General features: G+C 43.1%; 3 protein-coding genes across 3 annotated transcripts; 1 reads left to right on the plus strand and 2 right to left on the minus strand.

Annotated features, from left to right (window-relative positions):
- The first annotated feature begins 15,583 nt into the window (after nt 1-15,583).
- On the plus strand, nt 15,584-48,364 carry cluap1 (clusterin associated protein 1). The gene is made up of 13 exons (XM_084168959.1): nt 15,584-15,674; nt 15,938-16,008; nt 25,912-26,023; nt 26,140-26,224; nt 26,692-26,871; nt 37,513-37,608; nt 37,958-38,041; nt 38,158-38,291; nt 45,067-45,208; nt 46,033-46,105; nt 46,419-46,529; nt 46,782-46,834; nt 47,700-48,364. Exons 2-13 carry the CDS (start codon nt 15,987-15,989, stop codon nt 47,865-47,867), a joined length of 1,260 nt encoding a protein of 419 aa, XP_084025085.1. The 5' UTR covers nt 15,584-15,674; nt 15,938-15,986; the 3' UTR covers nt 47,868-48,364.
- A 1,812-nt stretch (nt 48,365-50,176) lies between these two features.
- Nucleotides 50,177-76,855, minus strand: nlrc3 (NLR family, CARD domain containing 3). Its single transcript, XM_084158067.1, has 19 exons — nt 76,762-76,855; nt 66,932-67,117; nt 66,183-66,446; nt 64,226-65,975; nt 63,746-63,832; nt 63,007-63,090; nt 62,705-62,788; nt 61,059-61,142; nt 60,810-60,893; nt 60,142-60,225; nt 59,436-59,519; nt 58,610-58,693; nt 58,264-58,347; nt 57,986-58,069; nt 56,486-56,569; nt 56,274-56,357; nt 55,732-55,815; nt 50,838-50,921; nt 50,177-50,700 (listed from the first exon to the last, which is right to left on the minus strand). The coding sequence occupies exons 2-19, from the start codon at nt 67,053-67,055 to the stop codon at nt 50,610-50,612; spliced, it is 3,408 nt and encodes a 1,135-aa protein (XP_084014193.1). The 5' UTR covers nt 67,056-67,117; nt 76,762-76,855; the 3' UTR covers nt 50,177-50,609.
- Nucleotides 76,856-90,149: 13,294 nt separating this feature from the next.
- LOC311145845 (uncharacterized protein) lies at nt 90,150-104,787 on the minus strand. The gene is made up of 7 exons (XM_084182178.1): nt 104,658-104,787; nt 104,248-104,443; nt 103,212-103,396; nt 102,775-102,870; nt 100,654-100,803; nt 91,880-91,973; nt 90,150-91,578 (listed from the first exon to the last, which is right to left on the minus strand). Exons 1-7 carry the CDS (start codon nt 104,725-104,727, stop codon nt 91,515-91,517), a joined length of 855 nt encoding a protein of 284 aa, XP_084038304.1. The 5' UTR covers nt 104,728-104,787; the 3' UTR covers nt 90,150-91,514.
- Between the last annotated feature and the right edge of the window lie 39,392 nt (nt 104,788-144,179).

Genomic DNA, 144,179 nt, shown 5'->3' on the forward strand with positions numbered 1-144,179 from the left:
CAATCTATGTGTCACATGATCTGTCACATGATCTCAGTATATATACACCTGTTCTGAAAGGCCCCAGAGTCTGCAACACCACTAAGCAAGGGGCACCACCAAGCAAGCGGCACTATGAAGACCAAGGAGCTCTCCAAACAGGTGAGGGACAAAGTTGTGGAGAAGTACAGAACAGGGTTGGGTTATAAGAAAATATCTGAAACTTTGAACAACCCACGGAGCACCATTAAATCCATTATTAAAAAATGGAAAGAATATGGCACCACAACAAACCTGCCAAGAGAGGGCCGCCCTCCAAAACTCACGGACCAGGCAAGGAGGGCATTAATCAGAGAGGCAACAAAGAGACCAAAGATAACCCTGAAGGAGCTGCAAAGCTCCACAGCGGAGTTTGGAGTATCTGTCCATAGGACCACTTTAAGCCATACACTCCACAGAGCTGGGCTTTACGGAAGAGTGGCCAGAAAAAAGCCAAACACGTTTGGTGTTCGCCAAAAGGCATGTGGGAGACTCCCCAAACATATGAAAGAAGGTACTCTGGTCAGATGAGACTAAAATTGAGCTTTTTGGCTATCAAGGAAAACGCTATGTCTGGCGCAAACCCAACACCTCTCATCACCCCGAGAACACCATCCCCACAGTGAAGCATGGTGGTGGCAGCATCATGCTATGGGGATGTTTTTCATCGGCAGGGACTGGGAAACTGGTCAGAATTGAAGGAATGATGGATGACGCTAAATACAGGGAAATTCTTGAGGAAAACCTGTTTCAGTCTTCCAGAGATTTGAGACTGGGACGGAGGATCACCTTCCAGCTGGACAATGACCCTAAGCATACTGCTAAAGCAACACTTGAGTGGTTTAAGGTTAAACATTTAAATGTCTTGGAATGGCCTAGTCAAAGCCCAGACCTCAATCCAATTGAGAATCTGTGGCATGACTTAAAAATTGCTGTACGCCAGCGGAACCCATCCAACTTGAAGGAGCTGGAGCAGTTTTGCCTTGAAGAATGGGCAAAGATCCCAGTGGCTAGATGTGCCAAGCTTACAGAGACATACACCAAGAGACTTAAAGCTGTAATTGCTGCAAAAGGTGGCTCTACAAAGTCATGACTTTGGGGGGGTGAATAGTTATGCACGCTCAAGTTTTCAGTTTTCTTGGTCTTATTTCTTGTTCGTTTCACCCCAAAAAATATTTTGCATCTTCAAAGTGGTAGGCATGTTGTGTAAATGAAATGATACAAACCCCCCAAAAATAGCAACAAAATAGGAAAAATGCAAAGGGGGGTGAATACTTTCGCAAGCCACTGGGGGTATGTCTCTATGAGCTTGGCACATCTAGCCACTGGGATTTTAGCCCATTCTTCAAGGCAAAACTGCTCCAGCTCCTTCAAGTTGGATGGGTTCCGCTGGTGTACAGCAATCTTTAAGTCATACCACAGATTCTCAATTGGATTGAGGTCTGGGCTTTGACTAGGCCATTCCAAGACATTTAAATGTTTACCCTTAAACCACTCAAGTGTTGCTTTAGCAGTATGCTTAGGGTCATTGTCCTGCTGGAAGGTGAACCTCCGTCCCAGTCTCAAATCTCTAAAAGACTGAAACAAGTTTCCCTCAAGGATTTCCCTGTATTTAGCGCCATCCATCATCCCTTCAATTCTGACCAGTTTCCCAGTCCCTGCCGATGAAAAACATCCCCACAGCATGATGCTGCCACCACCATGCTTCACTGTGGGGATGGTGTTCTTGGGGTGATGAGAGGTGTTGGGTTTGCGCCAGACATAGCGTTTTCCTTGATAGCCAAAAAGCTCAATTTTAGTCTCATCTGACCAGAGTACCTTCTTCCATATGTTTGGGGAGTCTCCCACATGCTTATTTCTTTCTTTAAACAATGGCTTTTTTCTGGCCACTCTTCCGTAAAGCCCAGCTCTGTGGAGTGTACGGCTTAAAGTGGTCCTATGGACAGATACTCCAATCTCTGCTGTGGAGCTTTGCAGCTCCTTCAGGGTTATCTTTGGTCTCTTTGTTGCCTCTCTGATTAATGTCATCCTTGCCTGGTCCGTGAGTTTTGGTGGGCGGCCCTCTCATGGCAGGTTTGTTGTGGTGCCATATTCTTTCCATTTTTTAATAATGGATTTAATGGTGCTCCGTGGGATGTTCAACGTTTCTGATATTCTTTTATAACCCAACCCTGATCTGTACTTCTCCACAACTTTGTCCCTGACCTGTTTGGAGAGCTTCTTGGTATTCATGGTGCCGCTTGCTTGGTGGTGCCCCTTGTTTAGTGGTGTTGCAGACTCTGGGGCCTTTCAGAACAGGTGTATCTTTACTGAGATCATGTGACACTTAGATTGCGCACAGGTGGACTTTATTTAACTAATTATGTGACTTCTGAAGGTAATTGGTTGCACCAGATCTTATTTAGGGGCTTCATAGCAAAGGGGGTGAATACATATGCACGCACCACTTTTCTGTTATTTATTTTTTTGAATTTAACTTCACCAATTTTGACTATTTTGTGTGTGTCCATTACATGGAATCCAAATAAAAATCAATTTAAATTACAGGTTGTAATGCAACAAAATAGGAAAAACACCAAGGGGGATGAATACTTTTGCAAGGCACTGTAACAGATACAGTCTCAATACAGTCTTTTGCTCATATCTCACCTTCTGCATCTTCAGCAGCAGTAGGCACATTAGGGCCATGCTTCCCCTGTTCCATGTCATCTCTGTTCGGGGGATGAGCTATATATGTGAGGTCAAGAACAGGGACAATCATCTCTTTATAACCACTCTGGACAAGCAGTGCACGATGCACATTCTGTATAAAACCTTGAATCTTTTTTTTTCTTCGTACGACCTTATGGTAGACTGCACAAATAACAGAAGGAATCATTCACTCTGCCCTGTAATTTCTTGATATTTCTCTGTACATTACCTGGTCTCTGACCTCTCTTCACTCAGGTATTTTATATTAATTCATTTCCCTCAGAGATTAAAGGCAAGCCATGGCAATATTTTCTAATGAGATACATATCTTCCAATTATTCTGTTATTAAATTCTGTGTTTGTTTAGTTTTTTTTTATTGAGATGCCGGTCAATGGGTAAGTCCTACAGATGTTGGATCTTAATTTGATCTCTCTTTTGTTCCTGCATAGCAGGAAATGCAAACGTGTAGTGTATTAAAAGTTTTAAAAGGCTTCTAAAGTTTGTAATTTCAACTTTAAAATGGCAGACGTGATTTGCCCTAACAAAAAATGTATCAACCCCTATAGAAAATGTCCAAGAATTATAATCCACATAATAATTCACATTTCCTGTTGCTGCAGGATTATTTTCCTGCTGTGGCAAACTGGCTCAAATTAAGATCCTACATCTGTTGAGGAGACCTACCAGAGTTTGATCATATTTTTAAACAAGAGGTGCGTTTTCCAGTTATTATATTATTTATTTTTGTTTTTCACAGAATTGAGATGGTCAGTTGGTAGCTAAGTCCAGGAGGATACCTGCTTGAGGTGGAGCAATTATTCTCTAGAAACATGTTCTCCCAAGGCTATAATTGCACAATAAATGTATATTTAATGTGGTGTTGCTCTGCCACATACTTAAACATGCAGTCCATAATTCAAGTTATATTCAAGAATCAATGGCTAAATAAAAGTCAAAAAATGTATGTACCAATCCTGAATTTCCCTTTTAAACTACCTATAGATTCTACCTATAGCAGGGCTGCCCCTGGGCATAGGGCCCCGGCCGCTTGGGGGCCCCCAACTTTTTTAGGAACTCAGTCGGGGTCTCAACTTACTGTTGTGCGTTACAATTGTAGAATACAGCAGGTGCAATTTCGAAATGTAGTTGTGCGTCAGCAGTTCTTGTTATGTCAGTCACTGACAGTCACTCAATTAGCCCTTCAGTAAAACATTTTCGATTGGTAAGTTAGTCTACCCAGGTATCAAAAGTTGTAGTAATCATGGCCGAATTACCGACCAGGCACGAAGGGCACGTGCCCAGGGGCCCTGACCTCCATGGGGTCTCCATTGATTTTGTTAGTCACTCTCACTCAGATATCATATTAACATGGCATAAGTCATGGCAAAATGTGTATAATTTCAGAAAACGTGCTTTAAAACTGCCAAAATGTCTCTTCACCCCATGGCAAAATGTGTAGAATTGCAGCAAATTAGCTGTAAGAAAGCACCAAAAAATCCACCCCGTGGCAAAACAAGTAGCATTGCAAGAAATGAGTTATACAGTTGCTAAATGCTTTCTCCGGCCCATAGCAGAATGTGTAGAATTGCAGCAAATTAGTTGTAAAACTGCAAAAAAAAGCTATACGCCCCATGGGACAATGACCCAAAACACCTCCAGGCTGTGTAAGGGCTATTTGACCAAGAAGGAGAGTGACGGAGTGCTGCATCAGATGACCTGGCCTCCACAATCCCCTGACCTCATCCCAATTGAGATGGTTTGGGATGAGTTGGACCACAGAGTGGAAAAGCAGCCAACAAGTGCTCAGCATATGTGGGAACTCCTTCAATATTGTTGGAAAAGCATTCCAGGTGAAGCTGGTTGAGAGAATGATAAGAGTGTGCAAAGCTGTTATCAAGGCAAAGGGTGGCTACTTTGAAGAATCTCAAATATAAAATATATTTTGATTTGTTTAACACTTATTTGGTTACTACATGATTCCATATGTGTTATTGGACACTTTTTGGCAGGGGGACATTATTTGGCATGATTGGCCGCCCAACCAAATGTTGCCTAAGGGCCCCAAAAGGATATAGCATATATTCTGACACATAAACTGGTCAGTGCCTGCCTTCAATCATCACAGATGGTTCTTAGAACACTTTGAGAAACCTTATTATACTTTATTATAAATAGGAATGAGTCATCCTCCATCATATGCTCTGCAAACATGGCCATTCATCAATCTATCATTCATGGAGTGAAATCTCTAAACAAGATATTAGCTTACCCCACTTAGCTAGGAGAACATTACATCCTAGAGCAAAGAGATTAATTACCCCTGCACGCCTTTGAAACACGCTTTTTGAATCCCCAACTAATGTACTATTGATTAGGCTGTTTTTCACGCTAAAGAGCATCATTCTGGGAGGGGTAAGAGGTGAAGAAACAGAGAGAACAGAAGCAGTGAGCATTGTTAGAGGCCATCTCATTAAGCTGGTTGGCTGCACTAGGTATTCCATTCGTGAAGATCCCACAAGAGTGCCATCACAAGTTTTTGTCCCTACCCTCAAATCTTCAATGCACAATTGGAAAAGCCAGATGAAAGGAGGACGACAATTGAGAGTGAACCCAGCAAACCAAAATTGGTTCTGTGAAATCTGTTCTTTAAAGGAATAGCTAAATACAATTTTATTCGGCACATGCTTCGTAAGCAACAGGTGTAGACTAACAGTGAAATGCTTACTCACAGGCCCTTTCCAACAATGCAGAGTGAAAGAAAATAGAGAAATAATAGAAAAGTAATAATAAATACACAATCGGTAATGATAACTTGGCTATATACACGGGTTACCAGTACCGAGTCGATGTGCAGGGTTACGAGGTAATAACTAGGCAACAACATAGATAATAAACAGTAGCAGCAGCATGATGAGTTTAAAAAATAAGTTGTTGCAAAAAGGATCAATGCAGATAGTTAAATAAACCAAATAGCTACCCAGACTAACTATTTAGCAGTCTTAAGGCTTGGGGTAGAAGCTGTTCAGGTTCCTGTTCGTTCCAGACTTGGTGCGTCGGTACCGCTTTCCGTGCGGTAGCAGAGAGAACAGTCTATGACTTGGGTGGCTGGAGTCTTTGACAATTTTTAGGACCTTCCTCTGACACCGCCTGGTATAGAGGTCCTGGATGGCTGGGAGCTCGGCCCCAGTGATGTACTGGGCCATATGCACTACCCTCTGTAGCGCCTTGCGGTCGGATGCCAAGCAGTTGCCATACCAATCAGCGATGCAGCCAGTCAATATGCTCTCAGTGGGGCAGCTATATAACATGCCAAATCTTTTCAACCTCCTGAGGGGGAAGAGGTGTTGTCGTACCCTCTTCACGACTGTGTTGGTGTCTGTGGACCATGGTAGATCCTTAGTGATGTGGACACTGAGGAATTTGAAGCTCTCGACCCGCTCCTCTACAGCCCCGTCAATATGAATGGGGTCGTGTTCGGCCCTCCGTTTCCTGTAGTCAACGATCAGCTCCTTTGTCTTGCTGACGTTGCGGGAGAGGTTGTTGTCCTGGCACCACACTGCCAGGTCTCTGACCTCCTCTATATAGACTGTCTCATCGTCGTCTGTGATCAGGCCTACCACTGTCGTGTCGTCAGCAAACGTAATGATGGTGTTGGAGTCGTGCGCAGCCACGCAGTCGTGGGTGAACAGGGAGTACAGGAGGGGATTTAGCATGCACCCCTGAGGGTCCCCCATGTTGAGGGTCAGCATGGCAGATGTATTGTTGCCTATCCTCACCACCTGGGGGCGGCCTGTCAGGAAGTCCAGGACACAGTTGCAGAGGGAGGTGTTCAGTCCCAGACTCCTTAGCTTAGTGATGAGCTTGGAGGGCACTATGGTGCTGAACGATGAGCTGTAGTCAATGAACAGCATTCTCACATAGGTGTTCCTCTTATCCAGGTGGGAGATTGCAGTGTGGAGTGCAATAGAGATTGCGTTATCTGTGGATCTGTTGGAGCGGTATGCGAGTGGGTCCAGGGTGTCTGGGATGATGGTGTTGATGTGAGCCATGACCAGCATTTCAAAGCATTTCATGGCTACAGATGTGAGTGCTATGGGGCATTAGTCATTTAGACAGGTTACCTTAGCATTCTTGGGCACAGTGACTATTGTGTTCTGCTTGAAACATGTAGGTATTACAGACTCGGTCAGGAAGAGGTTGAAAATGTCAGTGAAGACACTTGCCAGCTGGTCAGCGCAGGCTCTGAGTATGTGTCCTGGTAATCCGTCTGGCCCTGCGGTCTTGTGAATGTTAACCTGTTTAAAGGTCTTACTCACATCGGCTACAGAGAGTCATCCGGAACAGCTGGTGCTCTCATGCATGGTTCAGTGTTGCTATGCCAGCATAGAAGGCATTTAGCTCATTTAGTAGGCTCGCGTCACTGGGCAGCACGCGGCTGGGTTTCCCTTTGTAATCTGTGATAGTTTGCAAGCCCTGCTACATCCGACGAGTGTCAGAGCCGGCATAGTAGGATTCAATCTTAGTCCTGTATTGACGCTTTGCCTGTTTGATGGCTCGTCGGAGGGCGTAGCGGGATTTCTTATAAGAGTCCGGATTATTGTCCTGCTCCTTGAAAGAGGCAGCTCTACCCTTTAGCTCAGTGCGGATGTTGCCTGTAATCCATGGCTTCTGGTTGGGATATGTACGTACGGTCACTGTGGGCACAACGTCTTCGATGCACTTATTAATGAAGCCGGTGACTGATGTGGTAAACTCCTCAACGTCATCAGACAAATCCCGGAACATATTCCAGTCTGTGCTAGCGAAACAGTCCTGTAGCTTAGCATCCGCTTCATCGGACCACTTCCGTATTGGGCGCGTCACTGGTACTTCCTATTTGAATTTTTGCTTGCAAGCAGGAATAAGGAGGCTAGTGTTATGGTCAGATTTGCTAAATGGAGGGTGAGGGAGAGCTTTGTATGCATTTTTATGTGTGGAGTAAAGGGGATATAGAATTTTTTTGCAGTTCTACTACCATACCCCGTTCAAAGGCACTTAAATATTTTGTCTTGCCCATTCACCCCCTGAATGGAACTCATGCACAATCCATGTCTCAGTTGTCTCAAGGCTTAAAAATGCTTATTTAACCTGTCTCCTCCCCTTCATCTACACTGATTGAAGTGACATCAATAAGGGATCGTTGCTTTCACCTGGATTCTCCTGGTCAGTCTATTTCATGGAAAGAGCAGGTGCTCCTAATGTTTTGTACACTCAGTATATATTATCCATGTCCAGCAACGACTCCGAGAAACATAGGCTATTACAGTTCTTCAGGTCCCGTTGATAGGATAGTCTCGAACGGAGCTCGTCCAGTTTGTTCTCCGGTGATTGTATGTTAGCCAATAGAGCGGAGGGTAAAGGCGGTTTATTTACTCGTCAACGTTGTTTCGTCAGGGTGCCCGCACGTCGGCCTCTCTTGCGCCGTCTCTTTATCTGTATTGCACTGATTGCTTTGTATACCTCTATACTGTTCAATTGCCACCATAACAACTCAATCCCTGCAATGGCAGCTGCCTGGATAGGCTAGATAAGGATGGCACACTTGTGAAGACAACAACATGAAAGAAAAACAAATAAAACACTTTTAAAAGACCAACTCCAAGACCAGCTCCAGTTGAGCCTTTTGGTAAATCTGAATCCTAATAAGAGTCTGTCTGAGAAAACCCAGGGTTTTAACCATTCCAGATAATCCTCAAGAGGTCTAAAAGCTAATGTACATATATTTCTTAGTCAATCAAAACACAAGAGTGTGCATCACCACAGTGGCGATGTGATTTCGGGGAGAATGTACTGTTTTGCTTGGCTATTTGTTTGCTAGTTTGTTGCTCAATTTAATGTGGCAGTAAAAGCAGTGAGGGTTGGCAACATAACATCTGTGGGTGGTGACACAATATCCACTCCTGCTGTTAAGGGTCTCCTCAGTGGACCTCCCCTGCAGTCAGTCAGTCAGTGTGGAACAATGCTAATCACTGTGCCAGACAGACACCTGCAGACCCCGGAACCTACCCTCACCAGTAACCCCCTCGGGCTCCAGACTAACACACACTGGTGGGCTGAGATTGGCAGATCACATTTAGTCATTTTACTCTCTTGGCAGGACCAATTTCACAGTCATTGCCAGTGGCAGCTAAAGCAATGGTTCCCTATGGAGAGAAATACTCTTGGGTCTGTTGAGTGACACAATAGACTGTGAATGTCTGTGTGCTCCCTGAGCAGTATGAGTTAGAGCAGAGGTCCCCAATTACATTCAGCCATCAGCCAATTTTTCCTTGAGCGGATGTTCCAGGGGCCGGAACATAGTTATAAATAATTGACAACAAGAATCCCAAACAGATATAGTATGTGACAAAAACAGAATCATTTCAAACCTGGATTACATTGGGATACAATCACATATGTCTCTATATTTATGAATGGGAATAATTGGTTACAGATTTCCTAAATTAAAAACACTGATCTCATTTCCTGGTGATGTTACAGCAGTGGAGGCTGCTGAGGGGAGGACGGCTCATAATAATGGCTGGAATGGAGTCAATGGAATGGTATCAACCACATGGAAACCACGTGTTTGATGTTTTTGATACCATTCCATTGACTCCATTCCAGCCATTTTTATGAGCTGTCCTCCCCTCAGCAGCCTCCACTGTGTTACAGTCTTTTATGTCCAAGAAAAAAATATATGTTTTTGTTTTCTCAGAAAACTTGGGGGTATATGAAATCACTTGCAGGCTGAATTTTGTCAGTATCTGGTATGGCCACCATTTGCCTCATGCAGCGCGACACATCTCCTTCGCATAGAGTTGATCAGGCTGTTGATTGTGGCCTGTGGAATGTTGTCCCACTCCTCTTAAATGGCTGTGCAAAGTAGCTGGATATTGGCGGGAACTGGAACACGCTGTCATACACTTTGATCCAGAGCATCCCAAACATGCTCAATGTGTGACATGTCTGGTGAGTATGCAGGCTAAGGAAGAACAGGGAAATGTTCAGCTTCCAGGAATTGTGTACAGATCCTTGCGACATGGGGCCGTACATTATCATGCTGAAACATGAGGTGATGGTGGCGGATGAATGGCACAACAATGGGCCTCAAGATCCCAGCCGGCCAAACCCTCCCCTAACCCGGACGACGCTGGGCCAATTGTGCGTCGCCTCATGGGTCTCCCGGTCGCGGACAGTTGCGACACAGCCTGGGATCGAACCTGGATCTGTATTGACGCCTCAAGCACTGCAGTGCCTTAGACCACTGCACCACTCGGGAGGCCCTGGTCTTCTTTCTTTTTAAACAATCTTTATTAAGAGCTGTCATTTTATTGAGAGGAACTGAAGTTTTATCAGAAATGTTTTCTGTTTTGTCCTCTGTTATTTGAGTATACCTTTGACGCGGAAATGCCCTATTCACTTCAATAAATGTTTTGTCCCGATACCGGGTTACCCTCAGATGGGTTCCGTGACACTTGTGGGGGTCATAGAGCAAAACAGAGAACACCATTGTGTTCGTGAGAGTCTCATCTTTCCACAGAGGGGTGAAATCATCAGTATGTAGCCAAGTATGTAACTGTTCGGAAGCTACAGTCAGAAGTTGGCACATCGGCTGTACTGACATCAGACGAGTCCGGTAACGCTTATTCTCAAATTGAAGAACATTATATGAGACAGCTATTGGAAATATGCTGCAAATGAGAAGAGATTGCAGACTGAAACAGAGATTATTGCAGCCCTTTACGAATGTGGTAATGACTTCCGCCCTCCACCACCACTTGGCACTGACAGGAGCCTCGTGTCAGAACAGCATAAATGGAATTAGAATATCTGAACAGTTCGTCCTCAGAGCGGAGCAGTCAAGTGCAAACGTACATAATTACTGACATTACAGTTGAATTGTGTGCACTGTGCACGCTCATCATTCATACAGTAATCTCTCTTTTTTTTCGCAGAGCCTGCACTTCACTTGGGAGATTTAACAGAGGAATCATGAGACCGTAAGAGTAGGAAGGAAGGGAAGGATAGGAGAAATCAATAAATAATATATGCCATTTAGAACGAAAGAGAAAGGAAGGATAGAAGGATGGAAGGAGAGGGTGAACGGAGGTGATTAAAAGGGGATGAGATAGGAAGTGCTCCTCAGGTACTTGTCCCTGTAGTTAGTGAATATATAAGACATGAGACCAAAGAGGTACACACCGCCTACTCATGTTGTCAAACTCAAAATCAAATTCAAAAGTAATAGAAGTCGAGGAGCCAGAGAGAAAGAGCGTGAGAGAGGAGAGAGTGAATGGAGCATTCACACAAGAGCATTGTCACGCCCTGGCTCTGGGGACACTGTTATGTTGAGCCAGGGTGTGTAATTCTATGTTTGTATTTCTATGTTGGCCTGAGTGACTCCCAATCAGAGGCAACGAGTGTCAGCTGGTTGTCTCTGATTGGGAGCCATATTTAACTGTCTGTCTTTCACTTTGTGTTTGTGGTTTCTTGTTCTTATTTGGTTTGTGTTCAACCATAGACATCACGTTTTCGTCTGTTGTTTTGATCGTGTGATCATTCTAATAAATATAGATATGTCCACCTTCAATGCTGCGCATTGGTCCTCCTCCTTAGACGAGCGTGACAGAAGAAACCACCAAAACCGGACCAAGCAGCGTGTCCAGGAGCCATCGCTAGCAGATCTCCGTGGCAACCTCGACTGGGTCAAGCCTAGTGAGGAGCAGAGAGGGTGGACTTGGGAACAGTTGAGGAAGAGCTTCGACTGGGTCAAGCCCATTGAGGAGCTGAATAGCGGGAGTTGGAGACAGACGAGCGAGAGTTGGGCGAGAACGATAGAGGCCTGGCCCACGGGGAGGAGAGACCCCCAGAAAATTTTTAGGGGGGGGGGCTCACGACGTCGGGGCAGCAGGAGGCCGCGATAGAGCGGTCCAGCGGGTTGGCAGAGGAGGCCGCCAGGTTACGGGGGCCACTGGTCGAAGAGGGGATGGAAGGTGGAGAGGCACGGCGAGAGGTACTGGGGTGTGTTACCAGTCCGGTCCGGCCCGTTCCAGATCCCGGTGTAGGGCCAGTGGTGTGTGTATTCCTGCTCCCCGCACCAAGTCTGTGGTGCGTTTCGTCAGACCTGTCCGGCCCGTTCCTGCTCTCCGCACCAAGTCTGTGGTGCGCGTCGCCAGCCCAGTCCGGCCCATTCCTGCTCCCCGCACCAAGTCTGTGGTGCGTTTCGTCAGCCCGGCTCGGCCCGTTCGTGCTCCCCGCACCAAGTCTACGGTGCGTGTCGCCAGCTCGGCCCGGCCTGCTCCCCGCACCAAGTCAGTGGTGCGTTTCCTCAGCCCTGTCCGCCCCGCTCCTGCTCCCCACACCAAGCCAGTGGTGTGCGTCGTCAGTCCAGCACGGCCCGTGCCTGTTCCCCACACCAAGCCAGTGGTGTGCGTGACAAGCATTCAACGTCAGTTGTTAATAGGGTCATTCTTGAATTGCGGTGGCATTTGCGTCCCTCGCCTTTGCAACCATGAAAAACACTTACAAATTATAAACAGTTACACATCATACATATTTTTGTTTATATTGAACTGTTTCTCAATTATAAAACATAATGCAAGTCCTTTATAATGCAAAACTTTGTTTATGCATTTTTTCAAGTACTTTCGGAAAGCAAAATGGCTTGTCTCAGTAGTGATGAGTAGAGTTGTAGTGACATATTTTGGGGATTTAGAGATATCTATCTATCATTTTGAATACCAGAAAGTAAACAAAAGTATTGAATATATTATATAGATCAATACAAATATAACGTGTTGCTATGTTTTATGTCATTGGTGTTACCACCTTGAAAATCACTCATTACAAAGATCTACAAAAAAATTAGAAAATATTTGTATTATTTTTGTATTATTGTGACCTTGAGCATTCCCTCCAGTGGAATCTGTTATTGGGGAAGGGATCTGTATTAAACACAATTATTAGCTAATCATACCCTTTTAGTATATCATACATTTGAGGATTCCATTGATCATTTGGTGTCTAAATACAAAGTGTAAATGAAGGGAAATTACATTGTGAGCAAAATGATTAATCATATCACTTTAGTAAATTATTAAATAAAAATAATAAAAATGAGTAATTGGTGTTAGGACCCCTACTGGTGGCACAACGTATCATAATGGTACAACATATTTAAAGTCACTAAGCTGCCATATTAGTCCATTTATAATAAGAGGATGTACCCAAATACATTTGAAAAAATCTAGAAAAATTAAGATAGTTTTTTCCAAATGCCATGTCCAAATGCCACCGCAATTCAAGAATGACCAAATACATCCATAAATGCTCATTTGAATCCCTTCAGATTAGCATGGTGTTGCTGTTTCATCACGAAGGTGATCTTATCAAATGAATTTGAATAATATCAACATATAACCATTAATTAATCATAGCACCATGTACTGTAGTTACTGTATATGGTTTAATAACTACCCAACAGCAGGAGCCTCAAGACTACTTACCTGTCACTCCTTTTGCTCTATACTTGCTGATGCCCAACAATGATTGACCATTTAAGAATGGTAATAGTCATATATGCGTAATGGTACATTACAGTATGTAATGGGTTAGCTTATGTCTATTCCACATCAACATAACCTTTGAAAACCATGGTACATCATAATCATTGATTGGTGTACGATGGTTGTCAGCACTCAAGTCATTCCATTTCCTCACAGCTCAGTTGATAGAGCATGGCGCTTGCAACGCCAGGGTTGTGGGTTTGTTTCCCACGGGGGGCCAGTATGAAAATGTATGCACTCACTAACTGTAAGTCGCTCTGGATAAGAGCGTCTGCTAAATGACTAAAAATGTAAAAATGTAAAAAAAATGTACGTGTATATTGTTGTTCAGTATAATATAGCAGGCATAAAATAAACACCTGAGCGGGGCCGGTATAAACTGGCAGAATCTGGTTTTCAAGCTTCGCCTCTTCTCTTTTTTGCCCCTGAAAACCGGATGCTTCCGGTTTACATTGACCCCGCTGAGGGTGGTGAAAATAGAGCTCTTTGGCCATGCACACCAGTGGTGGGTTTGGCGTCGAAATGAGAATGCAGAAGCAGAAAAGATGTGATGATGCTATTTTGCTTCCACTGGTCCTAGGGCCCTTGTTAAGGTCAACGACATCATGAAATTGACCCAGTACCAGGATTTTTTGGCCCAGAAACGTGGATATTCTAGCAAGACAATAACCCCAAGCACATATCAAAATCCACAAAGTAATGATTAATTGTCCACAAAATCAACATTTCAGTCTCCGGACTTGAAATCCATCGAAAACCTGTGGTTTGAGTTGAAGAGGGCAGTCCATAAGCGCAGACAAAGGATATCAAGGATCTGGAAGGATTCTGTATGGAGGAATGGTACCCAACTCATAAAACATTTTAGAAAAAGGCTCAGTGCCGTTATCCTCGCAAGGTGAGGTATGGAAAGCTATTGACAACAGGGGTGTCAATAATTTTTACCCCTACCTTCAGAAAAAAAGTATTACTTGTTCAACAAAATCAATGAACAATAAAGTTGCATTCTATTCTATTCTACTGTATGTCACATTGACTGTAACTTCTTTAAGATATTTCGTTTTAGATTTTTTTTTTACTCAAAGGTTATAATAAGAGGTCCACATCTAGGCTATATCATTTGACAATCACAACTTCAAACCCTTAATAATGGCATAACATTTACATTTTAGTCTAACAGGTAAAGAAAAAATAACACCTCTGGAGTCCCTACAGGCTGACATTTACAATTAGATAATTTGTGGATAAAAGGCAGGTGCTACTGAAGGCCAATAATCTTACATTTCAGCAGGCATCAGTAAATCAAACAAAATGCGATTATTATTTTTTATTTTATTTATTATTTTACAACTATACCATAACTATACCAACTATACCATAAACTTTGTGAAATTGTACCCTCAAGCCACACTGTAAGATGTACACACCATCAAGTGGGCTACCAACTAAAAGGTAAACAGAATAGAGTAAATGGACAGAAATTGAATTCATTCTATAACAGTAGAATGTATTATAGTTCTATGAGTAAATGCATTCCATTCCGTTTTCACATGCAAATAGGTATATTTCTGCCCTTGCAAATAATACAGGAATTCTCATATTTTCATTGCAATGAAGTCCATTTATGCCAGTATATAATTCAATCAACAATAGATCCATTCTTAATGGCTGGAGTCCACCATCCATTATTAAAAATGTTTTACCAGTGCCCACAATGTTCTTATTGAATAACATTGATTATATGCAGGTCACATTAAAGTTAGTCTACAGTAACCTACCTTGACAACATCAACTATAAACTAAGAACAGTTTAATACATGGCTAAAGAAATAGGGTACATAAAATAGAGTACAATATTTAGAGTACATAAAGATACTGTACCTTCAAGTAGAGATGTTGCCTCTTGTCGAAAGACTGGCACTGAGATGCAGTGCACCTGTAGCAGTCAAGTGGCATCATTATACATACATAACACTACGTACGTACCATGCATGCACCAATACTGACAGTTGATACCCGGTTGAAATATCATATTCTAGGGATTTAGACCAATTATTTTAATGCATGCAATGTACATTCATAGCCCCTATAATCTACGCATAGAATGGACTTTATCTCAACCAATAATATAATTAACCTATATAGGCTATTTGGCTATACAAAGCTGACGTGATGACAATGAAACTATATTGAACTATATGCTTATTATAATAATGAAGAAATTATAATTTTTTACTTAGATTATGAGAATGCGTTCCATTAAAACCGTTAGCTTTGTCTCCTCTACGATTCCGTAGTATTGGATCCATAGAGACGGGCAAGGATATTATTATTTTTTGCCAGATAGCTAACAAGTTAGCAAATCTAACACCCAAGATAAGGTAAATCGTGTTTAAACTTTATTACTGAGGCATTTTGTTATCGTGTGCAACTTTTAAGAGCATTTTGCAGCTAGTAAGATATCAACTAGGTGTTTTGCTCGAAGTTTATAGTTAATGTAGCTACATTCCGGGCTGTCATGTTTCTCATTTAGCTAATGTTAGCTAGCTAGCTAACGTCTTTAGTGATGATGGCACCACATATTAATGTTTGACTTTGGTAGCATAAGGCAATATCTGATTTTTTTCAATCTCAAATCTCTCAGGATCCAGAATACTTCATTGGGTGATTGAGTGCCTCAACACGAACAAACTATGTCCTTTAGAGACTTACGAAGTAAGTAACGAACGTTAGCTATTACCACAGACAGAAGGGGTAGTTATAAATATCGTTGCTATTACTATCTGTAATAGAGAGCAATAGTAATGGCGTATTTTTGTAGCCACTATTAAGGGAGGCCCGCCGTGGCTCGTTGATTAAAGCCTACAAGGAAACGAATGTGGGTTTGCGATAAAAGCCGAAAATAAGGTCTGGTAAACAAAGGCTTAGTAGATCTTATAAGTTTAGTCCTATGAGATAATCTTAATTAGGTAACGTCACTTTATTGTGATTTTGAAGCATTTATGTAGTTACGTTAATCAAACAAACACAAAAGCACAACATCTTTTCTCGAACCATGTCGAAGTCTACGCCCCTTCGGCGGTCATTGGTCAACAGAAGGGCTTCTTCAATGGAATGTTAGTCATTCAATGACGACAACTTCGACTTGTTTTCATGCACATTTTTTCACTTGAGAAATACTGCATCAAACATTTAAAAAATAGTAAAAATAAAGAAAAACCCTTGAATGAGTAAGTGTGTCCAAACTTTTGACTGGTAGTGTATATACATACAGTACCAGTCAAAAGTTTGGACACACATACTCATTCAATGGTTTTTCTTTATTTTTTACAATTTAGGACATTGTAGAATAATAGTGAAGACATCAAAACTATGAAATAACACATATGGAATCATGTAGTAACCAAGAAAGTGTTAAACGAATCAAAATATATTTTAGATTCTTCAAAGTATCCACCCTTTGCCTTGATGACAGCATTGCACACTCTTGGCATTCTCGCAAGCAGCTTCATGAGGAATGCTTTTCCAACAGTCTTGAAGGAGTTCCCACATATGCTTAGCACTTGTTGGCTGCTTTTTCTTCACTCATCCCAAACCATCTCAATTGGGTTGAGGTCGGGTGATTGTGGAGGCCAGGTCATATGATGCAGCACTCCATTACTCTCCTTGGTCAAATAGCCCTTACACAGCCTGGAGGTGTGTTTTGGGTCATTGTCCTGTTGAAAAACAAATGATAGTCCCACTAAGCCCAAACCAGATGGGATGGCGTATCGTTGCAGAATACTGTGGAAGCCATGCTGGTTAAGTGTGCCTTGAATTCTAAATACAGTGGGGGAAAAAAGTATTTAGTCAGCCACCAATTGTGCAAGTTCTCCCACTTAAAAAGATGAGAGAGGCCTGTAATTTTCATCATAGGTACACGTCAACTATGACAGACAAATTGAGGAAAATAAACCCAGAAAATCACATTGTAGGATTTTTTATGAATTTATTTGCAAATTATGGTGGAAAATAAGTATTTGGTCAATACAAACGTTTCTCAAATAACACATGTAAAAAGCAAATTGTGATTTTGGTTGGTGAGTTGCAACTGGATGTGTAAGGTAGGTTTAATATATAATACTAGGTAAACTCCAGCAGAATGCGAAACAGTAATGCACACAACAGATTTAAAACAAGGAAGCCATGCCTAAAACAAGGAAGCCATGCCTATATGCAGCTATATCAACACCCTTCAGGTACATGTTGCTTCTGTCAATTGTGAGCACGGACTGGGAGACTAGTCAGGATCAAGGGAAAGATGAACGGAGCAAAGTACAGAGATCCTTGATGAAAACCTGCTCAGGACCTCAGACTGGGGCGAAGGTTCACCTTCCAACAGGACAATGACCCTAAGCACACAGCCAAGACAACGCAAGAGTGGCTTCGGGACAAGTCTCTAAATGTCCTTGAGTGGCCCAGCCAGAGCCCGGACTTGAACCCGATCTAACATCTCTGGAGAGACCTGAAAATAGCTGTGCAGCCACGCTCCCCATCCAACCTGACAGAGCTTGAGAGGATCTCAAATCAAATTAAATCAAATTTTATTGGCCACATGCGCCGAATACAACAGGTGCAAACATTACAGTGAAATGCTTACTTACAGCCATTAACCAACAGTGCATTTATTTTTAATAAAAAAAAAAGTAAAATAAAACAACAAAAAAGTGTTGAGGAAAAAAAGAGCAGAAGTAAAATAAAATAACAGTAGGGAGGCTATATATACAGGGGGTACCGGTGCAGAGTCAATGTGCGGGGGCACCGGCTAATTGAGGTAGTTTAAGTAATATGTACAGTGAGGGAAAAAAGTATTTGATCCCCTGCTGATTTTGTACGTTTGCCCACTGACAAAGAAATGATCAGTCTATAATTTTAATAGCAGGTATATTTGAACAGTGAGAAAAAAACATCCAGAAAAACGCATGTCAAAAATGTTATGAATTTATTTGCATTTTAATGAGGGAAATAAGTATTTGACCCCCTCTCAATCAGAAAGATTTCTGGCTCCCAGGTGTCTTTTATACAGGTAACGAGCTGAGATTAGGAGCACACTCTTAAAGGGAGTGCTCCTAATCTCAGCTTGTTACCTGTATAAAAGATACCTGTCCACAGAAGCAATCAATCAGATTCCAAACTCTCCACCATGGCCAAGACCAAAGAGCTCCCCAAGGATGTCAGGGACAACATTGTAGACCTACAAAAGGCTGGAATGGGCTACAAGACCATCGCCAAGCAGCTTGGTGAGAAGGTGACAACAGTTGGTGCGATTATTCGCAAATGGAAGAAACACAAAATAACTATCAATCTCCCTCGGCCTGGGGCTCCATGCAAGATCTCACCTCGTGAGTTGCAATGATCATGAGAACGGTGAGGAATCAGCACAGAACTACACAGGAGGATCTTGTCACTGATCTCAAGGCAGCTGGGACCATAGTCACCAAGAAAACAATTGGTAACACACTACGTCATGAAGGACTGAAATCCTTCAGCGCCCGCTAGGTCCCCCTGCTCAAGAAAGCACATATACATGCCCGTCTGAAGTTTGCCAATGAACATCTGAATGATTCAGAGGAGAACTGGGTGAAAGTGTTGTGGTCAGATGAGACCAAAATGGAGCTCTTTGGCATCAACTCAACTCGCCGTGTTTGGAGGAGGAGGAATGCTGCCTATGACCCCAAGAACACCATCCCCACCGTCAAACATGGAGGTGGAAATATTATGCTTTGGGGGTGTTTTTCTGCTAAGGGGACAGGACAACTTCACCGCATCAAAGGGATGATTGTGGGAGCCATATACCGTCAAATCTGTACCCTTCCCTCAGTCAGGGCATTGAAAATGGGTCGTGGATGGGTATTCCAGCATGACAATGACCCAAAACACACGGCCAAGGCAACAAAGGAGTGGCTCAAGAAGAGGCACATTAAGGTCCTGGAGTGGCCTAGCCAGTCTCCAGACCTTAATCCCATAGAAAATCTGTGGAGGGAGCTGAAGGTTCGAGTTGCCAAACGTCAGCCTCGAAACCTTAATGACTTGGAGAAGAGTGGGACAAAATTCCTCCTGAGATGTGTGCAAACCTGGTGGCCAACAACAAGAAACGTCTGACCTCTGTGATTGCCAACAAGGGTTTTGCCACCAAGTACTAAGTCATGTTTTGCAGAGGGGTCAAATACAGTGGGGAAAAAAAGTATTTAGTCAGCCACCAATTGTGCAAGTTCTCCCACTTAAAAAGATGAGAGGCCTGTAATTTTCATCATAGGTACACGTCAACTATGACAGACAAAATGAGAAAGACATTTCCAGAAAATCACATTGTAGGATTTTTAATGAATTTATTTGCAAATTATGGTGGAAAATAAGTATTTGGTCAATACAAAAGTTACTCAATACTTTGTTATATACACTTTGTTGGCAATGACACAGGTCAAAGGTTTTCTGTAAGTCTTCACAAGGTTTTCACACACTGTTGCTGGTATTTTGGCACGTTCCTCCATGCAGATCTCCTCTAGAGCAGTGATGTTTTGGGGCTGTCGCTGGGCAACACGGACTTTCAACTCCCTCCAAAGATTTTCTATGGGGTTGAGATCTGGAGACTGGCTAGGCCACTCCAGGACCTTGAAATGCTTCTTACGAAGCCACTCCTTCCTTCGGTGTGTTTGGGATCATTGTCATGCTGAAAGACCCAGCCACGTTTCATCTTCAATGCCCTTGCTGATGGAAGGAGGTTTTCACTCAAAATCTCACAATACATGGCCCCATTCATTCTTTCCTTTACACGGATCAGTCGTCCTCGTCCCTTTGCAGAAAAACAGCCCCAAAGCATGATGTTTCCACCCCCATGCTTCACAGTAGGTATGGTGTTCTTTGGATGCAACTCAGCATTCTTTGTCCTCCAAACACGACGAGTCATCTGACCCTATGACATTCTCCCAATCCTCTTCTGGATCATCCAAATGCACTCTAGGAAACTTCAGACGGGCCTGGACATGTACTGGCTTAAGCAGGGGGACACGTCTGGCACTGCAGGATTTGAGTCCCTGGCGGCGTAGTGTGTTACTGATGGTAGGCTTTGTTACTTTGGTCCCAGCTCTCTGCAGGTCATTCACTAGGTCCCCCCGTGTGGTTCTGGGATTTTTGCTCACCGTTCTTGTGATCATTTTGACCCCACGGGGTGAGATCTTGCATGGAGCCCCAGATCGAGGAAGATTATCAGTGGTCTTGTATGTCTTCCATTTCCTAATAATTGCTCCCACAGTTGATTTCTTCAAACCAAGCTGCTTACCTATTGCAGATTCAGTCTTCCCAGCCTGGTGCAGGTCTACAATTTTGTTTCTGGTGTCCTTTGACAGCTCTTTGGTCTTGGCCATAGTGGAGTTTGGAGTGTGACTGTTTGAGGTTGTGGACAGGTGTCTTTTATACTGATAACAAGTTCAAACAGGTGCCATTAATACAGGTAACGAGTGGAGGACAGAGGAGCCTCTTAAAGAAGAAGTTACATGTCTGTGAGAGCCAGAAATCGTGCTTGTTTGTAGGTGACCAAATACTTATTTTCCACCATAATTTGCAAATAAATTCATAAAAAATCCCACAATGTGATTTTCTGGAGAAAAAAAATCTCAATTTGTCTGTCATAGTTGACGTGTACCTATGATGAAAATTACAGGCCTCTCTCATCTTTTTAAGTGGGAGAACTTGCACAATTGGTGGCTGACTAAATACTTTTTTCCCCCACTGTACTTATTTCCATCATTAAAATGCAAATCAATTCATAACATTTTTGACATGCGTTTTTCTGGATTATTTTGTTGTTATTCTGTCTCTCACTGTTCAAATAAACCTACCATTAAAATTATAGACTGATCATTTCTTTGTCAGTGGGCAAACTTACAAAATCAGCAGGGGATCAAATCCTTTTTTCCCTCACTGTACATGTGGGTAGAGTTAAAGTGACTATGCATAGATAATTAACAGAGTAGCAGCAGTGTAAAAAGATGGGGTGGGGGGCAGTGCAAATAGTCTGAGTAGCCATGATTAGCTGTTCAGGAGTCTTTTGGCTTGGGGGTAGAAGCTGTTGAGAAGTCTTTTGGACCTAGACTTGGCACTCAGGTACCGCTTACCGTGCGGTAGCAGAGAGAACAGTCTATGACCAGGGTGGCTGGAGTCTTTGACAATTTTGAGGGCCTTCCTCTGACACCGGCTGGTATAGAGGTCCTGGATGGCAGGAAGCTTGGCCCCAGTGATGTACTGGGCCGTACGCACTACCCTCTGTAGTGCCTTGCGGTCGGAGGCCAAGCAGTTGCCATACCAGGCGGTGATGCAACCAGTCAGGATGCTCTCGGTGGTGCAGCTGTATAATTTTTTGAGGATCTGAGGACCCATGCCAAATCTTTTCAGTCTCCTGAGGGGGAATAGGCTTTGTCGTGCCCTCTTCATGACTGTCTTGGTGTGTTTGGACCATGATAGTTCGTTGGTGATGTGGACACCAAGGAACCTGAAGCTCTCAACCTGTTCCACTACAGCCCTGTCGATGAGAATGGGGGCGTGCTCAGTGCTCTTTTTTTTCCTGTAGTCCACAATCATCTCCTTTGTCTTGGTCACGTTGAGGGAGAGGTTGTTATCCTGGCACCACACGGCCAGGTCTCTGACCTCCTCCCTATAGGCTGTCTCATCGTTGTCGGTGATCAGGCCTACCACTGTTGTGTCGTCGGCAAACTTAATGATGGTGTTGGAGTCGTGCCTGGCCATGCAGTCATGGGTGAACAGGGAGTACAGGAGGTGGCTGAGCACGCACCCCTGAGGGGCCCCTGTGTTGAGGATCAGTGTGGCAGATGTGTTGTTACCTACCCTTACCACCTGGGGGCGGCCCGTCAGGAAGTCCAGGATCCAGTTGCAGAGGGAGGTGTTGAGCTTTGAGTGTACTATGGTGTTGAATGCTGAGCTGTAGTCAATGAATAGCATTCTCATGTAGGTGTTCCTCTTGTCCAGGTGGGAAAGGGCAGTGTGGAGTGCAATAGAGATTGCATCATCTGTGGATCTGTTGGGGCGGTATGCAAATTGGAGTGGTTCTAGGGTTTCTGGGATAATGGTGTTGATGTGAGCCATGACCAGCCTTTCAAAGCACTTCATGGCTACAGACGTCAGTGCTACGGGTCGGTAGTCATTTAGGCAGGTTATCTTAGTGTCCTTGGGCACGGGGACTATGGTGGTCTGCTTGAAACATGTTGGTATTACAGACTCAGTCAGGGACATGTTGAAAATGTCAGTGAAGACACTTGCCAGTTGGTCAGCACATGCTTGGAGTACACGTCCTGGTAATCCGTCTGGCCCTGCGGCCTTGTGAATGTTGACCTGCTTAAAAGTCTTACTCACATCGGCTACGGAGAGCGTGATCACATAGTCATCCGGAACAGCTGGTGCTCTCATGCATGCTTCAGTGTTGCTTGCCTCGAAGCGAGCATAGAAGTGGTTTAGCTCGTCTGGAAGTCTTGTGTCACTGGGCAGCTCGCGGCTGCAGAGAAGAATGGGAGAAACTCCCCAAATACAGGTGTGCCAAGCTTGTAGCGTCATACCCAAGAAGACTTGAGCCTGTAACTGCTGCCGAAGGTGCTTCAACAAAGTACTGAGTAAAGGGTCTGAATACTTATGTAAATGTGATATTTAAGTTTTTTATTTTTTGGCCGGGCGGCCAGCTCTAGGAAGAGTCTTGGTGGTTCCAAACTTCTTCCATTTAAGAATGATGGAGGCCACTGTGTTCTTGGGGTCCTTCAATGCTGCAGAAATGTTTTGGTACCCTTTCTCAGATCTGTGCCTCGACACAATCCTGTCTCGGAGCTCTACGGACAATTCCTTCGACCTCATGGATTGGTTTTTTCTCTGACATGCACTGTCAACTGTGGGACCTTTTATATAGACCGGTGTGTGCCTTTCCAAATCATGTTCAATCAATTGAATTTACCACAGGTGGATCCAATCAAGTTGTAGAAACATTTCAAGGATGATCAATGGAAACAGGATGCACCTGAGCTCAATTTCAAGTCTCATAGCACAGGGTAGGAAGGTATTTCTGTTTTTTATTTGTAAGACATTTACAAAAAAGTATGAAAACTTGTTTTCGCTTTGTCATTATGGGGTAATGTGTGTAGATTAATGAGGAAAACATTTAATTTAATACATTTTAAAATAAGGCTGTAACGTAACAAAATGTGGAAAAAGTCAAGGGCTCTGAATACTTTCCGAATGCACTGTATATGTATCTTTGAGGTTTGTCTTTTAGAAGAGCGCAAATGGCACGTAGCGAATTGTCCCAGTTCCATTGATTTCCATACAATATCGAAGTGAGTGATTCATTTGCGTGGACTATTGATTACGGTAGAACAAGCTTCGAGTGGGCGCTTGGCAAATGTTGGTGTGTGTACAGTTTGTAAGGTACTAATTTAGCAAAATACAAGTAATCTGAACACAAGTGTGCCTATAGAAAGTCTACACATTTACATTACATTTACATCATTTAGCAGATGCTCTTATCCAGAGCAACTTACAAATTGGTGTATTCAACTTATGATAGCCAGTGGGACAACCACCTTTATTTTTTTTTATGGGGTGTGGGGGAAGAAGGATTACTTTATACTATTCCAGGTATTCCTTAAAGAGGTAGGGTTTCAAGTGTTTCCGGAAGGTGGTCAGTGACTCCGCTGTCCTGGCATCGTGGGGGAGCTTTTTCCACCATCGGGGTGCCAGAGCAGCAAATAGCTTTGACTGGGCTGAGTGGGAACTGTGCTTCCGTAGAGGTAGGGGGAGCTAGCAGGCCAGAGGTGGATGAACATAGTGCCCTCGTTTGGGTGTAGGGTCTGATCAGAGCCTGAAGGTAAGGAGGTGCCATTCCCCTCACAGCTCCGTAGGCAAGCACCATGGTCTTGTAGTAGATGCGAGCCTCAACTGGAAGCCAGTGGAGTGTGCGGAGGACCGGGGTGACATGAGAGAACTTGGGAAGGTTGAACACCAGACGGGCTGCAGCGTTCTGGATAAGTTGAAGGGGTTTAATGGCACAGGCAGGGAGCCCAGCCAACAGCGAGTTGCAGTAATCCAGACGGGAGGTGACAAGTGCCTGGATCAGGACCTGTGCCGCTTTCTGTGTAAGGTAGGTTCGTACTCTGCGAATGTTGTAGAGCATGAACCTGCAGGATCGGGTCACCGCTTTGATGTTAGCGAAGAACGACAGGGTATTGTCCAGGGTCACGCCAAGGTTCTTCACACTCTGGGAGGAGGACACAATGGAGTTGTCAACCGTGATGGCGAGATCATGGAGCGGGCAGTCCTTCCCCGTGAGGAAGAGCAGCTCCGTCTTGCGGAGGTTCAGCTTGAGGTGGTGATCCGACATCCACACTCCTTAACACCCCTTTAACTTTTTTTTCACCAAGTGGAAAGAAAGCCTGTGTTAGAAAATCCACTCCAAATCATCCATTCTGTTTGCAACAAGGCTGTTAAGTAATACTGCAAGACAACACGGCAAATAAATGTACTTTCTGGCCTAAATTAAAAACTACAGGGTTGAGTCAAATCAAATACAACACAACACATAGTGAAACCCTCTCTATTTTCAAGTATTGTGTTGGTGGAATCATGTTATGGGTATGCTTGTCATCGGTAGGGACTGGGGAGTTTTTCAAGTTCAAAATAAATATGAAAGGAGCCAAGCCCAGGTAAAAAGTTAGAGGAAAACCTTCCTCAGTCTTCTGAAAAACTATCCCAGGGTTAGGTTATTTTTCAGCGAGACAATTTACACAAATGTTAATGCCAAAGACACACCAGAATGGCTTTCCAATAAGTGTTGAGTGTTCCTGAGTGGTCTAGTCTCAGTCCTGACTTACATTTGCTTGAAAATCAGAAATAAAGTTTGAATATTGTTGTCCATCAATGATTCCCAACCAAATGTAGTGAGCTTGAGCAATGTTGCCCTAAGAGTTGTGCAAAGTCTTGTCTTGCCTACTACAAGTCAAGGATTACCTGAAGTACCCACCCATCAGACACAAACAAACATTATTAAGAACGCCTCTTTACCATCTAAGTTAGTTAACTAGCAATTAGCATTTCATTTTTATAGGGTAAATGGAGGCGAATGTATTGATAAAAGTCACCTTGTCCGAGAGAATTACACCCATTATCAAAATGTCACGTCTGGGTAAGCCTACACGAAACACATACCTTATTTGAAGTGGTTGTGAAATCCCCTATGGGAGAAATTGATGGTGAAAAAAACGATTGGAACCATTTCCGTGTTTGACCACTAGGTTTTTTTTATGGGTATCATGACTGAAACTGTGATATTCTATAACATTAGATAACGTTAGCTAGGTGATGAAAACAAGCTGTTTATCCTAAGGTTTACAATACAGGGTAGCTATCTGCCAAAGTAATCTAGCTTCTTTGCTATTTATGGTAGCAGATAGTTAATATTGAACCTATTGGTCCAGGCATCATGACACTAGTTACCTTTTTTCTACTGGTTTCCAACTTATTGTGTATCAGCCAGCAGAAAGTAGTTAGTTAATCTAAGTTAATATGCAAATTACCATCTCTTAACAGATTTCACAGAAATGATGCGGGCTCTGGGCTATCCTCGCTTGATATCAATGGAGAACTTCAGGACCCCCAACTTTACCCTGGTGGCAGAAATTCTCATTTGGCTTGTGAAAAGGTGAGAAATAGGCGAAGTCTGACAAATGCAGTAGCTAGTCATCTGACAAATGCATACGATACAGCACACTACTGCAATGATTTTTCTTTTATCCTACGTTTCTGTTGTTCCAACAGATATGAACCGCAAATGGACATACCGAGTGACGTGGACACGGAGACAGACAGGATTTTCTTCATAAAGGCAGTGGCCCAATTTATGGTAAAGATGCACTGTCATTTGTTTAAGGCTGCGCCGCATCTCACCCCCCTGGATCCGTTTTCCCCAGAGCTAAAGTCCCATCAGCCTTGGTCTTACTTTGTTAAATGGGCACCATTCACCAGAGTAGCCTGTTCTCTGAGCAGCCGAACGAGTCGAGCAGAGACAGTGCGTCAAGTACATGAGCGGAAGCTTCGGTACCTTTAGCTATCGGGAAGAGGGGTCCAGAGAAGTCGGATTCACAGCCACGCCATTTGTTTAATTTATTTGACTGTTTATCAATATTTTGTTTATTTTGAGACCTCCCATATTTGTCTATTATTGCATATCGTATTATTTTGTAGTAACTGTTCTACAAGGCCACTTTAATTTGAAGTGCTAATGTCTTCATAGAATAAGGGAATGTGTAGTTTACGAGGCTAACAGGTTTTGGAGGGGGAACTCAAAATGTGTTTTTCACCTGATTCCAGGCAACAAAGGCTCACATCAAGGTGAACACAAAGCGTCTGTACCAGGCTGATGGCTACGCTGTGAAAGAGATGTTGAAGATCACCTCAGTGCTGTACAGTGCCATGAAGACCAAAGAGATGGCCTCAGGGGACAAAGTGGAGGAGGACAATAGCAAATTCAAGTTTGACTTGGGTTCCAAGGTGAGAATGACGCTGTCGGTAACATGTACCTCCATGTTGTCAACTCCATGTAGGCCTACCTTCAGATATGCTAACTCCATGTACCTCCATATATGCTAGCTCCATGTGCCTTCTATGTAACAAAATACATCTACCAAATGAGAAAAGATCTGCAAGAAATTGTCATTTTTAGGAAGAAATGGAGTGGAGGTCCAAAATGGTTTCTAAGGTTCTGCTGAAAGGTTATGTTTAGCCCATAGATATGACTACGTTAATATAAGCAGGGGACCCCTGACAGAGAAAAGGCTGTGTGGGGTTTCCCTGTTGGTGTTACAGGGTTATTGGTATTGTAATATATTCAGCCCGACAGACAAGGAGATACTCCCAGCCCTGTCTGTGCATACAGTTCAGACCTGTTGGGGGTTCGACCACGAATGTGACATATTGACAATTTTGCTTAACGTTTAAACATATACACTACCGTTCAAAAGTTTGGGGTCACTTAGAAATGTACTTGTTTTCGAAAGAAAAGCAAAAAATGTTGTCCATTAAAATAACATCAAATTGATGTTGTAAATGGCTATTGTAGCTGGAAACGGCTGATTTTTAATGGAATATCTACATGGGCGTACAGAGGCCCATTATCAGCAACCATCAGTCCTGTGTTCCAATGGCACGTTGTGTTTGCTAATCCAAGTTTATCATTTTAAAAGGCTAATTGATCACTGTGCCCTTGGCAGATAACAAAAGAACAGGATGTACCACTTACTGTGGTCACCCCCAAACGGCCCTTGACCGCATGACTAAGTTACACAAAGACAGTTTGTATCAGTAGAAAAAACACTAGCATATAACAATAGACAATTCTCTAAGTAACAAACAGCATAGTATGTCTAATTTGTAATTTTCCACCACAGTACCAGTACCGATTCAATGTGCGGGGGACAGGTTAGTCGAGGTAATTTGTACATGTAGGTAGGGGTAAAGTGACTATGCATAGATACTAAACAGCGAGTAGTAGCAGTGTAAAAACAAAGGGGGAGGGGGTCAATGTAAATAGTCTGGGTGGCCATTTGATTAATTGTTCAGTAGTCTTATGGCTTGGGGGTAGAAGCTGTTAAGGAGCCTTTTGGACCTAGACTTGGCACTCCGGTACCGCTTGCCATGCGGTAGCAGAGAGAACAGTCTATGACTTGAGTGACTGGAGTGACAATTTTTTGGGCCTTCCTCTGACACCGCCTAATATATAGGTCCTGGATGGCGGGAATCTTGGCCCCAGTGATGTACTGGACTGTACTCACTACACTCTGTAGCGCCTTATGGTCTGATGCCGAGCAGTTGCCATACCAGGCGGTGATGCAGCCAGTCAAGATGCTCTCAATGGTGCAGCTGTAGAACCTTTTGAGGATCTGGGGACCCATGACAAATCTTTTCAGTCTACTGAGGGGGAAAAGGGATTATCGTGCCGGGAGAGGTTGTTGTCCTGGCACCACACTGCCAGGTCTCTGACCTCCTCCCTATAGGCTGTCTCATCGTTGTTGATGATCAGGCCTACCACCCTTGTGTCGTCAGCAAACTTAATGATGGTGTTGGAGTCGTGTTTGGCCATGCAGTTGTGGCAGATGTGTTATTGCCTACCCTTACCACCTGGGGACGGCCCGTCAGGAAGTCCAGGATGCAATTGCAGAGGGAGGTGTTTAGTCCCAGGGTCCTTAGCTTAGTGATGAGCTTTGTGGGCACTATAGTGTTGAACGCTGAGCTGTAGTCCAGGAACAGCATTCTCACATAGGTGTTCCTTTTTTCCAGATGGGAAAGGGCAGTGTGGAGTGCGATTGAGATTGCATGATCTGTTGGGGCGGTATGCGAATTGGAGTGGGTCTAGGGCAGTGGTTCTCATCTGGTTTTGCTAATGACAATTGAGTCGTGACCCAATATTATGGACTGTTGATGATTACATTTTGTAATGTTGTATTGCAGCTGCCTTCCTGGGCAGGCTTTACTTGCAAAATAGACTGTTTCAATGGGCTACTATTATGTTATTAAAGAAAGTCATTACACAGCCATTTATCAATTCAAGAGAATAAGCCATTTAATTAGGCGACCAGTTCAGGAGTGGCGTGTAATAAATGATCAGACTCAGAACATGACATCAAAACCAGTCCAATAATGTTAATGAACAGTAACACATACCAGTGTTTTAAAATAGAAAAAACAACAATCATTAGGAATTCTTGATAATTAATTACCGTGTGAATAGTTTCACAACCTTGAAAATATTTTTTAAAGGTGTAATCTTTTATTCAGTTCAATAAAATGTATGAATGTCAGAATTAATTAACAATAATAATTAACATAGTGAACAATAATTCATTAACCTGTTTATTTATTGTGTGTGTGTGGCCTATCAGTGGGAAAGCTGGGGGTGTTACTTCAGTTTGATACGTTTATTGAAGTCTGGGGGGATGGTTGACATGGCAACTTGGAGGTCATGCTGGCTGTCCAGTTTGTTTCTGCTTTTAGTTTTCAGCACGGCCATAGCAGAGAAGCCACTTTCACACAGATAGGTAGTGCTGAACAGTAGCATGATTCCGATTGCATGACAGGTGAGAGCAGGATACTCTCCCTCTACGCTTCACCAGTACTGAGGCAGTGTCATTTCCGGGAAGCGCATGTTCAGTCCGGTATCAAACGACGGCTCCACCAGCTCCACAGCTCTTCTTCGTTGCTTGGCAACGTGACGCTTCCCATCTCCACTCGAAAGGGGTCTTTTCCCTGCAGCTTGACAATATGCTGTTTAATGTTTTTTTTATTTTTTTTTATGTGTCGCCGTGCGCTTTGTTGATCAGATTCTGAATCTCAAAATCAGCATTGGGAAACCTGTCAATCCTCCTGTTAGAAACATGATTTGCCCAAACGGTAAGCGTCATCTTGAAGGCATCCTCTTTGTCCCTCTGTTCAAATTGATTGTGCCCCCTCCCTTGCAATGACACATTGAGCGAATTCAGATGATCAAAAATATCCAACCTGCGCAATCCATTCCTCACAATCGAAATGTTCGGCCAGAGGTGACTTGTTTTCTGAACGAAACACCGCAATCTCCGCTTGAAGCGCATAAAAGCAACCCAACACTTTACCCCTGGAAAGCCAGCGGACCTCTGCATGATAAAGCACCTGCTGGTGCTCGCTCCCCATATCCCTGCAGAAGGCCTGGAAACACCTGCTTTTCGTGGAACTCTTTTTGATATAGTTGACACACTTGATCACATCCTGTAGAGTGGCGTGGAACTCAGGCACCATGTCCTTCGTTGCCAATTCCTCCCTGTGTAGGAAGCAGTGGTTCCACCTCGCACTCTGTGCTCTCTCCAGGATCCACTTTACTACCCCGGAGTGCTTTCCCGTCATGGCAGCTGCCCCATCAGTGGTCACACCGACGCACCCATCCCAGTCCAGTCCCACGGAGCTAGGTACATATTCATTGTGTTAAAGACAGCCTCTGCAGTGGTGGTGGTGGTGGGCAAATCAGCACTAAAAAGGAACTGCTCCTCGAAGTTATTATCCCAGACGTGTCTGACATAGACCATTAGAATTGCATGGTTAGCCACATCTGTGGATTCATCAAGCTGCAGTGCGAAATGTCCATTTGCACTGATGTGCTCTGATGTCTGCCGCGTTATGACCTCATATGTCCTGTATTCTCCTCCTCATGGTGTCATTGGATAGGGGTATGGTTTTAAGTTTGTTGGCGGCTCACTCTCCCAAGATTTCACTGCACATATCAATCGCAGCAAGGAGAATGAGATCCTCTGCACTGGTGTGGGCTTTTTTGCACTTGATTCTGATTGCAAGACAGGTGAGAGCAGGATACTCTCCCTCTGCGCTTCACCAGAACTGAGGCAGTGTCATTTCCGGGAAGCGCATGTTCAGTCCGGTATCAAATGACGGCTCCACCAGCTCCACAGCTCCTCTTCGTTGCTTGGCAACGTGACGCTTCCCATCTCCACTCGAAAGGGGTCCTTTCCCTGCAGCTTGACAAGATGCTGTTGGGCCACAAGGTTTGGCAATGCGCTGGGCCACAAGGTTTGGCTTTTCTTCTACTGTCAATACGTTCTTCAATCAATCTTGTAAGGCGCTGGGCCACAAGGTTTGGCTTTTCTTCTACTGTCAATACGTTCTTCAATCAATCTTGTAAGGCCTCCAGATATTTACATTTTCTTTTTTTTAAAGTCAGCTGTCTTATTTTTGTGGCTTGGATGCTTGGTGTCCAGATGCCTTTTCATTTTGGAGGGTTTCATGCTCTCATTAGCTAACAGCTCATTGCATAGGACGCACTGCAGTCTACACTCATCCTTCCTGTATTCTGTATATGTAAAACCATATTTGATGAAGTCGGGGTGGTATTTTCTCTTCTTGACAGGGACCGGGTTGTCTGCCTTGTTGTTGACATTGGAAGCAGCAGTAGATTAAAAGGGAGCTGCCCGTTTTAAAAACGTGTCCATTAGTTTACTATGACAGCTAGCCTACATGAGTTAAATGACAGCTAACTATCCACATGTGCAATGCCTGCAGAACACATCTGCATAGTTAGCTGTCAACCAAGCTAGCTGTCAGAAGATCTGTATTATCTGATTGGATGTGTCACATTTAAAACAAAACAATGTTGCAGAATGACATTTTTATTGGATCAGTGTGTGTGTGTGTGTGTGTGTGTCGAGAATGTCATTTTCATTGGATCAGAGAACGTTATTGTATTGGTCAGTGAGTGTGTGCAGCGCGAAAACCCTCCGAGACCGAACGTAGCTAGCCATTTCACCATTGCGGACGCGATGCACGTGTAAAGTCAGCAACAATAAGCGGTGCAGCCTGTGTGTAGCGGTAACGTTGTGTAAAGTCAGCAACAATAAGCAGTGCGGCAGTATCCTTTCAAAATAAAGGTTTTGGTGCGAAGGTTACTTTTCAAAATAATGTTGTTTAAATAAAAAATAATGTATTCTTGCACAAGTTCCGCGACCCTTTAAAATCCTCCCGTGACCCCCAGGTCTAGGGTTTCTGGGATAATGGTGTTGATGTGAGCTATGACCAGCCTTTCAAAGCTCTTCATTGCTACCGACGTGAGTGCTACAGGGCGGTAGTCATTTATGAGGGTTACCTTCGCTTTCTTGGGCACAGGGACTATGGTGGTCTGCTTGAAACATGTAGGTATTACAGACTCGGTCAGGGAGAGGTTGAAAATGTCAGTGAAGACACTTGTCAGTTGGTTAGCGCATGCTCTGAGTACACGTCCTGGTAATCCGTCTGGATTATGTGATCACACAGTCATCCGGAACAGCTGGTGCTCTCATGCATGCTTCAGTGTTGCTTGCCTCGAAGCGAGCATAAAAGGCATTTAGTCCATCTGGTAGGTGTAGTTTCGATGCGCAGGCTGACTGGCATCATTTGCTTCCCCTCGCTCATCAACCCAGAGTCAAGGATATGTTTTGCATTATTCTAAAAGCCTACAGCTACACGTAGCATGTTTTCGTTTCCGTTACAATACATTCAGTAATAAAGTTATAGTAAATAAAACAGTCATGTAACAGCTTATTTGTACAAAGTAAAACGTAAAAGAGAATGATACAGTGTCAACCCGCAAGCCGTGCGGTCAAATTATTTGCTAAAAACATGAGCGCCAATGCTGATAAATAGGCATAACACACACTCGTCATTACACTTTTGTTGTTATAAATTAAATCAACCTCCTTATCATTCAGTTAAGCCTAATTTAAATTCAGTTGTGAAGTGACGTGCACAATTATCGCCCATTCATTATTTTAATATATATAGAACCTTATTTTACCAGGTAAGTTGACTGAGAACACATTCTCATTCACAGCAACAACCTGGGGAATAGTTAAAGGGGAGAGGAGGGGGGATGAATGAGCCAATTGGAAGCTGGGGATGATTAGGTGGCCATGATGGCCAATTTAGCCAGGACACCGGGGTTAACACCCCTACTCTTACCATAATGCCATGGGATCTTTAGTGACCACAGAGAGTCAGGACACCCGTTTAACGTCCCATCTGAAAGACAGCATCCTACACACAGTAATGTCCCCAATCACTGCACTGTGGCATTGGGCTAATATTTTTTTCGACCAGAGGAGAGTGCTTCCTACTGGCCCTCCAACACCACTTCCAGCAGCATCTAGTCTCCCATCCAGGGACCGACCAGGACCAACCCTGCTTAGCTTCAGAGGCAAGCCAGCAGTGGGATGCAGTGTGGTATGCTTCAGTGAGGAGGGAGACACATTAGCGCCTGGCTGGGTACCAACATCCTACAGCGCATTGTCTTGCGGGTTAAGTTGTGAATAGGTATGGGGGGAATCGACTCCTAAGATTCAGTATTTTTGGAATGGAGGAGACTGATTAGTTGCCGTACTTCCGAGAACACAAACACTTTCATAGCGAGCTAGCAAGGGACGGAGAGAGAGAGAGGAGGGGCATGCTGGAATGCTGTATTTGGCAATTTCTTGTCTCGCAACTTCAGTAAAGCAGGGACTATCATCAATAAATAGGCTAGGATATTCTACACGCAACAGACTGAAGACTGAAGACACACTCGCATCATTAGCGAAGAGAAAGAGCAGGCGAGCCAGCTGCACTGTGATTTTAGTTTTGTGAAGGGGGGTAAACATTGTTTTTCCGTTAGGAATCCCAATTTCGTTTAAACGTTCACACCCCTAGGTTCGACCCTCCAAATTATGTTGGGATTTGCATTTTGACCACTTTGGGCATCTCTGTACTCACTGTTGTGGATCAGAATCTTAGAAGGAATGACTCAATGATATATTTTACTAGACAATTATCACAGTTGATTATGACAAATTATGCCATTACAGTTTGAGAAAATTGTGTTTATTATTGAATTGAATTTATTTTGGGTAACAGACATATACAACAAAATGTACAATGTGGACCCAGAGGATATCACTTAAAAGTATTAATTAAAATGCTTGTTTCCAAAGTGGTCCTCGATGGTAAAAACAATAACACATATAATGATTAAAAGGCAAGATAAAATTACAAATAACCATAAAAATGTATATTGACATCCTAAAAAGTGGCACTATTCACTACACTTTTCCCTAACCTTAAAAATCAACCAGATTCATTGCACATCATACCTATCATTCAAATCAATACACCTGACCAGCAGTAGGGGGCACAAGGGGCAGTGGAGTGGTTTGTTTTCTTAGACAACCTTGTCCAAATGAAAACCTTTGCCTACTTTTTAAAGCTATTTCTACTTTTTCTTTGCTTGATCTCCAAGGGGAGGCTATTCCATAGACAAATGCCTGTATAGAAAAACGTGCTTCTCGCAGTACTGTTTGCTCTAGGGATTTTACAAGAAGTAACACTAGCTCTGGTAACTGTGTTGGTTATAGACCATATCAATGTGGTTTTTCATATAACCTGGGACACAGTCATTTAAGATGTCAAACATATGATTAAGTTTAAGTTGGTCCATTCTGGACTCCAAAGGCAACAAGCCCACCTCCCAGAACTCCTGTACCCCTATATGGGTCCTAGGGGCGACATTCAGCATATACCTGATAACATTATTTAGCATGACCTGCATTCTATTTTTCAGCTTTTTTGATAGCCCACTATACCAAGCAGAGCATGCATAATCAAAATGACACTGAATCAAGGTTGAGACCAGCAGTTTCTTAACTTTGATGTTGAAATATCTAGTGTTACGATATACAAAGAATCAATTTGTTCGCCATTTTAGAAAGAATTTTAGCAGCAATCAGGTCTCCAGAAAGGGATTGATCTAGGGACACACCAAGATAAGTTACACTTGTTTTAGATTCAATCTCCTTGCCTGCACAGTTTACCTTTATCTTATCAGCCCTAAGCAATCTACGTTTTGTTCCAAACGAAACCGATTCAGTTTTTCCCAAATGTAGCGACAATTTGTTGTCAGTCAACCAATCTCTAACAAAATGCAATTCCTTACTCAGGGTCTCCTCTATGTAAACTGTATCCTTCCCTGATACCAGTATGGCTGAGTCATCAGCATGAAGCAGGAGTTTGCACTTTACTGGATCTGGCATATCAAAAACATATATAAGAAATAAGAGAGGCCCTAAAATTGCTCCCTGCGGTACTCCACAGGATATTTATTTGGCCTCTGACAGAACATCACCAACATTACATACTTGTGTTCTGCTGGTCAGATAAGACCTAAACCAATTCACTGCTACATCATTTAGACCCATGCATTTCAGTTTCATCAGGAGAATATCATGGTCCACAGTGTCAAGTGTATAGTAGTAGAAAGTGTACAGTGACCATACCTGTATAGTTCCCTTTCTCACTTTCCTGCTTGAGGTGGTCAAAAAGGTGGATAAGGCAAGTATCAGTGGAATGAGCTGTTCTAAAGCCAGATTGGGAGTTCATAAAGAAGTTTGTGCTCGAGAAGGTATCCCTCAAGTTGATTCAAAACGAATCTCTCAACAACTTTGGATAAGGTGCTGAGGATCGACACAGGCCTGTAGTTTCCTACATTTGTTTTACTGCTCTTCTTGTGGAACGGAACCACCCTGGCTGTTTTGAGATCATTGGGAAATGTACCACTACTAATAGAAAGGTTTACAATATGCGTTATCATTTTAGCAGTGACACAAGCACTATCCTTTATGAATCTTGCAGGAAGGTTATCCAGCCCAGTTGCTTTGTTTGTGCTCATTAAGCACAGTAGATTGGAAACGTTGTCCTCTGTTACCATGCACAGCTCAAACAAATCATTTGTGATATCTTTGCTATGGTAAAAGTTGTTAATGAAAGACTGGCCGTAGTGTCCAGAGCAGGTCGGTAACTTCTTTACCAGAGAAGAGGCTATAGTGGGAAAAAAATGTGTTAAAATAATTTGCAGCCTTTGCTTGGTCATAACATAAAACATCATCAATATTCAGGCCAATACTACAGGATTTTACCTTATGGGAGGTTTTTGAGCCAATTTCCTTTTAACATTTTCCACAGTTTACGAGGCTGATATAAGTTGACATTAACATCGTCTATGTAATGTTGGGATTTGGCCTTATCCATTTTGTATCTTGCCTGGTTTCTCCAGTTAATATAACCATCATGATCTTGTTGTAGATTTGTCCTTTGAATTTGGCCAGGTAGCGATCCCTTTTCCTTATGAGGTCTAAGATCTCGGAAGTGATCCATTTCCCTGACCGCTGTTTGATTTGAATTTGTTTCATCGGAGCCAGAGTCGAGTGCAGACAAACATATCTTTAAAAAGATACCAAGCTTGATCAACATCATCACAGTTTAGTACATGAGACCAATCCAAATTTCCAAGTACTTCTACAAAACATTCCTTTGAGTATTGTTTCATAAACTGTACCTTCATGTAGTTATTACCTGGCTCAAGTAGCATTTTGGATTTCTTACGGGTACAGTAGGTTCCCATATGATTACTAAAACCAATATTTAAGACTCCTGACTGACAGACGTTCTCTTGGTCTGATACAATAATCAAATCCAAAGTTGATTTACTGTCAATACACACCCGGGTTGGCTCAACAATCAGTTGTTTCAGTCAAAATAAACTGATTAAAGTTATACAGGGCATTTACTAGTGTACATTTCTTGGGTGATAACTGCACATTTGTATTAAAATTGCCAAGCAGAATACATTCCCTATCAGCAAATACATTGTGATCACAGCAATTCGATTCAAGTAAATCATTTAAATTATTCTGCTTAGGAGGCCGATAGCACACACCAACAAGTATAGGACGACATTTAGGAAGAAGTATATCTACCCACGCAACCTCAAGTCCATCCATTTTCAGATCTGAACGAGGGTTAAAATGCACATAATTCCTAGTAAAAACACACACCCCGCCACCGTTTCAGTTTTGGTCAATTCTATGAATGCTATAACCAGCTAGCTCAACATCATTGTCCTCAATTGACCCATCGAGCCATGTCTCAGTCACAGCAACTACTGCAGCCTGGGTGTTAGAAGCGAGGAGTTTTAATTCCTCTAATTTCGGCAGCAGGCTCTGTGCGTTCACATGGTGAAGTCCTCTCCGATTGAAACAGTCAAACATGTCATTTTCTGTGCCCACTGCTGACACATCTTCTGTCTCATCTAGATTGCACTCATCATCCCTGCTTGTGTCCAGCATCCCAATGTTTGGCACTGCGTTTAAACAGCATACATTGCAAACAAGTGAAATGTTACTTTGAGACTTTACAGCTTAATCATATGGGTTGGATATCTCCACACTTTGTGTACTTAGCACTTTATGCTTATGTTGCAGAACAATACATTGCATGGGGCACAAAGATGCAGTCCTCCATAACCACAGGCCAGGCATTCAGGCTGTAATCAATACTTGAACGGATAAATAACTACTGGTGACAACCCAAAACTAGCAGTCACAGTCAACAGCCCTTAAGAACTGGTGTTTTGCCACATTCTTACAATATATTTAGTTATTGATGTTGTGGCTGGGGAATACCATCATGAAAATTGCACACACAAAAAGAAGAAAGAAAAACAACTCAATATCGTCATGAAAGATTGTTATTTTGTGTATCACGTGGTAGTGTTTTCAAATGTGCTTTCTCCGAATTCTCCTTCTCTTGTCTGTGATCCAGATTGCAGACCTGAAGGCAGCGAGGCAGCTGGCCTCAGAGATCACGTCTAAAGGAGCGTCGCTCTATGACCTGCTGGGAAAGGAGGTGGACCTGAGGGTGAAGGAAACACACACAGGCTCAGAAACACACCGCAGCTGGGGAAAGCAATCAGACGTTTTGACTGTATCTCTGGGACTGCGGGTGACAGTTTGACAGCCCCCCAATATGTGGAGATGTTACCAAAGACGTCTGTATCATTTAAAATATTTGACACGGCACTTCATTTGAGAAGACATTGGAACACTGCAGATAGGCACACACTGGTTACTTAAACGTTTTAAACCCACAAACTTTGGAGAAGAATGTCTATGTAATTATTCACCAGAATATCTTTGACAGATTATAATGACATGTTGTCTTTGAGAGTTGAACCTTATCATGTTGATCCTGTCTCTTTTCATTATAGGAGATGAGAACTGCTGCCATCTCCAGACCCTTGGAGATCAACGAGACAGAGAAGGCCCTCAGAGCAGCCATCAAGGAAGTTTTGGTGTGTATTGTCTTGAGAGACACATCACACACACACGGCTCATATCTGTCTTTTCCACCACCATTCACTCTCTAGCTACTCTAGCTAATGTATATGTGTCTTGCTCTGTGGTCCAGGAAAGCGTGGATAAAACCAAAGACATGCTGAACAACGTGTCCTCCGATGAGACCAGCCTGGAGTCCAAAATGGAGAAGAAGAAACAGGAGCTGGAGAGGAATCACAAGAGACTCCAGACTCTACAGAGTGTACGGTGAGTTAAGAGAAACTTCTGTGGCAATTAAGTTAACTCAACCATATTCAGAGCAGATCGCTTTTTGTTATCTCATAGAATATTACTCACATCACATACACTGAGTGTACCAAACATTAAGAACACCTTCCTAATATTGATTTGCACCCCCCCTTTTGCCCTCAGAACAGCCTTAATTCGTTGAAGGGTGGGTCTCCTTGTTTTGTTTAGAGGGTCCGGGGTCCCACCCGGAGATTTTAGATGTAGGACTGAGATGCTCAGTTCTGGTGAATTTTTAAAAGGACATTGTACTCCAAAATGAATGAAAATACAATTATGCTGACACCATCTAAGATTTAATTTCCACCTCGAGAAGTTCATGGCCCAATAATATATTGGTAAAATTATTTGTACAAATTATTTTAACATATTGGACCATGAAATTAATTTTACATATTGGACCATGCATGGTCCATATTTTCAGGTATAATAACAATAAGCATTATCACCTTGCAGCCCAACTGATGCAGCATATTGGCTCTAAATAAATAGGCTGAAGCATGGGGTTGCCTATCTACATTTACTAGGGATGTGCATCTTTCCCGTTCAAGACGATTTGATAGGTATCTAGATACATGGGTTCCGATACGTTTTAGTTTGAAATGATTCGGTATGAGTCGGTTTGATTAGAGAACGAATCAATGCGATTCAGTTCGATGCGAAACGATTTGATGCAGTAACATTTGTTGCATAAACATTCCTTTTCCATTCTAAATTAAAATCTGATGATGATGGAGTTCAAGTGTGTCTATGGTGTATGTGCTATGTAGGCACATGAGCTGAGCCATAAGGGCGACTAGGCATCTACCACCCCACTACCACCTTTTTTTGTCCCCCCATTTGGTTCTGAAATCCCCATCACCCACTAATTACATTTTACATTTTAGTCATTTAACAGACGCTCTTATCCAGAGCGACTTAGTGAGTGCATACATTTTCATACTGGCCCCCGTGGGAATCGAACCCACAACCCATGCTCTATCAACTGGGCTACACGGGACTAATTAACTTGTCATTTTTGCAGATTAAGTGTTTGAGCTAGTAAAGTATTAATATTTATATATAATTTGAAAATTAGCTATGACATAGGCAATGAATATACAGTGGGGGAAAAAAGTATTTAGTCAGCCACCAATTGTGCAAGTTCTCCCACTTAAAAAGATGAGAGGCCTGTAATTTTCATCATAGGTACACGTCAACTATGACAGACAAAATGAGAATTTTTTTTTTTAGGTTTTTTAATGAATTTATTTGCAAATTATGGTGGAAAATAAGTATTTGGTCAATAACAATAGTTTCTCAATACTTTGTTATATACCCTTTGTTGGCAATGACACAGGTCAAACGTTTTCTGTAAGTCTTCACAAGGTTTTCACACACTGTTGCTGGTATTTTGGCCCATTCCTCCATGCAGATCTCCTCTAGAGCAGTGATGTTTTGGGGCTGTCGCTGGGCAACACAGACTTTCAACTCCCTCCAAAGATTTTCTATGGGGTTGAGATCTGGAGACTGGCTAGGCCACTCCAGGACCTTGAAATGCTTCTTACGAAGCCACTCCTTCGTTGCCCGGGCGGTGTGTTTGGGATCATTGTCATGCTGAAAGACCCAGCCACGTTTCATCTTCAATGCCCTTGCTGATGGAAGGAGGTTTTCACTCAAAATCTCACGATACATGGCCCCATTCATTCTTTCCTTTACACGGATCAGTCGTCCTGGTCCCTTTGCAGAAAAACAGCCCCAAAGCATGATGTTTCCACCCCCATGCTTCCAATCCTCTTCTGGATCATCCAAATGCACTCTAGCAAACTTCAGACGGGCCTGGACATGTACTGGCTTAAGCAGGGGGACACGTCTGGCACTGCAGGATTTGAGTCCCTGGCGGCGTAGTGTGTTACTGATGGTAGGCTTTGTTACTTTGGTCCCAGCTCTCTGCAGGTCATTCACTAGGTCCCCCCGTGTGGTTCTGGGATTTTTGCTCACCGTTCTTGTGATCATTTTGACCCCACGGGGTGAGATCTTGCGTGGAGCCCCAGATCGAGGGAGATTATCAGTGGTCTTGTATGTCTTCCATTTCCTAATAATTGCTCCCACAGTTGATTTCTTCAAACCAAGCTGCTTACCTATTGCAGATTCAGTCTTCCCAGCCTGGTGCAGGTCTACAATTTTGTTTCTGGTGTCCTTTGACAGCTCTTTGGTCTTGGCCATAGTGGAGTTTGGAGTGTGACTGTTTGAGGTTGTGGACAGGTCTCTTTTATACTGATAACAAGTTCAAACAGGTGCCATTAATACAGGTAACGAGTGGAGGACAGAGGAGCCTCTTAAAGAAGAAGTTACAGGTCTGTGAGAGCCATAAATCTTGCTTGTTTGTAGGTGACCAAATACTTATTTTCCACCATAATTTGCAAATAAATTCATTAAAAATCCTACAATGTGATTTTTTGGAGAAAAAAAATCTCTATTTGTTTGTCATAGTTGACGTGTACCTATGATGAAAATTACAGGCCTCTCTCATCTTTTTAAGTGGGAGAACTTGCACAATTGGTGGCTGACTAAATACTTTTTTCCCCACTGTATAGCACAACTTTGGATTTCACCCCCATCTCAAAATCGAATGGTTTCGACAGTTTGGACGTTTTTACGGAGTGATCTTCTTTCTTCGGCCATGCAATAATGACAATATACAGTACACTGATTATTTAAAGCAAAACTACTGGTGAGGGTGAACTTGAACAGTCAAAATAGAATCTATTGTAAACCCTGATCAGCATGTATAGCCAGATGTCTCCGGTAGTTTACTTTCGTTCTTGTAAAACACAAATTTCAACTGCGCATAGATAACAATAACCTAGCAAATTACACAGGTTGTCACTCAACTAATAAAGCCTAATATCATGCAAGCCATTTTAGCATTTGAATGCTGAAGGTGCCGCCCAGATGTGCAAGATCAGGAACAGGCTGCCTACCTCGTGAAGCTGGGCACAGTGTGCCGTTTGACGAGGCTAAGGTTACTGCCTGGGGTGGTTAGGTATGCAAAATGACTTGTAGATCAATGGATCATCACCGTTGTATGCAGTTCGACACTAAAGGAGAAGGCGCATCAGTTGTCACTGTAATGTTTGAATACATTTTCTGACCGATGCATGCTACATTTGGATCAGTTTGGGTCCGCGGACTGATACACTTGTATCTTAAACTTTTGAATCAGGGACCGATGGGTATCGGTGAATCGTTACATCCATAGCATTTACCCTATTGGGCTAATCATTAGCTAGATCCCAAATATGATCTTTTAACTAGTTAGTATTTATTTGATTAATTTTAATGTCCCCAAAAATGTAATCCATTAGCCTCACTCTTCCCAATGCACTCACAAAGAATTGCAGCTAAGGCAATAAGCTTAACCATGCTGCTGCTAAAAACTCTGTGTTTAAAATGGTGCAGTTTGCGCATATTTAGGAGTTGGGATCCCCCCGTTTTTAACAAAGGCTATTAAAACTGCTGTTTTCACGATTGCAAGAATTGTGCATTGACTGCTTATCAGAATGCATGTTTCCCTCCCTATGGCACTCGTAACTTGAATGCGCATCGAGAGGAATATTTATCTCGCATAGAACACACAACAACAAGTCGAAGAGGTAAATAGATAAACTATTCTACAATGGTGTTGTCAGATTTTCTATTCATTACTTGTTTTGTTTGCAGAGGGAAAGTAAATGTGGACTGTTGTAGCATCTTCAAAGTGAATTTTTGAGCCACAGATAAATGACTGCAGCGGAAACACTGCTCATATAGCATAAGCCATGGCAAATGTGTAGAATTGCAGCAACATTTTGTCACTGCGGACAACAGGAAGGCCTCTAAAATTTCAGTCTGCGACCACACCATTCATTTGCCACGACCACCACCTACGGCCCATTAGAAAGAATAAGATGAAGCTCCGGTAATATGGAGAACTATTGAAAGATAGCTAATATGCGTTTTTCTACATTATAATGGACACGATGCAACCTTTGGTAGGTAGGCAGCTGGCAGGCTATGGTACAGCAAAGCCAAGTCAGCCCGTGCTCATGGTTCTCACAGGGGAAGTGAAATGATAGGCTACAATGACTTTGCTCATGATCATGCACACCGCAAATGACATGTAACTATAAGTTCCTTACATTTTATTTCACGGGTGCCTTTTCATTATCTTGATAGACACTTGTGGAGGTGCAAAACAATATTATTTAAATTTTCTCAGGCGGCCAAGTGTACACAAGGGTATTTGTCTCATCTCAGTCGCGAATAGGACTCGTTTTGCAGCAGTTTCTGATTAATAAACAATTCCATGCTGGTAGGTGGTAATGTTCAAATAAAACCCAGCCCTTAAACAACACATAGGCTGAAAATTATGTGTATGTCATATCATAGGAAAAGACACCACATTCACACGGATTTGCATGAAGTGGGCAGTTCAGATTTGTCACTTCAAGGCCAAATATATCATACTTGGGCTAAAACGATTACTTTATTGACTTAAATCGTTGGGTAAGCTCTGCCCATCATATTTCAGCTCAATAAATGTGATTTCTACTGGTGTGGGTGTTTTAAAGACATTGTAGGTGGCAAATCCAGACAGAAAGGTGTACGGTAGCACATTGATTAAGGTGGATTTACATTTACATTTTAGTCATTTAGCAGACGCTCTTATCCAGAGCGACTTACATGAGCAATTAGGGTTAAGTGCCTTGCTCAAGGGCACATCGACAGATTTTTCACCTAGTCGGCTCGGGGATTAGAACCAGCGACCTTTCGGTTACTGGCACAACGCTCTTAACCACTAAGCTACCTGCCGCCGATTTGTGACCCAACTCTATACATCTTTGTTTTTCTATGCTCTGATTGACATTTGATGTGACCAAAACATCATAGATATAGATGGAATGTGCTCAACTCTGTTCTCACAAGCAAAAACAAAACAATTATAGCAGGGTTGTAAAACCCAAGAAACAATCCCAATAACTGAGTAAAAAAGGACAGCACACACTTGGTAAAGTTGCAACAAATTAATTTAATTTGATTATGTAAGGTAATATACATGAGAGGAGTGGTTTAGAGAATCCTTGGATGCTGTTGTAGTGCATCTTAAAGACATGCTCCGGTACTTTGGCGACTAGTAAGTCTTTTTTAAACCTCCCCGTTTGGTTTGGATGTGCCAATGTGTAGTTCATGCATGCATAATCTATGAGCAGAATTACTGTCTTACCTCAGTTAGCCACGAAATCCCTAGTTTGAAAGTAACTGTTTTCTGGAAGCTGTGCGGCGCCATTTTCCCTACATTTACCCCCATGTGGGCCAGCCACCTAGCAATTTAAATGTCAGCCAATGAGCTTCAGCCCCTCACCATTTGAGTGACAGCTAGCAAGACACACACAGTAGAGCCCGAGCAATGACGTGGTGCACATATCTGCACATTTGTGATGCACTTTTTGGGGACCACTTTTGGCTCGTGGATGCTAATTTCAGAACTACTGGCTAAAAAGTATACAAAAGTACCGGAGAATATATTTAAACAGGTAGGCCAAGCGCTTGCTTGCCCACCTGAACACACCCACTTTGCACTTTACAACTGCGTTGGGTGCTTCCTGGAGGGGCGGAGTCCTCAGAGCTGCCCTTGGAAGTTTCTACCTTCCTCTTCCTCTGCTGGGGCCTCTCTGCCCCCTCCTTGTCCTCCCTGCTATCCGGAGCCTTTTTCTAGACTTGGACTGTGCACAGGACCAACAGCCAGAGGTCGTCTTCGTAGTCATAGTCCGAGATCCTCCATTGGCCTTTCACCCTCTCCCCTTCTTGGTTGAAAACCTGAGAAGCAACCCGCCGGCCTCCACACCGGCCCTCCACACCGGCCCTCCACACCGGCCCTCCACAGCAATCCAGTTCCACTCAGACCCAGCTTTGTTTCGAGACTACCCAGGATTTGAATGTCTCAGGGTAGTGGGGAAGTGCCATCGAGATGCCTCGGGTACTAGTATCCCTCCTTGCCTCTATTGTAGTGGTGTTTCTCAGAAGCCCTGTTAGTGAGGCACCTGGAACAGTGGTGCGCTGGGTGTTCGGGTTGGCCACCTGCATTTCCAGGATAACGAACTTTCCATCTATATCCATACCACCTGGAAAGAGATGTCAGACAAAATGGTCAGACCTGACCACAAATTGAAGACTCATGATTTCCCATAGAGTTCAGGGCTAAAATTATAATATAATCTATAGGCTAACTTTTGTCCCGAAGACTGTCCTGACTGCACCTATAAAATAGCTAATTTGCAGTGCACTATGCTATATCTCAATATTTGTTCATAAATAACTGGGAAGCGTTAGAGAAAAATATATCATTTAATTTTTATTAGAAATGAATATCGTGTACAATGCTTTCAAAGTTAATTCCACAACTTTGCCCATGAGTTACGCATGACGATAAAACGTGCTTACTGCTTAACTATTTTCTCTTGCACAACAATACATTTGAGCAGGGTGCTAGTCTAGAAGCCAAGAAACAACAATCCCATAATATAGAAGTGAAAGAGTCCAACACTCTTGAAATAGTTGCAGATAAAAAAAAAAAATTACATTAATTTTTCAAAGACTGTCTCAATAGCGCACATTCCTCAGTGTGTGTTTGTGCATACTAGTTCTCTCTCTCTCTCTTTCTCGCTTTCGCTCTCTCTCTCTCTCACACACACTCACACACCTGTTCCTCTCCCAGGCCAGCATTCATGGATGAGTATGAAAAGATTGAGGAGGACCTGCAGAAGCAGTACGAGACCTACGTGGAGAAGTTCCGTAACCTGAGCTTCCTGGAGCAGCAGCTGGAGGACTACCATAGACTGGAGCAGGAGAGGTTTGAGGTGAGCGAGCGTCCTCATCAGTCATAGGGTTGTATTGGGTTGGTACCATAGACGTCAGGGGCCTGTTCAAGAGGGTGCAATGTTATGGAATGTTCACAAATATACCGGTAACTGCCAAAATAAAGGGAACACCAACATAAAGTGTCGTAATAGGGCGTTGGGCCACCACGAGCCAGAACAGCTTCAATGCACCTTGACATAGATTCTACAAGTGTCTGGAACTCTATTGGAGGGATGCGACACCATTCTTCCACAAGAAATTACATCATTTGGTTTTTGTTGATGGTGGTGGAAAACGCAGTCTCAGGCGCTGCTCCAGAATCTCCCAAAAGTGTTCAATTGAGTTGAGATCTGGTGACTGAGACTGACATGGCATATGGTTTACATAATTTTCATGCTCATCAAACCATTGAGTGACCACTCGTGCCCTGTGGATGGGGCCATGGTAGCCAAAATAATGGCCTACCCAGCATTTTTATACATGACCCTAAGTATGATGGGATGTTAATTGCTTAATTAACTCAGGAACCACACGTGTGGAAGCACCTGCTTTTAATATACTTTGTATTTTTCATTTACCCAAGTGTTTCCATTATTTTGGCTGTTAACTGTATTATGTAGAACAGATGTGAATGTCTGTCATGCAGAATAGGGAATCTCGTCTTTTCTATATGCAACATTGTGAACATTTCACCTCACTGAATACACCCCTGGTATGAATTCTACTGGCTGTTACCTAGAAACATGGTCTTAGCTGATATATTGTGATTGACAGATGTACCAAAGGCAATATCTACTTCTTTATTTTGCTCTATCTATCTCAGGAGACTGAGAACACCCTTAGGATGATGCAGCACAAACTGCGGGAGGAGGAGAGGAGGCTGATGAGGAGTGGAGGTGACACAAACACTCAGTAACATATACCTGTCTGACACAAACACTCAGTAACATATACCTGTCTGACACACACACTCAGTAACATATACCTGTATGACACACACACAATAAACCACAATCAAGAGCACACACTTGATGAAACACACTCAAATCGATGCTCAAACACACTCACACATAATTAGAAAAGTAATAATTCCTATTCAGAGGTCAAATGAATGATGCTTGCAATGCTCATGTAATATTCTTTGAATGCCATGCTTTAATAGATACATACTGCCCTTAGCCGCAATGCTCTAGTTCTATGCCTCCATAGCCAAAGACGAGGACTCCGATATGGACATCCCTGAGGACGAGGGTTCAGACAGTGATATGGAGGATCGTAGACCCTCTAAACCCCGTCCCACCAGAAACGCCCCCATGACAGGTACTAACTCTCTACTCTAACGTTACCCCTTTTCCTAAGGCAGAGGGGCAAATTCTAGCCAGGCGATTTCCAGCCCAGCTCCAACACACCTGATTTAAACTACAGTAAACGGTTGTGTATTTTAATCAGGTGTGTTAGACTGCAGAACGGCTGGAGCAAAAAAAAACTCCAGGTCCAGAGTCGCCCACCCCTGTCCCACGGGGACCCAGCTACCTCATATCACACTTGACCCTTAAACCTCTATCCTAACAGGGAGAGGTGGAGCGCGGCTCGTCGGCAACATGCAGGGTGGAGACAGCGAGGAGGTCAGTAAAGGGGTAACCATAACGATGGCGAGCGCTGAACATTTCTTATTCACTCCTTTTTATAAACTCAACTCATTCACTCCATATTAAGTGATACCTACCGGTGAGGTATGATTACAGTCGATAGAGGAACATGTCAGTCTGAGACTGAGGACAAAAGGACAGTACATCCAATAGAAATGAGACTGGGAGGCAAAGGTGCTTGGTAATCCGTGTAATTTATTCCTGAGAGAGTGTTGTAAGTGTTGCTATAGTCTCCAGTGTCTAGAGATGGGTTTGTCTCCCATGACTTTGTGTATGGAGACTTCTCTGGCTAGATAAACAGAGCCTTCCAGAATCTTTTATTTCCCTTCCTCATTTCTCTCCCATCTGTTCTTTCTACCTATCCTGTTCCTCATCATCTCATATTTCTCAATGTTATCCCCTTTTCACTTAATTTCTCTCCTTTTCTCTCCACCATTCGTATTTTAAAAGCTCAAAGCGGTTGCGTCCAACTCACTTCCTCACGCCCCCACACAGAGGAAAGGAAAGGTTGGTGTGGGACCATGGGATCTAGTCTGTGGCATCTAATTGCCCCTAGCCATGATGGATGTGAACTGAGCAGGTCACATAAGTGGATCCGATTGGCTAGCTCATTAGATGGCAACATATAATTGGTAGTAGCTTAGAGTTTGGTTGCACTGCACAGTGAAATGTTTCCCTAGATGGTCGAATTAGCACTAGCTGAGCATTACTCCACGTACCCTGTATGTGTGTAGAATTTCCTGAACCTCCTAGAACCCATCAGACTTTAGCTTGTGGTTGTGTTAAGGCATTATCATGCTAAGGTACGAACCTTGTTAGCTAACTCTGTCTGCTCTTTCAGACAGAGGACAGTGAGATAGACGTGGACGAGGATGAGGAAGGTGAGGAGGAGAACGAGGACCTGGAGGACGACAACGACAGTCTAGAAGTCCCGGCGCCCAAGCCATCCCGGCCCTCCAGGGGGCCCTTGAGGCCCCAGCTATTAGAGGAGAGCGATAACGACTTTTAAGCTGACACACACATCAACCAACACTGTATCACAGCTTGTGAGCACTGAGGACAAACAACATACTTTATTATAACCTAATAATTTAATAAACAATATATAATTTGTATTATATAATAAACTGTCTGTCCAATCTGAGCTTCCTGTTCGTGAGTGTCATCTAGCTCCGCAGTCCACCACTCAGTAGTAAATAACTGAATCATCTTAATGGAACGAGTGGCACGAGAGCTAGCACTCCTCAGTTCTCACACAGGCACGTAACCTTGGAGACTTCCTGCTGAGCGGTGATTGGACAGACCAGCAGCCGGAGCCACATCCACTCATTTTGACAAATCACCTTCACTCTGCTGATCCGGCCCTCTTCTCTCTGGTTCCCCCGTTTATCATCACAATACAAACCCGGCATCATACTGCAACGATAAATTCATTATCATTCCAGTTTTTACATATTTATAAAATATGACATTTTGACTCAATAAAAAAGTATTTCATTCATTTAACCCTGGTTGAGTGTGTGTGTGTTGCTTGTGGTAAGACATAATGCATGGGAATGTGTCCTGGAAGGCACTGCTGCCTGTTTTTATACATACTGCTCTTACAGTCGTCAAGAGACAGTTATCCGCTGAGCCAACAACAGTCTGTAGGCTGGGGAAAAAGTGAAGTACGTGGCATGTCAATATTGCTAACAAATCCAATAAAATATGCATAACCTAGAGAGCTACCACCCTGTAGGTTTAAACTCGAACCCTAATATAGCACACCTGATTCTAATAATTAGCCCGTTGATGGGCTGAATCAGGTTGTCGCCACAGAGAGGAAGAGCTGAAGCGAGAGGATTTACTCTGCCCAAAATCTGTCCACGAAAATAAGACCAGGAAGTTAGGAATTTTTGTATGGCAATCAATTTGGTCAACAAAAATGTTTATTGTTCATTTTGATACGTGAGGCTTATTTGATTGAATTGAAGTTTCGTGATGGTTAGGTTATTACGAATGCACTGACATAAGTGGATGCATGTGGCATTTCTGCAAAAAAAGTAATACTTTATATCGGAGTTGTGCCCTGTGGTCACACGCGTATCTGCACTCTCACTGGCTAGAATGGTCCCACCTGATCAAAGCCTCCTCCCGCTTGCTTCCATCTTTGAGGACATGTATTTCCATTGTTAGAGGAGTCACTACTATCTTTTCAATATAATAGATCATCTTTGGTCTCTGCGAACGCGGAAACATGCCTTTAAAAGGTTCATAGCTGACAAAGCAAGAGCGGATTGAATTCCGGTTTATGATACAGATTGACATCTGCATAGCGTTGTTTTGGCAGTGTCGGAACTGCGAGCTGTCAAATCCACAAGAGGCTCATTACGTGACCTTATCGCAGACACTGCCATTGGATGCAACGAAACGACACTTGCCTATACATCCCATGCAGTCACGTTACAAGTTCAAACATTCGAATTTGACTGATCGGCGTAAATCCCCCCCATCCAAATTAACATGAAAACGTATATTAGCCCAACATAAATGGTTTGACATTTGAGTCATTATTTCTAACATCAACAGAGCATACTTGAACTTCTAACGTAAAGGGATAATAAGGAAGGGAGTAGTTTGACACGTGCGCAACCGCTTACTGATGTCAGCTCATACCGCAGTTACACCTCCAACATCATCAAAACATCTGCTATTCCGTTTAACTGTCGATCTAATTGAATCCTTCATCTTTTAATGAAATACTAAAGCTTGCTATAGTATAAAATACATTTTATATATGTCATTGCTTTGTTTTAGTAATACAACCTTTCTTTTTGGGGGTGTGATTAGCACTATGAGCTTTATCTCAATATCAATTCAAGCACTTCTTTAATTACTAGTTAGTCAAGTGAAGGAACATTAGAGTAAACTATAGAGTATCAAGAAAAGGCGTCCTGATGGGATGAAAGTTTCATGCACGATCAACACTGCTGCCCTGTATAGTACTGTAGCTAGTAATCATTACTGTATACAGTACTATATACAGTAGGCTAAATATATGTGACTTACTGTAGCTAGTGAGATCTTTGCCATCTGAGCGTGAAGGTCACTGCACAGTACAGTATCTTCACAGTAGGGTACTGTATCTTCCAGTATGTATGGTGCACACATCATACATCCTGCATGAACTGTATATGTCACGTCACACACATTTTCAATTCATATAAAGGCATTGTATATGTAGGTGCTTTAAGATGTGTTTATTAGGAAAATAAATGTACATAAATAATATTTTAATGTAATTAGCTGTAAATCAATGTCAGTCGGTATCACTATCAATGTACACAATTCCCCCCCGACAGTACCAATGTAATAGATCTTAAATGAAGACCCACAACAAATATCCCTGCGGTTTGTCTTTGTGGCTGTCCGTCAGAAGCTAGGTCCAATGAGCCAGGCTGATGGGTAGCCTCTGAAATTCTTACTCTACATGTCCATTGCAAAGACAAAGATTTCTCCATGGGCAATGGATGTGTTCAGAAGGGTGAAACGTGTTCAGAACATTGCAAAGTATTGACCTGGCACGAGAATGATGGTTCTATATAATACATGTTATATATCAATGTATAAGTATGAAAATGTATGCACTCACTAACTGTAAGTCGCTCTGGATAAGAGCGTCTGCTAAATGACTAAAATGTACTGTAATGTTTAACCCTCCTGAATAAGCCCCTGGTGACCCATGGCCTTTGACCTCTGGTGTCCCTCCTGGTCAGATCTCCACCACACAGTCTGGAGAGTTGGTTCTGATGGCATCAGAGATGACCTTTGCTCCTGACTCTCCGATGCCGTTCCCCTGCAAGCTGGAGGAGTGGAGGAGCATCCATTAATGCCTGAGTGAGTACACACTCACGCATGGACAAACCCTTTTACATACCTTTTATATACAATATACAGTCCACACCAAACCATGTATGAAAAGTCATCAGGATACACTCACTTTATATAAGTTAGCTGGTGGTTTCCTTTCAGGGCTGTGGCGATGAATATGGCTCCATCCATTCCCAGAGAGTTCTCCTGCAGACTGCAAATACATTACATGCATCAAAGGCTCATGTAGAATCCAACATGAGGTCTAAGGCACAACCAGACAAAAAACACTCAAAAACAAGACAGCAAGTCCATTTGAAAGTAATGTATTGTGGCAGCACTCTGAAATTGCTATCAATAAGGGAACTGTATGAACCTGTGAATACATGTGCGTGGTTGTGTCTGTATCAAATGCTTTCTACTCAAGCCTTTCATGTGCTCTCGCTCTCCCTCTGACTCAGTACTTAGATGAACTAAGCACAACAAATGAAATGTACCCACTCACAATTACTATTTACATTCCTCTACGTATTTATTTGGACAGTGAAGCTAAAAGTTTTAATTTGGCTCTATCCTCCAGCAATTTGGATTTGAGCTAAATGGCGTATTATTATTATATTATTAGATCAAATGTTTTATATGAGGCGACAGTACAGAATGTCACCTTTTATTTGAGGGTAATTTCATACCTGTTTTACCATTTACAAATGAAAGCACTTTATGTACGTAGTCCCCCCATTTGACGGTATCATAAGTATTTGGACCAATTCACTTATAGTGTATTACATTTAGAAGTTGGTCCGATATTCTTAGCATGCAATGACTACATCAAGCTTGTGACTCGACAAACTTGAATAGAATATGTTCAGAAACATATTATATTCTTATTTACAATAAAATAATACAAATGTACCATTCATTTCTATTGGGCACAACATCATCTGAAACACAAACAAAACAAACTGCAAATGCATCCAACAAGTTTGTAGAGTCACAAGCTTGATGTAGTCACTGCATGCTAGGATTATGGGACCAAATATAAAACTTTTGACTGAATTGAATACACTATAAGTACATTTTTCCAAATACTTATGCTACCTTCAAATGGGAGGACTAGATATATAAAGTGCATTCATTTCTAAACAGTAAAACATACACTACCGGTTAAAGGTTTAAGAACTCCTACTCATTCAAGGGTTTTTGTTTATTTTTTACTATTTTCTACATTGTAGAATAATAGTGAAGACATCAAAACTATGAAATAACACATATGGAATCATGTAGTAACCAAAAAAGTGTTAAACAAAACAAAATATATTTGATATTCTTCAAATAGCTTTTGCCTTGATGACAGTGTTGCACACTCTTGGCATTCTCTCAACCAGCTTCATGAGGTAGTCACCTGGAATGCATTTCAATTAACAGGTGTTCCTTCTTAAAAGTTAATTTGTGGAATTTCTTTCCTTCTTAATGCGTTTGAGCCAATCAGTTGTGTTGTGACAAGGTATACAGAAGATAGCCCTATTTGGTAAAAGACCAAGTCCATATTATTGCAAAAGACCAAGTCCATATTAAGGCAAGAACAGCTCAAATAAGCAAAGAGAAACGACAGTCCATCATTACTTTAAGACATGAAGGTCAGTCAATACAGAACATTTCAAGAACTGAACGTTTCTTCAAGTACAGTCGCAAAAACCATCAAGCACTATGATGAAACTGGCTCTCATGAGCACCGCCACAGGAAAGGAAGACCCAGAGTTACCTCTGCTGCAGAGGATAAGTTCATTAGAGTTACCAGCCTCAGAAATTGCAGCCCAAATAAATGCTTCACAGAGTTCAGGTAACAGACACCTCTCAACATCAACTGTTCAGAGAAGACCGTGTGAATCAGGCCTTAATGGTCAAATTCCTGCAAAGAAACCACTACTAAAGGACACCAATAAGAAGAAGAGACATGCTTAGGCCAAGAAACACGAGCAATGGACATTAGACCGGTGGAAATGTGTCCTTTGGTCTGGAGTCCAAATTGGAGATTTTTGGTTCCAACCGCCTTGTCTTTGTGAGATGCGGTGTGGGTGAACGGATGATCTCTGCATGTGTATTTCCCACCGTAAAGCATGGAGGAGGAGGTGTTATGGTATGGGGGTGCTTTGCTGGTGACACTGTCTGTGATTTATTTAGAATTCAAGGCACACTTAACCAGCATGACTACCACAGCATTCTGCAGCGATACGCCATCCCATCTGGTTTAGGCTTAGTGGGAGCATCATTTGTTTTTCAACAGGACAATGACCCAACACACCTCCAGGCTGTGTAAGGGCTATTTTACCAAGAAAGAGAGTGATGGAGTGCTGCATCAGATGACCTGTCCTCCACAATCCCCCGACCTCAACCAAATTGAGATGGTTTGGGATGAGTCGGACTGCAGAGTGAAGGAAAAGCAGCCAACAAGTGCTCAGCATATGTGGGAACTCCTTCAAGACTGTTGTAAAAGCATTCCAGGTGAAGCTGGTTGAGAGAATGCCAAGAGTGTGCAAAGCTGTCATCAAGGCAAAGGGTGGCTATTTGAAGAATCTCAAATATAAAATATATTTTGATTTGTTTAACACTTTTTTGGTCACTACATGATTCCATATGTGTTATTTCATAGTTCTGATTTCTTGAATGAGTAGGTGTTCTAAAACGTTTGACCGGTAGTGTATGTATGAATATACCCTCAAATAAAAGGTGGCTTTCTGTACTGTCGCCTCCATAATTTTTTAAAATCTCAAATCCAAAATGCTGGAGTATAGAGCCAAATGAAAAGTTTTAGCTTCACTGTCCAAATAAATACATAGGGGAGTGCATATCAGTGTGAAATATGTTCTTAGTATAGAGTCCACTGGAAGCCAGAGAGATGAAGTATGACTAATATCACTTACTGAAACATTTCAGGCTACTAGAGCTTGATAAATGGGTAGAATTACAACCAGCACAATCAAAGACAGGTACATAAATACAGTGCCTTCAGACAGTTTTCACACCCCTTGACGTTTTTCACATTTTGTTGTGTTACAGCCTGAATTTAAAATTGATTACATTAAAATATTTTGTGTCACTGGCCTACACACAATACCCCATAATGTCAAAGTGGAATTATGTTTTTCATTTTTTTTTAGAAATTAATTAAAAATGAAAAGCTGAAATGTCTTGAGTCAGTAAGTATTTAACCATTTTGTTAAGGCAAGATTAAATAAGTTCAGGAGTAAAAATGTGCTTAACAAGTCACATAATAAGTTGCAATAATAGGGTTTAACATTATTTTTTAATGACTACCTCATCTCTGTACCCCACACATACAATTATCTGTAAGGTCCCTCAGTCGAGCAGTGAATTTCAAACACAGATTCAACCACAAAGACCAGGGAGGTTTTCCAATGCCTCGCAAAGAAGGGCACCTATTGGTAGATGGGTAAAAAAAAAAAGCAGACATTGAATAGCCTTTGAATAGCCTTTGAGCATGGTGAAGTTATTAATTACCACACTTTGGATGGTGTATCAATACATCCAGCCACTACAAAGATACAGGTGTCCTTCCTAACTCAGTTGCCGGAGAGGAAGGAAACCACTCAGGGATTTCACCATGAGGCCAATGGTGACTTTAAAACAGTTACAGTTTAATGGCTGTGATAGGAGAAAACTGAGGCTGGATCAACAACATTGTAGTTACTCCACAATACTAACCTAAATGACATAGTGAAAAGAAGGAAGCCTGTACAGAATAAAAAATATTCCAAAACATGCATCCTGTTTGCAATAAAGTACTAAAGTAAAACTGACAAAGAAATGAACTTTGTGTCCTGAATACAAAGTGTTATGTTTGGGGAAAATCCAACACATTACTGAGTACCACTCTTCATATTTTCAAGCATGGTGGCTTCATCATGTTATTGGTATATTTGTAATCGGCAAGGACTAAGGAGTTTAAATAGTAAAAATAAATAAACGGAATAGAGCTAAGCACAGGCAAAATCCTAGAGGAAAACCTGGTTCAGTCTGCTTTCCAACAGACACTGGGAGACACATTCACCTTTCAGCAGGACAATAACCTAAAACACAAGGCCAAATATACACTGGAGTTGTTTACCAAGACGTCATTAAATGTTCCTGAGTGGCCTAGTTACAGTTTTGACTTAAATCTGCTTGAAAATCTATGGCAATACTTCAAAATGGTTGTCTAGCAATGATCAACAACCAACTTGACAGAGCTTGACACATTTAAAAAAGAGTCATTTGCAAATATTGTACAATCCAGGTGTGCAAAGCTCTTAGAGACGTACCCAGAAAGACTCACAGCTGTAATCGCTGCCAAAGGTGATTCTAACAGGGGTGTTAATACTCATGTAAATGAGATATTTCTGTATTTCATTTTCAATAAATTAGCAAATATTAATAAAAGCAAGTTTTCACTTTCTCTTTATGGGGTATTGTGTGTCGATGGGTGAGAGAAAAATAAATTTGAATCCATTTGAATTCAGGCTGTAACACAACAAAATGTGGAACATGTCAAGGGGTATGAATACTTTCTGAAGGCACTGTAGTAGGAAATTGCTGTTATATCCATTGTGAAATGTATTACTTTGTAAAACAGATTGCCATGGTAACACTAGCCCACTATAGTTAATATGTTTAAAACCACTAATGTTTTGTTCCAGATCTATGGTTGCTAATGACAATACAGCCCCTGGGGAGTGGAGTTGTTAATCCCTGTGGTTTCCTCTGTGCTTGTGGCCAAACATGTTTGATGTTAAAATGATGCAAAACAGAAATGCCTTGGTTACAGTCCTAAAGAAAATAATTTGACTTGTCACGTAGTTAATAATCTTAAAAAGATAAATGCTATTGTAGAAATGTGTAAGTGGGAATACAATTGCTAGTGTGCTATTGGTATTGTTGTCAATTGGTATTCTTGCTAATGTTCATACATGCTTCTTTATGATGTCCTCTGTGAAATGACAAGGACACACTGGACCAAGAGGACTCACTTTAATGATTTGAGTGTTCTGTTTGTCTTCAGTGCATTAGCCAAAGCCTTGGCTCCCTCCATCCCTATGGAGTTCCCTCGTAGGCTGGAACACAAAAGAGAACATGACAGAAAGGATACAAATAACACAAAGTCTCTATATGGACCATTGGAGGCTGGTGAAGTCAGAGGGCAGGCTCATAGTAATGGCTGGAATGGAATACATGGAACAGTAAATGTAGGATTTCCATGTGTTTAATACCATTTAATTTGTTCCATTTCATTCATTACTATGAGCCTATATTGGACTGTGTGGGGACAAAAAGCTGGGAAGAAGAGATTGAAAATGTCAGGAACAAAGCGGTCACGAGAATGTGCCATCAGTGGCTGTCAAGAACAAACAACAAAGAGTGAGAAATTGGGAGGGAAAGTGTGACAGAGTGAACAATTTCTAGCAAATGCAGCGGGTCAAGAGAATGAGAGAGTCAATTTGTTGGTATTATGCCACAAGGACACATTACAAATAAAGAGAGAGCGAGAGGTTAAATCAAATAGAAAACTCACTCCAGAGTGTGCAGGGTTTTGTTGACCATTAGAGCCTCGGCCATTGAGATGGCACCACTCCTGCCTGCTGATACACCCTGGAGACTGTAGAGAGAACACACGTGACCATACACACACACTCATTCTCCTCCATCAGTAGCATTTACAATCTGGCAGAAATAAAGGCAACAAAGCTATTAGATCAGTATTGAATAGAGCTATGGGGCACTAACCACAAAGTACAGAGAGATGCATTGGTCTTCAGGGCTCCTGCCAGAGCTACAACTCCTTCATCCCCAATGGCATTCTCCTGTAGACTATATATATATATATATATATATATATATATATATATACACACACACACACACACACACACACACACACACACACACACACACACACACACACACACACACACACACACACACACACACACACACACACACACACACACACACACACACACACACACACACACACACACACACACACACACACACACACACACACACACACACACACACACACACACACACACACACACACACACACACACACACACACACACACACACACACACACACACACACACACACACACACACACACACACACACACACACACACACACACACACACACACACACACACACACACACACACACACACACACACACACACACACACACACACACACACACACACACACACACACACACACACACACACACACACACACACACACACACACACACACACACACACACACACACACACACACACACACACACACACACACACACACACACACACACACACACACACACACACACACACACACACACACACACACACACACACACACACACACACACACACACACACACACACACACACACACACACACACACACACACACACACACACACACACACACACACACACACACACACACACACACACACACACACACACACACACACACACACACACACACACACACACACACACACACACACACACACACACACACACACACACACACACACACACACACACACACACACACACACACACACACACACACACACACACACACACACACACACACACACACACACACACACACACACACACACACACACACACACACACACACACACACACACACACACACACACACACACACACACACACACACACACACACACACACACACACACACACACACACACACACACACACACACACACACACACACACACACACACACACACACACACACACACACACACACACACACACACACACACACACACACACACACACACACACACACACACACACACACACACACACACACACACACACACACACACACACACACACACACACACACACACACACACACACACACACACACACACACACACACACACACACACACACACACACACACACACACACACACACACACACACACACACACACACACACACACACACACACACACACACACACACACACACACACACACACACACACACACACACACACACACACACACACACACACACACACACACACACACACACACACAGAGCAAAATCAGTCTCCAAAGTCAATCAATGACATTTAACTGTTCTTTGATTTCCAGACTTGGGAATGGTACTGTTTAGTCTAAATAAAGTGCCATAGGTAGAATGAATTGTAGTTCAGTGCTTAGCTTACTCTAGTAGCTGCATGGTGGAGTTGGTGAGTAGAGCATGGGCCAAGGATTTAGTGGCTGTGCACTTGATGAAATTCCACTGGAGACTGGTAGACAGAGAGGGATATTTAGGTGAATTTAAATGTGCGTGTGTTGCCCGCATTCTCCACCAAATGTGGCAAGGTGTGGGTTGCTGCTGCAGCCAGCAATTAGGGTGGTTCAATCTCAGCAGGCATTCCCCTCACTTTGCCACAGTGTGTGTGTGTATGTATGTGTGTGTGCACAGATCTGACTGACTTACTGTAAAGAAGTAAGCGCTCGGTTGACCTTCACAGCTCCAGCTATGGCTTTCACCCCCTCGTCGTGCAGCAAGTTGGCTGTAAGACTAAGACACACACAGAGATAATGAATGCAAGAGCATCGGTGAGAATCAAATAAAAACAGAGAAAGAAAGCGAGAGAAACCTTCATAAATTCTGAATGACCCCAGCTCAAAATAGCCAACTTCTCAGTGCTCCTACTGTTAATACAGACCCCAGACGCCTCACTATAGCACACCCTGGGGTAAAGACATTTCCTGACAGCTAGGCATTTCTGTGCCACCGAATGGCAGAGGAGACTTTACTGACAGGTGGTGTTGTGACTCACTCCAGGTGCCGGAGAGAGCTGTTCTCCTGCAGTGCCCTGGCCATGTCCTTCGCCCCCTCCACCCCGATTGAGTTCTCACGCAGACTAGCAGGGAGAGGGGAATGAAACAGAGTTATGACAAAGGCAGAGCCCTGAAACAGCTAGTGTCCTTCTGAAGATGATATGACAGGCTCTGCATAGGTATAAAATGGTATAAAACGTTGAACACTGAGGAAAACAAGGAGGTTTCTTCTTACAACACTCAGACTGAGATTATGACAGGTTTAGACAGGTTTAAAGCTGAAATCCATAGTTCATGAAACTGCCACGTCCGTTTGCGATATTACAACAACAACAAAAAGTTACTTCAAACAACGAACACTGTTTTTTTCCCCCTCTGACATCATTGCACGTGCAATAGAACAGCAGAATGTAGTGCAACTTGTTTTTTTACAACGATGCTGGATGCTCCTCTCCCCTGTTTAATCAACAAAACAAAAACAATAAAGGTGCTGGGGGGGCGAACAGTGTTGATGTTTCCCCCTTTACGGATTTCAGAACATTTCCATTCTAATCAGCGACTGATTCAGATTTGGCTGAATGTGTGCAGTGCATCCTCTGGGCAATCAGTGATGAAAATTGACCCATTTAAAGTGCCTGGGAGACAGATGTGCAGATGACATGTGCAGCAGCAGCACTGGTGTTTAGGGAGAGACATGCTAAGCTGAGCAATCATAGTTGAAGGAAGTCATTATGACATACATTAATCACTTAATGTTTCCTCAGTCATTATACTCATTATGACTTCATTGAAGTGAACAGCATTTGCATTAGCTCCAGTACTCACTTCAGAGAGATGAGTCCACGGTTCAACCGCAGAGCCTTGGTTAACGCAGTCATCCCTTTGTTACTGATGGAGTTACTCTGCAGGCTGAAAATGGACATAGAAGGATTAATTTACCCTTAGAACCTACCGATCGGTTCTTCTATTTCATTCTATTTCTATGGAGTTCTTGGTAGCCTATTGCTTTTTGTGGTTGTAAATGGAACTGTACGTATTGGAAACGTGTTTGTGGCAGGCTGGCATTGCTTAACTTATTACATGGGTCGAATTTGATTCACAGAAGTGTATTGTGCCATATCACAGTGTGTTGCATGCTTTTCCATGTTTGAAGCAGGCCTATAGGCCAATCTATTTGGCATGACAGCTGTGCATGGCCCTATCTTGTTGCCTATATCATCATAATAAAAATAAAAATGCCCCCTTAGTCACTTTAACCTGACGCCAGGCCTGCAGTAAGCTAATCATGATTGAACCAGCATGAGGAAAATGTGCCAGAAAACAATGTCGCTATGACAACTGCCGCTGCTTCAAACCATGTTAGATAACAAACAGATGGTTTATGTCATCTAGGTCAAATGTGTGTTTGTGAATGTATTTGTGCTTGAGTGTAAGGGGAATATGAAACATTTAAAGTTTATGTCAAGTGGAGGAGCTGCATTGTGGTCATGTCAGGTAATGTCATGTCATGTAGTGAGGGCAGGACACTGACTGCAGCGAGAGGAGGCTGTGGTTGACTGTCAGGGCCTGGGCCAGGGCTGCAGTGCCTTTATCCCCAAGCTGGTTACTGCTCAGACTGCAGACACACAGAGAAACAGAAAACACATTTCAGAAAGCAGCAATTGTGCATTATTCTGGGCCCTATTCTGTCAATACTGGTAGTCAGTGGTAACCAGGTTTCCAGGGTACCCTAAGCTAAAAAACTAAAATTCGTATTCTTGCACCATGGAGAGCACGTAGAAAATTGATATGAAAATCGACTTTCTGTTTTCTTTCAAATCCAACATTGTTTTGTTGAATAAATGAAGGATAAAGACAGGATATTGATAGAAGTTGTACTACATGTCAGGCCTTCTCCATTCATATTCATATTAATCCTGCACACCTGTTTGAGAGTCCCAGCTTTAATTTCACAATTTACATTGTGACCATTGCTTTCCCGCTCTGAGAATATAGGTCACTCGATTCTGACATATTGAACAGTTCTATAGCAGTCAATAGTCTACTATGTGATGGAACATGACATTGATTGTCTTATGCTCCTAGACGGCCAGACAATCAATCTGTTTCAAGACGTTTCGGTGACATATATTTCATAGAATGTTTAGATAGACATCTTGTAATATGAACCACCGATAATGATGACCCAAACGTCCTTACATCAGTTCTGTAAGTGTCCGGTTTGTCTTTAGCGCTTCTGCAATCCTCTTGGCTCCATCTGCTCCAATACAATTCTTCTGTACACTGGGAACACAATGTTGACATGTTTCAGCGTGCGCGCACACACACACACACACACACACACACAGCCACAAGACCCATGCTCACTTGCTGACCTCAATAAGTTGACCGTTCACTTATAAACACACACACACACACACACACACACGGATGGTCGGTAGGACTCACTTCAGCGAGACAAGCTTGCGGTTGGACAGCAGCACCTCAGCCAGGGCATGAGCACCCTCCTCCTCAATGCGATTATTTTGGAAACTGCAGAGCCGGGAGAAAATGAAAACAAAAACCAAAATTATATTTCATATTTCACAGGCATTGGTAAAAATAATAAATGGCAGTAATTGTTGAGAGTAAATGTCAGAGTCGAAAATCATATACAGTGCCTAATGAAAGTCTTCACACCCTTTGCACATTTTGCTGCCTTATTTTTAAATCTGAAAAGGGATTACATTTGATTTAGTTTCTACTGATCTACACAACCTACTACACATTTTCAAAGTGAGAGAAAAAATATAGAAATGTTCTAAAATTAATAAAAAACAAAGATGTCTTACTTGCATATGTCTTAAATCCCAGAGTTAATACTTGTTTGAAGCACCTTTTTGGCAGCAATTACAGCTGTGAATCATGTTGAATAAGAACATAAATCCATTGTTTTGGCAAAACTGCTCAAGCTCCGTCAATTTGGTTGGGGATCATTGATGGACAGCAATATTCAAGTCTTAATGATCTCAGATTTTTTTTAAACAGATTTATGTCAGCACCAAGACTGGACCACTCAACACCTCTTGGAAACCCATTCTGGTGTGTCTTTAGTCTTAAAATGTGTTTAATTTTCCCACTGTAAAATTTTACTATCCCAGTGTTAGGTCTTCAAAAGACTGAGGCAGGTTTTCCTCCACATTTTTCCCTGGGCTTTGCCAGTTTTATATTTATTTTGGTCCTGACCAAACTCTGCAGTCCCTGCCAGGACAAGCATACCTATACCATGACACTGACACAACAATTCTTAAAAATGTAGAGGGTTTACTCTGTGATGTGTTGGATTTGCCCCAAACCTTACATCCAATTATTTGCCATGTTGTCTTGAAGTATTACTTAAGGGCCTTGTTGCAAACAAGAGGGATGACTTGGAATGGATTTTTTAGCATAGGTTTCCTTCTTTTCACTCTGTCATATAGGCCAGTAATGTGGAGTGAATTCAGTGTTGTTGATCTATGCACAGTTTTTTTTATCAGCTTAGCCAATTAACTTTGTGGCTGTTTTAAAATAATATTTGGCCTTATAGTGATATCCATGAGCAGTTTCCATTCTCTTAGGAAGGACAGCCATATTCTCACAGTACCAGGGTGATATGATACACCATCCACAATTTATACCGTACTTGACCATACTCAAAAGGATATTCAGTGTCTTGTAATTATTTCGTAACCTCCCCTGATATGTGCCTGTCTAAAAATGTATCACTAAGCTCATTTTCAGCTCTGAGGTTGAATCATTGTTTGAAATTCACTATCCAACTGAGGGACCTTACAGAGACAGGAGAAGTTGTTCTTAAATCATGAACTTGTTAAGATGTGCCACAGCAAGGGGTGTGAAGAATTACGCAATCAAATTCGCATATAATTTATATATGTTTTATTAATTCCTGCAAATGTCTATAATTTTTCATACATTTTGAAAACTCTTAAGTAGTTTATGTAGATCTGTAGGAAGAAAAATGGAATGTAATCCTTTTTAGATTTAAATTTAAGACACCAAATGTGACAACTGTGCAAGGGGTGTAAAGACTTTCACTAGCCATTGTAGTTACTCACTTGATGGACACCAGGACCTGATTCATTTTGAGGGCTTCTGCTAGAAACTTGGCGCCTTTAGATCCAATGTTGTTGCTACGGAGACTAAGCCACAAACAACTTATGCTTAACCAAAGGAGAACTTTGTGAAATTAAACTTTCGGTACCACTTTCACACTTATTATATAACCAACAGGTGGGGGGGGGTTTCTTGCTCAGAAGATGTTCTCAGATTACTGTTAAAGTGACTGGAACATTGTCATGAACAAACAAACATATGCCATTAATTTGGATGTAATCAGACACAAATTGATCTCACTCACTCAAGCGTAATCAGTGTCCGGTTAACCAGCAGTGCTCGACTCAGGGCCTTGGCCCCTTTGTTGCTGATAGCATTCTCTGCCAGACTGAATATAAGAGAAGTTACATAAGAAAGACCATCATACTACATTTACATTTACTACATCATTATGCAATACTGGGCATACCAATTTGCATGTATGACCTCAGTGAATATCATGAACAGTATTATCTCACTGTAAAGAACATTTTCAATCGTAATAAAAGCATAGCAATGAACCTGAATGAGAGCTGAAATGTCCCCAATGCTAAATGTCTGACGACATTATTTAATGGTTGTGTAAACATTATGTAATCTCCTTGAAATTAAGCATTACCAGAATAGATGTGAAGGACCTGAGGTCCCAGGGGTCTAAACTGGTTAATGAAAGAAGTAGCAATGTAATTTGTTTAACCCTGATAACAGATCACACAATTGGGTGGCAGTCGGGTGACAACAATCAATTTGAGTCCAATCACAAGTACTTGAGGAGACTCATTGACAGTCCTCTGCACCTGATTGGACCATGGACGAGTTCCCCGTACACTAAAGTACAGAAACAAGGCAAGACAATGACTGAAAATTGAACACCTGCATGTCCTTAAGAGAGGCTACTTATAGGATGTAGGCTGCTTAGTTTCGGCTATTTTTTCCCCACACATAGTGAGGGGTTCTAGTCATTTTATAGAATCCCTGTCGCAAAGAAATTAATGGCTCCTGACCTTATCTTCTGAAGGTGGCAGTCCTTCGCACTCAGTAAGCTTCCCAGCAGTTCCATGACATCATCTTTAAAATGGTTATTTTCCAATCTGCAAAATGTTAAGATATAGCATCCTTAGTATTATAAACGTCTATACTCTGTCATAGGGATTTGGAAATTATATTTCAAGTTTAGCCATAAATGTCCCAACATATGGCAGGTTCTGCCTCTGACCTTAACTCTTTTACTATGTCCCCACATTCCCCCCCTTTTAATTCCCCTTATCTGAAATGGTTGCACTTTGGAGTGAAGGAGGGTCTTTTCTGGGATGGGGAGGGGCTTTGTTGAGATGAGGAGGGGGTTATCTGAGATGGGGAGGAGCTTATATGAGATGTGGAGGATCTTAGCTAAAATGTGGAAGGGTTTTTATTAGATGGGGAGGAGACACCATTAGACAGGGAGGGTATGACAGTGACCTGAGATAGGGTCTGCTCTAACTAACCTGAGATGGCTGCAGTAGAGCAGCTGAGGCAGCAGGCTTTTGACAGTGGAGTAGTCCAGACATGCCGACAGGTTGGTCTCCTCACTGCACTCTGGAGACACCTGTAGCAGGTAGGCCAGCGCTGTGCGGTGTGTTCGTGTTAGCTTCCCTCCCAGGCCGCCACAGCGCAGGTCCTCCTCCACGCTGCGTAGCACCTCTGTGTGCTGCAGCTCCTGCAGGCAGTAGGCCACGTTCACTGAGCGCAGTGACACCACAGCACCCCCGCTGCCCAGGAGGTCCTGCAGCAGCCCCGCCGCCCAAACCCTTTGGCCCCCATCGTCCTTCCCCTGGGCCAGCAGGCCTGCCAGCGGCCGCACTGCCGCTGGACACAGCAACCCTGCCAGGAACCGCACAAACACGTCCAGGTGACCATCCTCCGCCTGCTGGGACCGCTGCAGGGCACTCCTGAAGTGGTTCTGGAAGCCGATCTTGGGCCAGGACATGGCGCTCTCGGTGAACAGGTCAAAGATAGCACGTTTGGAGCAGATGTGGTAGTATGTGGCTGCTAAGAACTCTTGCACAGTCAGGTGGGTGAAGCGGTAGGCCACACAATTCGGGGAATCCTCGCGGATCAGTACTCCAGTTCCGAGGCCACCCTGGGTGGATGGAAGGTCTACTCCATAGGCCCTCATGTCCTGCTCACTGAAGGTGTATTTGTGCTTCAGAAGTCCGTAGAAGGCCAGTCGGCCCAGACTTCCCAGCAGCTTGCGGTTGTTCCCGTTAAGCTGGTCCATCTTGATAGGCTCTCTGCCTCTGGGCTCGCCTGCTTCGGCTCTCATAGCGCAGAAGTGGGAATAGAGCTCAGTGCAGGTCCTGGGAAGGCCCTCCTGCCAGCCACTCTCCAATAGGTACCCAAAGGTAACCGCCACTATCCAGCAAATGCAAGGCATGTAAGACATCACCATTAAGATCTTGTTGGACTCCAAGTGAGTCCATATCTGACTGGCAGTATCTCCCTTAGGGAAGTTGTGGCTCAGGAACAGCCGGATTTCCTTCGGGCTGAATCCGGGGATCTCGGTCACCCTGTCCACTAGTCCCCCAGGAATCAACGAGGCCACCGCCGGCCTGGAGGTCACCCACACCGCTGCTTCAGGGAGCAGGTTTCCCCGGATGATGTTGGTGACCAAGTCGTCCACCGACACCTCCTTCTTGGGGTCGGTGCAAGGCGCAGCCTCCGAGAAGTCCAGAGGACAACGGAACTCGTCCAGACCGTCGAAGATCAGCAATGTCCGACATGTGCCACTCAGCACCAGGCTGGGGTCCGTCATGTGAGGGAAGGCCAGCTTCACCAGCCTTTCGGCCGACAGCTTCTCCCCAGTGTTCAGCTCCCAGAAGGCAAAGGGCAAGACAAAACTCACGTCCGTGCAGATCTCGCCTCGGCTCCAAAGGCGTACAAAATGTCCCACAAGGGTACTCTTGCCGATGCCGGCCACTCCCACGGTGAGGGAGACCCTGGGGGGCAGGCTGACCCGGGTGAGGGGCTCCAGGAGTTTGGCCAGGGCCAGCTGTCTGACGTGGTGTCTCCGCGCCCCACGGGTGGCCTCTACCTGCATGAGGTCGTGCTCCTTCTGCTGGAGGTCTGAGAGGCCGTCGACCAGGAGCAATACTCTGGAGGAGGAGAATTCTGGGCTGGAGGGGCCAGAGGAGAGGCTGTCACTTGGTGTGGGATACTGCAACAGAAGAGCCTCCTTGTGCTCCTGAACCATGGGGTCTGCAGAGAGAGGAGAATCAAATCACAGACAATGATAGCTTACAGTAGTTTCAGAGAGGGGAAGGTGTATACCTATACAATTACCAACAATAGATAGCTTTATCACTATGTGGATCTGAACTACTTGCAGAAGGCAGATGACAATCCTACACACAACACACTCTAGCCTATAAACTAGATGTCAACCAATAGGCTCCTCCTCCTCACCGTGCATCGTGATGAGCCGGTACACCTGGGAGTCAGAGTTCTCAATGAAGGCCTGGAGAGCGTCGGAGCCCTGGGGCTCCATGCTGGCCAGGATGGAGGTGAGGGTGCCCACCCGGTCCTGCAGCTGCCCCCCAGCCTGTACCTGGGCCTCCTCCCCCTGGCTCAACAGCTCCAGCTTCTTCATGTGGGACAGCGCCCCCTCCAGGAGGGGAGTGGTAATGAAGCGCTGCAGCTGCCCCTGGTGTTTCTGGATCCAGCCCACATCTGGGCCACAAGAGACAAGAGAGACCAACAGGATAAGGGAAAATCAATGTACATCATATACAGAGCTCTGAATTCTGATTAGAACTCTGTATGTACAATTTGCACTTTTGACTTCGAGTAAATCATACATTTATGTTAATGTTGGATTGGTGTGAATTCTTCAAGTTATGTGTACGTATCTTCTGTTAGAATTTGGTCTAGCATTGCTGACGGGCAAAAAATAGATGTTTTTTATGTCAGATGTCTGGTACAACTTAACCTAACATAGCAGGTGTAAGAAGACGCCTGAGCATAGTTCCTACATCCGGTTTCAGGGGTAAAGGAAGCTAGGTTGAATTAGCTGTATCCCTGAAAACCGGATGCATCCAGTTGTTGGCAACTTGTCCAAGGCAGCTTTCATGTACAGTTCTTTCATTGATTGAGGAAATTATCAATGAAGGACATTAAGTGCAGCTCATAATGGAAACAACAGCAATGGCTTTTACCTTCCATCTCTCCCTTGGTGGAAGCTGAGCTGGGGGTAGACTGGAGGTCAACATAGCAGTCCTCTTGCCATGCGATACGCTTGTTTCTGTCCAGGATAGAATTGTAATGGGTGTTTCTTTCCATGGAGCTGTTGCTTGTTCCTGCCTAAAGATATTCCTGTCCACCTCTCTCCATCTCCGATTACTCTTGAACACAAAAAGAAAAGCATGTCTCACCTCAGGGCACAGAAACGTAACATGTTGTGATGGAAGCCTTCTTCATTGTCAGTACAGTAACGCCCTTGCCAATCATTGACTTTGTCCTCACCTGATTGGAGTGTCCAAGGGCTCATATGAACAGTGTATGATAATTGTGCCAATCATCAGGGGCCTCATTTATAACAGTTGTGTAAATTTCACACAACATTTCTGTGTGCACCATTTCTGAAAAGTCTGTGCATGTACAAAAATATAGAAATGTATCAACTTGGCACAAAATCAGACCTGTCGTAAAACTGTGCGCACGTGAACGAGCATTAAAACTCCCCCTGGAAACACCCTCCATTCACCTTTTATGGTGACAATAATGCACTTTATTTGCTGTATAATTTGGAACTATTTGGAATTAGGCCACGGCAGTTTCTAAAAGAAAGAGCAATTGCAATTGCAAAGGTGTGGGCAGAATGTTTTAATATTTTCAAACTAAATCATGTTTTGACTAAACATGCATGCTGCAGCGATTGCCTGTCCGCGCATTCTGCAAGATTGATTGTATATTCTAAACTATTTAAAAGTAGACTATGCTACAGCCCACACTTTTATGCAAAATATGAATTGTTGTTCCATGGAAAATAAGAGCACTTCCTCCCAGCTGCCCACTGCACTGAGGCTAGGAAACACTATCACCACCGATAAATCTACAATAATCGAGAATTTCAACAAGCATTTTGCTACGGCTGGCCATGCTTTCCACCTGGCTACCACTACCCCGGCCACCAGCTCTGCACCCTCCGCTGCAACTTGCCCATGCCCCCCCCGCTTCTCCTTCACACAAATCCAGACAGCTGATGTTCTAAAAGAGCTGCAAAATCTGGACCCCTACAAATCATCTGGGCTAGACAATCTGGACCCTTTCTTTCTAAAACTAGCCGCCGAAATTGTCGCAACCCCTATTACTAGCCTGTTCAACCTCTCTTTCGTAACGTCTGAGATCCCCAGAGATTGGAAAGCTGCCGCGGTCATCCCCCTCTTCAAAGGGGGTGACACTCTAGATCCAAACTGTTACAGACCCATATCCATCCTGCCCTGCCTTTCAAAAGTTTTTGAAAGCCAAGTCAACAAACAGATCACCGACCATTTCGAATCCCACCGTACCTTCTCCGCTATGCAATCCGGTTTCCGAGCTGGTCATGGGTGCACTTCAGCCACGCTCAAGGTCCTAAACGATATTATAACCGCGATCGATAATAGACAGTACTGTGCAGCCGTTTTCATTGACCTGGCCAAGGCTTTCGACTCTGTCAACCACCGCATTCTTATTGGCAGACTAAATAGCCTTGGTTTCTCAAATGACTGCCTCGCCTGGTTCACCAACTACTTCTCAGATAGAGTTCAATGTGTCAAATCGGAGGGCCTGTTGTCTGGACCTATGGCAGTCTCTATGGGGGTGCCACAGGGTTCAATTCTTGGGCCGACTCTTTTCTCTGTGTATATCAATGACGTCGCTCTTGCTGCTGGTGACTCTCAGATCCACCTCTACGCAGACGACACCATTTTGTATACATCTGGCCCTTCATTGGACACTGTGTTAACAAACCTCCAAACGAGCTTCAATTCCATACAACACTCCTTCAGTAGCCTCCAACTGCTCTTAAACACTAGTAAAACTAAATGCATGCTCTTCAACCGAACGCTGCTTGCACCCGCCCACCCGACTAGAATCACTACTCTCGACGGGTCTGACCTAGAGTATGTGGACAACTACAAATATCTAGGTGTCTGGTTAGACTGTAAACTCTCCTTCCAGACTCACATTAAGAATCTCCAATCCAAAGTTAAATCTAGAATCGGTTTCCTATTTCGCAACAAAGCCTCCTTCACTCATGCTGCCAAACATGCCCTCGTAAAACTGACTATCCTACCGATCCTTGACTTCGGCGATGTCATTTACAAAATAGCCTCCAACACTCTACTCAGCAAATTGGATGTAGTCTATCACAGTGCCATCCGTTTTGTCTCCAAAGCCCCATATAATACCCACCACTGTGACCTGTACGCTCTTGTTGGCTGGTCCTCACTACATATTCGTCGCCAAACCCACTGGCTCCAGGCCATCTATAAATCACTGCTAGGCAAATCCCCGCCTTATCTTAGCTCATTGGTCACCATAGCAACACCCACCCGTAGTCTGCGCTCCAGCGGGTATATCTCACTGGTCATCCCCAAAGCCAACACCTCCTTTGGCCGCAATTCCTTCCAGTTCTCTGCTGCCAATGACTGGAACAAATTGCAAAAATCTCTGAAGCTGGAGACACTTATCTCCCTCACTAACTTTAAGCATCAGTTGTCAGAGCACCTTACCGATCACTGCACCTGTACACAGCCCATCTGAAATTAGCCCACCCAACTACCTCATCCCTATATTGTTATCTATTTTGCTCTTTTGCACCCCAGTATCTCTATTTGCACATCATCTCTTGCACATCTATCATTCCAGTGTTAATACTAATTGTAATTATTTTGCACTATAGCCTATTTTATTGCCTTACCTCCATAACTTGCTAAATTTGCACACTGTATATTATATGTATTTCTGTTGTATTTTTGACTTTGTGTTGTTTTACCCCATATGTAACTCTGTGTTTGTTTTTATCGCACTGCTATGCTTTATCTTGGCCAGGTCGCAGTTGTAAATGAGAACTTGTTCTCAACTGGTTTACCTGGTTAAATAAAGGTGAAATAAAAAAATAAAAAATGCTGAAGCATGAGGTGATGGTGGCGGATGAATGGCATGACAATGGGCCTCAGGATCTCGTCACAGGAATCTCTGTGCATTCAAATTGCCATTGATAAAATGCAATTGTGTTTGTTGTCTGTAGCTTATGCCTGCCCATATCATAACCCCACTGCCACCATGGGGCACTCTGTTCACATTGACATCAGCAAACCGCTCACCACAAAACGCCATACACGCTGTCTGCCATCTGCCCAGTACAGTTGAAACCGGGATTAATCCGTGAAGGGTACACTTCTCCAGTAGCCATCGAAGGTGAGCATTTGCCCACTGAAGTCGGTGACGACACCGAACTGCAGTCAGGTCAAGACCCTGGTGAAGACGATGAGCATGCAGATGACTTTCCCTGAGACGGTTTCTGACAGTTTGTGCAAAAATTATTCGGTTGTGCGAACCCACAGTTTCATCAGGTGTCCCGGTGGCTGGTCTCAGGCCGGTTGGACGTACTGCCAAATTCTCTAAAATGATGTTGGAAGCAGCTTATGGTAGAGAAATTAACATTTAATTATCTGGCAACAGCTCTGGTGGACATCCCTGCAGTCAGCATGCCAATTGCACTCTCCCTCAACACTTGAGACATCTGTGGCATTGTGTTGTGTGACAAAATTGCAAATTTTGTGGTGTTTTATTGTTCCCAGCACAAGGTGCACCTTTGTAATGATCATGCTTTTTAATCAGCTTCTTGATAAGTCACACCTGTCAGGTGGATGGATTATCTTGTCAAAGGAGAAACGCTCACTAAGAGGGATGTAAACAAATTTGTGTCAAAACATTTCTGGGATCTTTTATTATAGCTCATGAAACATGGGACCAACATTTTACATGTTGTGTTAATATTTTTGTTCAGTGTTTGATGGACTGCATGTGAAATTCTGAAATATTGTATAGGGCAGGCTACTGATTATTTAAAATGTATTACAATACTTACTAGGGCTGGGAATTGCCGGGGGACCTCATGATACTTAGGTGCCGAAATGCAACCTGGTCTCAGAGCATTTCGTAATATTCTGTAAGTAAATCTGAGACCCTCCATTTAGAATTCTATGTTACGTTTCGAATGGTATGTATTAATTTGTGGATGTCCATTGCAAATCATACAATACGTAATGAATTAGAAAAATGCACAATATGTTACGAATTTGCAATACGTATGATATGTTACAAATTCCAATTTGTTGTTGCTAACGTTAGCTACGTGGCTAATGCTAACGTTAGCTAGGCTAGTGGTTAGGGTTAAGGTTAGGAGTTAGGTTAAAGGGTTAAGGTTAGGGGAAGGGTTAGCTAACATGCTAAGTAGTTGCAAAGTAGCTAAAAAGTAGTTGCAAAGTTGCTGATTAGCTAAAATGCTAAAGTTGTCCATGATGAGATTCGAACACACAACATTTGAGTTGCAAGACATTAGCGTTATTCACCCACCCATCCATCCATCCATCCATCCATCCATCCAGCTGACCAACCACTCATTTCCTTTTTGCATTAAAAGAGTATATTGACACACCCGTGCATCAATCTAATTAACATGATTTAAAAAAAACAATCAAAATCAATCAGTTTAGGCTATAGATATTTTGCATGGGCTCAATCCACTGCATCCGCCTATGTCGGCCTTCCGCATCTGCAGTGGAAAGTGGCAGAGCTACAGCATTGTTTGTCAGACCAGGAGACATCCCGAAAATCTGTATTCTCATGAAAACATCTGTAGTGTCCGAACCTACAAACTAATATGACCCTGCTATGGAAAGGGGAGACACTCACGATGTTGTTCTCTGTTTTGCTCTACGACCCCCACAAATGTCACGGACTCATTTGAAGCTAACCCATACAAATGAATGGAAGGTATGGAGGTAGTTTTGTGCCAACAAAAAAAATCAATCAATCAGATTCCAAACTCTCCACCATGGCCAAGACCAAAGAGCTCTCCAAGGATGTGAGGGACAAGATTGTAGACCTACACAAGGCTGGAATGGGCTACAAGACCATCGCCAAGCAGCTTGGTGAGAAGGTGACAACAGTTGGTGCGATTATTCGCAAATGGAAGAAACACAAAATACCTGTCAATCCCCCTCGGCCTGGGGCTCCATGCAAGATCTCACCTCGTGAAGTTGCAATGATCATGAGAACGGTGAGGAATCATCTTGTCAATGATCTCAAGGCAGCTGGGACCATAGTCACCAAGAAAACAATTGGTAACACACTACGCTGTGAAGGACTGAAATCCTGCAGCGCCTGCAAGGTCCCCCTGCTCAAGAAAGCACATTTACAGGCCCGTCTGAAGTTGATGAACATCTGAATGATTCAGAGGAGAACTGGGTGAAAGTGTTGTGGTCAGATGAGACCAAAATCGAGCTCTTTGGCATCAACTCAACTCGCCGTGTTTGAAGGAGGAGGAATGCTGCCTATGACCCCAAGAACACCATCCCCACCGTCAAAGATGGAGGTGGAAACATTATGCTTTGGGGGTGTTTTTCTGCTAAGGGGACAGGACAACTTCACTGCATCAAAGGGATAATAATAATAATAATATGCCATTTAGCAGATGCTTTTATCCAAAGCGACTTACAGTCATGCGTGCATACATTTATGTGTATGGGTGGTCCCGGGGATCGAACCCACTACCTTGGCGTTACAAGCGCCGTGCTCTACCAGTTGAGCTACAGAGGACCACATGATGGACGGGGCCATGTACCGTCAAATCTTGGGTGAGAACCTCCTTCCCTCAGCCAAGGCATTGAAAATGGGTTGTGGATGGGTATTCCAACATGACAATGACACTACATGACAATGACCCAAAGCATGACAATGACCTAGCCAGTCTCCAGACCTTAATCCCATAGAAAATCTGTGGAGGGAGCTGAAGATTCGAGTTGCCAAAAGTCAGCCTCGAAACCTTAATGACTTGGAGAAGATCTGCAAAGAGGAGTGGAACAAAATCCCTCCTGAGATGTGTGCAAACCTGGTGGCCAACTACAAGAAACGTCTGACCTCTGTGATTGCCAACAAGGGTTTTGCCACCAAGTAATAAATCATGTTTTGCAGAAGGGTCAAATACTTATTTCCCTCATTAAAATGCAAATCAATTTATAAATTTTTGACATGCGTTTTTCTGGATTTTTTTGTTGTTATTCTGTCTCTCACTGTTCAAATAAACCTACCATTAAAATTATAGACTGATCATGTCTTTGTCAGTGGGCAAACGTACAAAATCAGCAGGGGATCAAATACTTTTTTCCCTCACTGTATGTATTGCGACTCTCAAGATTCTGTATGTATTGCGATTCGATACTGTGATTGTATTGTGATTCGATGTTCCAAACATAATGCTCACCACATATCTTCAGCAGAGAGACGAGGAGAGCATGAGAAAATGAGTTTTGATCAGTCATGGAAATAAAAGTTCTGAAAACAAATTGGCTCTCTATTTAAAAAGAAGATGGAGAACATGCTATGAAGGAAAAATACTGGAGTTTTGGTACAGGTACAGCCAACTAGCTCACAAATAATATTACGATATTGTCGATATGATATATTGAAAAACATAATATCCCGATATGTAACTGTAGGCCTATCGATTTTTTTCCCCATCACTAGTACTTACAGTAGCATGCATACATACTGTAGGTCTACTTCAATTGAAAAGATCAACTGTTCATGCACCTTAAATCCGACTGTATATTATAAACTGTGCTGCCTATGGGATTGCAAAACTTGAAATACAAATAGATTATCTATTTACTTCTACTAGGTCCAATTCAATTAGAGATGTGCATGGTAATTTGTTGTATGGCTACTTCGGGAATATGAACCCATCAAGGCCAGAGAAGGTGAGGAATTTATTCTGCAATGGTCATGAAAATAAAATAAATAAGAAAAAGATTCCTGTTTATATTTTAGATTCAAAAAATTAAACATACTAATGGAAAATGGCTGCATTTTTGTTAATATGTTCTCCAGTTTAAATTTTTTATGAATAAACTTTTCATCATGACCCCCATTTGCACAAAACACTTGCCAGGTTGCAATGCAATACAATATACAATATAGACTCCTGAATTCTATGATACAATTAAAGCCTTATATAATGCTCCAGTTGCCTGTGTACAGGTAAATAAGCTGAAGACTGGATTGTTTCCCACTCCATTTGGGGTCAGAAGGAAACAAGAAAATCAAAGGTCCTTGTGTGCAGAGTTGAGAACCAGGATACTGCCTTTGGCAATTAAAATAGGTGGGTTTAATGACATAGATGAAGAAGAGCCGCTATGTACTGTATTCGATTTAGGAGAGGTCGAGAATGACCAGCAGTTTTTTTTCACTGTACTTTATATGATTATGTAAATAAAAATGATATGATAATTGTATTTTGCTACAGAAAATAGTGTCTTATAAGCCAATGTGGGTTGGGCATCCTTGAAGTTCATAATAATATGAAACCTTTGTGCAGTTATGAATGGTGCATCTGTGTGAGATCCTCAAGTAAACAAGCAATTTTCCTCTCATTGATACCATTAGTGTACTCCTTTTTCAAGTCAGCTGAAAATAAACCGTGCAGTGCAGCCTAATGTGCTGTTCTTAAAAATAAATAACAAATAAATAAATAAGTGCTTTTCTTTTCAAATCAAATGCATGGCCCATATAATTCACAAGGCATACACCTTTTCAGTAGTCAGCATTAAGTGGTTACTTTATTCTTTTTCCATTTAAAGAGTATATTTAGAGGCCAAACTCAAGGTACTGATTCATTCCAAACATGATGAAAGAAATAGATGTAATCAAAATGAAAACTTCTATGCAAGATACACTACATGACCAAAAGTATGTGAACACCTGCTTGTCGAACATCTAATTCCAAAATCATGGCCATTAATATGGAGTTGGTCCCCCCGTTGCTGCTATAACAGCCTTCACTCTTCTGGGAAGGCTTTCCACTAGTTGTTGGAACATTGCTGCGGGGAGTTGCTTCCATTCAGCCACAGGAGCATTAGTGAGGTCGGGCACTGATTTTGTGCAATTAGGCCTGTCTCGCAGTCGGCATTCCAATTCATCCCAAAGGTGTTCGATGGGGTTGAGGTCAGTGCTCTGTGCAGGCCAGTTCTTCCACACCGATCTCGACAAACCATTTCTGTATGGACCTCGCTTTGTGAACGGGGGCATTGTCATGCTGAAACAGGAAAGGGCCTTCCCCAAACTGCCCCAGACCATTATTCCTCCTCCACCAAACCTTACAGTTGGCACTATGCATTCAGGCAGGTAGCGTTCTCCTGGCGTCTGGCAAACCCAGATTCGTCCGTCGGACTGCCAGATAGTGAAGCATGATTCATCACTCCAGAGAAGGCGTTTCAACTGCTCCAGAGTCCAATGGCAGCGAGCTTTACACCACTCCAGCCGACACTTGGCATTGCGCATGGTGATCTTATGCTTGTGTGCGGCTGCTCGGCCATGGTAACCCATTTCATGAAGCTCCCGACGAGCAGTTCTTGCGCTGACGTTGCTTCCAGATGCAGTTTGGAACTCGGTAGTGAGTGTTGCAACCGAGGACAAACGATTTTTACGCGCTTCGCGCTTCAGCACTCGGCAGCCCCGTTCTGTGAGCTTGAGGGGCCTACCACTTCACGACTGAGCCGTTGTTGCTCCTAGACGTTTTCACTTCACAATAATAGTACTACAGTTGACCGGGGCAGTCCAACAGGCCAGAAATTTGATGAACTGACTTGTTGGAAAGGTGGCATCCTATGGCGGTGCCACGTTGAAAGTCACTGAGCTCTTCAGTAAGGCCATTCTACTGCCAATGTTTGTCTATGGAGATTGCATGGCTGTGTGCTCGATTTTATACACCTGTCAGCAACGAGTGTGGCTGAAATAGCCGAATCCACTAATTTGAAGGAGTGTCCACATACTTTTGTATATGTAACTGTCAAAAATACAAATTATTTCAAAAACGTCCATTATAAAATCTCCCTCCCCAGCCACCCTAATTGACATCAAATTTCAAATCAACAGAAGAACATAAAGTCACCTTACCGTCAAGATCTTGATGTGCTACAGTAGCATAGTATACACCTGGCTTATACATGGTTTTCACTGTAACAAGATAGACAGAGCAAAGCAAGTTTTCCTGTAAAGTCAGTCTGTCTTTACCATACAAGGTATGTTTACAGCGGAAGCTGACTCAACTCATCACCCAAACCAAACCCCATAAAAGTAGCACTTGAGGTTTTCAGGCAGGTTGTCAGCTTCCGGTTCAGTCTGAGACAGAGTTTTGTCAGAGAGTCACTAAGCTAAAAACCACGTAACCCACCACGGCCTGGCTGCATCCTTCACATTATACCTCAGACACAAACAGTGAGACAAACTTACGTAACTATAGTAACAGGAGTACAGGACAATGCTACTCTTTGGAGATACTCGAGTAACTATGTTAACAGTCACTCTTATAAACTCTCAAGAGCATCAGCATCGATATACAGTCTCATCAAAAAATTAATGAAGCATTAGGTGAGCTAGAGCGAAACTTAGTGTAAATAATTGCCTTCCATGTAGTCTATCATTGTACTTCCTGTCTAGGTGGCCGTTGGGCCTCACTTGACTGCTCACACATGTCTGGTAATTGCAGCGGAGTTTAAACAATGGTTTTGAAGTCCCAGTCAGAGTGGCTGGTCCCAATGTTGAAAGGAAATGAGAGAGTTGGGTGAAGAAGTTGGAAGGGGTGTGAGAAAGGTCAAGAGCTCAAGTAGCCATACATGCAATATCTAAACCCATGTGGACCCCCACAAGGGAGAAAATAACTGAAATTGAAGCGAGTTTAAGATAAATAAATGTATGATCAGGTACGGAGGTAACTCACCTTGGGCGACTGGTGCAGCTGTGGGTCTGGTTTCAACAGGTGTGAGCAGAAATTACCCTGAACCCAAGTCCTCTACCTTTTAGAGTGGGGTGGGATAGAAATAGAACAGCTGCTTTGGTTTAGTGGATCTTGCTCTCGCTGTCTGTAGCTGGCCTGAAAGGAACTCGCAAACAAACCAAAAAAATTGAAATCCTCTGGAGACACTTTTCTGACTAGACAGCTTAATGCTGCTTCAGCACTGAAGGTGTTACTTGTGTCAAGAAATGTATCTAATAGAAAGTAAATAATAGTAATTATAACTTGTCGCTCAGTTAAGGGGGGACTCTGCTCTCGCTGAGCTGTTTGACGTTGCACCTCTTCCTGTATCACTATCTGACTTCCTTTACCGAGGCGAGGAGATTTCAGTTTGGCATATGACGCTTTGCATTGCATAAACTCAATTTTTTAATTATTCCTTGCGCACATAAACACACCAAAACATCTCCCAAAAAATAATTTAAGCTAGGGAGGTAGAAGACGTTATCAATCATCCTGAAATCTAATCTAATGCCAAAATCTAATTTAAAAATGACATTGATATGATTAGGATAATTTACAATTGACAATAATCAAAATACATTTAATCAACTAAGGGCATGAAGCTGTCAGGGCAGGTATAGAGTGGATGACAGAAAGAGGATGGTACTGACTCATCTCATACGGTGTAGAGAAAACAAACTAGATAGAAAAAACAAGTTATTGACAGAGAAAGGGAGAGATGGCGAGGTTGTGAAAAGGAGACACACACTATGTAGAATTACGTAGGTACTCGCACTCAAACCATGAAAAGGCAAAACCAAGGAAGCCGAGATGTAAAAATATAATTAATAGCAACAGTTATTGAATCCTTTAGCCCAGTCTCCAGATAAAAAGTGAATCTTGATAAGTCGTTGGCTATGCTGTTAGGGCAGTTTGGAAACCTGACAACTACAGTGAGGGGAAAAAAGTATTTGATCCCCTGCTGATTTTGTACGTATGCCCACTGACAAAGACATGATCAGTCTATAATTTTAATGGTAGGTTTATTTGAACAGTGAGAGACAGAAAACAACAAAAAATCCAGAAAAACGCATGCCATAAATGTTATAAATTGATTTGCAGTGGCAAAACCCTTGTTGGCAATCACAGAGGTCAGATGTTTCTTGTAGTTGGCCACCAGGTTTGTACACATCTCAGGAGGGATTTTGTCCCACTCCTCTTTACAGATCTTCTCCAAGTCATTAAGGTTTCGAGGCTGACGTTTGGCAACTCGAACTTTCAGCTCCCTCCACAGATTTTCTATGGGATTAAGGTCTGGAGACTGGCTAGGCCACTCCAGGACCTTCATGTGCTTCTTCTTGAGCCACTCCTTTGTTGCCTTGGCCGTGTGTTTTGGGTCATTGTCATGCTGGAATACCCATCCACGACCCATTTTCAATGGCCTGGCTGAGGGAAGGAGGTTCTCACCCAAGATTTGACGGTACATGGCCCCGTCCATCGTCCCTTTGATGCGGTGAAGTTGTCCTGTAGCAGAAAAACACCCCCAAAGCATAATGTTTCCACCTCCATGTTTGACGGTGGGGATGGTGTTCTTGGGGTCATAGGCAGCATTCCTCCTCCTCCAAACACGGCGAGTTGAGTTGATGCCAAAGAGCTCGATTTTGGTCTCATCTGACCACAACACTTTCACCCAGTTCTCCTCTGAATCATTCAGATGTTCATTGGCAAACTTCAGACGGGCCTGTATATGTGCTTTCTTGAGCAGGGGGACCTTGCGGGCGCTGCAGGATTTCAGTCCTTCACGGCGTAGTGTGTTACCAATTGTTTTCTTGGTGACTATGGTCCCAGCTGCCTTGAGATCATTGACAAGATCCTCCCGTGGAGTTCTGGGCTGATTCCTCACCGTTCTCATGATCATTGCAACTCCACGAGGTGAGATCTTGCATGGAGCCCCAGGCCGAGGGAGATTGACAGTTATTTTGTGTTTCTTCCATTTGCGAATAATTGCACCAACTGTTGTCACCTTCTCACCAAGCTGCTTGGCGATGGTCTTGTAGCCCATTCCAGCCTTATGTAGGTCTACAATCTTGTCCCTGACATCCTTGGAGAGCTCTTTGGTCTTGGCCATGGTGCAGAGTTTGGAATCTGATTGATTGATTGCTTCTGTAGACAGGTGTATTTTATACAGGTAACAAGCTGAGATTAGGAGCACTCCCTTTAAGAGTGTGCTCCTAATCTCAGCTCGTTACCTGTATAAAACACACCTGGGAGACAGAAATCTTTCTGATTGAGAGGGGGTCAAATACTTATTTCCCTCATTAAAATGCAAATCAATTTATAACATTTTTGACATGCGTTTTTCTGGATATTTTTGTTGTTATTCTGTCTCTCACTGTTCAAATAAACCTACCATTAAAATTATAGACTGATCATTTCTTTGTCAGTGGGCAAACGTACAAAATCAGCAGGGGATCAAATACTTTTTTCCTTCACTGTATCCCACATGTTCTGGGTATATTTGTCTCACCTAACCTTAAATATCTTTTCAAACTCAACATTCTTGCAGTGCTCAAGAAAGTCAGAATTGATCTCAAAAGGTGATTCAATCTTGCCATCTCATGGATTGTCAGGGTGAGCCTTATTAAGATGAATATCCTCCCACGTTTGCTCTACCCCATGCAAATGATTCCACTATGGCTCACTAGAAAAATGGTGAAGTGTTGAGAAGGAACTCTAAATTCATTTGGCATGGTAAAAGAGCTCGAATTAAAATGAGGACTCTACAACTACCCAAAGACAGGTGGGTTAGCTCTGCCCAATATGCTGTACTACAATTGGGTATGCCTTGCCCGCATAATTTCAGAATGGATGCAAGGCTATATCAGGGGTGGGACAGAGTCTCCAGAAGCATGGGGCTGTGCACCTATGGCTTGGTTAAACGTACTAGTAATTTGCCCCTCTATTACCAGATTCAGTTCACTAATCTCAAATAAATAAATGCAGTCTTTCATTGTAAGATAAAAGTGGATCCAGGGCTGTTTCTATTAAGTTTACCAGTGAGAAACAAGGTTTTGAACTCTTCTAGACCTCTTCTTTTAGAAAGGTACTCTTATTAGCAAGAAAATGCATCCTATTTAATTGGATTAAGGACAAGCCACCAACGATTACACAGTGGTTTCAGGAGATTAAAGTTTTGCCTATGGAAAGACAGTGCTAGGATGAAAGGAAATGAAAATATTTATACGAAAGTGTGGCAGCAGATGCCGGACCATTTGCCTAGACATATAGTTCACCTGTTAGAGGGGCAGAGATGCTGTTGCTTGGCTCTCTAATGGGCAACCTTAACTCAGCGTAAGGGGATACAGTACTGTTTATGCCGATACGTAAGCTTATTGCATGGTGGAATGTGGTGTGTATCTGAGCAGAAAGTTGGGCAACTATGTGTAAAAAATAGTTTTCTTCCTTTTGAATGTTTTGTTGTTATTGTCCTTTTTTCTATTACAATATATTGTTTTGGATTGTTATCATTGTTTCAGTCTTTGTTGATGTTGGAAAAAAGAAAAAAACTACAATGGATTTACCACTTGGACAAATGCATTTGTTTGATATCCATCACACACAAATAATATCTATCTACACTACATGACCAAAACTATGTGAAAACCTGCTCGTCGAATATCTCATTCCAAAATCATGGCCATTAATATGGAGTTGGTCCCCCCTTTGCTGTTATAACAGCCTCCACTCTTCTGGGAAGGATTTCCACTAGTTGTTGGAACATTGCTGGGTGGACTTGCTTCCATTCAGCCACAACAGCATTAGTGAGGTCGGGCACTGATTTTGGGCAATTAGGCCTGGCTCGCAGTCGGCATTCCAATTCATCCCAAAGGTGTTCGATGGGGTTGAGGTCAGGACTCTGTGCAGGCCAGTCAAGTTCTTCCACACCGATCTCGACAAACCATTTCTGTATGGACCTCGCTTTGTGCACGGGGCATTGTTATGCTGAAACAGGAAAGGGCCTTCCCCAAACTGTAGCCACAAAGTTGGAAGCACAGAATCATCTAGAATGTCACTGTGTGCTGTAGCGTTTAGATTTCTCTTCACTGGAACTAAGGGGCCTAGCCCGAACCATGAAAAACAGCCCCAGACCATTATTCCTCCTCCACCAAACTTTACAGTTAGTTTGCACTATGCATTCGGGCTGGTAGCATTTTCCTGCCATTCGCCAAACCCAGATCCATCCGTCGGACTGCCAGATGGTGAAGCGTGATTCATCACTCCAGAGAACGCGTTTCCACTGCTCCAGAGTCCAATGGTGGCGAGCTTTACAAAACTCACACCGACGCTTGGCATTGCGCATGGTGATCTTAGGGTTGTGTGCGGATGCTCGGCCATGGAAATCCATTTCATGAAGCTCCAGACGAACAGTTATTTTTACGCATTACACACTTCAGCACTCGGCGGTCCCGTTCCGTGAGCTTGTGTTGCCTACCACTTTGCGACTGAGCCGTTGTTGCTCCTAGATGTTTCCACTTCACAATAACAGCATTTACAGTTGACCGAGGCTGCTCTAGCAGGGCATAAATTTGACAAACTGACTTGTTGGAAAGGTGGCATCCTATGATGGTGCCACGTTTTAAAGTCACTGAACTCAGTAAAGCCATTCTACTGCCAATGTTTGTGTATGGAGATTGCATGGATGTGTGCTCGATTTTCTATACCTGACAGCAACGGGTGTGGCTGAAATAGCTGAATCCACTAATTTGAAAGGGTGTCCACATACTTTTGTTTGTTTGTGTGTGTATGTATATACAGCTGCGGAAAAAATTAAGAGACCACTGCAAAATTATCAGTTTCTCTGGTTTTACTATTTATAGGTATGTGTTTGGGTAAAAATAACATTTTTGTTTTATTCTATTAACTACTGACAACATTTCTCCCAAATTCCAAATAAAAATATTGTCATTTAGAGCATTTATTTGCAGAAAATGACAACTGGTCAAAATAACAAAAAAGATGCAGTGTTGTCAGACCTCGAATAATGCAAAGAAAATAAGTTCATGTTCATTTTTAAACAACACAATAGTAATGTTTTAACTTAGGAAGAGTTCAGAAATCAATATTTGGTGGAATAACCCTGATTTTCAATCACAGCTTTCATGCGTCTTGGCATGCTCTCCACCAGTCTTTCACATTGATGTTGGGTGACTTTATGCCACTCCTGGCGCAAACATTCAAGCAGCTCGGCTTTGTTTGATGGCTTGTGACCATCCATCTTCCTCTTGATCACATTCCAGAAGTTTTCAATGGGGTTCAGGCCTGGAGATTGGGCTGGCCATGACAGGGTCTTGATCTGGTGGTCCTCCATCCACACCTTGATTGACCTGGCTGTGTGGCATGGCACATTGTCCTGCTGGAAAAACCAATCCTCAGAGTTGGGGAACAATGTCAGAGCAAAAGGAAGCAAGTTTTCTTCCAGGACAACCTTGTACGTGGCTTGATTCATGCGTCCTTCACAAAGACAAATCTGCCAGATTCCAGCCTTGCTGAAGCACCCCCAGATCATCACCGATCCTCCACCAAATTTCACAGTGGGTGCGAGACACTGTGGCTTGTAGGCCTCTCCAGGTCTCCGTCTAACCATTAGCTGACCAGGTGTTGGGCAAAGCTGAAAATTGGACTCATCAGAGAAGATTACCTTACTCCAGTCCTCTACGTTCCAATCCTTATGGTCTTTTGCAAACCTCAGCCTGGCTCTTCTTTGCTTCTCATTGATTAAGGGCTTTTTTCTAGCTTTGCACAACTTCAGCCCTGCCCCTAGGAGCCTGTTTCGAACCGTCCTCGCCGTGCACTTCACCCCAGCTGCCGTTTGCCATTGTTTTTGTAGGTCACTTGATGTCATCCTACTGTTGTTGAGTGACATTCGAATGAGTTGGCGGTCATCCTGGTCAGTAGAGAGTAGTTTTCGCCCTCTACTGGTCTGTAGCTTTGTTGTCCCCAATGTCTGCTGCTTGACCTTGTTCTTATGAACCGCCGTCTTTGACATTTGAAGGATGGAAGCAACCTGACGCTCACTGTATCCATCTGCCAGTAAAGCCAGAATTGAACCCTTCTTTTCTTCACTCAAAACTTTCCTTTTCAACTCTTTTGCCATGGTCAATAGTTATTTTTGATAAATATTACTTTTGAGGTACTATTAGCACTGTTTTTGCCATCCAGCTGGTCCTATTGCAAAAGGATAGTGATGACCACAGCAGTGGTTTTTATACTTTTCCTCGTTAAATAAGATTTGGTTCATGTGATCACCTAATCAGTACCTGTGTTGGAATTCAACAGACACTGGAATGAAATGACTGTCATACATGTAGAGATGCTGATTTATGAACAATTTGCAGTGGACTCTTAATTTTTTCCACAGCTGTATATACAGTTGAAGTCGGAGGTTTACATACACCTTAGCCAAATACATTTAAACTCAGTTTTTCACAATTCCTGACATTTAATCCTAGTAAAAATTCCCATGTCAGAATAATAGTAGAGAGAATGATATATTTAAGCTTTTATTTTTTCATCACATTCCCAGTGGGTCAGAAGTTTACATACACACAATTAGTATTTGGTAGCATTGCCTTTAAATTGTTTAACTTGGGTCAAACATTTCAGGTAGCCTTCCACAAGCTTCCCACAATAAGTTGGGTGACTTTTGGCCCATTCCTCCTGACAGAGCTGGTGTAACTGAGTCAGGTTTGTAGGCCTCCTTGCTCGCACATGCTTTTTCAGTTCTGCCCACAAATGTTCCATAGGATTGAGGTCAGGGCTTTGGATTGGCTACTCCAATACCTTGACTTTGTTGTCCTTAAGCCATTTTGCCACAACGTTGGAAGTATGCTTGGGGTCATTGTCCATTTGGAAGACCCATTTGTGACCAAGCTTTAACTTCCTGACTGATGTCTTGAGATGTTGCTTCAATATATCCACATAATTTTCCTTCCTCATGATGCCATCTATTTTGTGAAGTGCACCCTCCTGCAGCAAAGCACCCCCACAGCATGATGCTGCCACCCCAGTGCTTCACGGTTGGGATGATGTTCTTTGGCTTGCAAGCAACCCCCTTTTTCCTCCAAACATAACGATGGTCATTATGGGCAAACAGTTCTATTTTTGTTTCATCAGACCAGAGGACATTTCTCCAAAAAGTATGATCTTTGTCCCCATGTGCAGTTGCAAACCGTAGTCTGGCTTTTTTATGGCGGTTTTGGAGCAGTGGCTTCTTCCTTGCTGAACGGCCTTTCAGGTTATGTCGATATAGGACTCGTTTTACTGTGGATATAGATAATTTTGTACCTGTTTCCTCCAGCATCTTCACAAGGTCCTTTGCTGTTGTTCTGGGATTGATTTGCACTTTTCGCACCGGAGTACGTTCATCTCTAGGAGACAGAACGTGTCTCCTTCCTGAGCGGTATGACGGCTGCGTGGTCCCATGGTGTTTATACTTGCGTACTATATTTTGTACAGATGAACGTGGTACCTTCAGGCGTTTGGAAATTGCTCCCAAGGATGAACCAGACTTGTGGAGGTCTACAATTTTTTTATGAGGTCTTGGCTGATTTCTTTTGATTTTCCCATGATGTCAAGCAAAGAGGCACTGAGTTTGAAGGTAGGCCTTGAAATACATCCACAGGTACACCTCCAATTGACTCAAATGATGTCAATTAGCCTATCAGAATCTTCTAAAGCCATGACATCATTTTCTGGAATTTTCCAAGCTGTTTAAAGGCACAGTCAACTTAGTGTGTGTAAACTTGTGACCCACTGGAATTGTGATACAGTGAATTATAAGTGAAATAATCTGTCTTTAAACAATTGTTGGAAAAATTACTTGTGTCATGCACAAAGTAGATGTCCTAACCGACTTGCCAAAACTATAGTTTGTTAACAAGAAATTTGTGTAGTAGTTGAAAAACTAGTAGTTGAAAAACAAGTTTTAATGACTCCAACCTAAATGTATGTAAACTTCTGATTTCAACTGTACATACACACACACATATACACACAGTGCCTTGCAAAAGTATTCACCCCCCTTGGCGTTTCTCCTATTTTGTTGCATTGCAACCTGTAATTTAAATGGATTTTTATTTGGATTTCATGTAATGGACATACACAAAATAGTCCAAATTGGTGAAGTGAAAAGTGTTTCAAAAAATTCTAAAAAATAAATAACGGAAAGTGGTGCGTGCATATGTATTCACCCCCTTTGCTAAGAAGCCCCTAAATAAGATCTGGTGCAACCAATTACCTTCAGAAGTCACATAATTAGTTAAATAAAGTCCACCTGTGTGCAATCTAAGTGTCACATGATGTCAGTATATATACACCTGTTCTGAAAGGCCCCAGAGTCTGCAACACCACTAAGCAAGCGGCACCATGAAGACCAAGGAGCTCTCCAAACAGGTCAGGAACAAAGTTCTGGAGAAGTACAGATCAGGGTTGGGTTATAAAAAAATATCAGAAACTTTGAACATCCCACGGAGCACCATTAAATCCATTATTAAAAAATTGAAAGAATATGGCACCACAACAAACCTGCCAAGAGAGGGCCGCCCACCAAAATTCACAGACCAGGCAATGAGGGCATTAATCAGAGAGGCAACAAAGAGACCAAAGATAACCCTGAAGGAGCTGCAAAGCTCCACAGCAGAGATTGGAGTATCTGTCCATAGGACCACTTTAAGCCGTACACTCCACAGAGCTGGGCTTTACGGAAGAGTGGCAAGAAAAAAGCTATTGCTTAAAGAAAAAAATAAGCAAACATGTTTGGTGTTCGCCAAAAGGCATGTGGGAGACTCCCCAAACATATGGAAGAAGGTACTCTGGTCAGATGAGACTAAAATAGAGCTTTTTGGCCATCAAGGAAAACCCTATATCTGGCGCAAACCCAACACCTCTCATCACCCCCAGAACACCATCTCCAGCAGCAGAGGTAACTCTGGGTCTTCCTTTCCTGAGGCGGTCCTCATGAGAGCCAGTTTCATCATAGCGCTTGATGGTTTTTGCAACTGCACTTGAAGAAACTTTCAAAGTTCTTGAAATCTTCCGTATTGACTGACCTTCATGTCTTAAAGTAATGATGGACTGTCGTTTCTCTTTACTTATTTGAGCTCTTCTTGCCATAATATGGACTTGGTCTTTTACCAAATAGGGCTATCTTCTGTATACCAACCCTACCTTGTAACAACACAACTGATTGGCTCAAACGCATTAAGGAAAGAAATTCCACAAATTAACCTTTAACAAGGCACACCTGTTAATTGAAATGCATTCCAGGTGACTACCTCATGAAGTTGGTTGAGCGAATGCCAAGAATGTGCAAAGCTGTCATCAAGTAAAACGGTGGCTACTTTAAAGAATCTCAAATATAAAATATATTTTGATTTGTTTAACACTATTGGTTAATACATGATTCCATATGTGTTCTTTCATAGTTTTGATGGTGTCACTACTATTATACAATGTAGAAAATAGTAAAAATAAAGAAAAACCCTTGAATGAGTAGATGTGTCCAAACCTTTGACTGGTACTAATATATATATATATATATATATATATTTTTTAAATTAATTATAGTGCCTACAGTGCCTTCGGAAAGTTCAGACCCCTTTTAACACATTTTGTTATGTTACAGCCTTATTCTAAAATGGCAATATACACACAATACCCCATTAATGACTAAGTGAAAACATGTTTAGACATTTTTGCATATTTATAAAAAATACAAAAACATGAATACCTTATTTACATAAGTATTCAGACCCTTTGCTATGAGACTCGAAATTGAGCTCAGGTGCATCCTGTTTCCATTGATCATCCTTGAGATGTTTCTACAACTTGATTGGAGTCCACCTGTGGTAAATTCAATTGATTGAACATGATTTGGCAAGGCACACATCTGTCTATATAAGGTCCCACAGTTGACAGTGCATGTCAGAGCAAAAACCAAGCCATGTTGTCGAAGGAATTGTCTGTTGAGCTCCGAGACAGGATTGTGAGGCACAGATTTGTGGAAGAGTAACAAAAAATGTCTGCAGCATTGAAGCTCCCCAAGAACACAGTGGCCTCAATCATTCTTAAATGGAAGAAGTTTGGCTCTTCCTAGAGCTGGCTGCCCTGCCAAACTGAGGAGTCGGGGGAGAAGGGCCTTGGCCAGGGAGGTGACCAAGAACCCGATGGTCACTGACAGAGCTCTAGAGTTCCTCTGTGGAGATAGGAGAACCTTCCAGAAGGACAACCATCTCTGCAGCACTCCACCAATCAGGCCTTTATGTTAGAGTGGCCAGACGGAAGCCACTCCTCAGTAAAAGGCACATGACAGACCGCTTGGAGTTAGCCAAAAACAGAAACCTGGCACCATCCCTACGGTGAAGCATGGTGGTGCCAGCATCATGCTGTGGGGATGTTTCTCAGCAGCAGGGACTGGGAGACTAGTCAGGATCGAGGCAAAGATGAACAGAGCAAAGTAGAGAGATACTTGATGAAAACCTGCTTCAGAGCGTTCAGGACCTCAGACTGGGGCAAAGGTTCACCTTCCAACAGGACAACGACCCTAAGCACACAGCAAACACAATGCAGGAGTGGCTTCGGGACAAGTCTCTGAATGTCCTTTATTGGCCCAGCCAGAGCCCCGACTAGAACCCGATCGAACATCTCTGGAGAGACCTGAAAATAGCTGTGCAGCAACGCTCCCCATCCAACCTGACAGAGCTTGAAAGGATCTGCAGAGAAGCATGGGAGAAACTCCCCAAATACAGGTGTGCCAAGCTTGTAGCGTCATACCTAAGAAGACTCGATGCTGTAATCGCTGCCAACGGTGCTTCAACAAAGTACTGAGTAAAGGGTCTGAATACTTATGCAAATGTATTATTTTTAATAAATTAGTCTAAAAACCTGTTTTTGCTTTGTCATTATGGGGTATTGTGTGTAGATTGATGAGAAAAACAAACAATTTAATCAATTTTAGAATAAGGCTGTAACGTAACAATGTGGAAAAAGTCAAGGGGTCTGAATACATTCCTTAGGCACTGTGTGTGTGTGTGTGTATATATATATATATACACATATATATATATATATATACACACATATATATATACACATATACAGTGGCGGCTCCTGAAAAAATTCTCAGGGGGGGCAATTTTTCTGATGATTTAGGTGACCTACACACATTTTAAAAAAGATATGTCCAGCAACAACATGAAGACAGGGGCAGCATATAAGTCAATACTGATATACACATTACTTGCTTCAAAAAGGCCTCATGGTTGAATTGGAAATATGTGCACCTGAGCAAGCAGGAGCTTTTGATAGAGGCTACTGAAAACATTGATGCAAGTTATTGGTAATAAGAAATTTTTATAGACTTCCATATTCTGCCCTCTTGTATAGATTTGTGAAAATGAACAGTGATAGACATTTTGCCTGAAAACAGAATTTGAAAATAATTTCTAGAAAAGGTAAACACAGCTATCTGTATGGCTTTGTAAATATGAACAACCATATTCTGGCCAATTGTATAGATTTGTAAAAAAAATTGTTTACTTTTTTAAAATGAAAAATAACTATTTTAAACAACATCAACTGTGAACTGATTTGGGCGTGTGTGTGTTAAAGAGACAGACAGGGAGGGACAAAGAGAGAGAGAGGCTACATTACTTGTACTGAAACTGTTCTCTTCTCTCTTTCAATGCAGCAAAGCGGTCAATGACTTTCTCATTGAAATCAGGCATGCTGAGGACTAGTTTACTAGTTACTTTTTAGCTTGCTGCATGATCAAATTCAGCTGATGCGCATAGCAATGCACGTAATGGCCTTTCTTGAAATGCTCACGCACCTTTTGCCTTCTCTCGCCTCATCACACTGGCTCCATCGTAAGCTTGCGCAATGAGTTTGACTTTCACGTCGTCGGCAAAAAGACCGTTCAGTCTCTCCAAAAGCACACTGGCGATTGAGACTGAGGTTGATTCCGAGATGGGAAGGAACTCAAAAAAGCGCTCCTGCACTTTGTGGTTGTCTCTTTGATGTGAACTTCTTTCAAAGAGACAATCGAGTTGCACTGAACGCTATAGCCATCTTGATAGTAGTACGTGAATTGATTGATGCTGCTACCCGCTCTTTTCTTAGTTACGTTCATGGTTACGTTACGTATGACGAAAGCGCGTAAGTGCAAGCCCTCAGAAACCCATAGAGATTGTATTGAAAGCTCTGAAATTTGAAAAAAATAGATTTTACATGAGAGGCTATGAGAGACTTCTGGGCGATTTTCAACCTGACTGAAATCGCCCCAAAACGGGCGGGGCCATTTGAAGCACGACTTTAGCCTGATTGGACATTTAGTGGCAGATCAGACGTCTAGATTAGAACACTGATAACTACTGTTGCCGTGATATAATTGATTAGAAAAAAAATCCCTTGCTTTTCCCGTTTGGCAGTGCGTCGCCCATATCGCCCTAATGAACACACCGCCCCTGCACATATATATATATATATATACACACACACACACACTGAATTTAATCCATGCTTGGAAGAATAACAAAATGTGCTAGCGCAATGTGCTTAAAAGTGCTAGTGGGTTTAGCACTTTGCACTAGCATCTTTGTTATTCTTTATGGCGGCACATTACACAATCCATTGAAGCCCGGGTGCAGACCCTCACACTGGCTTTCAACATGATATCAATCACAATTGTCAGGTCTTGTTAAGTGCACCCATACTGGGCAGAGGGCTCTTTGAGGGCTATGAAACAGTAAGAGGTCCATTAGGAGCAATTACAGCTGCAGAAGGTGAGTCACCACTCAGCACAGTGATTATACAGACCCAATCATTTTGTCCCTTAAAAGTGGCACTCCAATCTCCTTTTCACCTCATTTAACACCTGATTTACTTAATAAAAGGAACATCTCAGTGGTCCAGGTTTGTCATGACATAGCAGGGGGACCTTTCCTCTTTTGTTCTCCATTGCTCCTCAAGCAAGAGGGAGGCCGACGACATTATGAATTCTAAATCAGTCCTTGAATGCTCTATTCCTTGAAGTTTGCAGTTGTGTCTAAACATGTTTTTACTAAAAACATTATGTTACCCTTTAGGGTGTGTACTCCTCTATTTATACTTGGGGTATCGCTTTTCAACAGTAAAAGTTTTTTTTAAATCGCTGGAGGACGTAATTACGTCCACTCCAACCCCTTTACAGGGACACAACACAGGAGGGAAACGTAGAGGGAGAGGAAAGGGGGGAGATGGAAAGGGAGAGGTGGCGTTGTTGACCGACAGTGGAAAAGGATTAGAAAAGGAAATCCAGACAAGATGTTCATACATCTAAAGAAACATCTATTTATTTGAATACAAACTTAGCTACATGGCATGAAAAAATATATCTACCAAAGTGCATTCAATTGAAATGTACTAACACGATTAAGTGGTTTAAAAAGAGCAATAAAAGGACACATTCTTCAAATGTCTAACCTTTACATAAAGTATTGATCTAGATACATTTGGCCATGAAAACAAAACAATGAGACATTTCAAAGCAGTTTAACAACTATTTTGATAGCAAAGCCACAAACTGTTCCATTCTTTTAAAAAGAGCAAATCTAGGGCAAAAACAAGGCTGTGCTATGACCACTAAACGTTAAAGGACTGGAGTGATTGTGTTGTGTAGGGCAGTCATTGAAATCGTTGGAAACCACTGTCTTATTATATTCCATGTCAAGGAGTTGATCAAAGTCAATGCACTTCCAGCAGATTGAAAAGAATAGAACTGAATACAAAAGGACAGCCTGGTTTTTGCTCTGAATTTGATCATGAACATTTCGGCAAACCTATAATTACTTCTTTAACAGTAAATACCCTTTTTCATGTGATTAGTTGTATTCATGGTTGCTTCTGCATATAGGTTCCCCCTGAGAACATTTAAAACAAATTTACACACAAGGCTCTCACAGACATTGCTATAGTTCTTCTCTACAAAATACTCATCAGATCGGGCCTTTTTGATCTCATATAAAAGTAAAAAAGCACAATAGCGGTTTGCAAGCCAGCTAGGACACAAACAGTTTCAAATTAATACTGACCAATCTTGAATCATTTGTAACAGTTTTGGGGGGGGGGGGGGGGGCTTTGTGCTTATAAAGGATTCCATAGCTCCAGGAGAGGAGAGAGGCTCCATATGGTCTTTCGTATTCCTTTTCTATTCCTCAACTAATAGAATGTAAACATGTATTCTGCCAAATGTAAAAAAAAAGACAAAAAAAAAAAAAAGTTACAGACTAATCACTGGTTCATCACAAGCATTCACATTTTAACCAAACAAATCAACAGAACTTTCAGTACCGGTAACTCATGATTGTTTTTAGATTTGTAGTCTTGTTACTTCATACACTTTCAGATATGTTTAATAAAAAGAGAACATTACAAAAAAAAATGTAGGCACAGAACAGTGAAACCATGATTATGACATAGTAGTAAAACTAGTGCAACATTAACTGGGAATTATGATGGAGGGAATGTAAAAGCATGGCAATTTACAAAAATGGTGCTGGTCCCTTATCTAGTGGGAGATCCCCATTCAAAACCACAGACAGAAGAACACAATGTTTGAAGAAAAAAAACGGCAGGACAACTTCCCTTCACTCACCAGTGCTAAAGAATGCTCCTTCACATGCACGCACACACAAACACACTTAAAGTTCAGAAAGTCCCTCTCCATGTTCATTCAACTCCATGGAGTAATAGTCCAGTGGTCGCCTAAAGACAAAAAGCACGCACACAGCTTTTGACAACTGCTACAATGGCACAATTATTAAGTGAAGGAATTCAATGATATTGTTTCGTCAGAAGGGTGATGTTGAGCCAAGAAAATGACAGCTAATCATGTTTCTATTCACATTGGAGTAAAAGGGCCATCTGTGTAACTATTATGTACAGCTGCATACAGTGAAATGATGCCTCTTCACTTAACCACTGAGGCAGGATGTGTGCGTACATGAGCACGCACATTCGAGACTGTATGCGTGTGGCCTGAATGTGTGGTTGTGTATAGTCTCACCTCTTTTTGTAGAGGTAGGTAAAGATGGCTGCTCCCAGTCCCAGCAGCAGTAGAGCGCCGAGCACCAGGCCAATATGAAGGCCCAGGGCAGACTCTGAAAAGAACCACAACCATCAGTCAGCTAACCCTAAAAGGCCATTTAAATGGAGATTCTCTAAGCTTACAGAGAAGGCTTAGTCTGTGTCTAGGAAACCAGCCCATAGGAAATAAACCTGCGCACTGAAACTATGCTCCCAAAATGAGCATGTTCGACTCACAAATGTTGTCAGCCATGCTTACCTTACAAAAACATCAGGAGAGCTCTTTGCATGCTAGGGTTCATGAACTCATATCTTAAGTCTCCAATATCTGGTATGACCATTGGCTATGTCTAAAGCTCTACAAAGATCGCCACCTTCTGGACAATAATGGGAAAACGTGAGTTACGAATCAGTCCTTCATTGGAAACCTTTGCACATATTTCCACAGTTGAATAACTGAAATAATAAATCTTGACGCAGCAACTATAGATAATCTATCCCACTGGATTAAGGGTACAGTTGATCTGTGAAAATACAGTATAATGCAGGAGGATTAAACTCAATGCCTCCAGCGCTGTCCTGTGTTTTTTTTTTTTTCCATTCCATCCAATATCCTTGGCTTTGATTGGCTGTTTACCAATATCCTTAGTCTTCATTCGCTGTTAGTTCATTTGTACTTAGGCCTTCTACAACTCAACACTAGTGGTCAGTGTGTGGTGTTAAGTTGTGTGTACGGGGGTGTATTCCTTAGTCGCAGACTGTAGCAAAACATTTTGCACCGTAGCAAAACGCTTTACAAACAACAGTTTACTCCAAATGGAAACAATTTTGCAACGAAAATTACAGTTTCTATTGGACAAATTCATGAAGGTCCCTCCCCGTTTCTGTCCGTTTGCTTCTGTTTAGTTCAGTTTGCTTACTAGTAAATACACCCGTGTTAAGGCGATGAGATATTTCCTCCAATCGTGTTGGGTAATTTTCAGCCATGTTTGCTCACACATATCAAGAAAGCTATGTCCAGGTTTTCAATAAAGCTTTATAAGTGTGGTGTGTTCAGGCTGGTTGCGTGTGCTGGGTTAAGACCAGGGTTGTGTTCAATAGGGCAAACTGTAGCAAAACATTTCAAAACACTGTGCAGCCAAAAATGAAAACGTAAGGTTACTTGTATAATCCCGGTTCTCTGATATCATGAGTAAGATATCTCATGTGGGGATTCGCTAGGATCACCTACTCTCGGAAGAACCTATCAAAAGCGTCTGTTGGAGACAGACAGGTAAGAGTGGCGAATGAGGTGAGCACCTCACCTTCTGGTTATTCTCAAACATGCTTATCTTGCGAGCAGGGGAATGCGGGGAGATATCTCACAAATAATAAATCAGAGAACCAGGTTTACGCAAGCAACCTTAAGTTCTCTTTCAATTATTCATTTCGATATCTCACATGTTGGGATATGGCCAACTCCGTATCGCAAAGACATGCTGTCCGAAGCCAAGTCCCAACATCAACAACCCTCAGAGGACCCGAAACCGAGGGAGTATGCGGCAAGGTGCAGAAAAAACCCATCTGGAGGGGGGGTGTGAGGGGAAGCCCAATACATGGAGCACACAATCTCAGTTTAATGAGATATGTCCCAAAAACAGTGCCCAAGAGGTAAACTCCTCTGTAGGAGAGGGCCCTTCGAGGCCCTGCCGAAGGCCATCACCCTCGACATTATAAATCAAAATAATATCCTGCAGGACATTGTCAAAGAGAGAAGGGCCCAGAAATGTTCTACACACACAATAAGAAGCTTATTTCTCTCAAATGTTATGCTCAAATTTGTTTACACCCCTGTTAGTGAGCATTTCTCCTTTGCCAAGATAATTCATCCACCTGACAGGTGTGGCATATCAAGAAGCTGATTAAACAGCATGATCATTACACAGGTGCACCTTGTGCTGGGGACAATAAAAGGACACTAAAATGTGCAGTTTTGTCACACATTGCCACAGATGTCTAAATTTCAGGGAGCGTGCAATTGGCATGCTGACTGCAGGAATGTCCACCAGAGCTGTTGCCAGAGAATGTAATGTTAATTTTTCTACCATAAGCCGCCTCCAACGTCATTTTAGAGAACTTAGCAGTACGTCCAACCGGCCTCACAACCACAGACCATGTGTAACCACGGAAGCCCAGGACCTCCACATCCGGCTTCTTCACCTGCGGGATCGTCTGAGACCAGCCACCTGGACAGCTGATGAAGCTGAGGAGTATTTCTGTCTGTAATAAAGCCATTTTGTGGAGAAAAACTCATTCTGATTGGCTGGGCCTGGCTCCCAAGTGGATAACCCTATGCCTTCCCAGACCCACCCATGGCTGCACCCCTGCCCAGTCATGTGAAATCCATAGATTAGGACCTCATTCATTTATTTCAATTGACCGATTTCCTTATATGAACTGTAACTCAGTAAAATCTTTCAAATTGTTGCATGCTGCGTTTATATCTTTGTTCAGTATATTTAGCTTGACCATGCCCAGCGCGCATCAGCTGTTGGAGAGACGCAGCGCTGCGGCGCTCCACCAAACGTAACATTTAAAAAAAGCCCTATGTGGCTTTTCTGTAACTCATAGACTGGAGACCAAATGTATTACAATGTCATGAGACACTTTTTCAATCATTAACTTATTAATGAGGAGAGAGTGTGCAGTGAAGGGTCTACTAAAAAGGCAAGCGGGCAGACATTAGCTTTGGAGCGGCTGCAGTATAATCAAACAGAGGTGGACAGCAAATGGTGCTGAAAGTAATTCATTTCAACAATTGTCTTCATTTCAACTTACCTAAAAAACAGAGGGCTTTGTTGGAGCCCATTTCTTCCTATTCAAAAAATAAGAGGTAGGCCCTACCCGTTTGACAGATGCAATTATGCTATCCATAGGTTTGTCGTGTAGCCAAATCCTTGAATACCATCACCATGCACTCCTTAAATACCGTTTGGGAAAGGCTTGGTGTGTATCCAGATAATATAAAGCGTTCTATAGCAATGCTTAACTCCATGATGCCCTTATGCTAGAAACAAGCTTTACAACGCCCACAAAAGTAGTGACTAATGCATATGGGGATTCATTGATTAGTCTCTGACATTCTGAGGCTGAGCTGTGCCTTCAAAATTGACAAAAAAAATTGACTTTTTTGTCCCTATTAAGCTTTTCACTTTCTGAAAAGAGAAAATGTTTAAACCCAGGCAGCTTTTAAGGAAGCACTTCTGTTTTGTTGCAAACAAGACACTCTGGTTTGACACTGGTGAAATACAGTAAGAATGCCTATTTCTCTGTCCATTCTTCCCTGAAACGTATAATTTTTATTATCTACTGAGACTTTTGAGACTTTTTCAGAGCAACATTTTCTCTTGATTGCAAGCAGTTTTCCCCCAATTAATGCACAAAGAAATATTTAAAAAACAAATTTCAAATAGACATGGGTGATTTTGTCAGTGTAATCAGATTGAACATGTTAAGATATGTTATTGATGTTGAACTGATTATATAGCCTACTAACCAGATGTGTTAAAAATTTTGATTATTTTGTAGCATAGGCCATTGAATTGGGCTACTATTATGTTCTGCTGACTATTAGCTGAGAAACAAAATTGGCCCAAGGCCAAACCCTGCTGTACACTATTATAGTTTAGTGGGGACAGGAGGGGGTGGCCATTTGTCTCGCCTAGGGCGGCAGAACGTCCATACAATTTTTGAGTGCATGTGCGTGCACACATAGGAGGTCCTATACCAGGAAGAAATTAAATCTACTTTCACCCCTGGTTCAATGTCTGTGATGGGAGAAAACTGAGGATGGATAAACAACATTGTAGTTCCTCCACAATAATGACCTAAATGACAGAGTGAAAATAATACAAATATAGAGAATATTCCAGAACATGCATATGTATGCAACAAGGCACTAAAGTAATAGTGCAAAAACACGGCAAAGGAACACACCTTTTGGCCTAAATGCAAAGCCTTATGTTTGGGGAAAATCCAACACAACACTGAGTAACTGCATCCTTATTTTCAAGCATGGTGGTGGCTGCATCATGGTATGGGTATGCTTGACATCGGCAAAGACTGGGGAGTTTTTCAGGATGAAAAGAAACGGAATGAAGCTAAGCACATGCAAAGTGTCCTAGAGGAAACAATATTCTATAACACAAAGCCAAATCTACACTGGAGTTGCTTACCAAGAAGACCGTGAATGTTCCTGAGTGGCCAGGTTAAAGTTTTGACTTAAATCTGCTTGAAAATCTATGGCAAGACTTGAAAATTGTTATCCCAACACCTTGACAGTGCTTGAAGAATTTCGAAAATAATAAATAAAAAAAGGGCAAATATTGCACAATACAGGTGGCAAAGCTCTTATGAGACTTGCCCAAGAAGACTCCGCTGTAATCACTGCCAACTGTGTTTCTAACATGTATTGACTCAGTGGGTGAATACTTATCTAATCAAGGTGTATTAGTGTTGTTGTTTTTTTATGTTTGAATTTTTCTTCCATTTTAATCCGACATTGTAACACAAAATGTGAAGAAATCCAAAGGGGATCTGAACAGATCTTAAGCACAATAGTCAACAGACCTGTAGCTTATTTGAAAATACCAACTTTTCAAATACTCAAGGTAGTCGAATATACAGTACAGTATCAATCTACACAAAATACCCAATAATGACAGGTTTAGAAAACAGGTTTAGAAATGTTTGCTAATTTATTACAAATAAAAAACAGAAATAGCTTATTTACATAAGTATTCAGACCCATTGCTATGAGACTCGAAATTGAGCTCAGGTGCATTCTGTTTCCATTGATCATCCTTGAGATGTTTCTACAACTTGGAGTCCACTTGTGGTAAATTCAATTGATTGGACATTATTTGGAAATGCAGTCACCTGTATAAGGTCCCACAGTTGACAGTGCATGTCAGAGCAAAAACCTAGCAATGAGGTCGAAGGTATTGTCCGTAGAGCTCCGAGAGACAGGATTGCATCGAGGCACAGATCTGGGGAAGGATACCAAAATGCTGCAGAAATGTTTTGGTACCCTTCCCCAGATCTGTGCCTCGATGCAATCCTGTCTCTCGGAGCTCTACGGACAAGTCCTTCAACCTCATGGCTTGGTTTCTGCTCTGACATGCACTGTCAAATGTGGTACCTTATGTAGACAGGTGTGTACCTTTCCAAATCATGTCCAATCCATTGAATTTACCACAGGTGGATTCCAATCAAGTTGTAGAAACATCTCAAGGATGATCAATGGAAACAGGATGCACCTGAGCACAATTTCGAGTCTCATAGCAAAGGGTCTGAATACTTATGTAAATAAGGTATCTGTTTTTTTATACATTTGCAAAAATGTCTAAAACCTGTTTTTGCTTTGTCATTATGGGGTATTGTGTGTAGATTGATGATATAGCTATTGTTAAATCCATGTTAGAATAAGGCTGTAACATAACAAAATGTGGAAAAAGGGTTCTGAATACTTTCCGAATGCAATGTAGTGTATAAGGAAAACAGTAAATTGAAATAAAATTCATTAGGCCCTAATCTATGGATTTCACAACTGGGAATACAGATATGCATCTGTTGGTCACAAATACCTTTAAAAAAGGTTGATCAGTGTATAAGGAAAACAGTAAATTGAAATAAAATTCATTAGGCCCTTCTGGTGTGACCACCATTTGCCTCATGCAGCGCGACACATCTCATTCGCATAGAGTTGATCAGGCTGTTGATTGTGGCCTGTGGAACGTTGTCCCACTCTTCAACGGCTGTGCGAAGTTGCTGGATATTGGCGGGAACTGGAACACGCGGTCATACACGTTGATCCAGAGCATACCAAACATGCTCAATGGGTGACATGTCTGGTGAGTATGCAGGCCATGGAAGAACTGGGATATTTTCAGCTTCCAGGAAATATGTTACAGATCCTTGCAACATGTGGCCATGCATTATTATGCTGAAACATGAGGTGATGGCGGCAGATGAATGGCACAACAATCGGCCTCAGGATCTAGTCATGGTATCTCTGTGCATCCAAATTGCCATTGATAAAAGGCAAATGTGTTCGATGTCCGTAGCTTATGCCTGCCCATACCATAACCCCACCATTGGGCACTCTGTTCACAACGTTGACATCAGCAAACTGCTCGATCACACAACGTCATTCAGGTGAACTGAAGAACACAATCTTCTTTATCGCCTAATGTATTGCACAAGTTGACTGCAGGTATTTACTTAAAGTAGCTACAAATATTAAAAATGTATTAAAACACTTCAAAGAAAGTTTCAACGGTATTGACAAATACCTGGTATACCGCCCAAGTCTAATAGTCACTAGTCTTCCCTTTCATTTTAGTAGACATATTTTGCCATAATGATATGATCACACCATACAACAAGGGATGTAGCCTACAGTCAGAGATAGACAATGTTGATTGGCAGGTGGAATGATGTCCAATGGGGTTGCAATGTAAAAGTGGGAGGCAAGGGTCAGGTCGGCTCCTTTTCTCCTTGCTTGGCAGAGAATTCAGAAAAGGTAAAATGGTGAACCATTCAACCAAATGTATCACATTAAATGCAGTGGGGGGGGGGGGGGGGGGGGGGGGGGGGGGGGGCCTGCATAACCTGATGACGTAGCTCACACTAGTTCAACCTCACTCTCCCTGAGGGTGAGGTGCGCATTTTGACATTTGATTCCCCTTTAAACCCAAAAAGAGAGAGGGTAGGGCAGAGGGCTGCGCCCTAGGTTGGCCGAACCCTTCTTACCTCCCTTAGAGGGGCAGATCCTTTCTGCGGCATAAGACTGCTTCCCTACAGGTTTGGCCATTTTCAGGGGCCTAGCCTGAGTCCTGGCAGACTGCTGCATTTCTTTCTGTTAAGCTGGATAAACTCAGCCAAAGCACCCTTTCTCCCACCACAGCTAGGCTCATGGTACCACTACAGCCTTTAATGGCACCACGGCAGACATGGAGGTTTAGGTCTGTAATCATATAGATCTCTTCCCAAACGGCTCCACCGTGGGAGGGTTGCCAAAACCTGATTCCTCCATATTGTGGATGTCCAAGCTCAGGGTATCCCTAGCAAGAATCTTGCTAGTGAGGGGTTTATCCCACAAGCTCTAAGCTTCCCTGAGGCAAGTTGGTACTGCGGGGAGCAGTTATTTTACTAGGGCTGTATAAGACGGGAGTCTCTTCCCGTCGTATAGGTCCCTTAACGGGTCCTGAGCCCCCACAGGAGACGGCCACGCGATGCCAAGTCTGGCCGCGGACCGCTTGCAGACATGAAGGAGCCCAAACTCCAAACAGAGGGGCAACTCCACCACACTCGGGCCGTCAGGCCTGCGGGCATGAGAGGGCGGGAGAATGGGGGTCGTCATCCCCCATCTCCTGAGCTATCTCGAGGATATCTGTGAGATTACTCCCATCGTCATCCCCTAACTCGCCTTCCCGACACTACGTCGTCAGACAGTGAGGGGAGGGAGTCAAGGCTATCCATGGCCTCGCCCCAACTGGGCTCGGTTGCGAGGAGCTGAGCCTCAGTTGTCGCTGTTGGCTCGGAGGCAAGAGGGGATACCTAGATAGAAGCATGTTTAAGCCTCCTCTTCAGGCCTGCCCTCATCAGCAGTTTGCAGTGCTGCAGGTCTCAGGGTCGTCGAGCGCCTCTTGGGCATGTTCCTTACCCATGCAATTGATGCGTAGAGGTTGGCAATCATGGAACTGCAAGCACAAATACGTGGGGGTTCGAGTGCTGTGTTACGCTCGTCCTGGGATAGCAGTGGCCGTTGTGAGGAACAAGGCTTGCTAGGGGGACAGAGAGACTCATGGCGTAAGCTAGCTAGTTAGAAGCCTTGCGGCTGGTGGCTAGCAAATAATAGCTTGTGTAAATGGCGTAATAAGCTAGCTAGTTTGAAGCCTTGCGGCTAACAGATAGCAATGATAAGCACAGTAGAACGCTACAGCCACGAGGCTAGTGGGGTGTTAGCTAGCTAGCAGCTACTTCATGGTGGAGGTGTGCCGTGGCTAGCTCAGTGCGGGCTGCAGGAAATAGCGTGGGGGCAGAGTTAGCCTTCAGATTGTTGTTCCGCGACCAAAGCAGCTGTGAGGCTGAGACGGTCGATCTAGTTAACACAACGGGTGAACGTAGGTTAAACTAGACGAGAGAAGGAAGCTAGCAACGCTACCGTGTTGCAGGTAAGATATGCTAGTGAGGTCAGCTTACCTCTCAGTGAGCTAGCCAAGTTGGCCTTGCAGCGTGGTTTAACAGAGTCTTAATAGCTAGCCGTGAAGCTAGCTACCACGGAGACTGAGAAGTAGAAAAGGAATTTCTACATGAAACAAAAACCTCCCAGACAGTACTCAACCTCTCAACAGAGTCTGAAGACCTACACTAGGCAGCAATATCCTTCACGGTTCACTTGTGAGCAGATAAGCAGGAAAACAGGGACCAGTCGATCTGAGGAGCGCTATAGTAGTAATGCTCTTCGTGAGGAAGAGAAGCCAGAATAACCAGAGTGTGGGAAAGAGTGGCTCACCTCATTTGCCACCCTACTCTCCAACAGACACTTTTGATAGGTTCTATTGAGAGTAGGTGATCCTAGCGAATCCCCACATGCGAGATATCGAATCAAATAATTGAAAGAGAACTACCCCATTTCGGATAGTTTTCTTCCGTTTCGTGCCTAGTGAACACAACCCAGGTTAGTGAATGTTGTTCAGGCGGGGGGCTCACCAGTGCTCATGTGTCGGTCAGTAGCCGGGCCGGTGCAGGTGTCCCCCTGGGTGGGGGAGGTCTGGAGGATGAGGGCCCTCTGGTGGTCCGACAGGGCCTGGATGTTTCCCCGCACACGCAGCCACCCGGCCGCACAGGAGAAGTTGGCCACTGACACACACACACACACACACACAGAAATGACTACTATCCTAGGAAACATAAAACCAAATCCCACATCCTCAACATTGGATGACAAAAAAACTGAGTATTGCACAATGTTATGTGCGGGTATATAAATGAGGACATGTATTATGCGTGTGCCTGTGTGGTGGCTCATGAGAGGAGGAAGAAGGGGAGGACCATCCGGAATAACAAAAAAAAGTTATCCTTTTTAGATGAAACTATACAAAATATATTCACAGCACCAAATACAAGATTAAAACACAGTTTTGCAATGAAGGTCTACAGTAGTCTCAACAGCACCATCTAGGGTAGCACCATGATGTGGCCGGAGGACAGCTATTTTCCATCCTCCTCTGGCTACATTGACTTCAATACAAAACCTAGAGGCTTGTGCTCCTTGCCCCCTTCCATAGATCTACATGGCAATTATGACGACTTCCGGAGGATGTCCTCAGACCAATCAAAGCTTTTGCAGTATGAACTGACATGTTGTCCATCCAATCAAAGGATCAGAGAATGAACGTACTACTACGCATGTGTGATTTAAAAACTTGTCGAGTTAGTGCCATTTATTTCAAATTTGCCCTGCTAACTTTAGTAGCAAGTAGCTAGCTAGCTACCAGAGCGCAGATTTATCTGCCAGAATGGCTAGCTAACGCTTACGACAATGTAGTGGGTTTTTGTTGTTGAAGAACCCGTTTCATTGCCCGCATCAAATTCAAGCTTCTGGGAAAAAGATGCGATCATGTAATGGACAAAGGTCTGCGTATTCAAACAGCGCAACACAATGAGAAGGGTAAGAAGATACAGAGATACTGTATTTTTGGGCATGTAAGAATTGACATTTTTTGGGGGCACGTTGCTTCGTCCCGCTACGTTGCGGGACAAAGCAAGGGGGCATGATGAGAGGGAAAGTTCCGCTAACAAGGGCAACTACAAGGAGCTTGCAGAGGTAAGTGCACGTTATGATGCTTTACTTGCTGAGCCTATGGAAGTTTCTACTGTATTCTCTGGGATGTCGGAATCAATTCAGAATGAGTGGGATTAACAGTCAGGTTAACGCAGCAAATTTTTTCGCATGTCAAATGGATGAAACCACAGACATCAGCTGTCGCTCACAGTTGTTAGTTATCATCAGGTATGTGGATGATCAGGTGTTTATTCAGGAACGTTTCTTGGGCTACTTTGATGTGTCAAGTGGGCAAGATGCGCAGTCTGTGTTAGACTTTTCCTCATATCAGGAGAGAGAACTCAGACGTCTTGAGTTTAAATTCATGGAGAAACTTGTTTCCCAAACTTACGTTAGTGCTGCTGTAATGGAATGTATCTGCTATTTGTATTTACAGCTAAGTCCACTCCTGTTCCCTGATTAAGAGGGGATGAACACTCCACTACCAGTGTCAGTTCTCTCCTGATATGAACTGAAGCCATGTCTCATGTGCCGTCTCGTCCACTGGCGCAATGAATGTTTCCTCTCCAAGCACTGAGTAGCCCTGTCCATTTTCTCTCATTACTGTATGTAGAGTCAATCACATACACATTGACATTATTACACATCAGTGTATTCCCAGTCAAATCCTGTCCTGCCCTCAGTGGAATTGTTGCGCTCTTCTCCAACACCATCCATCCATGATGAGCCTGTCCTGCACTGAAGCCTCTGAACACCTCAACTCATGCCTCATACCCTCATTTAATCACTGCGGTGATCCCTGCCCCACACTGTAAGTAGCCCTCTCATTCCCCATAGTATTTCACTATAAATGTCTATTAAATGTTTTAGATCAAAATAATTTGTCTTTCATGATTTTTTAAACACGCTTTGTCCTCTCTGTGCGTTCTGCGCCTATACCGTGGGTCTCCCATCCGCCAAACATGTTTAAGTCACCAGCCTCCACTAGTGTGCCCTTGTTTGCAACTGTGTGTTTGTCTCTCTAATGCAAGAGTGTTGTGTCTCACCCTGCAGGTAGAGGGCAGAGATACCACAGTGACATCTTTCTTCCAGGTAGCCAGCCACATCCATCTCACTGTGACCCTGCACCAGCCCACTGCAGTCTGACACAGAACGAGAGCAACAGATGGATAGAGAGAAAGAAGGAAAGAGTGAGCGTTAGTATGGTTAAGGACGGTACATAAGCAATTAGCAATACCAATGAGTTGAGACCACTTGATTGAACATTATATTAAGTATTACGCACTTAAAATACAACACCTCAAATACGCTATATCAGAAAAACTGTCTAGTCATGCAGCAGACAGAATCGTTCCTCAAATCTTTCCAGAAATGTGAGTCCATAAATAGGTGCTACTAGCGTCACTTTCCATTGACACTTCCCTTTTCTTAGAATCACCACAAAAAGGCCAATTTCCCAAGGAATATGGATGACATGGCTTACTTCCTGGGTGCTCCTGCCAATCACCGGAGAGGGGCGCCAAGCATAGGTCGATGTCGCTGGAGAAGGCTGGGCTGGGGCAGATGTTGGTCAGGCGTGGGGTGGGGGAGGAGCTGGTCCAGGAGGAAGGGCTTCTCGCCTCACAGCAGGAGCAACGGCTGAGAGAGACAGGACCTTCCTCCACTGACCTGTAGCGTACAGACAGAGGTGTGCGCGCACACACGGTATCTTTATTGACACTAAGGCCTAGATTCAATCCGATCGACGTTAACTGGCGATAGTAGACACCCGCATAGCTGATGTTTTGGAGGTGTCTGAGGAGGAACTGCGTTTGAGCTGTCAAATCGGTGAGCAGCTGCTATTGTGATCATTGTCACGAAGCCACACCCGTCCCACTCGTGTTAGAAGTTCAGAACGAGAAAGCGTAGGCTAAATAGAAATTAGGGCCGGGACGATACCAGTATCACGATACTCAAAGCGGCTTTAACTTCTTAAGGAAAACAGGAAACAAAAAACAAACCAGAGTCACATTTATTTATTTTCCAAGCTATAGCACACAATATTTTACATACAACAAGTTTATAAAGGACCAAAGAGTTTGGTCTGCTTCTTGTTTTCATTTTTGCCACGGAAAAAATATGGCGATACTGGTATCGTCTCGGCCCTAATAGAAATGATGACGCTCAAAATCATTAAACAAAATAATTAGAATTTCTAATCAGCCTAATCGTGGTGTAGATTACATCTCACATTCCATTGTTCGAGCTTGTAAACAAGGCTGCATGGGATTTATCTTAATGCAACACAGTGCAGCCAATGGCAATGTCAGGTTTAGGTATAATGCCGGTAGCAGCTTGTGGATTTAACAGCTTTCTAACGCAGTTTCACCTCTGACACCGTAAAAACATCAGCTATGCAGATGTCGGCTAAAGCAGATCTAATTGAATCGGGTCCTAAGACTGTCTAGCTACACTTGACCTATATACCTCGACGAAGAGTTTTATTCTCAGTAGTAAAAACAAGTGAATTTCATTCCTACCTGAGTACAGGCATCACCTGCTGCCCTCTGGTGGCTGAGAGTTTAATGAGCAGTCTCAGGTCATCACTGAACACTAGGGTGTCTCGGAGAGTGCTGTTGGTTAGGGTGGTACCAGCTCTACACACAGTGACTGTGTCAGAACACAGGACTACGGCTCCATTGGCCGGAATTGTGGCCCCCTGGGGAAACACCTGGTCTGTGAGAGGGATAGCGGAGAGGAGATTATAGACCAAAAGCGGAGGTGAGGGAGAAAAATACATTTTGATTTAGTTTTATTTTGTGCCGTTTATCTTTCCAGGGTAGTGTTTATTAGGGCAACAAAACACTTCAAAACGTTGTGCAAATAGTCCCTCCCCATTTCTGACCATTTTCTTCCGATTTGTGCCTAGTGAACATCACCCTGCTCTCACCTGCTCCAGTGACGTTCCCGATGAGGTAGAAGCCGTTGTGGTCAGTGATACTGGTCAGGGGTAGGGCCATGGTCGTACCGGTGCGATACTCTTCAAACACTGTCAGGACCAGGCCCTGTAGGGAGGTCAGGGGCGGTCCTAGCAGCTCCACAAACCCCCTCTGCCGGCTGTGGTTGGTCCAGCGGGCACTGCCCACCTCGCTGATGACCACGCCCTCAGGGGGAGGGGGTGGGCGGGGACAAGAGTTCTCCCTCAGAGGTGTGGGTGGGGCCACCTGAAGAACAATAGAATTGATAGACGTTCAATGGTACAATAGCTTGCCAATTGAACAGGTGCCGTGGCTATCTAATCTAATAGTCAGACTGGGGCCACGTCCCAAATATCACCTTCTTCCCCAAAGTGTGCACTTCTTCACTCCCCTTCACTTATTTAAAAAGGAAATAACTGCTATAAGAAATATGGTGGAAACTCCCTCTAGCCCATGCCTCCCCCAATCCAATGCTTTTAGAATTTTGGGAAGTAGTGAACGAGTGTACACTTCAGGAGGAATAAGTATTATTGGGTCTCACCCCAGGCGTTTCTCTCACGCTATGGGAATTCCTACACATGTACAAAACCCACCTTCTTTCTAGTACACAGTAAGATGCCAGATAAGTAAATGCTTTCTTTCTAGATACGCAATGGCCAAACAATGAGCAAAAAACAACTGTTTAGAGTAAGGTTGTGCCGATGTTGTCATACATGTATTCGTAATCGTATCCATTTTAATCACACTTGATACTCGTAATCGGATTTACTCGTGATCGGAAAACCCGGAAGTGAGCTTTAAATGCCGGTAAAGCCTATACCTCAAGTACACATTACTGCACTATCACTCAGAGTGCATCTCAGAGCACATCGTTATGTTCCTTCACTCATTCACACAAATTGTTAAACGACCCGACAGATGAAAATGCACATGATTTACTTACTTAGTCCAATTCAACTATCAACGACATAGGCTAATATATAGCCTAATGCATGGCTGGCTACTACTGCCTGATTTGATTCCAGACACAGATTTAGATTAAGGTAGGCTAATTCGCTTGCCCCATATATTGTTTAACTTTTGAGAGGAGCAAAACTTCTCTTCCGACACTTATGCCACAACATTTGATCAATCAAAATAAACAAACAATCTACTTTTGTCATTTTATTTTCTAATGATCTGTCGCTAAGTAAACATGCCTGGGCGAGAATAAATAACAATAGCAAGCAAGCAGTGGCTTGGATAACGACAGACGTCGTCAGCAATGGAATAATTATACGGGCAGACAAAGTAGGCCTACTAAACAATGCCAAGTAGACAGACTAAAACCACCATATAGCCTCAGCAAAGACAACAGGAAATAACTAGATTGAACAACAACGACTAGCTACAGATTCTGATTTATACACAATGTTTGGAGAAGGGGAGACTTGTGCCCTGAGACGACCGTGTGAGTGTCTGTCTGGGGAAATGAGAGCAGAGGGAGAGCGGCTTGTTCTAATCCAATCGTTGAGGCAGGCTCAACCGATACCCCGCCCGTTTCTTTACAGACAGAAGAACTAGCCAATAGTTTTTTAGAGCACACAGCGCTTCACACTGTTTGAGTGAAAGAGAGATGCGTGCTGGGAGCTGAAAATTACTTTTTTCCCAATCACGGATAATTACAAAAAATACCCGTCATACTCGTATCTGGGAAATTCTCCATCCCCGTTACGATACTCATTTTGTCCGAGTACTCGGCACACCCCTAGTTCAGAGATGTTCCATTCCAATAAGTTGACAAAATCGGAATAGAGATAAAACATAAATAGTGAAAAGACTGCAATTATCCTTGAGGACAAAGGGCATGCCATATTATGGTTGTTTTAGCTTCCTTATTTATGTAATTATAGTGAACAAAAATATAAACGCAACATGCAACAGTTTCAAAGATTTTACGGAGTTAGAGTTCATATAAGAAAATCAGACAACTGAAATAAATTCATTAGGCCCTAATATATGGATTTCAAATGACTGGGAATGCATCTGTTGGTCACAGATAATGTACCTTAAAAAAAGGTAGGGGCGTGGATCAGAAAACCAGTCAGTATCTGGTGTGACCACCATTTGCCTCATGCAGCACAACACATCTCCTTTGCATAGAGTTGCTCAGGCTGTTGATCGTGGCCTGTGGAATGTTGTCCCACTCCTCTTCAATGGCTGTGCGAAGTTGCTGGATTTTGGCGGGAACTGGAACACGCTGTCGTACACATCGATCCAGAGAATCCCAAACATGCTCAATGGGTGACATGTCTGGTGAGTATGCAGGCCATGGAAGAACTGGGACATTTTCAGCTTCCAGGAATTGTGCAGATATCCTTGCGACATGGGGGTCGTGCATTATCATGCTGAAACATGAGGTGATGGCGGCGGATGAATGGCACGACAATGGGCCTCAGGATCTCGTCACGGTATCTCTGTGCATTCAAATTGCCATCGATAAAATGCAATTGTGTTGGTTGTCCGTAGCTTATGCCTGCCCATACCATAACCCCACCGCCACCATGGGGCATTCTGTTCACAACATTGATATCAGCAAACCGCTCACCCCTATGACGTCATACATGTGGCCTGCGGTTGTGAGGCTGGTTGGATGTACTGCCAAATTCTCTGAAACGACATTGAAGGCGACTTATGGTAGAGAAATGAACATTAAATTCTCTGGCAACAGCTCTAGTGGACTCTTTTGCAGTCAGCATGCCAATTGCACTCTCCCTCAAAACTTGAGACATCTGTGGCATTGTGTGTGACAAAACTGCACATTTTAGAGTGGCGTATTATTGTCCCCAGCACAAGGTGCACCTGTGGAATGATCATGCAGTTTAATCAGCTTCTTGGTATGCCACACCTGTCAGGTGGATGGATTATCTTGGCAAAGGAGAAATTCTCACTAACAGGGATGTAAACAAATGTATACACACAATTTGAGAGAAACAAGCTTTTGGTGCACATGGAAAATTTCTGGGATCTTTTATTTCAACTCATGAACCATGGGACCAACACTTTACATGTTGCGTTTATATTTTTGTTCAGTATACTCTAGCTAAGGGCCTCTGCTGATGTAATAGAGGAAGGGGTCCTCACCACGAAAGCAGACAGGTCGGCGGGCAGGAGGCCGTTACAGCGGCTCAAGGCCTCGTCTCCGGGCTGCACTTCCGGGTCCTCCAGCAGGGGGAGCTGTCCTGGGGTCAACGCATCGCTCAGCTCCTGGGCGTCCTTGTCCGAGCCCCTCAACCGGTACACTACTGCATCTAGCAACCCCTTGGTGGGGATCCCTGTCTGAAAGGCAGAGGGCGGGCCGAAGGGGCTGCGGTACAGGGCCACTGCGTCCGGTCCGTTCTGGATGGTGTTGGGTGGTAGGCGGATCGAGGGGGCCGGGACCAGCCTATCACTGCCCACCAGGAAGTAGCCTTGGGCAGTGGTGAAGTGGCCTGTGAGGCTGATCTCGCGGTAGGGCTTGCTGTTGTGTCCGCTGAACAGGAGGAGCCACAAGGCCTGCAGGGAGACGCGGCGGCCCGACAGATGCCACAGCTCGATGAACTCGCCGTCTTCGGCCGAGCCCGGGTTGTCAGCATTTACCTCGCTGATCAGAAAGTCCCCCCGACCCCAGGGAGGGAGGTGAGGGGGCACTTCTGTACCCCCAGGGACCACTGAAGAGCGGAAAAAGGAGATTTACCAAATAGCAACAGGTCAAAACTCACTACAATTTGGATAAATTATAGTCTCTTCAATTTGATAACTACTTACATTAAGTTGCTCTTATACCCATGTTTGTAAAGACATGTTGTTAGATATTATATTCTATTCGATTTATGTTCATTATCCTAAATGTTTATTGAATTTAATTGGCTTTGATTGATTAGAAGCTAATTGACTCTGACTAGCCTATAAGCACTAATGTGCATCACCAATCGAAAGCATCAATGTAAAGGTGTGTGTCAGTGTGATAGAGAAATATGGAACACTCACCAATGGCGTGAGGGCAGATCTTTGGCCAGGGGCACTGGTTGGGCTGTCCGGGGGTTTGTGGCGCTTCCCAGAATACACCAGGGTCTCTGGTCCAACTGGCCACACCACAGCGACTGAGGTAGAGGCCTCCTTCCCCAAACCTGAGAAAGAGCAGCAAGGTTAGTACTTCAGCCCAAGATAGACAAATAAATATATTGATGGGTGGGTGGCTGAATGAGTGTGGGTGGGTGGCTGGATGAGTTTGGGTGGGTGGCTGGATGAGTTTGGGTGGGTGGCTGGATGAGTTTGGGTGGGTGGCTGGATGAGTTTGGGTGGGTGGCTGGATGGATTACCTGGCGCTGAGCTGGTAGGGCTGTCTGCCTGGTATAAGGGTCTCTGTGAGGTTGGCGCTGGGTTGGTTTCCTGGTCCAGCGAACACGAAGGCATCTAGGGGCTGCGTCTGGCTCAGGGGGCTGCCTACAGGGAAGTCAGAGGCCTTGCCACTGTACAGCGCCACTGCCCCCGACTCATCTCCTGATGTACAACATAGTAGAACTTAATCACTCAACACAGCTTTCACACCAACGAACAATTCAACACAACACTTTTTGCACACAGGAAGTTAAACAATGTGGTAGATATAATTTCACACACAAAAATACTACAGGTCCAGCTCCTTGACTCAGAAATCTCTGCAAGACCTCCCAATGAAGAGATATGAAGAGACAGTATTGGCTTTTGAAAAGCAGCTTTTCTCAGCCCTGAAGACCAGTAGGAGCTCCTCCAGGTACAGGTTCACTGACCTTTCATGTTGTTCTTGTCGATGGTGATGGAGAGCAGGCCTTCCCTGGAGGTGTGCACGTCCACACTCTCGCTGACCGTGTCCGTCCGCCCGTCCAGCACCAGCAGCACCAGAGGCCCTGCAGCCTGGGACTCGCTTAACTCCACAAACCCGTCCACCTGCCCCCCTCCCAGCTTCAGCTCGCTGATACGCGTGGTGGCAGTGATGGGATCAGGGGGGATGCAACGGTTGCGTTGGCCAGGTGATGGCAGGTCCACCTGGAAGCCCCAGCTTTCCCCAGAGACCAGGCACCTCTCGATGGACTCATCACCCTCATGGGCCCCCTCATCCTCCACGAAGGCAGGCACCCCAGGGGTCAACGTCTCGGCCAGAACCTCCGCACCCCCGGACCGCCGCGTCATGTACACGATGGCATCCACCAGCCCCACGGCTGTGGCATTCATCTTCTCCCCGTAGCGTGCCGCGGATGTGTGGTATAGCGCGATGGCGTCCGGGCCATTCTGGACGGTATTGGGTGGGAGGGGGATGGCCGGTTTTGGCTGCATGTCCACCGAGCCAACCAGGAAGAAGCCCCGGTCGTCTGTGATGTGGCCCTTCAGGTCCAGTACTTTGTAGGCTATATTGCCGTTTCCATTGTAGAACACAAGGGTGTAGCCTTCCAGTGAGACCCTTTGACCGCCAGTGTGGTAGAGTTCGACGAACTCAGTGGTGTCCAGTTTGGGGTTGTCTGCGTTGACCTCACTGATGATGAGGCAGGGATCTCCCCTGACTGACGCAACCAGACACACTGACAGGCAGACAGCGTATGCTGCGACCACGTGGAGGGCCAGTCTTACCACCATGGTTAACTAATTCCCCAAAAATGTCAGTGCTAAAATGCATTAAGGGTGGAAAGTCTGAAAAATGAGGAAGAAACTTCTGAGGCACGAAAACAACAAATATTACCTAGAAATCACAGAAGGTAAAATTAAATTGTAGTGAGGATATCATAACGGTCTTCATCACCCAGACAAGGAGCAAACTCAAAACCACAGAACTGTTTATCGGTTTTGACAAAAATAGACAGATTGAGGACCAGGCTATAGTGTGGTGCATGTTGCAATCTAGGCTAGTAGTGCCTGACAATTGCCCAAAGGGAGCATTCAATGATTGAGTCACCAAAACAGGAATATGATCGGGAATGTATGTCTCTTATGAGTTAGTGTGGGTAAATCCTGCATTTCTTGGAAAGCACATGTAGACTAGGATACATGTATTTCATCCAAAATAATTTAGGCCGTGGCTGCGGATTAACACTAAAATATGTAAACTGTGATTTGTATTTAATTTTTTCTCACTAGTGCTTTTATAGCTTCCTGGACCTTGAATTAACAAAATCGTAGCTGTAATCTTCCGTAGACAACGTTAAAATAAAAAATGTGCGTAATCCAATTTTCGATCGTTTCTTACCAAACGTTAGACCAGGGAAACACAACGACTGTTAATTTTGGCTCGAGCGCCGTAGTGGATGGAAAACTAAGAAAGTTGCCTGCTAATTATTTATTTTTTAAATGCCCAACTAAGCTACTCTACGTGCTCTGTAACTATAGAGTGTAAATATTGGAACAGTATTGAATATCTTCAGTTAAAACCCCATTCAAAACCACTACTTGTTGCATAGAAGACGATATTCAAGTCACGGCTATTGCTATCTCAGCGACGAAACGGTTGTCATTCGAGTTCATCAGTGCCACACAGGGTTACAAAGTAGCGACGTGACTTACTGTATTTCAGTGTCCCCGTCTACGACGAAGGGATCATCGATTTTTTTTAAACAATCCAACAGAGAATGAATCTGTTTTTGTATTCCGATAGAGATATTCGGAAACTTTGTTTCAATCTCTGCCGCTCCCAGCGTCGTGTGTCCACATTGACAAAGCACTTTCTCTCTCCCCCCGCGCGTGGGCGGTCGGAGGGGGATGATCCTTGGGTATCCTTCTCGTTCTGCGTAACATTCCAGGCCATTAAAATTCAGCTCTGAGGTCGGCCAGTGTTTTCCTAAAAAGTTGATATTTTGGCCTTATGTTTAGAAAAGTGATTTTATTACATTTGCCTTGTTTACATTTGTGTTAAAGGAGGAAAGGTGGGAATTTTTAAATGTCGTTTTCTAACATTTTAGGGGAGTGTTGACCTACACCTTGATTTATATGGCCTCTAAACACCTTGGCCACACCAGCAAGTTGGCTATTCCTAGCTGGGTGACCTCATCTAATATGTTCTTGATTAACAAGCATTAAGAAAAATATTAATCACATTTTTAACATTCACAAGTGTCTCTAAATGTAGGGCCAAGTCTACCACTGACTTTCCACGTGTGCCTTTTTACATTGTAGTTTGGACATTAGAAGTGCCTACAGTCAATTATATTTGGGCAACAGTCCAAGCAATACAGGTCGGCTGAAATAAATTGTTGGAAAAATATAGTTTCACCACTTATTTAGTAGCCTACATCTGAAAATCAACTGTGTGTTGAACTGATCATAGCCAATGCAATTCATCAGTTTCTTTGAAATATGAATCATAACATTAAAATCACAAGCTGAAATATGCAAAAATTAGTAGGTATAAATAAATAATATATGTGAGATCCGGTATTATCCATAAGCACACGGACCAGATCCCCTCACAACACATTCGGATTTGACATGAATACAGTGTAATATTGTCTTAAACAACGGAAGTCTAGTTGTATGTCTGCGCTGAATCATTTTCCTATTGAGGTGTTAAACGGCTGACTTCAAGAGCGAATGCACCTAAAAGCAACTTCTCGTTTTGAAAATGGAATATGTGGCATCGATATGAGTAAGAAACATGTATTCTACTGTCAAAATTGACTACAGTGTAAATAGGATAATTTTGGCCATAAAGTCAGTCTCGTCCAAAACGGAGATTTGCAAAATGATACGAAAACATGGTGTCACAGAATGAAGGGTACTGTAAGCTTTCCCGTGGGTTGGGTTTGTTAAATTCTGCCCACATGCCCACAGCACCCAAGTAATATTAAATTCCGAGCACAGATGCACATGACTTGATCATAATGCCCATGGTCAATTTGGTTTGACATTCGATATCCCTATGGGGCTAGTTAGGGACCGTCAGTAAATCACACAATGTACATGGGATACATTTTTTTTTTTTAAAGGGCAATAGCTCCAAATTTCAATGACTTCAAAACCTCAAACCAACTATAAATTGTAGAAATTCATAAATTCAAATATTGAAAGCATTTATAGAGACAACTAAAAGATGTGCAACATGAAAATATTGTCCCATTTACATGGTGTAATTTATTGATTGGGTTATTTAGCCTAAAAACCCGTTAGGACTACCTATAAAAAATACATAAACTCTGCATCTCTGCCCAGGCTGGCAAGAGTGGCCAAAAGGGTGTTTAGTATCCCCAGTGGCTCTGCAAGTGCAGAGAGGATATTCTCCGCTGGCTGGCCTGCTCTCCAGTGTTTATATGCTGTTTAATATGATATGTAGCCTATTTGAAATGATGAGCACTTATTACATTCACCTTTTCATGTTTATTAAAGTACTTTTCATTCAAATCATATGGTTTGGTTTCAATACTTCAAAACCAAACAGTAGGTCCAGGTAGTGACAAAAAATAGAGGGAATTTGAAGCAGCAGTTTCTTCCCCCTGTGAGCACAGAGCGGTTTTTAGCAGAGCAGTTGGAAAGGAGGTGGGGCACCTGAGCGGTGTGCAAGCACCTGCTCACATACTCTGCCACCAACAAATTAAATGCTAATTTAAAAAATGAATGGTGGAAAAACGATTGGAACCGTTTCCCTGTTTGACCGCTAGGTTTTATGACACCTCTGCTGTGGGGCTCTATGGCTGCTAGCATTTCTTAATGAACCAAATCTAAAACAAGGCCAAATCAGGAAATGCAGTCACCCTGAACTTCCCAATTTAGTCTTGGTTTCAATTCTCATTAGGTAATGGGATAGGCTAAGGGCTTTTATAATTTCATAATGTATAAAACAATTAGATTAAGGTTAGGGTAAGGGTCAGGTTTAGGTTAAGGTCAGTTTTTTTGTTAGGCTTTAAGTTTTTTGGCAGGTTTTGAAATAAAAGCAAAACTGTTACGGTACCCTTCATTCCACGACATACAATTTTTTCCTAATTATCTCGCAAATCTCAGGTTTTGGAAGAGACTGACTTACTTTATGACCAACATTATCCTATTTACACTCTGTAGTAAATTTTGACACTAGAATAAACGTTTGACTAATATCGATGCCACATAGGCAATTTTCTACCAGAGAAGTTGTTTGCCTTCAGTTGCTCTTGAAATAGGATCCAGTGACCAGAGAAATTAGGAACCTGTGGTCAAATTGCATCATCTTTGGGGTTTTCAATGAACTCGCCTTTTAGTACACATTAAAGCAAAAAAAAAAAAATATTCATTCACATTTCCATTTTATTTTATTAAAAGGTACCCTTTCCCCAAAATGAACTAGGATATTTGGTTGCAAGATGTCCATTTACAAAGGGTATATCAACTGTTAAGTACTTGCTGTTCTGTACAAGGCTGGGTCTCTGCATCCAGGGTCTTGGTTAATGATCTTGGACTGGACTGTGGTGTAGCACTTTTCTCAAATGAACACATCTGTAACACAACCAGCAGAGTTTGCTGTCATCCCATAATACCAATATGTGTAAAGATATGTATACTATGTTAAATTCACTTCAGACAAATAGATCTGCTATGTGTTGTGTGTAAACCAATATGAATAAGGAAATGAACCTGCTTTGGTATGTGAAAGGGTTTAAAAATGAGGAATGAAGCTATGTTCAAAACTAGAATAAAACAAAATACTTTCTAACACGTTGTTCAATTTACACAGTATGAGCCCAAACTCCATGCACCTGTGTTTTTGAGCTAAGCCTTTGATTAACTTTGATTACTATCACCTGTATCCCCCGAGCTACTCTACTTGGAACAACCAATCAGCTCACTGGAACAATTAATGCAGTTTAGAATAAAATAACTGAAAACTAGTGCATGACAATGTTTTTGACACGTCATCACATGGTATTTCATTTTAAAACCACAAGATGGCCCTATATGCACAGTCCTGGTAAAGTAGCACAACAGACCCGATGGTCTCACGGCATTATGGACATACAAGAAATACAAATTATTTTTGAAAAGCCTTTGGATTCAAACATTGCAACTGAAAAATTTATTGCATTATAAAGGATTATAATACTTTACCAGTCAATTGCTTATGTTCTCTTTGTGGCTTATTGTATTTATCTTGTGCATACATTTAAATAGCCTTTTGTAGGAGTAAGTGTTCACCCTGAGCCTGGTAGGTTTTAAACATTATCTGTTGTAGCCTGATAAATCAAATAATTATTTCAGCACAAGCCTTGTAAATAAAAGAAAGAAAAGATTTTCAGTCATTTCCCAGACAAAACATACATGTAGGCCAGACACACAGACACTCAATCTGGTCTTAGTTTACCTCAGGGATGGCCTCTGCAAAATGAAAATGTTATTTATTGTCTGCAACCGGTGCTGTGTCAGTGGGCTCGTTAATGATGAAAACAAATCACTTTCTGTACAATTGTGCAGCATGTACAGTGGGGAGAACAAGTATTTGATACACTGCCGATTTTGCAGGTTTTCCTACTTACAAAGCATGTAGAGGTCTGTAATTGTTATCATAGGTACACTTCAACTGTGAGAGACGGAATCTAAAACAAAAATCCAGAAAATCACATTGTATGATTTTTAAGTAATTCATTTGCATTTCATTGCATGACATAAGTATTTGATCACCTACCAACCAGTAAGAATTCCGGCTCTCACAGACCTGTTAGTTTTTCCTTTAAGAAGCCCTCCTGTTCTCCACTCATTTCCTGTATTAACTTCACCTGTTTGAACTCGTTACCTGTATAAAAGACACCTGTCCACACACTCAATCAAACAGACTCCAACCTCTCCACAATGGCCAAGACCAGAGAGCTGTGTAAGGACATCAGGGATAAAATTGTAGACCTGCACAAGGCTGGGATGGGCTACAGGACAATAGGCAAGCAGCTTGGTGAGAAGGCAACAACTGTTGGCGCAATTATTAGAAAATGGAAGAAGTTCAAGATGACGGTCAATCACCCTCGGTCTGGGGCTCCATGCAAGATCTCACCTCGTGGGGCATCAATGATCATGAGGAAGGTGAGGGATCAGCCCAGAACTACACGGCAGGACCTGGTCAATGACCTGAAGAGAGCTGGGACCACAGTCTCAAAGAAAAGCATTAGTAACACACTACGCCGTCATGGATTAAAATCCTGCAGCGCGCGCAAGGTCCCCCTGCTCAAGCCAGCGCATGTCCAGGCCCGTCTGAAGTTTGCCAATGACCATCTGGATGATCCAGAGGAGGAATGGGAGAAGGTCATGTGGTCTTATGAGACAAAAATAGAGCTTTTTGGTCTAAACTCCACTCCCCGTGTTTGGAGGAAGAAGAAGGATGAGTACAACCCCAAGAACACCATCCCAACCGTAAAGCATGGAGGTGGAAACATCATTCTTTGGGGATGCTTTTCTGCAAAGGGGACAGGACGACTGCACCGTATTGAGGGGAGGATGGATGGGGCCATGTATCGCGAGATCTTGGCCAACAACCTCCTGCCTTCAGTAAGAGCATTGAAGATGGGTCGTGGCTGGGTCTTCCAGCATGACAACGACCCGAAACACACCGCCAGGGCAACTAAGGAGTGGCTCTGTAAGAAGCATCTCAAGGTCCTGGAGTGGCCTAGCCAGTCTCCAGACCTGAACCCAATAGAAAATCTTTGGAGGGAGCTGAAAGTCCATATTGCCCAGCGACAGCCCCGAAACCTGAAGGATCTGGAGAAGGTCTGTATGGAGGAGTGGGCCAAAATCCCTGCTGCAGTGTGTGCAAACCTGGGCAAGACCTACAGGAAACGTATAATCTCTGTAATTGCAAACAAAGGTTTCTGTACCAAATATTCTATAACCAAAGTTCTGCTTTTCTGATGTATCAAATACTTACGTCATGCAATAAAATGCAAATTAATTACTTAAAAATCATACAATGTGATTTTCTGGATTTTTGTTTTAGTTTCCGTCTCTCACAGTTGAAGTGTACCTATGATAAAAATTACAGACCTCTACATGCTTTGTAAGTAGGAAAACCTGCAAAATCGGCAGTGTATCAAATACTTGTTCTCCCAACTGTATGTCATCACTCTCCATGGCAGTTACTTGTGTTACATTTGTGTGATTTGCTGGCTTTGCTTTCCCCAATACACTCAACAGTCTCCACTTTTTGGAGCAGAAGATGAGGATGCTGGTTACAGTAAATCAAAAGAGGGGGCTTATGGGTAGGTGTCAGTAAGAGGGTGACATTAATTGGAGAGAGAGAGTAAGGCAGAGAGAGGGAGAGAGAGAGAGAGAGAGAAAGGCAGAGAGAGAGAGAGAGAGAGAGAGAGAGGGAGAGAGAGAGAGAGAGAGAGAAAGGCAGAGAGAAAGGCAGAGAGAGCGAGAGAGAGAGCGAGAGAGAGAGAGAGGGAGAGCGAGAGGTTGTCCAGATTGTTTTCACACTCTTGCTTTGACCACCAGAAAGAGAAAGAGAACAGTTATGAGCTGGAAAACAGTATGCCAGTGCAAGGAGAACAGTAGCAGGTGACCCAACCCTGGTTTGTAGCTACTATGATTTACCATTATAGCCAATATAATTGCAGTAACTCTGTTACTGATTTGTAGGTAATTCTGTTACCGATTTGGTAACAAAATGAATTTCACTTAATTTAAACGAAATTGAAATTAGTACAAACACTACACCTAATTGGTAGGTCTACCTTTACTTGATACTTCTGTGAACTTTCATTATCCTCCCTAAATTAAAGATCTTAAAGATATGTGGGTTTTTGGTAATGGAATGACAACACACTAGGCAATGTTTAAAAGGCATATAATTTCTCCAAAACGAAATATAAAAGTGTTGATATTACACTGAACAAAAATATAAACGCAACATGTAAAGTGTTAGTACCGTGTTTCATGAGCTGAATAAAAGATCCCTGAAATTTTCCATACGCACAAAAAGCGTATTTCTCTCAAACGTTGTGCACAAATTTGTTTACATCCCTGTTAGTGAGCATTTCTCCTTTGCCAAGATAATCCATCCACCCGACAGGTGTGGCATATCAAGAAGCTGATTAAACAGCATGATCATTCCACAGGTGCACCTTGTGCTGGGGAAACAAAAAGGCTACTCTAAAATGTGCAGTTCTGTCACACAACAGAATGCCACAGATGTCTCAAGTTTTGAGGGAGCGTCCAATTGGCATGCTGACTGCAGGAATGTCCACCAGAGTTGTTGCCAGAGAACAGAATGTTGATTTTTCTCCAATGTCAATTTAGAGAATTTGGCAGTACTTCTAACCGGCCTCACAACCATAGACCACGTGTATGGTGTCATGTGGATGAGCGGTTTGCTAATGTCAACGTTGTGAACAGACTGCCCCATGGTGGCGGTGGGGTTATGGTATGGGCAGGCATAAGCTACGGCCAATGAACACAATTACATGTTATCGATGGCAATTTGAATGCACAGAGATACCATGACGAGATCCTGAGGCCCGTTGTCGTGCCACTCATCCACCGCCATCACCTCATGTTTCAGCATGAAAATGCACAGCCCCATGTCACAAGGATCTGTACACAATTCCTGGAAGCTGAAAATGTCTCAATTCTTCCATGGCCTTTATACTCAGACATGTCACCCATTGAGCATGTTTGGGATGCTCTGTATCGACGCATACGACAGCATGTTCAAGTTCCCGCCAATATCCAGCAACTTCGCACAGCCATTGAAGACGAATAGGACAACATTCCACAGGCCACAATCAACAGCCTGATCAACTCTATGCGAAAGAGATGTCGCGCTGCATGAGACAAATGGTGGTCACACCAGATACTGACTGGTTTTCTGATCCACGCCCCTACCTTTTTAAAAAAGGTATCTGTGACCAACAGATGCATATCTCTATTCCCAGTCATGAAATCCATAGATAAGGGCCTAATGAATTATTTTATGAACTGTAACTCAGTACTCTTTTAAATATTTGTTCACTATAGTTGGCAGGGGTTTGTACTTCAACATTGTGTTTTGACATATTTCTAATACCTTAAGATTTTTGGAATAAAGTATATATGCTTTAATTTCCTTTGACACCCAAATGTCATTTGACACCCAATTTGAAATGCTCCTATCAACTTCACATGTTGGTCGTCATGGGTCCTTTACGGGAAAATGCCCATGTCTCAAACCCATTGACTGGGACTCCATTGTGGGCCTGCCAAGATGTAAATTAAACTGTCAAGCAAGGAAAATTAGCAAGACTTGTCTCCCGTGGTGATCAGACAGATTCCCAGGAGTTTTGATTTATATTTGGTTCAGTTGTCAACTGAAGTGAATTCAACGTGAAAAGAAATACAATGTCATCATGTCAACAGTTTGGTGAAAAAAAGGCAATTCCCTTACATTGATGACTTTTTGTAAATCCAGTCAGTTTTCCATGTATACTGAACAAAAATATAAAACGCAACATGCAACAATTTCAAAGATTTTACTGAGTTACAGTTCATATAAGGAAATCAGTCAATTTAAATAAATAAATTAGGCCCTAATCTATGGATTTCACATGACTGGGCAGGAGCGCAGCCATGGGTGGGCTTTGGCCCACCCACTTGGCAGCCAAGCCCACCCACTTGGGAGCCAGGCCCAGCCAATCAGAAGGAGTTTTTCCCCACACAAGGGCTTTATTACAGACAGAAATACTCCTCAGTTTCATCATCCGTCCCGGTCGCTGGTCTCAGACGATCCCGCAGGTGAAGAAGCCGGATGTGGAGGTCCTGGGCTGGCATGGTTACACATGGTCTGCGGTTGTGAGGTCAATTGGACATACTGCCAAATTCTCTAAAACAACATTGGAGGCAGCTTATGGTAGAGAAATGAACGTTCAATTCTCTGGCAACAGGTGTGGTGGACATTCCTGCAGTCATCATGCCAAATGCACGCTCCCTCAAAACTTGAGACATCTGTAGCATTGTGTTGTGTGACAAAGATGCACATTTTAGAGTAGCCTTTTATTGTCCCCAGCACAAGGTGCACCTGTGGAATGATCATGCTGTTTAATCAGCTTCTTGATATGCCACACCTGTCAGGTGGATGGATTATCTTGGCAAAGGAGAAATGCTCATTAACAGGGGTGTAAACAAATGTGTGCACACAATTTGAGAGAAACAAGCTTTTTGTGCATATAGAAAAATTTTGGGATCTTTTATTTCAGCTCATGAAACATGGGACCAACACTTTACATGTTGTGTTTATATTTTTGTTTAGTATTGATTCAACATTACCGATTTTTATTTGAATTTTTTGTGTGGAAATTACTTGGAAACAATGTTGATTCAACCAGTTTTTGAGGAGGTCCTATGCGACATCTGTAGGAAAGCCTCATGTTGACAGGGAAAAGGTCAATAGAAATGTTTATTGTACAAATTTGTTTGGGCAACAGAGTAATACAGGAAACTGCGATGCAATTCCTCTAGTCTAGGACCTTCATGTGAGGTTCATGTGGGTCCTTCTGCATTTCAATTTCATTCCTGTCAAAACAACTTCCACTCCTCAAAATGTCCAAGCGAAGACAGCTCTCCCCTTCCTCCTTCCCTTCCTCCCTTTTCCCTCCCTCCCTTCCCTTCCTCTCTTTTCCCTCCCTTCAGTCTTTCAGTTTTGTTTGTCCTTCAGACTGCACTCACAGGGTTCTATCATCCTCTAACTCAGAGGCTTCCTGTGGTTTTGTAGTATTGTCAAACCATAAAGAAAGAAAACACAAAAGCCTCAAAGTTCTCTGTCTCCTTCAAATCGGCATTGCAGTAGAAAAGCATTCAACCTATCACCACTCAAACAGAGAATGTTGTTGGTCTCTGTCTAGTAGATGGATATCAGGTCATTCATTTGATCACAGTGAGTGTGACTGCATTTTGGATCTGAATAGAGCGTTGGCTCACTCTAGTGGCAGAAAGACAGAAAGATTGCCATCCCTGAATCATCAGATCGTTTTCAGCTGCACCAGTCTGGCCTGTGCGTAGGGCATATGCACCCGCCTGGAGTATTTTGCCAACCACAAGAAAACATTGCTCAAACAACAGACGTGAGACCAGAACCCTACTCAGCCTCCCATAAAGCTGCTTTGATCAGAAGCTTTGGACTAATAGTGTATGACCTATGGGAATTAGATTGTTTAACTGATATAGGAATAGCTATCACGGTGAAAAACATTGATTTTGATTGAAGTCTGTCAGCCAGTTCATACTGTACATGTTTGTGTTCCCCCTCTGTATTCCCAAGGTCATCTGTAGGAAATGTGACCAGCTACAAGACAGTTAATGCATTCAATTCAAGGGATAGATGATATTTAAGGTCAGTAAGTACATAGAATTGACACATATATATTTATTACAAACCAAATAGCCTACATGTTGGATTATTTATATATATTCCGATAGATGCAAAATGCTAATTGCTTCTCCACAGCAGAGTAGAAAGCATACCATCACAAACTCATGGTACCATTGTTAATTTTCATATCGGATTGGAATCCCCACATCTGTTGGGATAATTTGAAAGGGTTAAATCCTGAGAGTGGGGTTGAGAGAGTGCAACCAGAGCCTCAGCCAGCGAGAGAGAGAGACGATTTTGACAGGAGATTGCATTCAGACATATTTGATACCCAGTTCCCATGGTAACCAGCTACCATGGTGCACCTGACCTACATATGTGGCGTATGTACACAAACACACGCAAACCATCTGTTAGCGCTGTTCAACACGGGCTCGCAGGAAGTCTCACTGTCTGTCGTTTGAAAAGCCTTCAGAGCTTCAAGTGCAATCGGACTGCAAGGCTCCGTTGTCGTCTTTAGATCTGTGCAGGTTGGTGGAAACCTGCAGAGAAGAAGCATTGCCAAGAAGACTGCGAGTAATTTGAAGACAAACGACAGTCCACATGTATAATGTAAACTGTGTACAACCAGTTCTCATTTTAAAGGATTTTATGATCACCACACTTGAAGGCTTAGAGCATGTTTTTGATATATGATCAATAATTGATGAATGAGAGTGGAGGCTTTGGGTTGATGCTAAGTGAAGAAGTTAAAGTGTTGTGATTTATTGCCAATAAGACTTTATTGTACTTCTTTCATTGTGATGGAGTGGCCTTTCCATTTCATGGCTTTTAGCTACAGTATAACAAACATCAAATCCATAAAGAATTCTGCTCTGTGCTAAATGTGGGTCTCGAGTAAGAAAACTAAATAGTGAGCCCTCCGTCCTTGTTTGTGTGCAATGATTATTGTGTGAGTTATGTGACAAAGCTATGCATGCACTAGGCCCGTGAGTAACTTATAGAAACATACTTTGCATGCTAAATGCATACACTGGCACAAGGAAAGGAGTCAAAGAACACCGATGCATGAACTAATGTGGTGACATATACCTGCCTTCTCCACGTCGACACACAGAGAAAAGTCTCTCACTTGCGTCATTACTGTATGGTCAAGGTTTAAGAGAGGCTGTAACCACTTTCACATTCTCCCACTCCTCCATCCTCTTTCACTCCAGTTCTTACCTTTCAGCGCTCTTTCTCGCTCATCTTGGTGTCCTGCATTCAAAAATAGCCACCATCTTCTCTTCTTCTTCCCTCTCCGTCCCCCCTTTGTCTCATCGATTCTGCCAAGACAGGGCAGGGGACAGTGGACTCCCAGGGGGTATGCTGGGTAATAAATCTAATTCCTGTCTGCATGTGGAGGCTCATGGGAAGGGCCTGGCCCACTTTAACTCAGACAAATATATCCACAATATGGTGGAAAGTGGGCCATAAAAGGGCTATAGACCTGGGTCACTTGCCAAGTCTGCCAACTTGCCAAAAAGTAATATCCAAATTAGGACTCTGTCAACAAGTGTAACTTTTTTGGGGCCAGAGTTAGTAGTATTTATAAACATTTTTGTTGTCATTTGGCTGACAGATCCAGAGGATTGGGAGTCCTTGAGGGATGTGTGAAGTTTGCTTCTTGCCATCAGCTGTTAGAGTTAGCAGCATCACTCTCATTTTGAGACGTTCATAAAAGATTATCTGCACGTTGTTGGAAGGCTCTCAAGCGAGTGCTTGGATCTCGTGTCAAACAAACTACTCTTGGCTCGATGTCAAGAAGTTTGCCCACCCCTAACATAACCAGTAGTGGTGCGTGGGTAAAATCACTGAGGAAGCCAAGCCAGTAGAAAAGCCATATTACAACATGTTGTGATAATTGTGTTGTTTGCTCTATAACCCATTCGTTCATATGCCACCATGATATACAATAAGGCCGTGATAACAAAAAGACAACAGTCACACGGTGGCGGAATAAATTCAACTACACATACTTTTCATCACAAAACCAGACAGCAACATCTGTCCGGTGAAGTCCACAAAGCAAATATTGAATGTAACAAACAGCTACAGTTGAAGTCGGAAGTTTACATACACCTTAGCCAAATACATTTAAAAACTCTGTTTTCCAGAATTCCTGACATTTAATCCTAGTAATAATTCCCTGTCTTAGGTCAGTTAGGATCACCACTTTATTTTAAGAATGTGAAATGTCAGAATAATAGTAGAGAGAATGATTTATTTCAGCTTTTATTTCTTTCATCACATTCCCAGTGGGTCAGAAGTTTACATACACTCAATTAGTATTTGGTAGCAATGCCTTTAAATTGTTTAACTTGGGTCAAATGTTTCGGGTAGCCTTCCACAAGCTTCCCACAATAAGCTGGGTGAATTTTGGCCCATTCCTCCTGACAGAGCTGGTGTAACTGAGTCAGGTTTGTAGGCATCCTTTCTCGCACACGCTTTTTCAGTTCTGTCCACAAATTGTCTAATGGATTGAGGTCAGGGCTTTGTGATGGCCACTCCAATACCTTGACTTTGTTGTCCTTAAGCCATTTTGCCACAACTTTGGAAGTATGCTTGGGGTCATTGTCCATTTGGAAGACCCATTTGTGACCAAGCTTTAACTTCCTGACTGATGTCTTGAGATGTTGCTTCAATATATCCACATAATTTTCCTTCCTCATGATGCCATCTATTTTGTGAAGTGCACCAGTCCCTCCTGCAGCAAAGCACCCCCACAGCATGATGCTGCCACCCCCGTGCTTAACTGTTGGGATGGTGTTCTTCGGCTTGCAAGCAACCCCCTTTTTCCTCCAAACATAACGATGGTCATTATGGCCAAACAGTAATATTTTTGTTTCATCAGAACAGAGGATGTTTCTCCAAAAAGTATGATCTTTGATCCCATGTGCAGTTGCAAACCGTATTCGGGCTTTTCTATGGCGATTTTGGAGCAGTGGCTTCTTCCTTGCTGAGCGGCCTTTCAGGTTATGTCGATATAGGACTCGTTTTACTGTGGATATAGATACTTTTGTACCGGTTTCCTCCAGCATCTTCACAAGGTCCTTTGCTGTTGTTCTGGGATTGATTTGCACTTTTCGCACCAAAGTACGTTCATCTCTAGGAGACAGAACGCGTCTCCTTCCTGAGCGGTATGACGGCTGCGTGGTCCCATGGTGTTTGTACTTGCATACTATTGTTTGTACAGATGAACGTGGTACCTTCAGGCATTAGGAAATTGCTCCCAAGGATGAACCAGACTTGTGGAGGTCTACAATTTTTTCTGAGGTCTTGGCTGATTTCTTTTGATTTTCCCATGATGTCAAGCAAAGAGGCATTGAGTTTGAAGGTAGGCCTTGAAATACATTCACAGGTACACCTGTCAGAACAGCCTATCAGAAGCTTCTAAAGCCATAACATCATTTTCTGGAATTTTCCAAGCTGTTTAAAGGCACAGTCAACTTAGTGTATGTAAACTTCTGACCCACTGGAATTGTGATACAGTGAATTATAAGTGAAATAATCTGTTGGAAAAATTACTTGTGTCATGCACAGAGTAGATGTCCTAACCGACTTGCCAAAACTATAGTTTGTTAACAAGAAATTTGTGGAGTGGTTAAAAAACGAGTTTTAATGACTCCAACCTAAGCGTATGTAAACTTCTGACTTCAACTGTATATCACCTGCAGCATGGTCAAGCAAGTTAATGTTTGACAGTTAACTAAACAACTACTGATTTAGAACCACAGAGTTACCGCAAGTCAGCACAAAGACAACAGGAGCACTGTCTCCGCTATTCCAGCACCATTTCAACTTAAACATCATCAAATCAACAAGTCTACATACAGTGCATTCAGTATTCAGATCCCTTGACTTTTTTCACAGTTACTTTACAGCCTTATTCTAAAATGGATTAAATTGTCCCCCCCCCCCTCAATCTACACACAATACCCCATAATGACAAAGAAAAAACAGGGTTTTAGAAATGTTTGTACATCAATAAAAATAAAATAAGAATGAATATCACATTTACATAAGTATTCAGACCCTTCACTCAGTACTTTGTTGAAACACTTTTGGCAGCGATTACAGCCTCAAGTCGTCTTGGGTATGATGCTACAAGCTTGGCATACCTGTATTTGGAGAGTTTCTCCCATTTTTCTCTACAGATCCTCTCAAGCTCTGTCAGGTTGGATGGGGAGCGTCGCTGCACAGCTATTTTCAGGTCTCTCCAGAGATGTTCGATCGGGTTCAAGTCCGGGCTCTGGATGGGCCACTCAAGGACATTCAGAGACTTGTCCCGAAGCCACTCCTGCATTGTCTTGTCTGGGTGCTTAGGGTCGTTGTCCTATTGGAAGGTGAACCTTCGCCCCAGTCTGAGGTCCTGAGCGCTCTGGAGCAGGTTTTCATCAAGGATCTCTCTGTACTTTGCTCTGTTCATCTTTCCCTCGATCCTGACTAGTCTCCCAGTTCCTGCCGCTGAAAAACATCCCCACAGCATGATGCTGCCACCACCACGCTTCACCGTAGGGATGGTGCCAGGTTTCCGCCAGACGTGACGCTTGGCATTCAGGCCAAAGAGTTCAATCTTGGTTTCATCAGACTGGATAATCTTGTTTCTCACAGACAGAGTCCTTTAGATACTTTTGGCAAACTCCAAGCGGGCTGTCATGTGCCTTTTACTGAGGAGTGGCTTCTGTCTGGCCACTCTACCATAAAGGCCTAATTGGTGGAGTGCTGCAGAGTTGGTTGTCCTTATGGAAGGTTCTCCCATCTCCACAGAGGAACTCTGGAGCTCTGTCAGAGTGACCATTGGGTTCTTGGTCACCTCACCTCCTTGACCAAGGCCCTTCTCCCCCGATTGCTCAGTTTGGCCGGGCGACCAGCTCTAGGAAGAGTCTTGGTGGTTCCAAACTTCTGCCATTTAAGAATGATGGAGGCACCCTTCCCCAGATCTGTAACTCGACACAATCCTGTGTCAGAGCTCTATGGACAATTCCTTCGACCTCATGGCTTGGTTTTTTCTCTGACATGCACTGTCAACTGCGGGACCTTATATAGACAGGTGTGTGCCTTTCCAAATCATGTCCAATCAATTGAATTTACCACAGGTGAACTCCAGTCAAGTTGTAGAAACATCTCAAGGATGAACAGTGGAACCAGGATGCACCTGAGCTCAATTTCGAGTGTCATAGCAAAGGGTCTGAATACTTATATAAATTGAGTTTTTCTGAAAAAATATATAAAAACCAGTTTTCCCTTTGTCATTATGGGTATTGTGTGTAGATTGATGAGGGAAACATTTATATAATCAATTTTATAATAAGGTTGTAACGTAAATAAATGTGGAAAAAGTCAAGGGGTCTGAATACCTTCAGAATGCACTGTATGCTTAGTTTAATACACTGAAAACAAACTTAAAAGATATCAAAAACAATTTAGTCCAATCAATGTTTCTAAAAATCATGTGGCTGTCCATGGTATTGATTTCTGTCTGTGTGTGCGTGCGCAAGTAAAATACATTTGCTTCACCCTACTTGTAGACTAGTTGAACACCAATGCCATCCTCTCATGATGGCTCTGTCATACAGTACACTTTTAGTTTTTGTTGCCATAGGCTAGAAAGCATTTTAGCTAGGCAGGCTAACTTCCTTGCATGGTAACAATGAACCAGCTAAGTTAGCTAGCTAGTTAACGTGAGCCTACTAGGCTACATATTGAACTTCAAATCCTCTCAGGCCAGTGTCACAACATATTAATTTATGGTTAGATCCAAATCACCGTCATAATCATTGGCCTGTACAGAGAAATAAGTCAAAACCACAAGTCCAAATCCCCATCTCCATCCATTTTTTAGGAAAGGAAAGATTTAGCAAGCTAGCTAAGCTCCTCTTCCTGACCTGTGAGCGAATTAGGTGAATATTCAGTCTGTGCCATCAGTGTGAATGGCCTTTGACTGTGTGAAGTCTGAATGGAACTATCCAATGACATTTCTGCTAGTGCCTAACTCTAGTTTTGTAGAATTTGACTCCAAGAAAGGAAACATTTAGCCAAAATGTAAACGCTGAGGATGAACCTGAACTTAAATGTTCTACATTACATAAACTCACCTACAGTATATCCACATTGTAATTAGAGCCTGTCATTCAGTAGAGCACTTTGAGCATAAAAAGATAGAACCGAAATGTCAGTATGCTGTTCTTGGTGAATTTGAAGCTGACTCATCATCTTCCTTTACGCAATTATTTCAAATGCATTATGAAATACCAATTCTGTAGCTAATTCTGGCAAGTCACATGGCGTTCTTTCAAAACATCCGTTAGAGAATTCCGCTCGCTCCCATTTCATTTGCATAAATCATCAGGAAGTGGGAATGAGGAAGCCAACATGTCTCTGGTGACAGAAGATGCGAAAATGTCATTTACAGGTCCCTAGCCCAGCATACATTTATTGCTGCTGGTGTGCTGAAGAAATGGGTAAGGAGTGTATTAAACATGTACAGTCATGTTGCAGATCCTATCTCGAGTCCCTGCAGCCTACAGTCAGTGAGACCTTTGGAAAACAGGCAATCGTACAACTATGGCACGTTTGTCACAGAAATTCCTTTGCACAACATGCAAAGTGGTCCCTTCTCCCAACCTCTCACCATACAGTGGGTGTATGCAAATCTACTGTACACAATATTAGTGACATTTTCAAGTCTATTGGTCTATGACACATATAACACAATAACATTACATTTCATGTGAAGATAATAAATGTGTTTTTAATAAAAAAACATTTTGAGAGTGACGATGGAGCTGTGAGTATACTAATCCAAATTGGCTTGGTTGGAGGCAGTTTTGTCCCGAAATGTTTTAGTGACGCACAAAACAAACAGGCTAAATCCACCATGCATACATTGAAGCACAGCAGACGCACAAGCTCAAAGATAGTGAGTGTCCACTCTTTACATCCTGCTTCAGAATCCTCTTTTTGTCCACAGAGGCCTAACCCATGCGAAGGATATGGGGAGAGGGAAAATATACCATTCAGCAGACACTTTTATCCTAAGCGACTAACAGTCATGCATGCATACATTTTACATTTGGGTGGCCCCGGGAATTAAACCCACAACCCTAGCGGTACAAGTGCCATGCTCTACTAACAGCCACACAGGACCACAAAAACCTGCCTAATATCCAAGCTCATGTGTTGAGGTGCTGTTGCTAGCTGGGGGAGAGCGTGGCAGTTGACAGCGCTAAAGATAGACTTGTGTTTATGCACCATGACAGGTACACAGGAAAGCATGACGTCAAACTGTCCACCAATTAAAGATTTTTAAAAACTTGTCTTATTCTGTGGCACTTGTATCTAGAGGGAATTAACTCCCAATTACTGCAGACATGCTTAAAGTGAAAATTCACCCATTTTGAATGTTATATAATTTGTGCATCTCTGAGCGATGTTCTATCGATTCCTGGGGTCATTTCATGTTTTCATGTGTATCTGAGCTAGTCACCGTTCAGAAATACAGCCGGTATGACGAGTTTTGCATCATATACAAAAACGATAGGATATTCAAAATGGGTAAATCCTTCCTTTAAGGTCATGCAGACAAACAGATCTACCATCAGTAGCGGTGCGTGGGTAAAATCATCGGGGAAGCCAAGCCCCCCCACCCCCCAAAAAAAGCAGTATTACAACCTGTGTGTTGTGATAATTGCATTGTTTGCTCTATACCCTGACAGTTCATATGCCTTGACACCGTGAACATATAGGCCTAAGGCCGAGACGACAAGAAGACAGTGGCAGAAGAAATTCAACCACACATTTGTTTAATTACAAAACCGGAGAGGAACATCTGTCCATTGAAGTCCACAAAACATGGATGATCAAGCATTTTCGGAGTATTAAACTACTATTGATTTAGAACCACGGAAAGTTACTGCAAGTCACAAAGAAAACAGGAGCTGCCTCCACTATTTTAGCACCATTTCAACTTCAACATAATCTAAATCACCTATGCTTAGTCTAATACAGTGACAACTAAAAGATTCCAAAAAACGTTTTAGTCCAATCAACGTAAGCTAAATATGATGTGGCTGTCCATGGTACTGATTTCTGTGTGTGTCTGTGGTGGGTGGGTGGGTGGGTGTGTGTGTGTGTGTGTGTGTGTGTGTGTGCAAGTAGAAAAAACATGTTGACTCACCCTACTTGTAGAGAAACACCAATACCATCCTCCTCTTTCATGTTGACGAAACGGTGTATGACTGTCATACAGTACAGGATTTTAGTTTTTGTTGTCCTATGCTACCTGGCTAAAATGCTTGCTCGCTAGCCTAACTTATTTTCCTTTCATGAGCAGCGATGCGCCAAGCCAGCTGGTTAACATTAGCATACTATACTGAACAAAAATATAAACACAACGTGTAGAGTGTTGGTCCACCTGACAGGTGTGGCATATCAAGAAGCTGATTAAACAGCATGATCATTACACAGGTGCACCTTGTGCTGGGGACAATAAAAGGCAGTTGTCACAACACAATGCCACAGATGTTTCAAGTTGAGGGCGCACGCAACTGCAGGAATGTCCACCAGAGTGGTTGCCAAATAATTTGTTAATTTCTCTACCGTCCAACGTCGTTTTAGAGAATTTGGCAGTACGTCCAACCGTCCTCACAACCACAGACTATGGGTAACCACGCCAACCCAGGACCTCCACATCCGGCTTCTTCACCTGCGGGATCGTCCAAGACCAGCCACCCAGACAGCTGATGAAACTGAGGAGCATTTCTATCTGTAACAAAGCCCTTTTGTGGGGAAAAACTCATTCTGATTGGTTGGGCCAGGCTCACCCATGGCTGCACCCCAGCCTAGTCATGTGAAATCCATAGATTAGGGCCTAATGAATTTATTTCAATTGACTGATTTCCTTAAATGAACTGTAACTCAGTAAAATCGTTGATAATGTTGCATGTTGCATTTATATTTTTGTTCAGTTGCATAGTTTTCTTACTGTCTGCAAAATGTACCAAGGCATATCCATTTGGACTGAAATTGCTATAACTATAGTAATCACAGTGTCAGACGGACAAGTATTGAATAGTTTATTCATTTGAATGTGTGACCCAGTTTGCTTGCTGAATCGCCCCTCCACTCTTCCTGCTACTTTTTTTGAACAACCTACTTTTAGAAGATAGAGGTCTCATAACAGACATAGATTGCAGTTGTGTGTGTACAGTGGGGAAAAATACGTATTTAGTCAGCCACCAATTGTGCAAGTTCTCCCACTTAAAAAGATGAGAGGCCTGTAATTTTCATCATAGGTACACGTCAACTATGACAGACAAATTGAGAAGAAAAGAATTCAGAAAATCACATTGTAGGATTTGTAATGAATTTATTTGTAAATGATGGTGGAAAATAAGTATTTGGTCACCTACAAACAAGCAAGATTTCTGGCTCTCACAGACCTGTAGCTTCTTCTTTAAGAGGCTCCTCTGTCCTCCACTCGTTACCTGTATTAACGGCACCTGTTTGAACTTGTTATCAGTATAAAAGACACCTGTCCACAACCTCAAACAGTCACACTCCAAACTCCACTATGGCCAAGACCAAAGAGCTGTCAAAGGACACCAGAAACAAAATTATAGACCTGCACCAGGCTGGGAAGACTGAATCTGCAATAGGTAAGCAGCTTGGTTTGAAGAAATCAACTGTGGGAGCAATTATTAGGAAATGGAAGACATACAAGACCACTGATAATCTCCCTCGATCTGGGGCTCCACGCAAGATCTCACCCCATGGGGTCAAAATGATCACAAGAACGGTGAGCAAAAATCCCAGAACCACACGGAGGGACCTAGTGAATGACCTGCAGAGAGCTGGGACCAAAGTAACAAAGCCTACCATCAGTAACACACTACGCCGCCAGGGACTCAAATCCTGCAGTGCCAGACGTGTCCCCCTGCTTAAGCCAGTACATGTCCAGGCCCGTCTGAAGTTTGCTAGAGTGCATTTGGATGATCCAGAAGAGGTTTGGGAGAATTTCAGATGAAACCAAAATAGAACTTTTTGGTAAAAACTCAACTCGTCGTGTTTGGAGGACAAAGAATGCTGAGTTGCATCCAAAGAACACCATACCTACTGTGAAGCATGGGGGTGGAAACATCATGCTTTGGGGCTGTTTTTCTGCAAAGGGACCAGGACGACTGATCCGTGTAAAGGAAAGAATGAATGGGGCCATGTATCGTGGGATTTTGAGTGAAAACCTCCTTCCATCAGCAAGGGCATTGAAGATGAAACGTGGCTCGGTCTTTCAGCATGACAATGATCCCAAACACACCGCCCGGGCAACAAAGGAGTGGCTTCGTAAGAAGCATTTCAAGGTCCTGGAGTGGCCTAGCCAGTCTCCAGATCTCAACCCCATAGAAAATATTTGGAGGGAGTTGAAAGTCCGTGTTGCCCAGCGACAGCCCCAAAACATCACTGCTCTAGAGGAGATGCATGGAGGAATGGGCCAAAATACCAGCAACAGTGTGTGAAAACCTTGTGAAGACTTACAGAAAACGTTTGACCTGTGTCATTGCCAACAAAGCGTATATAAAAGTATTGAGAAACTTTTGTTATTGACCAAATACTTATTTTCCACCATAATTTGCAAATAAATTCATTAAAAATCCTACAATGTGATTTTCTGGAAAACATTTTCTCATTTTGTCTGTCATAGTTGACGTGTACCTATGATGAAAATTACAGGCCTCTCATCTTTTTAAGTGGGAGAACTTGCACAATTGGTGGCTGACTAAATACTTTCCCCCCCACTGTATGTACAGTTGAAGTCGGAAGTTTACATACACCTTAGCCAAATACATTTAAACTCAGTTTTTCACAATTTCAGACATTTAATCCTAGTAAAAATTCCTTGTCTTAGGTCAGTTAGGATCACCACTTTATTTTAAGAATGTGAAATGTCAGAATAATAGTAGAGAGAATGATTTATTTCAGCTTTTATTTCTTTCATCACATTCCCAGTGGGTCAGAAGTTTACATACACTCAATTAGTATTTGGTAGCATTGCCTTTAAATTGTTTAACTTGGGTCAAACGTTTCGGGTAGCCTTCCACAAGCTTCCCACAATAAGTTGGGTGAATTTTGGCCCATTCCTCCTGACAGAGCTGGTGTAACTGAGTCAGGTTTTCTAGGCCTCCTTACTCGCACACACCTTTTCAGTTCTGCCCACAAATTTTCTATAGGATTGAGGTCAGGGCTTTGTGATGGCCACTCCAATACCTTGACTTTGTTGTCCTTAAGCCATTTTGCCACAACTTTGGAAGTATGCTTGGGGTCATTGTCCATTTGGAAGACCCATTTGCGACCAAGCTTTAACTTCCTGACTGATGTCTTGAGATGTTGCTTCAATATATCCACTTAATTTTCCTTCCCCTATTTTGTGAAGTGCACCAGTCCCTAATGCAGCAAAGCACCCCCACAGCATGATGCTGCCACCCCCGTGCTTCACGGTTGGGATGGTGTTCTTCGGCTTGCAAGCAACCCCCTTTTTCCTCCAAACATAACGATGGTCATTATGGCCAGAGGACATTTCTCCAAAAAGTATGATCTTTGTCCCCATGTGCAGTTGCAAACTGTAGTCTGGATTTTTTATGGCGGTTTTGGAGCAGTGGCTTCTTTATTGCTGAGCGGCCATTCAGGTTATGTCGATATAGGACTCGTTTTACTGTGGATATAGCTACCTTTGTACCTGTTTCCTCCAGCATCTTCACAAGGTCTTTTGCTGTTGATTTGCACTTTTCGCACCAAAGTACGTTAATCACTAGGAGACAGAACGCGTCTCCTTCCTGAGCGGTATGACGGCTGCGTGGTCCCATGGTGTTTATACTTGCGTACTATTGTTTGTACAGATGAACATGGTACCTTCAGGCGTTTGGAAATTGCTCCCAAGGATGAACCAGACTGGTGGAGGTCTACAATTTTCTTCTGAGGTCTTGGCTGATTTCTCTTGATTTTCCCATGATGTCAAGCAAAGAGGCACTGAGTTTGAAGGTAGGCCTTGTAATACATCCACAGGTACACCTCCAATTGACTCAAATGATGTCAATTAGCCTATCAGAAGCTTCTAAAGCCATGACATCATTTTCTGGAATTTTCCAAGCTGTTTAAAGGCGCAGTCAATTTAGTGTATGTAAACTTCTGACCCACTGGAATTGTGATAGTGAATTATAAGTGCAATAATCTGTCTGTAAACAATTGTTGGAAAAATTACTTGTGTCATACACAAAGTAGATGTCCTACCTGACTTGCCAAAACTCTAGTTTGTTAACAAGACATTTTTGGAGTGCTTGAAAAACAAGTTTTAATGACTCCAACCTAATTGTATGTAAACTTCAGACTTCAGCTGTATGTGTGCCTGCCTGCCTGCGTGTGTGTAATACCGCAGGCAAGGTGCCACCATGACCACAAGCGACACTCTCCACACAGCCAGAGTAGATGTGATCTCCCTCCCCATGGGGTCTGACTATCCGAGTGGACTCAGTGGGCTCAGGAAAGTGGGTCAGACAGGGATACACAGACAGCAAGGAGAGAGCGAGAGAGATGGAGACCTGGATGAGCACAGCTGTCCTAGTCTGCTGCACGAACATACACAAAAACTCCACAATGTTCAGAGTAAGCTGCCAAGAGACCATTTTCAATGGAGAACATCCCCCCAACAAAGGTTGCACTGCTGCAACATTCAAACCGAGCAGAGTACCAAACAAGCATTTGGTCAACAAGTCTGAAAACCATCCAGATTTGGATGGACTAAAACAGTTGATTCCTGGACACTTAACAGCCTGCCAAAGCTTGCAGAGAAATCCTGAGGTGTTGCTTCAAAAGTGAGACCAGTTGTTCACGGAGGTGTCGATGCCAGAATGCTGGATTATCATGCACTGACTGCATTGTGACATTATGCTAGCACATGTCAAGAAGGGTCCTATCTCTATCCCATCTACATTGGCGGCTTCCTGGTTCAGTTTGAAATGGGCACCCCTTCTAGGATTTTTACATATCATCTGAGCAATGCTTGTACCAAATGTCATGATATTACATTTACATTTTAGTCATTTAGCAGACACTTATCCAGAGCGACTTACAGTTAGTGAGTGCATACATCTTTTTTTTTCATACACCAGTTACATACATTTTTAATGTTCAAATGCCAGCTATTATATCAGCCATTTAGAATTTTCACAATAACTTCCTTCCTGGTTGAGTTCGAAATGGGCACCCCTTCTAGGATGTTTTCATATCACGTGAGGAATCTTTGTACCAGATTTCATGCTTTTATCTGCCACATAAAGTTTTTTTCCGCTTAGGGCCCAGACTAAGGGAGAGCACTGGAATGGAAGAACGGCACATTTCTGGAGATCAGATGTGTTATAGAAATTATGCCCTTGTACACCTGGGGCTGTTCTTCTTCTTCTTCAAACTGGAGCATGATTTTAGATTTTTTTATTATCTTACATTAAATTGTTGATCAATGTAGTTTTTACTCTATCATCCATCTTTTTCTTCTTGTTCTTAATAATAACACTTCTCTTATACAGTCAACCTGACTTAGTGTAATGTAAGATTACTTCATTTAAAATTATTACAAATGTAACATTTCCTGTGAAAACGTGTTTTTGGAACGTTTCACGTGATCGTTTTCACATTAACTTCACATAAGATCACATGAAAACGTGTTTTTGGAACACTTCCCATGTTCACGTGAAATTCATGTGATTTTTCTGTAAGGGTCTCCACATTGTAATATGCTGCAGTCACTATGCCCTGCTTTTATTTTTAGAAGCTTGTCTGAAGCGCACTGACTCACCGTGCCAGGGACAGATGGCATTTTCTGCATACGCCAAAGCTTTCTAATAAAGAGCAGCATAATATGAAGAGAAAATTAGAGAGAAGGTGTGAAAGAGAATGGGGAAGAGGGGATACAGTACACAAATCTATCCTAACCGCATAGTTTTGCCTGTCAGTGGTAAAAACAATTGTGTGTTGGTCACATTTGTAGACAGATTCACCTCAGAAACACCTCACTGCAGCCATCTGGGAGAGTTCCCATTTCTACCGTTTTGTTGGCTGGCAAGAACAGGCAGGAGAATATTTTGGGATTATATTTAGCATCCTTCATGTTTGCATCTTGACTCTTTCAGTTTATTGGAACATTGTCCCTTCATGGCAACTGAAATAGAACAGTTTCATGAACAGTTACAACTGCTCCCTACATCATCTATACATATTCACATCATAATAGCCAAAAGTTAAGTGCTAGTCTCTCATTTTTCCACAAAAGGGTTAATAGCCTACCTTCATAGCCTACTAAGCAGCCAAAGTTTAATCAGGCTTTTTCCTCGCATTCATATTTGAGAGCTCATGGCCTTTGAAGATAAGAAGAGAGCATTTAATGAGAGATAAGACTTGGGGCCATAATAATAACAGGCCATTCGGCCGTTAGAGGACATGAGAGATGGGATGCATCCCAAATGGCACCCTATTCCCTATATAGTGCACTACATTTGTATAGTGCACACTAAACGTAGTGCACTATATAGGGAAAAGGTGCCATTTGGGAGACAACCAGGCTTCCTTCTGCTATCGTCTGAAATGCTGCTTATTAACCCAGATGGACTGCTAATGGCCACATTCTCTGCTAAGATTTGTACTATCTGTATTACATTTGGCAGCTCATTGAGTAAAGGTCCACAATGGGTGTATCTGTAACCGAAGGCTTGGTGATGGTGAGATGCCATTAGGTTGTGGATAAATGGAGATGTATAGGGAGGGGAGGGTAACATTTCTCAGATGAGGACATTTCCTCTGTGTGTTTGTGTAAGGCGCACCACATTCAAAACAGTACACCACTCAAATATATTATAGATACGATAGCTCTGTAAGAACAAGATGTGCTTTATCTGTTAATAATACAGTCACATGGACATTTAGAGTTCCAAGAAGCGTGAAGCCCCAGCCTTCAGGGTTGGCAGGCATCCAGCTGGTGCGCAAGACAAGGCAAGGCAACTTATCAAGAAAAATTGCTCAGTTAGTACAAAACAATAGTAGCTACCGTAGATGAGGTATTCGTAGCACTATGGTATGTAGCATCGTAGGCTCGGTGTGGCTGCTCAATGTGTCATTGCAACTGCATTTTGTATTCTGATTTAAGAGGTTCATCCTGGCTAAGTAGAAGAGAGCTGCTTTGATAATGCTACAGCTCCAGCCCCATCTTCCTCCAGGCTGGTGGGCCTTCAGGGGGAAGCGGTCCTCCTGCGAGAAGCAAAATACTGCACTCCTTCTCCCCTCCAATCCTCTTTCTACCTCTAATTTCTCTTCTCCCCCCTGCATTTCTCCCTCTACCCCCAACCCATCTTCCTACCTCCCCCCTCACTTAACTCCCTCCTTTCCCCCCCACCTCAGTATCCTTCTCTCCATCCTCCCCACCCCCTTCTCTTTTTTTCTCTCCTTCCTGAATAATGCCCTGAGTGCTCCAGTTTTCCTGGCTCCTGGAGGAAAATCCAAAAAAGTGGGGGTGACTCTTATGGATGGAATGACGCAGATGTATTCATGAGGCTAGAATAGTCCTCTAGAGAAGACAGAAAGGGGAGCTCAGAGAAACAGAAAGAGTGGGGAGGGGGAGAGAGGGGGGAGGAAGAGGGGATCGAAAGAAATAAAAAGAGACAAGAAGAAAAGAGTGAAGTGGGGGTGAAGAGGGCGGGAGAGCGAGATGGGGAGAGAATTAATGAATGCTCTGGCAACGTAAACGGCAATTGAGCACGCCAAGAAAGTGTTTCAAATTGAAGTGATGCAAAAGAGAATGCAGGGGAGGCTTAAACCCAAAGCTCTCTTTTTTAAATTTGCTGTACAGACAACCTATTAAAAAGAAATGATCACCATTCCATGTGGGGACAGTTCTCAATGTGTAGAGAATCCCCTAGTAAGGGACTACAGGGTGTTTTCTGAGAGCAGTTTAACTTGAATAACTTGTGTACAGGCGCTGAATACCAATCTATTCCTCGCTTGATGCTTTCCAGGTCAGTGGAGATAGTTCCGTATTCAGAGGTAGAATGAATGGAACAGTAAAGGCTACTTATCTACCCATTATACTTCTCCCAGAAACACTATAAATAGCTGAAACACCAGGACCCAGCTTCCTCTTTTTTAGCAGCCATCCCTTTTTTCAGGTCACTTTCATTTGTATTTTCTCACCACACAACAAGGTTTTACCTCCACAGCACATTTACATTGACATACTGGGACAGTGAATCATTGAATCTACTATTTCTTTATTTGACATGGCTGCTGTTGTGCAACGTTGACTTTCCATCTTGTCTCGTAGAGAGTCATAACTATTATCTATATTAATGGTTCTGTTTCAAACCATTAATTAACATAGTTATATGACTATACGAGACAATATGGAAAGTCAGCATCACAGCAGCACCACAGCAGCCATGTCAAATAAAGAAATGGTAGATTCAGTAATTTACCATTACAGTGTGTCGCCGTTTACATTCTACTTTAAGTAAATGCTGTAGAGGTAGAACTTTGTGTGGTGAGAAAATAAAAATGAAAGTGACCTGAAAACAGGGATGGATGCTAAAATAGAAGCTGAGTTCTGGTGTTTCAGCTATTTAGTCTGTGTTCCTGGGAGAGGAAGTATAATGGGGTAGATAAGTAGCCTTTACTGTTCCATCCATTCTACCTCTGAATACGTAAGTCTCTCCACGGACCGCAAAAGCACACTTCAGGGGGAACATGGCATTACGCAGGTTCAGAAGACCTGCAGCGCCAGTCCCAGCAGCCGGAACCAACCCGGCCTCCACAACTCCAGTCACCAGACCTCGAGCCAGCCGAGCAGTCGCCAGAGCTGCACGCAGTCTTGCCGTCCAAAGTGTGCCAGTCAGCCAACCCAGTCAGCCAACCCAACAAAAGCGGTGCAGTCAGAACAGCGACTGCCACAGGGGTTCAAGCAGCCGGCCGAGCTCCACTCCTCACCCCAGCCATGCTCTCCCCAGCGCTCCAGCTAGCCAAGGGGACAACCAGTTCAGCTAGCCAGAGTTGCAGCCAGACCAGTAAGCGACAGAGCTCCAGCCTGTTCAACCCCAGCCTGCAGATCCCCGGCCAGAGCTGCAGCCTCCGGTGGAAAAGCCAGTACCCCAGGTGATGCCTGAGCCAACACTATTCAGTGCCCTCATCCGCACCTTCCCTGCATCCTCTGGAACTGCAGTCAGCTGACCCGACTACTGTTCAGGTCCCAGTGTCCACTGCCATCCTTGAAGACCAGTCCAGCACTGACTTTGGCCCATCGCCAGACACAGCACGAGTTCTGGGTCTTATGTCCTGCCCTGGACCCACCGGCTGACCAGGCTCAAGTCCTGGTCCAGCCATCAACTCCCGTCCCGGGCCCGATGCCCTCAGCTGACCCAGCCCTTAGTGCACGGCATCTTCGGCCCACGAGGACATACCAACATCAGACCCAGCACCTGCCCTGGGGCTTATGCCTGGACCGGTCCTTGGCTCATCAACTGACCCAGGGTCAGTCCTGGTTCCGTTGCCTTCACCAGCCCCCTAGGACACAGCACAGCCAGACCTGTACATACCCACAACCAGCACTGGGCCTGATGCTGAATTCTGCCCTCATGACCCAGCCCTGGATCCACCGCTGTAGGAGAGCCTCCACCCAGCCAGCACTCTCTCCCTGTTCCAGCTAAGGATGCCTGGCCCGACTATGAAATGGCCTCCACCACCAGCATGTACAACTCCAGCAGCACGGGCACAGACAGCCATAAAACTCCAAACAGCAAGCAATGCAGATGTAGAAGCACAGTGGCTAGGAAAAACTCCCTAGAAAAGCAGGAACCTAGGAAGAAACATAGAGAGGAACCAGGCTCTGAGGGGTGGCCAGTCCTCTTCTGGCTGTGCTGGGTGGAGATTATAAGAGCACATGGCCATTTAAGGCCAGATTGTTCTTCAAGATGATCAAATGTTCATAGATGACCAGCAGGGTCAAATAATAATCACAGTGGTTGTAGATGGTGCAACAGGTCAGTACCTCAGGAGTAAATGTCAGTTGGATTTTCATAGCCAAGCATTCAGAGGTCGAGACAGCAGGTGCGGTAAAGAGAGGGAGAGAGAGTTGAAAACAGCAGGTCCGGGACAAGGTAGCACGTCCGGTGAACAGGTCAGGGTTCCCTAGCCGCAGGCAGAACAGTTGAAACTGGAGCAGCAGCACAACCAGGTGGACTGGGGACAGCCAGGAGTCATCAAGCCAGGTAGTCCTGATCCTAGGGCTCAGGTCCTCTGGGAGGGAGAGAGGGAGTGAGAGAGAATTAGAGGATACTTAAATTCACACAGGACACCAGATAAGACAGGATAATTACACCAGATATAACAGACCCCCAGCACATAGACTATTGCAGCATAGATACTGGAGACAGACGGGTGGGTCGGGGGACACTGGCCATGTCCGACAATACCCCCGGACAGGGCCAACCAGGCAGGATATAACCCCACCCACTTTGCCAAAGCACAGCCCCCACACCACTAGAGGGATATCAACAGACCACCAACTTACTACCATGAGACAAGGTTGCGTATAGCTCACAAAGATCTTCTCCACCGCACGAGCCCGAGGGGGCGCAAAACCGGACAGGAAGATCACGTCTGTGACTAAACCCACTCAAGTGACGCACCCCTCCTAGGGACGGCATGGAAGAGCACTAGTTAGCCATTGACTCAGCCCCCATAATAGGGTCAGAGGCAGAGAATCCCAGTGGAGAGAGGGGAGCAGGCCAGGCAGAGACAGCAAGGGCGGTTTGTCGCTCCAGTGCCTTGCAGTTCACCTTCGCACCCCTGGGCCAGACTACACTCAATCATAGGACCTACTGAAGAGATGAGTCTTCAGTAAAGATTTAATGGTCGAGACAGAGTCTGCATCTCTCACATGGATAGGCAGACCATTCCATAAAAATGTAGCTCTATAGGAGAATGCCCTGTCTCCAAATTCTAGGGACAATAAGAAAGAGGCTAGCACTGGAGTAATATGATCAAATGTTTTGGTTGTCAGGATTCTAGTAGCCGGGTTTAGCACTAACTGAAGTTTATTAATACTTTATCTGGGTAGCCGGAGAGTAGAGCATTGCAGTGGTCTAATCTAGAAGTGACAAAAGCATGGATTAGCTTTTCTGCCTAATTTTTGGACAAAAATTCTGGTTTTTGCAATGTTATAAAGATGGAAAAAAGCTGTCCTTGAAATATTCTTCATATGTTAGTCAAAAGAGAGATCAGGGTCCAGAGTAATACCAAGCTCCTTCACAGTTTTATTTGAGACGACTGTACAGCCGTCAAGATGAATTGTCAGATCCAATAGCAGATCTTTGTTTCTTGGGACCTAGAACTAGCATCTCTGTTTCGTCCGAGTTTAAAAGTTCCTTTTGTCTGAAACACAGGCTTCCAGGGTAGGCAATTTTGGGGCCATGTTTCATCGATATGTACAGCTGTGTGTCGTCTGCATAGCAGTGAAAGTTGACAGTGTGTTTCCAAATGACATCACCAAGAGGTAGAATATATAGTGAAAACAATAGTGGTCCTAAAACAGAACCTTGAAGAACGCCGAAACGTACAATTGATTTGTCAGACAAGCCATCCATAGAGACTAACTGATATATTTCCAACAGATAAGATCTAAACCAGGCAAGAACTTGTCCGTGTAGACCAATTAGGGTTTCTAATCTCTCCAAAATAATGTGGTGACTGATGGTGTCAAAAGCAGCACTAAGGTCTAAGAGCACGAGGACAGATGCAGAGTCTTGGTCTGACGCCATTAAAAGGTAATTTACCACCTTAACGAGTGCAGTCTCAGTGCTATGATGGGGTCTAAAACCAGACTGAAGCATTTCGTATACATTGTCTTCAGGAAGGCAGTGAGTTGCTTCGCAACAGCTTTTTCTACAATTTGAGAGGAATGGGAGATTCGATATAGGCCGATAGTTTTAAAACAACATTTTCCGGGTCAAGGTTTGGCTTTTTCAAGAGAGCCTTCATTACTGCCACTTTTAGTGAGTTTGGTACACATCCGGTGGATAGGGAGCCATTTATTATGTTCAACATAGGAGGGCCAAGCACAGGAAGTAGCTCTTTCAGTAGTTTAGTTGGAATAGGGTCCAGCATGCAGCTTGACAGTTTAGAGGCCATTACTATTTTCATGAATGTGTCAAGAGATATAGGATTAGAAAACTTGAGTGTCTCCATTTATCCTAGGTCCTGGCAGTTCTGTGCAGACACAGGACAACTGAGCTTTGGAGAAATACGCAGATTCAAAGTGGAGTCCGTAATTTTCTTTCTAATGATCATGATCTTTTCATCAAGGAAGTTCATGGATTTATCACTGCGGAAGTGAAAGCTATCCTCTCGTTGAATGCTGGTTTTTAGTTAGCCTTGCGACAGCATCAAAAATAAATGTTGGGTTGTTCTTATTCTCAATTAGGTCGGAAAAATAGGATGATCGAGCAGAAGTGAGGGCTCTTCGATATTGCATGGTACTGTCTTTCCAAGCTAGTCGGAAGACTTCCAGTTTGGTGGTGCGCCATTTCCGTTCCAATTTTCTGGAAGCTTGCTTCAGGGCTCGGGAATTTTCTGTATACCAGGGAGCAAATTTCTTGTGACAAATGTTTTTCGTTTCTAGGGTTGTGACTGCATCTAGGGTATAACGCAAGGTTACACTACTGTTCAAAGGTTTGGGGTCACTTAGAAATGTCCTTGTTTTCGAAAGAAAAGCAATTGTTTTGTCCATTAAAATATCAAATTGATCAGAAATACAGTGTAGACATTGTTAATGTTGTAAATGGCTATTGTAGCTGGAAACGGCTGATTTTTTATGGAATATCTACATAGGCGTACAGAGGCCCATTATCAGAAGAGCGCAAACTGTCTCTAACCAGAATAGAAAGAGTGGGAGGCCCCGGTGCACAACTGAGCAAAAGGACAAATACATTAGTGTCTAGTTTGAGAAACAGACGCCTCACAGGTCCTCAACTGGCAGCTTCATTAAATAGTACCCGCAAAACACCAGTCTCAACATCAACAATGAAGAGGCGACTCTGGGATGCTGACCTAGACAGGGTTGTGCACCGGGGCCTCCCATTCCTCTTTCTATTCTGGTTAGAGACAGTTTGCGCTGTTCTGTGAAGGGAGTAGTACACAGCGTTGTACGAGATCTTCAGTTTCTTGGCAATTTCTCGCATGGAATAGCCTTCATTTCTCAGAACAAGAATAGACTGACGAGTTTCAGAAGAAAGTTATTTGTTTCTGGCCATTTTGAGCCTGTAATCAAACCCACAATTGCTGATGCTCCAGATACTCAACTAGTCTCAAGAAGGCCAGTTTTATTGCTTCTTTAAATCAGCACAACAGTTTTAAGCTGTGCTAAGATAATTGCAAAAGGGTTTTCTAATTATCAATTAGTCTTTTAAAATGATAAACTTGGATTAGCAAACAACGTGCCATTGGAACACAGGACTGATGGTTGCTGACAATGGGCCTATGTACGCTTATGTAGAAATTCCATTTTTTAAATTTATTTTTATCAGCCGTTTCCAGCTACAATAGCCATTTACAACATTAACAATGTCTACACTGTATTTCTGATCAATTTGATGTTATTTCAATTGACAAAAAAATTGCTTTTCTTTTCGAAAACAAGGACATTTCTAAGTGACCCAAACTTTTGAACGGTAGTGTACATTAAGATCCTCAGTTAGGTGGTTAACTGATTTTTGCACTCCGACGTCCTTGGGTAGGTGGAGGGAGTCTGGAAGGGCATCTAGGAATCTTTGGGTTGTCAGAGAATTTATAGAACAGCTTTTGATGATCCTTATTTGATGCAATTGCAAAAGTAATAAATTGTGGTCCGATAGTCCAGGATTATGCGGAAAAACAGGTATTGAGTTTCTGATTTCATGACCTGGTCAGGTAAAACTCTGGGTCCTATTCATAGGCTATTACAACATAACAATTATTATTATTAGCTTCCCTTTTCATCTGTGCTATGACTATAGGGATGTCCTTATCCCATCGCGCGCTAGCAACTCCTTGTGGCGGGCCGAGCACATGCATGCTTTCCTCCGACACATTGGTGCGGCTGGCTTCCGGATTAAGCGAGCAGTGTGTCAAGAAGCAGTGCAGCTTGGCAGGGTCGTATTTACGAGGACGCGTGGCTCTCAACCTTGGCCTATTCCGAGTCCGTACGGGAATTGCAGTGATGGGACAAGACTAACTACCAGTTGGATATCACAAAATTGGGGAGAAAAAGGGCAAAGAAATTCAAATAAATAAAACAAAATAATAAAATAACAAAAATCCCAGGGACAGAGTTGTATTTACAAAGGTAAACGGGCTGAAATTGTCAACTTGCCCAATAAGAAACACCTGCTTTCTTTTCGGTTACAAAAGTTTTTCTACGTTTTTCTATGATGTGAACTAATTACTATTTTTTGTAAACACATTCAGTGCTGATGCTTTTGAAGTGCTATGGTGGCACCACACGTTTTCCCGGCGGCTCTGCTCTCTAGCTGCAGCAATGGGCGCCCTTCCCTCTATGGGTTGTCAACCGTCCATGAACACCTCTGTTGCTAGGGTTGCCTTATCTAACTCCTGAACAAGTCAGCTGACTGGGATCAGCCAATCAGGGGCCCACCTGGGGTGGGAGAACCCCAAACACGATCTCTGAGCTCCTCAGTCTCTCTCTGCAGCTTCAGGAGTCAACAGCTGGTTTCTAAACCTCCAGGCTGCATCAACAGAGAGTGCCCTGTGGATCTCTCACCCATGGATACTTTCCTTCACTCTGGGTCATATATCGTGCCGGAGAAGATGGCTGCCGTTTTACAGCCCTCTAATCAATTGTACTATTATGTGTGTTTTTTCACATTATTTGTAATTTATTCTGTACATAATGTTTCTGTCACCGTCTCTTATGACCAAAAATAGCTTCTGGATATCAGGACAGCGATTACTCACCTCATATTGGACAAAGATTTTCTCTTCAACGAGTCGGACGTGAAGAATATCCTACAGACACCCGACAAGGCCCAAATCCCCGTCATTCGCATGAGAAAGAGATCTCGTGGACGTAGGTCGGGGTGCCTTGTAAGGATCCGACGGGCGA

This window comes from Coregonus lavaretus (genome assembly GCF_964263955.1).
Source record: "Coregonus lavaretus genome assembly, chromosome: 1".
In the NCBI taxonomy this organism is placed as follows: domain Eukaryota; kingdom Metazoa; phylum Chordata; class Actinopteri; order Salmoniformes; family Salmonidae; genus Coregonus; species Coregonus lavaretus.

What these genes read in the sequence shown, in the direction of transcription:
- cluap1 (XM_084168959.1), top strand. Translation starts at nt 15,987, where the DNA reads ATGTCCTTTAGAGACTTACGAA. An exon ending in AGTTTGACTTGGGTTCCAAG is followed by an intron (nt 26,872 to 37,512) that starts GTGAGAATGACG and finishes TCTGTGATCCAG; the next exon opens with ATTGCAGACCTGAAGGCAGC. An exon ending in GAAAGGAGGTGGACCTGAGG is followed by an intron (nt 37,609 to 37,957) that starts GTGAAGGAAACA and finishes TTTTCATTATAG; the next exon opens with GAGATGAGAACTGCTGCCAT.
- LOC311145845 (XM_084182178.1), bottom strand. Translation starts at nt 104,727, where the DNA reads ATGGCCCTACCCCTGACCAGTATCACTGACCACAACGGCTTCTACCTC. An exon ending in CAGGTGATGCCTGTACTCAG is followed by an intron (nt 103,397 to 104,247) that starts GTAGGAATGAAA and finishes TGTACGCTACAG; the next exon opens with GTCAGTGGAGGAAGGTCCTG. An exon ending in TGACCGACACATGAGCACTG is followed by an intron (nt 91,974 to 100,653) that starts GTGAGCCCCCCG and finishes GGTTCTTTTCAG; the next exon opens with AGTCTGCCCTGGGCCTTCAT.
- nlrc3 (XM_084158067.1), bottom strand. Translation starts at nt 67,055, where the DNA reads ATGGAAAGAAACACCCATTACAATTCTATCCTGGACAGAAACAAGCGT. An exon ending in TGCCACCTTCAGAAGATAAG is followed by an intron (nt 63,091 to 63,745) that starts GTCAGGAGCCAT and finishes TCTTATATTCAG; the next exon opens with TCTGGCAGAGAATGCTATCA. An exon ending in CGCAAGCTTGTCTCGCTGAA is followed by an intron (nt 60,894 to 61,058) that starts GTGAGTCCTACC and finishes TTGTGTTCCCAG; the next exon opens with TGTACAGAAGAATTGTATTG.